We start from the raw sequence: 144,179 nt of genomic DNA, 5'->3' as shown, positions 1-144,179 counted from the left end.
GGTTTCAGCAGTCTTTCCTCCTTCACAGACTCTGTGGCCTTAAATAGCTCTTTACATACTCAGGTTTCTCTCCTTTAAAGTGAGGGTGAAAAGGTAGTTTGTTAGAAGCCAATGAGATAATGGATGCCAGACATCAAATATTAGTGTTCTTCTTTTCATTTTCTTCCATTATATAATTATGAATTAGGTATATTAGTCGTATCACAGAAAACACATATAATGCTCATTGCACTAAGCATTGTGATACACATACACACACACACACACACATATACATGTATATAAAATTCATTTAAGTAGTCAGAGGTCATACAAAGAGAGAGGATGGAAGAGCTCTTTAACGCTCCCTTTCACCAGTCCTCTTCTGCTCTTTCCATCTGCCTCTCTGATATGGTTTGACTGTGTCCCCATCCAAATCTCATCTTAAATTCCCAAATGTTGTGGGAGGAACCCGGGGGGAGGTGATTCAGTCATGGGGGCTGGTCTTTCCTGTGCTGTTCTTGTGATAGTAAGTCTCACGAGATCTGATGGTTTGAAAAAGGGGAGTTTTCCTGCACAAGCCCTCTTCTCTTGTCTGCCCCAATGTGAGACATGCCTTTCACCTTCCACCATAATTGTGAGGCCTCCCCAGCCATGTGGAACTGTAAGTCCAATAAACCTCTTTCTTTTGTAAGTTGCCCAGTCTTAGGTATGTCTTTATCAGCAGCATGAACATGGACTACCATACTCTCCATCTTTCTGCCTTAGCTTTTCTCTGTTTTCATGCCTTCCCCTTTCTGCTGGATCTTCCGAACCCTTAGTCTCAACGTGAGTCCTGCTGTGTCTGTGCAGTCCAGGTCCTCGCCTCATTCTACTGTGAAGTGGTTCTTAAACCTTGGACTTCATGGACTATACATCTTTTTTTTTTTTTTTTTTTTTAAATAGAGTGGACCATAATCAGTTGTCTAGTTTCTTCTAAAAAATTTCAAATAGAGAAATTACAAAAAACAAACAACTAAGCAACTACTGTCTATCACCACTTTCATGTTTTCTGTTTGTTTGTTTTTGTTTTGTTTTGAGACAGAGTCTCACTCTGTCACCCAGGCTGGAGTGCAAAGGCACAATCTCAGCTCACTGCAACATCCAGCTCCCGGGTTCAAGTGATTCTCATGTCTCAGCCTCCTGAGTAGCTGGGATTACAGGCAACTGCCACCATACCCAGCTATTATTTGTATTTTTAGTAGAGATGGGGTTTCACCATATTGGTCAGGCTGGTCTCGAACTCCTGGTCTCAAGTGATCTGCCTGGCTTGGCCTCCCAAAGTGCTGAGATTACAGACATGAGCCACTGTCCCTGGCCCAAATTCATGTTTTTTAAAAAGGATTCATATTTTAATATCAAAAAATAGTTGGAAGAACCTAATGTCAAAATAAAAGGAAGTCCTTTACATTGAATGATTTACCATTATAAAAAATTCTCTGGATGGCTTTTCTCTTCCTCAGTCTCTTTTCAACTGGTAAAAATTTGAATCCAGAGGCTGGCTTTAAAAATTACTTTCTGTTTTTCTTTCTTTTCCTCCTCTTCTTCCTTTTTGTCCTTTTCCTTCTTTTTCTCTCACCCCTCTTATCAAAATGTAATTTCCTTGTATTCTGTTTCTTGAAAGCCTGCCTAGTGACAGGAATTAATTTAAAAAGCCAAATTTATGGTGAAAAATAGCTCAAGATGTTACAGTTCCTTTCAAAGTGTTTCTGTCTGTTGACTTTTCAGCTCAAGTAATAAAGATATTTTGTAAGCTCATGTAACTCAAAATTTCAGAGGTCAGATAGGATTGGTTTGATTTGTAAGTTTTGAAAGATGTTATTAAAGAGCCAGCATATCTGTCTCCTCTCATTGTTCTAACCACACAAATCTGGCTCTCCCTCACGTTCACAAGATTGTGGCAAACGGTATCTGAGGGATGTTTCCTCATCCACATCCGGGGAGAAAGCCTGTCCATGGTTATATTTATTGTTATATTTTCATGCTGGCCTTTCTGGTAACAGAACTGTTTAGAAAGTCATAGTGAGCCAAACAGATCTTTCAGCAGGCAGCTGCCTGTACCACCAGAAGTCCCACTTGCAGGGGGAACATTAAGAATTGACTGTTTTGTAATTGGCCAGAGTCCCATCTTTCCAAGACTTCTTTCCATCAACATGTAACTATTGAGTTCCTGCGCTAAATCTTCAATGAAGCATGAGGGGAAGGATGAGTTAAACTGTATGCTATATTTCCTCTCCCTTATCAATGCTGAATTTTAAACCAAACCATCAAAATGCCTATTACTTAAATTACAAATGCTGTGTTATCCTGGGGAACAGAATGAATTATTGGAATATTTATTTGCATTTTTTAAAAATTTGAATTTTTGTAGGGAACCTCAAGAATGGGATTGTTTTTTCCTCCTTTCACACCTTAAGAAATTAGATTCTGACTCTGTGCTCCCTGACATCAGGATATTTTTGCTGTAGAACTGAAAACAGAAGGTGGAAGGTGCTCAGAGTAAGCCCTTCCTTGCCTCACCAACCCTCCAGCTCAGCTTTTGTTCCAGGAATAGAGGACCATCAAGGGAGGCCTGTACTGTGGGTGAAGGAGCCAGAACTGACCAGACAAGGATGCAGGAGTATTGGTTCCAGAACCTGAGGAGAAACTGGCATTTGGGGGGTTCATGCTGAGTGGGTCCTTGTGCCCCAAGAGGACCTAAGACCTTCCTATGAGGTGGCTCATAACTGATAAAGGAACTGAATACTAATAATGAATATTAATACTAATGTCAAGGGGAGTATACTTATATCAAAGGGAGTATTTCCTGATGTTTCCTAACACATGGAGGGATCTCCATATGAGTCAAACACCTAATCTCTCTCTACCCATAACTGTTGGTCCCCCTAGGCAAGGAGAAGCCACTGCTCTGACGAATAGGTTGGGGGAAGGAACCAGGTCTGCACATCCCAGGTCTATTCCATTCTTCCCTGATCTCTTCTGCTGTCAATTTTCCAGGCTTTGCCCTAAGGAACAATGACTGCAGTTGCAGCCTTGACTGGGCAGGTGAACCAGTCTAACTCTGGGATTTAATATTAGCAAACCATTCAGTTATCCTCCCCAGCCTAGTTTTCTCAGTATCTAAAGTGATATTTTGATCTCTATCTGCACTGTTCCTGCACCTGTCTCTCAATGGGTCCTCAATTCAAGTAGCAGAGAAAAGGGAGTGCCATGTATTGACCCCTTCAGACACCAACAACTAAGAATCATGGCCTTGGACACTGAGGTAACAACTCTTCCTGCCCACTTTGAATAAGCCATTCAATCATTCATTTATTTATTCAACAAATATGAATTGAGTGCCCGAGATGTGCTAGGCACATTTCTCAGCAGTGGCAATATGCCAGATGGGTGTCTCTACCACAGCAATGATATGGTGAAGACTAGATGCCTTTTATGTGTTTGGGGGAATCATGTAAGTCCTTAGATCCCTAATGACACTCCCAAAACATGACTGATGTATGTAATTTAGAATAAATAATACAATCTTTTGCACATATAAGTACTGCAGATCAAATTTATAACCACTACTAATAATTTAAATTTAGTTAGAAAGGGTAGCTGTTAATTGAGGGAGCTAGAGGGCAGGATAGGAAGGGAAAAGATAGAAACTATCCTTGAACTATATAGAGGTTATACAAACAATGTAAAAATTGATAACCTTTTCACACAAAACTATTCTATCACATGGAGAAAAAAAAAAATCCTAACCTCAAGTAAATTGGGTTCAAAATGAGAAAAGCAAAATGTTAAAAACAAAAAAGCTAAGATATATCACTCTTTTCTCTTCATACAAAAATTTTTAAAGCTATTGCACAGAGAAATAAATTAATATATGTTGATTCAACACTTATCAGATTTAAAGTAGTCTTTAAATATCTGGATGGACAAAATACCATATTTCTAAGAAGGGAGTATATTAGTCTGTTCTCACACTGCTAATAAAGACATACCAAAGACTGGGTAATTTATAAAGGAAGGAGATTTAATTGACTCACAGTTCCACATGGCTGGAGAGGCCTCACAATCATGGCAGAAAGCGAATGAGGAGCAAAGTCATGTCTTACATGGTGGCAGGCAAGAGGGCGTGTGCAGGGGAACTCCCCTTTATAAAACCATCAGCTCTCGTGAGACTTATTTGCTATCATGAGAAAAGTACAGGACATACCTGCTCCCATGATTGCATTATCTCCTACTGCATCCCTCCCACAACATGTGGGAATTATGGGAGCTACAGTTCAAGATGAGATTTGGGTAGGGACACAGCCAAACCATATCAGGAGTCTTAATCTGACAGAATAACAAAAACCTCATAATCTCCCTCAAGATATTTAAATGATCTATTGCAGTCCCTATACCATTTTTATTTCGAAAAATCCAAAGGAAAAAGATTTTGAACCACAGAATAATAAAGATTATTATTAGTCTCATTTAAATTCCTTTTTATAGAAACAGGGTCTTGCTCTGTTGCCCAGGCTGGGGTGTAGTGGGACAATCATAGTTCACTGTAACCCTTGAACTTCTGGGCTCAAGTGATCCTCCCCTCTCAGCCTCCTGAGTAGCTGGGACTACAGGCATGCACCACCATGCCTTGCTAGTTTTTTAAATTTTTTGTAGAGATGGGGTCTCATTATATTGGCCAGACTGATCTTGAACTCCTAGCCTGTATTAGTCAGGGTTCTCTAGAGGGACAGGACTGATAGGATAGATGTATATATGAAAGATAGTTTATTAAGGAGTATTGACTCACACAATCACAAAGTGAAGTCCCACAATAGGCCGTGTGCAAGCTAAGGAGCAGGGAAGCCAGTCCGAGTCCCCAAACCTCAAAAGAGGGGAAGCTGAGAGTGCAGCCTTCAGTCTGTGGTGAAGGCCCGAGAGCCCCTGGCAAACCACTGGTGTAAGTCCAGGAGTCCAAAAGCTGAAGAACTTGAAGTCCAGTGATTGAGGGCATGAAGCATCCAGCACTGGAGAAAGATGGAGGCCAGAAGATTTAGCCAGTCTGGTCTTTCCATGTTCTTCTGCCTGCTTTTATTCTAGCTGTGCTGGCAGCTGATTGGATTGTGCTCACCCAGATTGAGGGTGTGTCTGCCTCTCCCAGTCCACTAACTCAAACTTTACTCTCCTTTGGCAACACCCTCACAGACACACCCAGTAACGATACTTTGCATCATTCAATCCAATCAAGTTGACATCTAATATGAACCATCCCATGGCCTCAAGTAATTCTCCTGCCTCTGCCTCCCCAGGTGCTGATATTACAGGTGTGAGCCACCACGCCTAGCTCATTTTTAATTTTTGTCTGTGGCTAAAGTCATGTCCCAGAAGCATTTAAAAATTGTCCATTTTCTTCTCATTTACCATGTTTGCCAAATCCAAATGTGAAGTGCAAGAAATAGCTTTAGTTTAGTTAAGATTTTTAAAATACGTTTAAGAAAAAGACATGTTACCATGCCAATTTCTACCATGCTCTAATCACAGAAAGTTGGATTTAATTTACATAATAGCTATTGCAAAACTTGTTCCTTGGCAAGCAGCTCTGGCTCTCAGCAAAGTCATGAAGTGGGTAAATTCTCTTTTGGTCCACCTAATTCAAACTTCTTTTTTGCGGGGTGGGGAACAGAGTTTTACTCTTGCTGCACAAGCTGGAGTGCAATGGCATGATCTCGGCTCACTGCAACCTCAGTCTCCCAGGTTCAAGTGATTCTCCTGCCTCAGCCTCCTGAGTAGCTGGGATTACAGGCACCTGCCACTAATCCCAGCTGGCTAATTTTTGTATTTTTAGTAGAGATGGGGTTTCACAATGTTGGCCAGGATGGTCTCAAATTCCTGATCTCAAGTGATCTGCCCGACTTGGCCTCCCAAAGTGCTGGGATTACAGACGTGAGCCACCGTGCCCAGCCTTCAATTCACACTTCTTAATGCCTAGGCCTCACTCCACCCACTATTCCACTGTGGTCTTCTGATTTCCCTACTAGAAAATTTCAAATTTCGGTGGATAGCTCTCTTTAAAAAAATAATTGTAGGAATATGCAGATAAGAAATGCAAGTGAGCAAAATGAGATATGAGAAGGCTTCGGTATAATTCTGCATATACATCTGAATTATGATGTCACATTGGGCTATACTTTATTTGTTTTCATGTCTGAGTCTCACACCGGATTAATAATTCTGTAGCACAGACTCACTCTTGTTCACATTTGAATCTCCCCTCCCTAGCCTAGGCTGTGACACACAATAGGTGATCAATTTACTTTTGTTAATAATGAATGAAGGTTTATCACATTTGACAACATATTTGTTGTCCCTGTTCATCTATATTGCTACCTCTAATTCCCATTTCATCTTTTCTCAAAAGGCATTTTGAAATTGGATGAGTGAGCAGAATGGAAATGTGACTTCCATGGAGGGCAAGCTGAAAACTACTTTATTCTTTCTCTTCATTGCCCTTTCAAACCTGTTCTATAAAGGTATTTTTTTCTCTGCTTCTTAGATAAAATCCAAGACAGGCCTCAAGAATCTTATCATAACTCTCAGAAAATAAAAAAGACCTCCAGTTACTTCTAGTCATATCAGCTTTATTTCAATAATCGATACATCTAGTTCCATGTAGAACAAAAAATCCAAACTTAAGTTAAGGCTTCTTCCTTACCCAGTTCAGGCCTCCTCTGGGCTGGAAACTTGCAGTGGGAAAGAGGAATGTGGTAGTTTCCTTTCGATTTCCTTTACTTTCTCCTCTTTCCCAGCTGATCTGAGGCCCTAATTGAGGATGGGGTATGGAGGCTCCAAACTGACTTTTTTCCTTTGAATGCACTTGTTGGTTCTTCAGAGGTCTCTGTGAGACTTCACATTGCCCAGCTTTCTCATGAGGGACTCATTCTCTAGCTGAACTGTTGTAACAACCCTCACCTTCAGCACCTGACCCAGTGGTGTTCCCTTGCCCTGATACTGATGGGATCCCCTCACTCAGTTATTCTCCTACATAGGATTCCTTCCAGATGGATCCAGTTACAATCCTCATTGCCCATGTGGTTCGTGGCAATCTCAAGCTTTTCTGCCCTCATACATGGCATCAGCTTAGCCTTTTAGCTTTGGCTCCATGGGTAATAGCCAAACACATTACCAACTCTAAGCCACACTCATCAACCTTTCCAAGTGTGTCTCTGAAGCCCTTCTCACTACACTTGGGGTAAAGATCCCCAAGTCTCTCCCCTCCCCAATGTCTGGGGTTAGGGGGAGAAAAAGACCTCAGCTTGCAAATAATTTTTTTCAACATGAACTCTTACTCAACCTCAACCTCTTAACCCTTTGGTGGATGTTAGGATGGCAGGGGTTTTTGATCACCTTCTTTGCTAGCTCCGTGTAGGAGGCTAAGCACTTCACTTGGGAATATGGGAACGTTTGTCATCTATTATTTTTGACCCAACCTTTGGAGACAGCAGTCAACATCAAGAGCAAAGGTGTCCAATATTAATATCCTATGCAAACACAAAAGGCAGGGTTCATAGTAGCCTGTTTCAAACCCAGACTCTTAAAAATATAGTGGTTAGGTTTTAGTGCAAAATGCTGAATGAATATGTTATAAATAAAGAAATATAGGGTGAAAACAACTACAACAGGCAATGAGTGGACTGGAGATTTTGACTGGTTTCTAGAATATGGAAAGAAGATCAGGTAGTATTGAATAAGAAGACAAGTAACCTGAGTGCCTTCAAGAGAAAGCTACAGTGGAGGTGGCAGCTGTTCTCCTGTGCAAGCTCCAGGGAGCCCTAAGCACAGGATTGGCCAGAACAAAAGCGAGAGTGGGCAGCAGGCATTTAAGGCATAAAATGCTAGTGGCTACCTTCACATCTATCTTTTCTAACCCTACATTTATCAAGGAATCAGTTCTACCATGCTTAGTCCCAGGTGTGGGGACAAAAATGACTCCATTTTGGGTGCTAATCCACCATGTTGACTTCTGACAAGCCCTAGTCCCATAAATGCCTCCTGCTTCCTACTTTATTTACTGCCCCTAGTGTAAGAAGAGGTCAACAATGATGCTGTCACACAGGTTATGGGCTATGACGCACATGGCATTCCTGCCTGTTCTGGAGGGCTGTCTTTAATTGTCTTGCTGGAACATGTCCACTCTTTCCCTACTGTATATGAGCTTTGGGTCTGGGAGGTAACTGTGTGGAAATCTACATGTCTTATGACCACCCAAGATCACGCTTCTATCTGTAAGTTCCTGCAATAAACCACCCTTTACTGACAAACTGGATTTGTCTAGTTTTGTTCTTTGATGTATTGACTCCTTTGGCATTTGGGGACCACTTTGCATATATGGCTCTTTTATGAACATCAGGGAAAAACCCCACAGAGATGTGGTTTCTAAAGAAAGTCAATGACCTATCACTCTCGGGCTTAGGGCCCCAGGAGTGGATGTTGGCACACCAAAGTAAAGCTCTAGCCTTTTTGGCAGCAAAATTGGTCCATTCATTCCCTACAGGGCTTCCACCCCAAAGTAGACCCTATAATTCAGTGCACGTGCATGCATACACAAGCACACACACACACACATACACACACACCTCCCACTCCCATGACAACTTGCCTGTTTTGGAAAAAGCTGTGTTGGGAGAACAGACCTATGCAGTTGCTTTGGGAAGCACACCAATCACATGCATTAGCCAGTCGAGCCCTTCATGGAGATGTAAGACACCATCAAGAATCATCAGACCATTGCCAAAGAGGTCAGGGTAAACACCAGAGGTTACAAATGGTGGAGGTTGGCAGCAAAAAGTGCTTGGGACCCATGTCGCCCACATCCTGTAGAGAGAGGCATGCTTGATCCAGGGAGCTGCTGAACACAAGGTGAGTCTCCAGCAGGAGGCCCTGAATTCCTGTTGCACTCCCTGTGTGTAAAGAGAGCCCAACAATGGCCTTGAATGTGAGAAATAAACATTTTGACCTCAAGTACTAAGAAGTCTGAGCTTAGGCACCAATTACCCCTAGAAAATACCAGCTGTCAGCATCTGGAGAATTTAACAGTGCCTGCTACTGTGAGAAGTTGAATTCGGGTAGAAGCCATCCCAGTGGATGCAGGAGAGCACTTGAGCACATGGGAAAACTCAGGCTCTTTCTCCGGAAAACATGAGCCATCAGTCTCAACAAGTTTGTTGCCAGGTAACCAAGAACAATTTCCCAAAATTAGTGATTGAAAGAGAAGGACCAAGATGAATAAACAGAATGACTAAATCTAGAGAAATCAAAGTTTATCCAGGGAACCAAAGATAATTTTTTTTTTTAAGTCTAGAGAAGATATCGAGTATACCACACTCCCACAATGACATCTGCCCACCTACCTGCCTTAAGAGTAGAAAGGCAGGCCAGGCGCGGTCGCTCATGCCTATAATCCCAGCACTTTGGGAAGCCGAGGATGGTAGATCACCTGAGGTTGGGAAATCAAGACCAACCTGATCAACATGGTGAAACTCTGTCTCTACTAAAAATACAAAATTAGCTGGCTGTGGTGGCGCATGCCTGTAGTCCCAGCTACTCGGGAGGCTGAGGCAGGAGAATCACTTGAACCCGGGAGGCAGAAGTGGCAGTGAGCCGAGATCATGCAATTGCACTCCAGCCTGGGTGACAGAGTGAGACTCTGTCTCACCAAAAAAAAAAAAAAAAAAAAAAAAAAAAAAGGAGGGCAGAATTGTCAAGCAGCCACACTTGAATGGTAGATCTTACCCAGCACAAAGACTACAGGCAAGAACCAGACCAGGGACAGATGTGGCATTTCTTTTGAGAGGAGCAGGAATCTGTCAGACTCCAGTTTAAAAAACAATATCTCTGTCTCCCTTATGAGTATACATATTGTTTTCAGAGTAACAATTGTCTTCTGAACAATGTATGTGAAATCATTGTTTTCAAAGTGTCAGCTGAAGAATCATGAGGGAGATTCATAAATTTGGAAAGAAGAGCCATGTTTCTCATAAAGGGTCGCAGCCTGCAAGTGGCTCTTCTGACAGTCTGGGAAGGAAACACACTTCAAGAGAGGAGTGAAGGGAACAGAAATTTGTGCTGAGTCAGTTGGCTAAGCATACATATTCAACAGGTTGAAGGAGGAGCTATGCATATTCAAGAAGAGAAGGCACATGTGTGTGTAGTGGGTAGGCTAACATGCATGCAGCATGCATCCCATGTTCACTTTGGGGTGGACACTTAACATTTAAATGTATTACAATTGCACCCTTTCCATAAAAAGGTGAAGCAGACGACAGGAAGGCCCTCTGTGTGCAGCCTCTGCTATCCACTCCATGGCCAGTGATCTCTTATCAGGAAGGAATGTTGATCAGTTGTTATGTCAAAACCACAACAGAGAGGGGCGGCATCAGGTGGTTGATTTCAAAAGGGCTGGTTTCTGTTTATCCCTTAGGGGAGAAAGCCTAATAGTAGTCAGTGGGGGAGGAGCTCTAATGAGGCGTGTCCAGCGTCACATTCTGTCATGACTGAGAACTTGGTTTTTAAGTTTTTTCTAGGCCAAAAGGTGTCTGTTCAGTTAGCTGGAGGACTAGAGTTTTATTTTTATTTCTCAAAAGGAAGATATTTAGTTGTGTGCTGTCTGTTCACCAACCAGTCATGTTGCATAACTCCACAAACTCTAGGCTAACTTACAATAAGCAATCTTGGCTTGATTCTTCTTCTTCCTTATGAAATGGAGCTGTTGTCTCGCATAAATACATAGGGCTTGTCATCTCACACAAAGAAGATTAAGGACACAGACACACACAAGAAGTGATTTTAGGAGTGGAGATTTAATAGGAAAAAGAAATAGAAAGGAGAACAGCTCTCTCTCTTGCAAGCAAGAGGGTCTCCCGAATGGGAATTCCAGCCTGGAATGGGAGTGCACTGGATTTTATAGACAGGCTTGAGGAGGTGGTCTCCGATTTACATGGGGGCCCACAGAATGGTTGGACCAGGTGTAACACTTATATAGCACAGGGGGAAAGCTGGCCATCCCATCTTAATCTTATTATGCAAATGGGCTTTCCACTTGGCTGGGGTCAAGTTGTCTGCTCCTTACTGTACAAGTGGCTGGCAAAGAGAAAGAAAGATGGAGCTGCCATTTTGAACATGCCTAGTCCCAGGTAGCCTTTTCGTATTAGCACAGCTCCCAGCATTCACCCGTGCAAGCTTCCAGCTTGCTTGTCTACATCTGCAGTTCGATTTTACAGGCTGCTCTTTGTTAGAAAAGAAAATGATTTGGGGGCTGATTTTCATTAAAAAGAAAACCTTACTGAGGACTTCCTTACCCTCACTATCTGTCTAAATAATTTTTTGTAACTCTTATATCAGTTATATTCTTTTTGTTTGTTTTTGTTTTTTGATTTTTTTTTTTTTTTTTTTTTTTGGCAAAGTCTCACTCTGTTGCCCAGGCTGGAGTTTAATGGTGCAATCTTGGCTCACTGCAACCTCTGCCTTCCAGGTTTGAGTGAGTCTCCTGCCTCAGCCTCCTGAGTAGGTGGGACTACAGACATGTGCCACCATGACTGGCTAATTTTGTAGTAGAGATGAGTTTTCACTATGTTGGCCAGACTGATCTCAAACTCCTGACCTCAAGTGATCCACCCACCTTGGCCTCCCAAAGTGGTGGGATTATAGTGAACCACCACACCCAGCCCCTTATATTTATTTTAGATTCTGTTGAGGAATAGCCTCAATATTTTCTTTTCAGAAGGATGAATGACAGAAAACCTCTGAGCTAATGTGATATTGTGATATAATAAGAATATATATTTTGTTCGTTGTCTTTGGCCCCTGGCATAGAGCTTCTAAAATCCTTGTAATTTCCTAAGTGACACAGCTGATGAAGGAGAACCTTTTGTTATTTATCACAAGCCCCTTTCAACTACATCTGGGTTTATGTTAATGGGGTAACTATTGGAAAGCTTCTGAGAGTGGGGGTTGGTTTGTCAAGGGAACCAACCATGCAATTCGAGGGTTGAAACTTTCAGCCCCACTCCCTGACCTTTAGGGAGGCAAGGGACTGGAAAGTGACTGAATCACCAATGGCCAATGATTTAGCCAGTCCTGCCTATGTAAAGAAACCTCCATAAAAACCCAGAAGGATGGGGTTTGGAATGTTCCCAGGTTGTGGAATACATGGAAGTGCTGGGAGAATGGCATGTGTGGAGAGGCATGGAAGCTGTGTGCTACTTTCCACACACCTTGTCCTATACTTTTCTTTCCTCAGTCCTATACTGTTCCTTAGGTGTATCTTTTTAATAAAGATACCAGTTATCTAATACGTAAATTGCTTTCCTGAGTTCTGTGAGCCATTCTAGCAAATAATTGAACCTGAGGAGGGGGTTGTGGGAACCTCCAATTTATGGACCTGGACTTGAGACAGGCATCTGAAGGGGGGGCAGTGTTGTGGGACTGCACTCTTAACCTATGAAGTCCACACCAATTCCAGGAAGATAGGGTCAGAACTGAATTGTAGAACACCCAATTAGTGTCTCTAAAATATTACAGAATTGCTTGATGTGGGGGAGAAAACGCACACATCTGATGTCAGAAGTGAAGAAAGAGTAGTAGTAGAGTAGTAGAGGAAAAACAGATTTCCCATTCAGCAAGTGCATGCCTGAAAATGCCTTTATTTTGCCTTCATGCTGGAGTAATGGTGTGGGTTGTTATATAACTCTAGGTTGTCTTAAATGATGACAGTAAATATCATTAACATATTTACAAGGAGGTCTAGTCAAGGTCAATCATGCCCCGCCCCCCCCACCCCCCGCCAATGTCGCCCCAGGGGAGATAGGCCTCATTCCTGCTGTTGACCTTTCCCTTATCGTTATTCTTCTTCATCTTATCATGGATAACCTATCTATGCTGCTATCTATGGCCAACCTTTTCCCTTGGATGCCAGATCCTATTTCTTCCTATTTATTAAAGGTCATTGCTCCAGCTATTGTCCCCTTTCTCTCCTGTATCACTTTATTTTTTGCTCCTTCTCTCCTGGATCATTAGTGCCTGCATACAAATGTACAATGACTTCTCCTGTCTTCAAGAATCTCTCTCTAGATGCTGCACCCTTGTCCAACACTGCCCCATTGTCTGTGTTTCGCGTAGTAGAAAAACTCCTCCAGAGAGTTGTCCATAGCTTCTGACTCTAGTTGCTCTCCTCTCATTCTCTATGGAATCCACTCTAAACAGGCTTCTACTAAACTGTTCTTGCCAAGGTCACAATTATTCCATGTCACTACATTCAGTGGTGAATGATCAGTCCCTATCTTTCATGACTCATCAGCAAACAGACTGCAGTTTTAACATTGTTTACCACTTCCTCTCCCTTGAAATATGTCCATTACTAGACTTCCGGGATATCACACTACCCTATTGTCGTTTTCTCCTTACTTCAAAAAAAGAGGAAATCTTATGGGGCATGGATTAAAGGGGAGAAAAGTTTAAAAATGAAAACTAGGTGCATAGGGTAGGGATGAGGGAGGTGACTAGGAGAACTGGGGTACCGTGTATACACTCTGCAGTGGCCCTTCCATGATTCCTACCTATTGGTGTTCATACCCTTGTATAATCCCTTCTTCTTGAGTGTGGACAGAACCTGTGACTTTTTTCTTTGATGTACTTATTTATAATTGACAAATAAAAAGATATATATTTATCATGTACAACATGATGTCCTGAAACATTTAAACACTGCGGAATGTCTATATCAACCTATGTACTACCTCACATACTTAATTTTTGCGTTGACATTTAAAATGTACTCTCAGTCTTTTGTTTTTTTGTTTGTTTGTTTTTTTGAGACTGAGTTTTGCTCTTATTGCCCAGGCTGGAGTGCAGTGGCACGATCTTGGCTCACTGCAACCTCCACCTCCTGGGTTCAAGCAATTCTCCTGCCTCAGCCTCCTGAGTGGCTGGGATTATAAGCACCCACCACCACACCAGACTAATTTTTGTATTTTTAGTAAAGACAGGGTTAAGCCAGGCTTTTCTCGAACTCCTGACCTCAGGTACCCACCCGCCTCGGCCTCACAAAGTGCTGGGATTACAGGTGTGAGCCATCATGCCCACCCCACTCTCAGTAATTTTTAGGAGTACAATACATTGGTATTAACTATAGCCACTGTGTTGTATGAAAGATCTCTTGAACATGACTCTCTTCTATTTAATAGATTGTGACAAAGATGGTAGAATGTCACTTTTGTGATTATATTACATTATACAAGACCCTTTCTCACTAGAAGGCTAGAGCTAAGGATTCCCTCTCCTGAGCTGGCTTTGAAGAAGTGGAAAGCCATGTTGATAAGCCCATTGGCAGATATCTGGGGGTGGCCTCCAGGAGTTGAGGGCAGCTGCTAGTCAACAGTCTCCAGTGAACTAGGGTCATCTGTCCTGTAGCTGCAGGGAAAAAATTTCTGCCAAGCTTAGAAGCAGATTCTTCCCCAGTCAGGCCTTCCTATGAAACTGCAGCCCAGGTTATATCTTCATTGCAGCCTTTTGAGACCCTCAGCAGACCAGCTAACAGAAACTGTGAGACAGTAAGTGTGCGTGTGTGTGTGTCTGTTTTTAAACTGTTAAGTTTGTCGTAATTTGTTATGCAGCAGTAGATAACTAACATGTGGAGGATCAACCCAAAATCTGGTCAAGGGGAGTTCCAGAAATAGAAAATAAGAAAATAAAGGAGATAAAATAATAAATTAAATTATACAATAACATTTCTAAAGTATAAAGAAAAATCTAACAACTTATATTGGAAAGTATTGAGAAACATTAGTAGATGGGGAAAGATTAATATCAAGATATGACATTTCAGAATACCATAGATAAATAAAATGGCTTAAAAGATTTTGAAAGGCAGAGCAGGGAGGGTAAATAGTTTTTCTAAAAGGAACGAAAATCAGGTGGGCATCATATTTTCTGTCCTGACGGCTAGATGTTTGCTTTCAAAGTTCTGAGGAAAAGTTATTTTCAACCTACAGTTGTATGCCAACCCATATCATTACTCAAACATGAAGACAATATAAAGGTATTCTCAGGCATGCATAGCTCAGAAGGTCTTCTACCAATCACTCTTCTAAAAAAATATTGAGGATCTACTTCAGCAAAACTTAAAATGAATCCAAGGAAGAAGGTATAAGAACAAGAAAGGGGAGACTAACCCATGATAAAGATTATGCAGCAAATCTAAAAAGCAACCTGCTCAAATTAAACAAGAAGTCAAAGAAGATCAGTGGATTCACTTTGACAAATATCACTAAGAAGCTAAATGACATTAGCAAAAAGGTTAAGCCCTATGCTTCCCATAGGAAAAAACAAAGGCAATTAGAAACTATAAGAAAAACAAACTTACCTAAAAGACAGTCAGGGTTCAAATATAAAGCAATCTATTATAAAACGTGGCATAATTTTGTGCAATTAATACAGTGTAAGAAAATATATAGTTTGACTTTAAAATTTGGAGTATTTATTCTTCTAGTGTCATAGCTTTCAGTTACAAGTGAGCACATTTCTTTATTTATCCTACAGCATTACTTTAGTTCTACAGTGAATCCTAGATTTATAATCATATTATTGTAAATGTTGCATGGTGAATCCCAGTTTTAAAAATAAATATATATATATACATGGCATGAATAAATGAATTAGAGCTAGAGAGACTAAACCCACAAAGGCTATAAACATTGAGAATATAAAAATAAGTTTAGTTATAGAACTCAGGAGGTGGTATAGTGAGAACTGAAGCCATGTTGAAAAATCCCACAGAAGAATAAAAAATAACTACAATGAGTTGGGTGGAGAGAAGTGGGCTGATGAGGTTTGTGTAAGTGAAGGATTCAGTGGGAACAGAAATCTAGGCTTCACTCCGCTCACCCACCCCTGTGTGTGAGGGGGCCAGCTTAAGGCGTCCCTTTCTAATTTCTACTAGGACTGGGTGAGGAGTGGAGGGGCAGCCATTCTGCATGAACCCGAATGCAATCCTCCATGATTTCTGCCATCCTCCGCCCCCAAACACTCAAGATATGTTGGGGAAAGCGTTGCCTTTCTAGGTGTGGAAATCATAGAAGCCCCATTCCCTTCTTAGTTCCAGAGGGAAGCTCTTGAAAACCTCCCTCCCCTACAGCTGCCTGCATCTTTTCAACCCGGAGCACTCACTCATTCTCTGTCCCTCTCAGGCAGCACAGTTCCCCTCCATCAGCCCAGGCCTAGGCAAAACAAAAGCCAGGAGGAGGGGTGTCTTCTGGGTGCCTGGCAACGGATACTTCCTGCAGAGCCACACAAAGCGTCCTTCATGCTGGCTGGGAACACAAAGGCCAGGCTATCTTCTGGGAGGGAGGAGAGGAAAACGTACTGTAGCAGCAAGACCTAAACGCAAACTGATATTTTCAAAGAGAGATCTCGCATCTTTCCCCCCAACCTCCCAAAGGATCTTTGAGTCTCTGAAAAGAAAATGTATTCCCCACCCTGATGTCCCTCCAAGAGGACCAGGCCCCGGTTTCTGAGGATGCTCACCCCCACCACCTGAAGCCACCTGTTGGTTGGTTAGGGATCTTCCCCAGATGTCCTTCGGGACCAGGCATGGGAGCCAGGGTCTACAGCAAGTGAGCCGAGTTCCAGGTTGGGGAGGCAACCCCCAAACTCACTGTGCATCTCAGTCTTGGAATCTTCTTAGTCTGGTCAAGTGACTAAAAAGCCCCAGCTTTTGGGGAGCAGTGTTTGGTTTAAAGGCATCAGGAGAGGAAAAATGTCAATTTTCACCAAAATGAATCTCGTCCTCTAACTAGGCCAGTGTCCTCTTCCTTCTCACCATTCTCCTTCCCATTTTAGGACTTCTGTAGCTTGGAGTAAAAGGGAAAATGAAAGGAGCTAGCAGAGCCTCATTTGGAGTGTTATTTGAAGTGTTTCCACTCCCTGCTCCTCCCTGATTTTCCAGGATCACCATAAACACACCTCATCTCCCCCATCCAGCTGCCGGTTCATCAGTGGATGCAGTCTACCATCAGAGGAGCAAAAACAAGGCCATTGTGCTTCTGTAAACCTTCAGTGGCTTGCTCTGAATCTTCCTACTAAACAGGGTTCCTGGTCTCCACTGGGACCACTGGAGGCCTCCTCCACAGTGCAGTTGCTTCACTCGGGTTCCAGGCCACTTTTTCAAGGACCAAGTGGGATTCACATCTGGACCAGACAAGAGGGTGCCCAGCCTTAAATGCCCAGCTTCCAGGCCTATGGAAGGGTGTGCACATCAAGCTCCCCAAGGCCTGCACAAGGACAGTCAGGGTTTTTTGTTGCTGTGGTAAATTCCCATCTATCACAGCAGGCAAGACATGGACTACTAAAGTCAACCCATCCATGTCTAGCTCCTGTATTCGTGGAAGTGAGCAATAGCTTCCTTGCCCTGCTCTTCCCACTCTCCTTCACCTGCTTTGGTGGAAAGGAGAGCCATGGGGGTGGAGAGGGAATACACAGAGTTGAGGGAGGGTGAGTGTGCAGTAGAGTGACACACTCACTGTTGATGAGCCCATGCCTGCTTTAGCAAGCCTGGTCTACAGCTCCTGGGCCAGTTCCTTCTGTACCAAAGACTTGAATCCCAGTGTAAATACAGACCCCATCCTTTCTGAAAACCTTTTAGGTAGATGCTTAAGGAGGTGATCTTATGTGTCCTCTGGTTTTCAGTGGACCCTAAATCCTCTTCTATTTCTAAAGTTCTCAGAGATTCAGGTGCAGTGTCTGAGAAAGGTCATCCTAAGCAAAGACACTCAAATTGCATCTCTGCAGAATCCATACATTGAAGTCTGATGCCCAGTACCTCAGAATGTGACCTTGTTGGGCATAGAATCTATATAGATACAATTAGTTAAGAGGAGGGAATCACTGGGTTAGGGTGGGTCTCTCCTCCATATGACTGATGTTCTTAAGTAGAAATTTGGAGATAGACACATGCAGGGAGAACACCATGGGAAGGTTGGAATTATGCTGCCACAAGCCAAGGAACTACCTGAAGACAGGAGAGATCTGGAAGCCTTCCTTAGCACCCTCCAAGGAATTGTGGCTCTGCTGACACCTGGATCTTGGAATTGTAGCCCTAGAACTGTGAGGCAATAAATTTCTGTTGTATAAGCTGCTCAGTTTGTAGTGTTTTGTTACAATAACCCTAAGGAAACTAATCCATCTGAGATATTTCATCAGTTGGCATCATTTCTGGCCTTAATTATCTGTCACTGTGGTACCATCTACTTAATATTCCCACTTCCCCCCGGCCTGGAACCTGCTTGATTTTCTGATTCATTTCCACCATGGGCTTCCCTGACCACCAATTCCTGCTACTTGGCCTGCAACTTGAACAGCATGGCCATGTTGGAAGACACTGGAGCTGCCCTTGCATTCCTGCAGAAGGGTTCATTTTTTAAGAGACATTCAGAATCTGAGATAGTGGCCTTAAAGATCACCCTCTGTGTCATTTCCTTTTCATGATGCTGCTCTTGGATAAATAGCAAAATCACTCCAATAAACTCAAGTAAAGTTGTCTTTGGGTTTTCTGACATGTTTGTTAATATCTCACTCAGTGTTTGCCCAGCAGTCCTGAAGCATTTTACGGGTTTTTAAAAAGTGTTATTTCAAAATCCACTGGTTTGTCCCAACTCAACACTTAAGAAAATCCTCACTCAGCCCTGTCAATCAATTCTCCAAAAGAGTTAAGGCCTTGTCAAAACAATCTATGGCATACAATTTTATGGATTTTGACCAGCCATGAATTGCCCAAGAATTCACATAAATCCTGGAATTATTTCTCATGTGTAGTTGTTATGAATTCTGTTCTACATCATGTGGTGTAAGAAATGTCACATTTGTTGAATTCCTATAAATCAACCATATAAACTCTGGTTGACAGAAAATTCAATCTCAGCCATCTGGGACTCTGTTTCTCCCAGGTTTGGGGAATGATGTGGGGGTTTCACATGGTTCACAGTGTTGACAAGTAGCCTCTGGTCATGGATCTACAATGGTCACTGTGGAGCTCTCTACATTACATACTTCATGGTCCCTTTATGGGGTGGTTTTGCTTCTTTGGTGCCATACTTGGGTCCAGGGATCTTTGCTGAGGTGGTAGTCATGTGCTTTGTGTACAAGTCCCTCTAGTGCACCAGATAGCCATGGTGACCCAGGCCCTGGCACCTCCAGGGCCCCATGGGGGACACAGTTGGAGTCCTTGGTGATTGTGGTACCACAAAACCCTTAGTCTTCTACCTAAATCCTCAAAGCCCCATTTGTGAAAGGGTTGCTTCTGACTCTTTAGCTCTAACACTGGATTGAATCATTGTATTTGTCTGTTCTCATGCTGCTAATAAAGACGTACCCAAGACTGTGTAATATATAAAGGTAAAAGGTTTAATTGACTCACAGTTCAGCATGGCTGGGGAGGCCTCAGGAAACTGACGATCATGATGGAAGGGGAAGCAAACATGTCCTTCTTCACATGGCAGCAGCAAGGAGAAGTGCTGAGTAAAAGGGGGAAAAGCTCCTTATAAAACCATCAGATCTCGTGAGAACTCACTCACTCTTACAAGAACAGCACGGGAAAAACCCACCTTCATGATTCAGCTACCTCTCACTGGGTGCGTCTCATGGCATGCGGGGATTATGGGAGCTACAAGATGAGATTTGGGTGGGGACACAGCCAAACCATATCAATCATGTCCCCCAGAATTCATGTGTTTCCTAAAACTTCAGAATAAAACCACATTTAGAAATTGGGTCTTTGCAAATGTACTTAGGTAAGATGTCATACCGGAGGCAGGTGGGCCCTACTCCAGTGTGACTGGCATCCTTGAGAGAAGAGGAGAAGAAACAGACATAAGGAGAGAAAGCCAAGTGACAACGAAGGTAGCAATTGAAGGGATGTGTCTACAAGCCAAGAAATGCCAAGGACAGCCAGCAAACACCAGAAGCTGGAAAAGGCAAGGAAGGGGTCTTCCCTGGGATTTTCAGAGAGAGCGGGGCCCTCCTGACACCTTTAATTTATACTTCCAGCCTCCAGAATCATGAGAGAATATATTGCAGTTGTTTTAAGACACCCAGAGTGTGGTGCTTTGTTATGCAGCCCTTGGAAACGAACACAAACCCAAGCACTGGCCTCTCTTCACCCCGTCAGTTGGACAATCCAGAGCAATCCCCCTCCATCAGTCTGGACTTTGGCAAAACAAAAGCCAGGAGGAGACGTGTTTTCTCAGCACCAGGTCACTGCTGCTTCCCGTCTGCTGCTCAATGCCCCGAGGCAGGGCACACTAAGCCCTGGTTTCCCCGTGAGCCCAGGAGGGCAACACACTCAATGTCTACATAAACTATTCATGTGGAATTCATACAATATTCATGAAGTTGATGAGGGAAAAATGTTCTTGGATGAGTCTTTATATTCAAATGTTTCAATCTCCAGATATATTTGAACCCCATATATCTGGTGTTGTCATTCACTCATGAAAGACCTGAAATCAGAAATTGAGCAAAAAATATTGCTTTGGCCACTGAAAAGTGCAAGTAGGGTCTGTGTGTTTGACTCACCAGGGGAGGGGCTGACACCCCTTCCGCAGGCACAGAGCCTATCTAATTGTACAGGTGATTTTGGTTTATCTGTCTGTCTTTAATGGCCTTATGTTCCCACTTAGGCTACAAGTGGGGATTGGGGAGTAGACAACATGGAGTGTAGGAAAAAGAGGGGTGGAGAGCTGCAGTCTGTGAGGCCCTTCTGTGAGTCAGCGGGCTGGCCAGCAGGAAGCACTTACAGAGGAGGAGAGAGGGCCTGACCTTCGGCCCTTCAAGGCAGGGCAGCTGCTCAGCTCTCCCAGCTTTTGTCATGAGGACCTGCACAGACCCTTGCTTTACCTCCCCACAATCCAGCTTTGGCAAATCTACATCCAGTGTAGACACAGAGAACAACTTACAGCAGCTCTCAGTTCAGAGACCCAGGGCTGGCCTCATATCACCTTCCCTGCAGCCACTCGCCTGCCTCCACATCCAGGAGCCAGCCCCTCTCACCGCTGGGCCTCCAGCAGCAATTCCCTGGGCGAAACCTTGACCCTGATTCTTGAACCCTTCTTCTCTAAAGTCCCAAAGAATGAAACATTTCTCTCCCTTCCCACCCAGTTTCTTCCCCCAATCTTGAAATTTTCATTTGTGGTTTCAGATCTGCCCCTTCTCAGGATGATCGTGGGAACTGCCACCTGCTGCGTGGAGCTGCATCCCCACTCCAGAGGGGTTGGCCTTCTTGTTTGGTGCCAGCAAGACAATGTGTCTACTATGTGTAGCAGAGCAGACAGTAGACTGAGTCGTCTACTGTGATAGACACCATTGTCTTATTGGCACTACATTATTGTAGTTCCCCAAGCCAGAGTGATTTAGTCTGGTGTCACACCACCTGCAAGACATCGATGGACTAGTTCAGATTGAGCCTGGTCAAATCTAGTCCAGGTTTGTTTTTTTTTTTTTAATATACTTTTTTTTTTTTTGGAGTAATTTTAGGTTCACTACAAAATTTAGCTAAAAGTACAAAGATTTTCCATATACCACCCACCCCCACTACACAGGCACAATCTCTTTTATTCATCTCCCCTACCAGAGAAGTCCATTTGCTAACATTAGTGAGCCCACATTGATGCATCACTATCATCCAGAGTCCAGAGCTCACATTAGGGTTCACCCGTGCTGTTGTATATTCTGTGGATTTTGGCAAATGTTTAAACACATGTATCCACCATTATAGTATCATCCAGAGTAGTTTTACTGCCCTAAAAATCCCCTGTGTTCTGCCTGTCCATCCCACCTTCCTCCCTAGTTCTAGCAACCACTCATCCTTTTAACCTCTCCATAGTTTTACTTGATCCAGAAAGTCATCTTTGGAACCATACAGTATGTAACCTTTCCGGATTGGCTTCTTTCACTTAGTAGTATGCACGTAGGGTCCCTCCATGTTTTTCATAGACTGACAGCTCTAGTTGCTTTTTCACCATTTTTCAGTATAAGTTGGGGGTTGGGCCTGCTTGCTCCTCCTGCAAACTTCAGGTCTCAATTCCAACTCATAGTGAGTCTCCCTCCCTCCCTCCCTTCCTTCCTTCATTCCAGTTATCATCAATTTATTTTAGAGTAAGAATTCAAAAATGAGGATACTGTCACAGAAGATGCACATGTATGTTTGTATCTGAACTTAAAAATTTGCTGGTGGAAAATAAGTATTATTTGACACTTGGTTTGACACCAAGGCTGATTAGCATATGTAGCAGATGTTATCTACAGATTGGATCTGTACTTCCTTGCTTTGATGCATATAATAAAGGAATATGCATTATACAGTACCTTGGAAAATATAGACTCTGCAACTATTTTAACTTATGATAAAATACTTAGATGCCATCTTTAAAATGTGTGAAGATGTGTGGAGTTTTTGAGTTTTTTGGCCAGGTGTGGTGGCTCACGCTTGTAATCCCAGCATTTTGGGAGGCCAAGGTGGGTGGATCACTTGAGGCCAGGAGTTCAAGACCAGCCTGGTCAACATCGTGAAACCCTATCTCTACTAAAAATACAAAAATTAGCCAGGCATGGTGGTGTGTGCCTGTAATCCCAGCTACTCAGGAGGCTGAGGCAAGAGAATAGCTTGAACCCAGGAGGTGGAGGTTGCTGTGAGCCGAGGTTGCACCACTGTTCTCCAGCCTGGGCGACAGAGTGAGACTCCATCTCAAAAAGAAAAAAAAGAGAGAAAAAAAGAGCTTTTCAAATTCTTTCATGGTGTAAATGAGCAAAATGTTGAGGACTGTATTAGTCAGTGTTCTCTAGAGGGACAGAACTAATGGAATAGATCTATACATCTAAATAAAGGGGAGTTTATTAAGTATTAACTCACATGATCACAAGGTCCCACAATAGGCTGTCTGCAGGCTGAGGAGCAAGGAGAGCCAGTCCAAGTTCCAAAACTGAAGATTGGAGTCCAACGTTTGAGGGCAGGAGGCATCCAGCACGGGAGAAAGGTGTAGGCTGGGAGGCTAGGCCAGTCTCTCTTTTCACATTTTTCTGCCTGCTTATGTTCTCGCTGCACTGACAGCTGATTAGATTGTGCCCACCCAGATTAAGGGAGGGTCTGCCTTTCCCAGCCCACTGACTCAAATGTTACTCTCCTTTGGCAACACCCTCACAGACACCCCCAGGATCAATACTTTGTATCCTTCAGTCCAATCAAGTTGACACTCAGTATTAACCATCACAAGGACCATCAACTAGAAGCAACTGAGTGAAGGAGCAAAGGTGACTGTGTATTTGACCCATCAGTTACTCTTCAGGACATCATTGTATGACAACACAATGCACTCATTACCCAGAGTAATCCAGAAGATACTCATTCTGGTTCCTACCATATGTTAACTAAGGCATATGAATTAGGATAGTTAAAATAAAATTTCAGAGTGGTCATCAAAAAATTTACTAATTATCTAGTTCCCTAATGGTGGCAAATGTGGATATACTATACATTTATAATTGCCTACTATGGTGTATAAATATTTTGCCATGTATAGAAGAAAATAGAAAGTATCATTGAGGATAAGGAATAGAAAGATCATAGTAAGATTATAGTTTATATTTAGTGGTGTTTGATATTCATCTTTGTCCTATTCTTTTTTTTTTTTTTTTTTTTTTTGAGACGGAGTCTCACTCTGTCTTGCCCAGGCTGGAGTGCAGTGGCGTGATCTCGGCTCACTGCAGCCTCTGCCTCCCGGGTACAAGTGATTCTCCTGTCTCAGCCCACTGAGTAGCTGGAACTACAGGTGTGTGTCACCACTCCTAGCTAATTTTGCATTTTTAGTAGAGACAGAGTTTCACCATGTTGGCCAGGCTGGTACCGAACTCCTGACTTCAGGTGATCCGCCTACTTTGGCCTCTGAAAGTGCTGGGATTACAGGCGTGAGCCACCGTGCCCGGCCTTTGGCCTATTCTTCACCAACTCCTCGAACTTGGACAAGCAGATTCCCTTGTCAGTCCTTTCTCAGGGTGAGGCAACGTGAGAATTGCGTCTGTAGGGTCCAGGCCACAGTAGCACCAGTTGAGATTCTGCAGCACAAGTGATACAGACTTAACTAATGTTTTTGATAATTTTAAAAATTAAAGGTAACATGAAAGTAGTAATTCTACTACCTAATAGTTGGCGGTTCACTTTGTAAACTAAAGCCACTGAGTAAGTCACTATGTGGCCAACCACTTAACCACGGACGGGGCTCAATTTCTCTATCTGTCAAAAGGGGTAGACGGTCTCTGAGGTCACTTTCAGTCCTTACATGTTGTAATTCTTAGTGATGTCATTATAAAGCTGAAGAGAGGAAATGATCAGGAATCATTTTATGTATTCAATTATGACTGCACATCAGAAAAAAAATCTTTTAAAGCCCTAGAATGGTTAGGCTGTGGGTAGAAGACTTTAGAAAAATGCAGATCTCCTCGTCCCGGAAATAGTCTTCTGGAATCCAATGAAGAAAGGTATCTCAATGTTGTTCTTCTGAAAAGTGCTCACTCTTTGATTAACATGTTTGCTAACTCCTTTTTCTTAGCTTTCTTCGACTTATCAATCTTTGAACCTGGGTTTTCTCTTCTTTCACTCTCAAATGTTTAATTAAGGGGTAGAAGGATCATTTTGAGAAGAGGAAAGTGCAGTTCGCATGAGATCAAATTATTATCCATTGGATAATCCACATCCTATGGATAATATCAATTATCCATAGAGTTGATTGGGTTGTGGAAGGGCTTAAAATGAATTATGATGAAGGTGAAGTTTGGGGAGAGGCTAGACTCTGGTTGCTGGTGAGTTTGTTGGTGGAGCACTCGGGACAGGGTCTAGGAGAGGCCGCTGTCACTGCTGAGCTGTCCAGCGAGGTGGATAGGTCCCAGTTCTTCTACCTTTTTCAGAAGGCAGATATAAGGTGTTGCTTACGCCGGTCTAGCAGACATTCAGAAAGCAATAAAAAAGAACAGTTTTCATCCAGCCAGTGAGTCCTAGATAGGAACTCCAACAGTAAGGAATTTGAAAGGCTCATCTGCACATCAGAGCTTCCAGATCCCCAGAATCAGTAAGCTGTTTTGAGAACAGATTTCCAAGTGCCCAGGATGACTGAAGATTTTTTCTTCTTCTACCACTTTACTTCTCATCAGTAAATACCATATATTGATGATGACTAAAGTGGCAAAGTACCTCAGCCTGTCTAGGCCACTCTGTGTTGCTTTGAAGTGGGGCAAGACTCTAGAATTAGGAAAAAATCCTTAATTGCCACTTACAAGTTGCTGTAAAGTTAGAGCAGCCAGGAAAGGGATGGAAGTGCTAAAAACTGTCTCATGACCTTTGCCTTTTTTTCTGTAGAAATTTTTAAGTGTTCTATTTCTTGTGAACCATCACAGAATAGTGACAGCTCTAGATATTAAGAATTCCATTAAAATTTCTTCCCCAAGTGAATACCCTTCCATGCCCAGGGTAACCCCAAGTAGTGTATTCTGTGACACAGACTCTGCCTCCAATGTCAGCAAAAAACAGAATAAAATAAGAATTCTGGACATAGTGAAAATATGAACCTGAAGAGGCCATTTATAACTAAAAACAACAAAAAAAGTGTCCTTACTAAACAGAATTTGGGATCTGGGAAGCTGTGAAAAGTTGGTTGTTGGATGTGATGTGATAAGAAGAAAGCGATCTTAGATCAAAGACTTCAGTCTTTCAGATTCACATTTAGAAAGGAAGAATCTTAGAGTCAAAGAAAGGTCAGGCACAAGTGTAATGAATATAGTCAGCCTGGAAGAGTGTCTGGTCCTTCGATAAGAATGTCTCACTTATCTTTCTCTTTGTATCTCCCTGCATTGCACCAGGCACATGGTAAGCATCCAATATTTAGAGGGAGGGATAAGTTTCTAAATGAACGCCTGCGCCCCCTTTCCTCTAGGGCCCAAACACACCTGGGCAGGCATAGATAGAGCACAAACAAGCAGCTAATAGGTCGCAAAAACTGTACAGAGCAGTTGACAGGAGCAGTCCTGAGGATTCAAGTGACTCTCTCTTTCCCTGATAGACTCTGTTACCAACTTGAAGTCTCCCTCCTCTGTCCATTGCACTGGAAGCCTGTTCTTCCCTCCATCTATCAAAAGGGGGCAGCAGACAAGAGAAAATTCAGGTTTGTGGCCTGCTGTGAGCAGAGCTACCCCACTCCCATGAATGACTCAATGCAGATTTCCCAAACTGTGTTCATTTAAACGTTAGCAGCATTTTTTTGGGGGGGGGCAGGGAAATTAAGAATCCAAAATTTAAAAGTGTGAGGAAATCTACACTAAAACTGTTTACACATGCAAAATTTCTTAGACATGAAACTTTTTTTATGTCCTGAGAACAGCATATAATGTGAAGAATTTCTCAAACTTTTTGAACGATGAAACAGCCTCCTCATTTTTTAATTCCACAGAATATCTATTAACATCTCAATGGTCATACAAGCTCTGCAGAAGATGAGTTTGGAAGCTCTGTCCTAGCAAGTCCCGTCCTATTTTCATGCTGAAGTTGATTCTCTCAGCTTTCATATATCGGCTCTCTTTCACAACAGGGAGAGAAGGATCGCGACTTTGACAAATGCCATGTCATGGAGTAGACTCTCTGAAGATGGAGCCTGAAGAATGGAAATATACTCCAGTCCTTTATACTTGCCCTTTCTCCTCCTGGTAGCTGTCTCACCACTCCTGGGAAGTAAGGGCAGCCCCGGATTTTCACCTGGAGTTAAAAGATCTCACCGGGGGCCTCCAGTTGTGTATGGGCCTCTATGAAATGCTGAGTCAGGCCATGCTATTGTAAAAACTGGAGATGCCTGGACCTTTCTGGTTTTTCACCACTGTTTCAGTTGCCAGTCTCCTGTCATATGCTGCTTCTATCCTTATTTAGAAAGGGAGAGCATGGTTTGAATGGATAAACAAATGGACTAAGCATTAACTTGATTCTCTTCTACAGTTGTATTGCTGTTGCCTTGGTGAATAGTTCATATTTATATAGCACCTTAATAGTTTTTAAGATGTTTTCAAATACTTCAACTGATTTTATCTTAACTAAAATCCTTTGAGAGAGTTTATGTTAGAGAATCTTTGCACTCTGGGTCACACTAGCTAAAAATGAATTTGTTGCTTGGCCTTTGAGTGGTTCATAGAACTGAAGGGAAAAATAAGAAGAATGAAGTCTTGGGCAAAAAACAGAATAACTCAGGAGAAACAGGTCATAGAAACTGATAAATAGATGGTATTTTTTGAGTTCTGCCACTGGGCATGGCTGTTCTATTCAGGTGTACTCTAATGCTACCTCTCAAGACTCTCATTTTTGGGATAGAATATCTAATTGTCATTGCAGGTAGAGGGAGGTAAACATTAATTGGCAGGTACATCAAATCAGTACGCAATACGCAATCCTCCCTTGCCCCAACCCTGAAAAAAAAATTACAGGAATATTGCCAAAAGGAGAGAGCTTGGCTTCTGGGCAAGCAATTGACAGCTTTATATGAGGGAAGTATATGTCTCCCTGCCTTAGAGATGATGAAACTGAACCTAAAGGGATTATTAGACTTGTCCAAAGTCATGGATAACAAAGTTCCAACATTAGAATTTATATTCTCTTACTCCTGAACCAATAATTTTTCTCTTTTTTTTTTTTTCCTTTTTTTTTCTTGTTTGATGCAGGGTCTTACTCTGTTGCCCAGGCTGGAGTGCACTGGAGTGATCGAGGCTCACTGCAACCTCTGCCTCCCAGGCTCAGGTGATCCTCCCACTTCAGCCTCCTGAGTAGCTGGAACTATAGGCATGCACCACCACAACTGGCTAATTTTTGTATCTTTTGTAGAGATGGGGTTTCACCATGTTGCCCAGGCTGATCTTGAACTCCTGGGCTCAAGTGATCCACTCACCTCAACCTCCCAAAATGCTGGGATTACAGATGTGAGCCACTGGACCCTGTCCCAGCATTTTTTCTATTATTTCTTTATACTTCTATGGAGTCCCTTGGATGCAGCAACAGCTATTATTTATTGCAGATGACTATGGTCAGATACTGTTCTAAATACTTTCTATATATTAATTCATTTAATCCTCACAAGAAGGTTATGAGATGGCTTGTCCTTCTCTATTAGAAAAAAGGAAATTGAGGCATTAAAGAGATTCTAGAGCTTGCAAGTGGTACAGCCAGAATTAGAACCAAGACTAGTCCTAGACCCTACTTTCAAAAGCATGCTGCAATGAAACAACATAATTTGATTGGAAGTTTGGTTGAGTATACCCTTTTCTCCTTCCTCCTTTTCTTCTGGATTTCTTTAAATACATATTTAGTGAACAACTCAAGGTTTCAGACACCATGCCAAACTCTGAAGGAGTATGAACAAGGTGCGCTCACGGTGTTGACACACTAATAGGGAAAACAGATTTGTGAATTATCACAGCACTCTCTGTTTAATGCTCCATCCGTGAGAGCAATATGTGCCCTGGGAGCAGAGAGGAGAGCACTTGGCCCAGTTCTGGGGGAGGGAAGGTCAGAGAAGACCGAAGCGCCTTGCAAATGGGGATGGGTAGGGACTGAGGGGGGATAGAAAAGAGGATATCAGTCAGTCCCTCAGCATAGAAGGGCAAGTGTAAAACACAGCCAGGGCCAGATGCAGTGGCTTATGCCTGTCATCCTAGCACTTTGGGAGGTGAATCAGCTGAGGTCAGGAGTGAATCAGCTGAGGTCAGGAGTTCGAGACCAGCCTGGCCAACATGGTGAAACCCCATCTCTACTAAAAATACAAAAAATTAGCCAGGCGTGGGTGTGGTGGTGGGCACCTATAATCCCAGCTACTCGGGAAGCTGAGGCAGAAGAATCGCTTGAACCCTGGAGGTGGGGGTTGCAGTGAGCTGAGATTCTGCCATTGCACTCCAGCCTGGGCAACAAGAGTGAAACTCCATCAAAAAACAAAACAAAACAAAAAAACAAAAAAACCCACAGCCAGGCCTCATAGAAAACCTGAAGCCAAGACCATTGTCATGGGGCCATAGAGTCTCGCTTCTGCTTCACTCTGTGAGTTTCCATTGTCCAGCACTCACCCTTCTTTTACTATGCATGTCCCTTTTGCTCCTGCTATTATAACTTCGGCTTACACAAGCTTTGGCCTGCTAGGGCCCTGACCTGAAGCCCCAGCTCATATGATCTATTAACACAAACATTCGCTATGATGCTGGATACAGCAGCGTGACCCTCTCAACTTCCATCCTGCCTTCCCTCCCACTGGAGAGATTAGAAAGCTACATTTCCCAGGTTTCCTTGCAATAGGGTTGTAGATATCAGTTAGATGCACCTGCACGAAGATGAATATGAAGGGAGTGTTTTTGTATTCTGTTTTTTGTTTTCCTCTTTGGAGAGTTTCTGCTGTCCTAGGGAATCAGGCAGATATGAGATTTTCCTGAGGTGGCATTCCAGTATCTACAGCTTCCTAGAGAATGCAGATATGGGAGCAGAAATGATCTGATCTCTGGGTTTAAACAATGCATTCCTGAACTCATGGCTCTATTGGGCAGCTTAGATGTAGGAGCCCAGCTGATGAGTCAGCTCTGTATTATTCTGGGAGTCATTCCTGAATGCTTGGAATCTTTCAGGCTTTCCAATGAAAATAGAAGCACCCAATTCTCTGTGCTAAATTTCTTCCTACTAAAAGTTCCTGCACCAAACTCTGATTGATGTAACAATCCCTAACCTAATCAGAGAGGCAAAGGTTCTGAAAGAGGGCACCCTAGCCTGTCCTATCGGCTCCCTGAGCATGAGTCATCTACTCCTGGTTAATTTAGTTTTGCTGGAGGCTGGTGGGGGGCAGGAGTGGGTGGGGAGATGGGAACCACAATACGATGTGAGACAAGAGTGTCTAAAACAATATCAGGTTAATGAGGCGATGATTGGCATCTCCACCATATAGTTCGGATTGCAGAGGGCAAGTCAGGAAGTGGCAAGAGATGGACCTGGAGGGATCAGACCATGCAAGACCCTGTGGGGCATTTTAAGCCTTGTGAAGAAATTTAGGCCAATCCTAAGAACAATTAGAAGTTGGAGAAAAGTTTAAAACAACTGGAAACCATTTAAGTATTTAGATTTTAGAAAAAAAATATTGGCACCACTATGGAAAATGGGCTTGGGAAAGCAAGAATACCCACAGGAAGACCTGTTAGAGGTTATTGCAGCTCTCCCCGTGGGAGATTATAAGGTGGCCCGGATTTAGAGAGTGGCAGCGGTGGGGATGGGGAAGACTGAATGGAGGTATGAGGTTTTTAGTAAACATGGTCATCTGGAAAGAACTTCTCCAACATATTCATAGGGGCAGATCCAAGTTTTGTGGGGCCTGATGTTTATAAAATTTGGGGACTCTGTTTTAAAAAATGAGAATACAAAAAAAAGAAAGTGAATATGTATTTTGATAAATTACAATTTTTAAAAAATTGAGACAGGGTCTATATAGCCCTGCCACCCAGACTGAGGTGCAGTGGTGTGATCTCAGTTCAGTGGCATGATCTCAGCTCACTGAAACCTCTGCATCCCAGGATCAGGAAATCCTACTTCAGCCTCCCAAGCAGCTGGGACTACAGACATGTGCCACCATGCCCAGCTAATGTTTGTATTTTTTGTAGATAAAGTTTCACCATATTGTCCAGGCTGGTTTCAAACTCCTGGGCTCAAGTGATCTGTCCGTCTTGGCCTCCCAAAGTGCTGGGATTACAAGCATGAGCTACCATGCCTGGCAGTAAATTACAAATGATAAAAAGCTGCTGAGTATTATAAAAATTGCATAATCCAGGAATTACCTGATACACTTCCATAATACTTTCTTCCCTTCATTTATTGATTGAATACATTTTGGTCTTTTTTTCACAACACAATGTTTTTTTTTTTGTGACATTACTTTCTATATAGAGAAAATCAGAGAACCCAGTCTGTCCTCTAGCATGGCCCTCTGCCATGGCCCTGGGAGCTGTAGGACAGGTTCACACTGAGAGATAGCCTCTAGCCCTGTGCTTTTCCATCTTTGTGCCACGTGAGTGATAATGTGGGATATGTATGGCATGAGATGGCATAGTGAGGAGCAAAAGAATTCCTGGAAGTCCTTTCTATACCAAGAGAGCTAGTGAGAGCTTAACTGCACATTAGTTAAGTGCTTGTGAGCCATCTGTAAGAAACCAAAACCAGAGCCAGTACAGTGGCTCATGCTTGTAATTCCAGCACTTTGGGAGGCTGAGGCAGGTGGATCACTTGAAGTCAGGAGTTTGAGAATGACCTGGCCAACCTGGTGAAACCTCATCTCTACTAAAAATACAAAAAAACAAAAAAAAAAATGAGCTGGGCGTGGTGGCGTGCACCTGTAATCTCAGCTACTCAGGAGGCTCAGGAAGGAGAATCAGGAACCCGGGAGGCAGAGGTTGTAATGAGCCGAGACTGTGCCACTGCACTCCAGCCTGAGTGACAGAGTGAGACTCTGTCTAAAAAAAAAAAAAAATACAAAAATAAATATTTTTCAAACTTAACTGATCTTAAGTCAGATCCCAAATATTCCATGGCCACCCTTATGTCACACGACACAAAGGAAATGAGATGTTGCTGGCCAGGTGCAAAACATTAGTGGTCTTAACTGATTGCAGTTATTTCATTTTAGCAAATTTTACAAAACATATCATTATATAAATGCATTGCTGGGTGCCTCCCAGGGCCTTGGAAGGGCTGGAGTGAGTGAGGGGCCCTGCAGCTTAAACTTCATTAGCTTTCTGATTAATCTGCCTCTGCACACACAAAAAAGGACTTATCTAGTTGAGTCCGGTGTCATTCCTAGTTCTCAGTTTAAAGCAACAGAAACCAACTCCGACTTGGAAACTGTAGTCAAGAATAACTCCCCAAATGCTGCTTTGATCTAATCTAGCCACCCCTGAGCACATACCTAACAGCATATATCTAGCAACTCTGACATTAAATATTTTGGCCAGAGCCACTGCCACCATCCTCGCTGGAAGGTGGGGCCTGTACATCCTGCTACTTTGTGCCACAGCTTCTGATGCAAAATCCAAGGTGTATGAACTGCTTGGCAGAGCCTGGTCCTAAGTGAGAAAAGGGAGTATCAGGCTTTTCCAGCTTCTGCTTAGGAGACAGGTTCTTCCTTGCGGAGGGGGATTCCCAACACAGGAAGGGTCTTCCGATCCTGGGCAGCCTAGAAGAAAATAAAAGCCCACGACAAGCTCTAACATGTCCACCTGCACTGAAATGTAAGGAGTTCATCTTCAGAAGCTGAGCATGAGGTTTCACATTTCAGTAAGCTTTGTGCTCCAAATTTTCCCTGAGTTATTCAGATTATTTAAACTTGGAAAGTAGTCATTTTCTGTGCAGTGTCCTCCTCATTGTCTCACAAACAAAGGCCATGTAATGAAAGTGGACCAGAGCTCCCAACCCAATAGCTACTGCTTGTTGTCATGTATGATCAAGCAACTTCTTCTGACTTTATGGTATCAAAGGCAGGTTAATCTCAAGGAAAGGGTTAATCATTGAACAGCTTTTTGTTAATGGCTTCAATCCAAGGGTCAGGGCAATCGGACTGAGGGAGAGTTTTAAGTTAAAAATACTTTATTTGGAAAAATAGCTGATCAAAGGAAGAACAGTGCTCATTCTATGTAGCTGGGCAGTTCAAAGACAGGCATAGGCCAAACTAATAGATGCGACGTTGGTGTGATTTAAAGGGAGCTGAGAATTTGAACAGCCCCATCAGTTGCCCAATGTACCTTTGAGCAAATTAGAAAAAGCTGCCTTTTCTTCAAGATTAGTATTGTCATATTCTGGAAAATTTGCTTTATAAATAAGCAAACGTCTGCTGTCTGCAAATGAGAATGACCCACTTAGAGTTGTACTGTGTCCAAATTGCACAATGGTATATGGCAGCCCTAAGTATGAAGAAGTTTTCTCCAGATTTATATTTATTATATATACAATCTGATAGAACCATTAAGCAAAAAACTTTTAAGAGAGTACTTTTTACACATGACTTACCACCCCAACTTATTAGTTATTTTCAGTTGTTCCAAGTTTCCTTCCAGTCTCTACCAACAGGCGCATACATTTATAAAAAGTATTGTAATAGTAATGAGTATGCAACTTTCTGTATGGCACTTTGATTCACCCACTTAAAATAATTGAAAAACTATTTTCTTGCATGGCTACATTGTCTTTCTTTTAGTGACTTATCACATGTTATATAAAGTGAGCATACCATAATGAATTTAACCACACTTACTTTGTAATTTGAGGAACTTTAATCAACATGTTATGACTGATAATATTCTACACCTAAGGAAAGAAGTCATAATGAAAACTTTCAGATAGAGAAGTTATTTAGATAGTATAAACAGGTGAAATAATAAATATCCTTCCAAACAATCATACCAAAATGAATATTTTATTGGAATAAGGCTAAACAAGAAGTGAATTTGTATTTCGAATTTTTTTTTGTTTGCATAAAGACCATATTTTCCCATTTGTGTTTACACTGTAATGAACCATTGTAGAAGGTGCATTCCACATCAGTGTGCTCTGCAGGGTGCACTGTAGAGAAGCAATAGGGTGTAGTGAAAAGCATGTGGGTTTTGGAATAAAATGGACTTGAACTGCTGTGCTCTGAAATGTCATGTTCTGCAAAAAAAGACTTGTGCAAGAATGCTCATAACAGTTTTATTTGTAATAGCAAAAAATTGGCAACAGCCCAGATGTCCATCAATAGAAAAAAGAATAAACTGCAGTATATTCACCCATATAACACTGTTCAGCAATAAACAAAATGAACTACTAATATACATAAAAACACAGATGGATATCAAAACTACGCTCAGTGAAAGACGCCTTACACAAGGCTGCATTCTCTATGGTTCCATTATATGAATGAAGGTTTAGAAGAAGCAAAGGTAATCTATGTGGAAAAATATCAGAAAATTGGTTGCTTCTGGAACTTTTTTTGTCTCAAGAAAAAGAACCTAAACAAGTATTGAACTCTATTTAATAATATGCATTCTGAAGTATTTTAAACTTACTTTGATATGTATAAAGACTAATATGGATCGAAAGATGGATGGAAGAATTATTATATATAGAGGTGAATGAGCAAACATGGTAAAATGTTGAGTGTAGGTTTTCCTGTGGGATTCAAAATTTTATAATTCAACATTGGAAATTTTTTTGATCTTGGAAATGTTTCATAAGCCTCTTGGTTTCAATTTCTGCAAAATGGAAGTAACAGTATTTACTTCACAAGGTTGTTGTGAAGCTTTTAAAAAATTGCCATGAAAATAGGCATGCTCTATGGTAGATGTTTACATGCCCTGTGAATCTGCTTGTCTTCTCTTTCATCCCTTCTTCCCTGCTGTGCCAGTTCATAAGTCAGGATAGGTGTTTTTGGATTTGGTAGCATTGCCTATGAGCAGTAGTCTAAAGTGGTAGGTAGCAAAAGTATTGGGGTTATGAAGAATGAACTGTCTGCTGTCTGCTGATTATGTATTCCTTGAGTGGAGGAACAGATTTTAATAATGGAAGTGGCTCAAACTCCAGAGAAGAGGGATAGCCTGTGGTTATACTTGGTCTAAAGGAATTGGCAGAAAGCAGAGGAAGGACAAAATGTTATAGGCAATCATCATATGGATTTTCACATTTAAAAACTAAATAGTTATTTAGCTCACTAAAAAGCTCTATTTGTGAGCCCTCATTTATCTAACAAATATTTATTAAGTGTCTACTTCATGCCTGGCATTGTGCTAGGAGCTGGATGAATGTGCAAGATAGAAATAGGTGCCTGCCCTCTTGGAGCATACATTCTAGTATTGCTAAAGTTTATTGGATTTACAGGGATCAGTCTGTTAGCCAGCAAATACTTACTATTTGCTGAGTGCCAGACACGCAGAATACTATAATAAAGTAAACAAACATAGTCCATACTCTCACAAAGTTTGCAATCTAGTAGAAAAGGCAGATTTAATCGAATCACTGCATGTAACTATATCAAATACACTATAGTGTGCAAAAGACTGGGAAGGAGAAGTACAGGGTTCTTAACAGAATTGAGGCAGAGTTCCCCCCCTCTAGTCTGGGTGAAAAAAATTTTCTCCCCTAAACTTTTCTCTGAGTTAAGAGATTGAGGTAAGTACAAACAGAGCTTGAGACAGCCAGTGGCCCAGGTCAGATCACCAGCAGAATAAAGAAAAAAATTAGGAGCACCAGGAGGTGATGTTGTCAGTTGCATTGCTGAGCATTCTTTTTGAATCCTGGTTGGCTTACTATGCCTGTGGTTTGGCTACACAAAACAGAGTGGGAACTGTTGGACTGCTTTTAACCATAGTAAAGTATTCTGGAATTAGGTTTGTCTTCTGCCTAGTCAAGCACTATAGCAAACACTCAAACACTCCCATGGGGCCAAGAAGCTGCTAGAAACACAGGTCGTGGGATAACGGAACAAAGCAATGATACAACTAATCCATTGCCAGAACATTTTACCCCTAATGAGGTCATTGGTTCTGAGCAGAAAGAAGTGAGAAGCCAAGAGAATATAGAGAACTTATGGGAAGCATGTGTCTCACAGATAGAAATTGAGACTCCTATATAATTGTAACGCACCCTGGGAACTAATAAAATGAGTTGCTTCAAACCATCGTTGCATTACACATTCTTTAGTGGGGACACTGATGTGTGGGATTCTGAACTTCTTACCCTCTTAATCAGAAGGGGCCTGGGTTATGCCTGGACGACTTCCATTTTCCAGCACTATCAGCAGACATACAACGGGTACATAATAAATAATAGTTGAATTATTATAGGTTTGTTTCCATATGCTACCTGTTTCCCTGAAACGTAAGAAAAATATATAATTATCTAGCGATGAGCAAAGGAAATGTACAAATAAGTGAATTGAGAGCTTTGCGGTGATTCAGCTAAAATGTTGAAAGGAAGTAACAAAAATTTAGCTTCTGCTTATACAAGCACAAATTTGTTTTCCTGTCCAGAGAAATGCCTAGGACTAAAAGCCATATTTCATGGCATCTTCTTAAAGTCAGGTAGGTCTGAATGTGTAGGAAGCCAAGAAAATCAGAAAAGGACAACGCTGGGAAGTTAGAATATAGGAGAGTTACAGTTTTAGACTTCCTGGATTCCTAATCTCAGCTCTACCACTGATTAGCTGTGAGACTGTAGGCAGGTTACCCAACCTCTATTTCTTCTTCTATAATGTTGGTACCTGCTCAAAGTTATCATTTGAGTTATTGCGCTTAGCACAATTTCCGGCACATAAGTGCTCCATACATGTTAGTTTTTATTCCAAATGATTTTTAAGATGATCTCAATTTCCTCTATGAGGTGTTTTTTTTTTTTTAAATAAACATGATTTGTTGAATGAATAACTGAAAGTAAAATGTCATAACCTTGTAAGATTTTTTAAATAAATATGTTCACAAATCAGAAAAAGATCCTCTCATGCCCTGATTTTGTTCGAGATTACATGACCACCCCACCCACACAATGGGTCACTTAGTCTGGCCTCTCTGAGTGGGGAGTATCCTCCTCCTACCTAGGCAAACATGAAATCTAATAGAAGATTCAGTGTTAATTTGTCTCTTAAAGACAATTCTGCGTTAAAAAATGGATTACTTTGCTATAACCTCAGCATATAAAAAGTCTAAAGAATCTGCGCATTCTGAGTTTGTGTATTCTTGGTCTCAGGCTGTGATTTATCTGACAGGCCTTGGAGAGAAAGATACAGGCATTTGCCTAGATGAAAATCAGGTTGAAACAATAAAGGTATTTTATGCTTTGTGTAAGCTGGTAAATACCATGACTTTTGGAATAACAGTCTCGCTGAAAAATTGACACACTTTTCCTTCTGGTATGTCTTTGCATAAATTGTTCCTCTTTCTGCAAGATTAACTGATACTATCTGCGAGTATTCTATCTCCACTCTCAGCTTGCATTTAAATCTGCATGTTTCTTTTCTCTGCCTCTTTTCAAAGGTGCTAGAGTACAAGAGCTACCCTTAGCTAATGGCCAAATACTCCGTCTGAGCTCCCTTTCTTTTAACCCCTTGCTTCCAACTCTGCATCTAAAGGCAAAAACAATCCTCTGACTCACGGCCCTCCCCCTGCCTGTGATAGGCTGCTTGGAATAGCAACAGCCTGTGTCACCGAAAAGGGCAAAGCCTTCGGAAATAGAAACAAAGTTGGTCACAAATCACATTAGCTTTGCCCGAAGTTTTTCCCCACACTCTTCTTTAGCATGCTATTATGGGGAAAGTGACCTCTCGTGGGAGCGGGGGTGGTCGGGGCTGTTCGGTGGCGGGGGAGCGGCTGTAACTTCTACGTGACCATGGTACCTGTTGAAAACACGGAGGGCCCCAATCTGCTGAACCAGAAGGGGACAGCCGTGGAGACGGAGGGCAGCTACCGAGCCAGCGGCAGCCGGCATCCTCCCTGGGCGAGAGGTAAAGTGAGCCTGCGGTGCTCGGGTGACCGCAGAGAAGCAAGCTGTACTCATCTCCCGAGTGTACTGTCTCCTGAGTCTGCGTGTGTGTGTGTGTGTGTGTGTGTGTGTGTGTGTGCGCGCGCGCGCGCGGCGCACGCGTGTGGGCGCGCTGGATGCGTGGAGAGAAGGGGACAGGGTCTGGTGGGACGTGGGATAGCTCTGAGCTGTAATGCTGTGAAGATCGAAGTCTTGGTGCAACCTTATGTGCCAAGAAAATACAGGTTACACATTCACCACCGGTATGATGGATCCCCTTAATTGTGTTTACATAATACAATGTATGAATCTTTTTCATATTGGAACGGTCCACCGGCAAGGATAGTCTCATTTGTAAACACACACAGGCACACGCATGCCCACACTTTTTCATTTATTGTCACAAATGTACACCGTGTAACCAGTTGACATTATAACCACTGTTTTGAAAATCAGTATTTTAAACAGGCTTCATAAAATTATTAGTTATGTAATCAATGAGAACACAAACTTCCTTTTTAAATTCCCAGCACGTTTGTGATGAATTTGAGCGTTATTCAGAGCCTGAAACGCTTGCTTTGCTGGGTGCTGCCTTCTTTTGAAACTGGCCTTGCAAACTGGGTTTGTTTGCTATGTTGTCCTTCTGAAGGTGAAATTTGGAAAAGTTTTTTCATTTAAGCCATCTTTGATAAATCAGGGGCTGGTCTTCCCTTCCACATTTACAATTCCCACAAATACATTGTACACTTTTTGCTGCCTCTTCCTGTTCATTTAGTTTGTGCTGAAAGGAATTGAAAGTAATTGTAATATGAAATGACAACAAAAACAGATAATCTTCTCTTTCCTACTACTTTCCTCAGCTCTGTATTCTTAATCAGATATTACATTCCCAAGCAGCATATAGAAATTTCATGCAAAATCCAATACATTAAACGATACAAAAGACATCTGTCTTTCTCTTGGGAATGGTCCTAATGCTGACGTTTGCCTTGTGGGTTTGTCTGATCCTGGGGAATTGAACCTGTGACCCCTAACATCGAGGCATGAAGCGGCCCTCTTCAGGAGTAGAGAAGCCCTCCATCTTCCATGTCTTCGTCTCAGTCTTCTCTTGCTTTCACACTTCTCGTCAAGAATGAGGCTGGGCGTGGTGGCTCATGCCTGTAATCCCAGCACTTTGGGAGGCCGAGGTGGGCAGATCACCTAAGGCCAGGAGTTCCAGACAAGCCTGGCCAACAGAGTGGAAACCCTATCTCTACTAAAAATACAGAAAAATAAAAAAATTAGCTGGGCATAGTGGCATATGCCTGTAATCTCAGGAGGCTGAGGTATAAGAATCGCTTGGAAGTTACAGTGAGCTGAGATCACGACACTGCACTCCAGCCTGGGTGACAGAGTGAAACTCTGTCTAAAATAATAATAATAATAATAATAATAATAATAAAAGAATATCTGAGGTCATCTTTCAATATGGCCTGCCGTCTCTTATGCAGAGGTGCCCTTTTCCCTAAGTGTTTGCTACTCATTGGCCCACAAGTTCCCTCAGAGCAGGGAAACATATTTGGAGATAAAGGGAAAGAGTTGCAAAGTTCTTTTCTCCAAATTCCTGGAAACATGAGCTGCAGTGTAGACTGCAGAGCAAGCTGAGGTGGTGATGTTAACAAAAGGACTCACTAAATAGAGTCAGTGATAATGTCACAAAGAAGATGAAAAGAAACTGCCTAGGAAGTCCTCTTGTAGTAACCATTAAAAATGGACTGTTTATTTTGATACGGCTTTGAAGGTACAATGTGCTCTTAATAGCTTATATTGTACCAATTCATAATTATCCAGAAGAAAGATAATGTGTGTTTACATTTGCAATAGTTGGTTACATGCATAAAATTCAACTTAAAGTGCAGCTGTTTTCGTTGTTGTAAAGAAATAATAAATGAATAAGTACCATAAATTATCTTTCAAATTTAATTTTAAATTAACTTTCATTATGTAGCACAGAAAGCCTAAATGTTTCCTTAAAATGTCGGAGGAACACGGCTTCGATTTGTGCTATATATAATATGCATTTACATGAATGCAAACCTTTTATTTCCTACTTTTGTAAATTTTCTTAACTTGTCTTAAATGTCTTTTGGCACCCGAAAGCAATTATACACACATATGTATAAATGAATGCAAAGTGCAGACTTGCTGTATGGTTTTCCTAAGTTACTCAAAGTCTCCATTCATTAATACTGGGATGGTATCTTCATCTATTTTATGAAGGTGTTGAGATTTAATGAGATCATATTTGTCAAATACTCCATTTGGCTTCTTCGTATTTTCAACTTCTATAGTTGCTTTCATCTAAGAAATTCAGAATATTTAAATTATGCTCAACAATGATCATAATATGTCTGCATTTGAAGGTAGCAAGCTTTTCTACCTTCCTAGATGGAAAAATCAAAGCACAAAGAGGAATGAGTTATATAACTCAGGACAAGGTAATTAAATCATGTGAGATACTGAAAAACAAAGCAAAACCAACCCCCTAAGGTCTGCAGTTGAACTCCCTTGATGCTACTGTGCACAGTGAAAAATTTTGGCAGGTCTTTCTTGACTAACCCTCTTTAACTGAAAAGAATGCTTTGTTCCAGTGACTAGAAGCTAATGAACTTAATTCATTTTCAATAAGCTATGACTCAAAGTGGTTACATTTTTAGTAAATTTTTTCACTTTCATGGACATGTTCCAATTCATCTTAGTATAAGGCAGGATTAAGCTCAGTTTGAAATTCCTGTGCCTAGAGTTGACAACAGACATAAGTGAAGTGAGATACTAGATGGATGGACCAACTCACACAAGCGAAACCTGAGGTCAGAAGATGTGTGATTGGCCCAAGGTCACACAGAGGATGGTGCAGAACTGACCCTGGTGGCCTCTGGCCCAGGAGATTCAACACTGACTTCTGCAGCTCCCAGGTTTCCTTTATTTCATGATCCAAACAATTGGCTGTGGAGAGAGTCCTCTTAAGTTTCCCTTCACCCCCATCTGCCCAAAGGTTCAGAAACCGAGAACAATATTTACCGTATGAGTGCAGGTTGTCAGCACTGCAGAACTCTCTGGCAGTGGGACCCAGAACATGAAGAAAGGGACTCATGAACCCAGCTGAAAGGACTGTCCTTCATCCCCTCTGAAGATGCCCCAGTCTGAAATTTAAGAAATACATACTTCTGCTCAGCAGGTGAGCATTCTAAGCCAGTTGTTCTGAAACACGTTTAAAGCTGTGAACTCCTTTTTCCTAAATGGAAGCTGGGCAGGTGGTGAGTATGTAAGATGTAACTGTAACTATGTTCCTGCTGAGTGCTGGTCTCCCGAGTTTAGCTTAAACTGGGCCCCCTGGAATTTCATCCGGCCAGGCTTTCTCAGGCTTCGTCAGTCAGCTCTAGGGGAAGTCAACTTGTAAAGGAGATGGAGACTTGGAAACAAACTCATCCTCAGGGAAGAGAAAGTCAGGCCAACCAGCTTGAGCAGAGGTCAGAGCTTTGGTTGTGAGAAGACAGATTCTAGTAAGAGGCCAGTTACCTTGGGCAGACCCAGGCATCTCAGAGTTTTTGATGCTGGGCCATTCCCATTTTTCCACACTTTCTATATATTAAAAAAAAAATCAAGCATCAAAACCCGTGACAAAAATTATAGTGCTTTAAAAACATATGTATTTAACAAGTCAATATCTGACAACAATGATTGTGTCTACTGTGATACGCATTTCCAAGGAAATAACAGGTGTTTTTTTTGTTGTTTTGTTTTTTCTGAGACGGAGTCTCGCTCTGTCACCCAGGCTGGAGTAAGGTGGCACGATCTTAGCTCACTGCAACCTCCGCCTCCCGGTTTCAAGTGATTCTCGTGCCTCAGCATCTCAAGTAGCTGGCTACTTTTTGTATTTTTAGTAGAGATGGGGTTACCATGCTGGCCAGACTGGTCTCCAACTCCTCACCTCAGGTGATCCTCCTACCTTGGCCTCCCAAAGTGCTGGGATTACAGGTGTGCTCCACAGTGCCTGGCTGGAAATGACAGGATTTTTAGACATGTTCATTTATGGAGGACCACTTGCTCTTCTGTGTGGTCACGAGACCAGATTTAAACATAAACATCTCCTCTTTCAGTCCAGTCAGCGTATCTCTGCGACTGTACATTTAAACTCACTTGGAAATCACATCAAAAGTCTAGATTTGAGGCTTTTCACCACTCTGAGCATTGGGCAAATGGCTCCTCTGGGATCTCCTGGGAAGGGAAAAGGCTGTCAACATGGTGGGAGATGTTTCTCTGCAAACTCTGGGTGCTATGCGTCATACTCAGCAGTGGGTCCTGCTCCTCTTTAAGGACGTGTCACCCAGAGAGGGCAGAGAGGTTGCCACAGACCCCCTCCGAGGCTCTGAAGCAGCAGCAGACACATGCTGCAGGAAGCCTGCCCTGCCAGGGCCTGGCAGACCCGGATCAAGCCATCCTGAGAGCAGCCGGCCAAGCGGTGGAGCCCACCTGAGCAGGCTGAGATGAGCTGGTGCACACCAGCATGCCTGAACCAGTTTTTACAGCCATTCTGATAGGTCGGTGCCTCTGTTCTAGTTGTTAAATATTCTCAACATCACCTTTCTCTCTGTCAGATTACCAACAGTTGCTGAGGCAGCTGAGAGCCCAGGAATAGGCCTGATGGTAGCTGATAGGACCTGAATATGAGCCCACAGGGTATCTTTCTTGTGAATTCTCAAGAGGGTGTTCTTTAGTGGTCTAGGGCTTACACTAGTTGGTAGAGACAGAACTCAAAATATACTGAATCTACCTTGGAGCAGCCGAAGGGAGCTGAGATTTGCATGTGTATACAAAAGATGAATCCGCCAATTTTAAAATGCAATTTTTAATTGCTGTAGGTATGTAGGATTTTATTATTCATTCAAGAATAGTTTGTCTTTGAATCATGGTTTCATAGGGAGCATTTTCTCTGTACTATCTAGCCTTTGGGTTAAAAAAGTTCTGAGAGCTCTAAAAGGCCCTCCACCACTATGCAACAGTTGAAACAGCTATTTACTCAGTGTATGAGCAAAAACGAGTTATATAAGATTTTAAAATTGAGTAGAGTCAGAGCTCCTTCATTCAGTTTTTTTTCTCATGAACAGTTTTCCCCAGAAGGATGAGTTATTGAAAAAATTAATACAATGGAAGCCACTTAAAAGATACCAAGTTATGGTGATGAGAAAGGAAAAGTTGGAATTGGCTCCTTCCCAAGAGGCTATTTGACCAAATATCAAATGTGGATGATTTCTCATCCCTTCTTCCCTTCGAAAGTACTCAATCTCAGTTAACGTCACTGAATATGACATCCTCAAAATAATTCCCAGCTGAAACTGAGTCAAGTATATTACCATTAGAGTAAATCATAAATTCAAATGTTTTTTTCTGTATTATTTTGTTTTGTCTTTGCACATTGGCATCATTTTTCTTCCCATGTTATAGCACACTTACTTATTCTTTTGCTAAGTGACTATGCCTCAGTAATAGACTAATCATTCTTTTTTAAAATTTAAGATAGAGTTTTGCTCTGTCACCCAGCCTGGAGTGCAGCCTCAGCTCACCGCAACCTCTGCCTCCGGGGTTCAAGCAGTTTTCATGCCTCAGCCACCCAAGAAGCTGAGATTACAGGCACTCACCACCACACATGGCTAATTTCTGTAAATATATTTTTTAGTAGAGACAGGGTTTCACCATGTTACCCAGGCTGGTCTCAAACTCCTGGCTTCAAGCAATTCACCCGCCTCAGCCTCCCAAAGTGCTGGGATTATAGGCGTGAGGCACCGCTGCCCACCTAATTATTCTAAACTACTTAGTAGAAATAATAATAAGACTAAAATAATTTATTACATCATTCTAGTTTTAGGAGATTTCATTATTTTTGAACAATGATTTATTTCATACTGTTTTGCCAAAATTCCACGTAGAAAAATGCAATTCTTTGTTTGACTTTCAGGAATATATTTTTTAAGTAAAGCAAGTGTAATTTAATTTTAAACTGTTAAATTGTGATTGCCTTGGAAGTAGCTGTTTCTCAAACAACCCATGACTCAGGTCTGCCTGGCATCCCTGGGCTCTGGAGCTGTTAGCACTGTCCATTACTATTTTATACAAAATGTTTTGCTCCCACACACATCTCCACACTTCATGGAAGTCAGCGTTGGGAGTCATGTGTAATGCTAATTAAAAAGCCATGACAGCTCAGCTTCAGATGTGCAAAGTTTTTAAGAATAGGGGAAACGGAAGTTGTAATTAGGGTCAATTTGTGTGGTGAGAGCGCATCCTCACACTAATGAAATGTTTTATTTATATTGGGAAACTAAGCTGCAGAAACCTTCAGGCAAAATCACAGGAGGAATTTTTCATGCTGCAAGCCCAATTATGTAGGTACTGCCAATTTTGAAAGCAAAGGAATTCAAGAATTTATGAAAGACACAATTGTTATGCTGGAAATAAGGTATTATTTTATTTCTGTTGCTATCAGTAAAAGGCTGTTTCAAAGCTTTACCTCTGTATTATGAAGATTTTACCTTCTAGATTCAGATTAAAGGAGCTTTTGTTGAATGATTCTTGTGGGCCAAGTGGTTCTATTACTGTAATCCCTTCAGATCTTTACAACAACCCAATGAGGCACCCCAGTTCACAGATACGGAAACTGAGGCTAAGAACAACAGCCAACATTTACCAATCACTTATTACCAGGTACCAGGGACTCTTCTGTCTCATTCATTCTTATAACTCTACGGAGGAGGTAATATTATTATCTTTATCTTGTGAATGAGGACACAGAGAGACACAAATCTTAAGGGACTTGTCAAAGTCTAGCCGGTAACTAATTAGGCCTCTGATTCCACACTGTCCTTCACCTTTAAGTCCAGGTTCCTCCTGGAAAGAAGCAAAGGGACTTTTCCTGGGTAACACAGATATTAGAGGACAGCACAGTGATCTGAACCTCACTTTCCTAAATCCAGGGCAGGTTTGTTCTCTTGACCAATATTACCAGCCAGCACTGATGTTTCTACTTTCTGATCTGTGAATTTGGGTTCCAGTTACACTCATTTCAGGACTTGTTTGCATTCTATTTTAGTTAATTCCCTAATTTTTTATGTAACTTGTATTTTTCTATAAGATTATACGTTTCTGGATAAAATATGTATTTCATGCACCTATCAGAGCTCTGAGCTGACTGACAGTGCTTGGAAAGTTCTGTGCGATTCATAATAGGCTGGAATCATGCCTTTTTCTCTGTATTTCAAGCCTACGCATGAGGGATCACATCCATGCGGCACAAGTACCACCTTCTAGTGCCATTAAATCCAGATGTAACCTAGGAAACATCTCAACACGATGCTGCCAGCAACCACGAAGGCTGATTGCAGTCGCCATCAGATGAAACTTGCCTGCCAGACAGTGCTGGCACATAGTACATGCTTAATTGTTGAAGGAGTCAATGAGTAAAGAAGCGATTGGTGAACTAAAGAGCGTTTTACTTCTGCAAATACATATTGAGTACCTACTACATGAGAGGTACAGTGCTGGATGCTTCAGGGTTAAAAAAATGTATCTAAGACATTATTCTTTTTTTTGAGACGGAGTTTTACTCTTGTTGTCCAGGCTGGAGTGCAGTGGCGCTATCTCGGCTCGCTGCAACCTTCTCCTCCTGGGTTCAAGCGATTCTCCTGCCTCAGCTCCCGAGTAGCTGGGATTACAGATGCCTGCCACCACATCCTGCTAATTTTTGTATTTTTAGTAGAGATGGGGTTTTATCATGTCGGCCAGGCTGGTCTCAAACTCGTGACCTCAAGTGATCCACCCACCTCAGCCTCCCAAAGTGTTGGGATTACAGGTGTGAGCCACCATGCCCAGCCTATTATCCTTGTCTGTAGGTTTTACCAACTTATCAAAAAGATAAAAATCAAAATAACTGCGAGATAACCATTCAGCAAATACTGAGTGGGTAGTAGGAATCAGATATGATGCCAGGCCCTGGAGTCTGGTGATAAACGAAAGGCATCCTCACAGCGTGGATGCTTATTGCCAAATAGCGGAGAGAGATGAGGGATCAGGAATCCTTTGATGGAGGAGATGGCTTGATATTATAGATAATACTATGATAGCAAAGGGGGAAGTTCAGCCAGTCCCTGAAGACTCCCGGAAGACAGGATGGCTAAGTTGAGCCGAGCATGTAAAACTGAAGCCAGTAGTTTTACAGAGCATTCTAAGGAGGGAAAATAACTTGAACATGTTTGGAGAAGAGAGAATAGCACATTCAGGGAGCTACACATATTTCGGAATTCTGGGAGCACAGAGTTCAAAGCAGGAAAAGAGAATGACAAAGGAATCTGAAGCTGGCAGCAGGCACAGCTTCCTTAGCTTAAAAAGGATGTCACAAAACCTTTGTGAACTAAGTACCATGAAAGCAGGAATTCTTAGGAAGGAGACCATATTAATTTAGAGAAATCAAGAAAATTTCTTTTTTTTTTTTTGAGATAGAGTCTCACTCTGTCACTGGGCTGGAGTGCAGTGGCATGATCTCGGCTCACTGCAACGCCTGCCTCCTGGGTTCAAGCGATTCTTCTGCCTCAGCCTCCCAAGTAGCTAGGACTACAGGAACACACCACCATGCCTGGCTAATTTTTATATTTTTAGTAGAGACGGGGTTTCACCATGTTGGCCAGGATGGTCTTGATCTCTTGCCCTGGTGATCCCACCATCTCAGCCTCCCAAAGTGCTGGGATTACAGGTGTGAGCCACCACCCCCGGCCTGAGAAATCAAGAAAATTTCTAAAAGTGCTGGTAGTGGTGACGGAAGTAGGGAGTTTTAGAAATCCTCATTTACATGTCTCCAAATTCTGTAGCTTTATGGGGTCACCATTCTTTTAATATTAAAATAAAAATAACCGCAGGTCCCATGTGGCTAAATCCACATGCCTCCTTCCTCCCCACCAGCCTCCCATGCAAACACACACAGTGCACTTCAGGAGTTTCGTGGTTCTGATCACCCTCCTGCACCAACTTCCTGCTTTTTCTGGGTCCTTGCCCTCCACTCCAGCAACTGGTCTTTTCTCTTATCCCTGCTCCAATCCATTCTTAGATGACAGCAGCCGTCTTTCCTTCACATTCTTGAATCCCATTCATATATACTCTTTGTAGATTTTTACTAAGCATTTGAAGAGGGCTGTAGTGCAATCGAATATTAGGTAGGCCCATTCTAAGCATTCTCTTGTCAAATCCACCATAAGGAGTTTCTTTTTTGGGGGGTGTGTGTGTTTGGTTTTTGTTTTGCTTTGTTTTGAGACAGAGTGTTGCTCTGTCACCCAGGCTGGGGTGCAGTGGCACAATCACAGCTCACTGCAGCCTTGACCTTTTAGGTTCAAGCGATTCTCCTGCCTCAGCCACCCAAGTAACTGGGATTACAAGTGCACGCCACCACACTCCGCTAACTTTTTGAATTTTTAATAGAGACAGGGTCTTACTATGTTGCTCAGGCTGGTCTCAGACTCCTGGGCTGAAGCAATCCTCCCACCTCAGCCTCCCAAATGTGTGTGTAATCTGTTGGGGTTACAGGTGTGAGCCACTTAACCTGGCCAGGAGTTTCTTGTAAATCAACTTGTAAAAAATCCGCAGGTTTCTTGTCATACTGAGCCCTTGGTGTCTCTCTCTCTCCCCATTCCCCACAACTTGTCAACTTGTCCTGACCTTTTCTTCTATTTTATTTTTTTTCTATTTCTGGGCTCTCTCAGCCTTTCATTCTCTCTTTCTCTTTCTCTGTCTCACTCTCTCTTTCATCAAAATCCCCCCTTTGTATTTGATAGAGCACTTCAGACTTTTCTCCCTCCCTCTCTCTCTCTCCCATAGGCCATCTGTCCATTATCAACATGATAATGGTGAGCTTAACCCTTAATGTTCAGGTGGTCATTCAGGTATTAATTTTAGTAAATTGCTCTTCCTAAAAGGACCTTCATCCACAGGCTTCACAATATAACTTATATTCTTCCCATTTCATTTCCCTAATTAAATAACTTATAAAGCACTATTGGTGATTCTCAACCATTATTGAGTGCAGGAACTCCTTTTAAAATATAAAAACAACTTCAAATCCTCCCAAAACAGTCTTCGCAGTTTTATATTTATCGATTAGAAAATATAGAGTGACAGAAAGTTGCTGTGTACTCACTAGCACATTGAATTTTTTTAAAAACAACTTTCCATCCCATTTATATACTTTTGAAATTGTGAAGTACAGATAAGTCTTTTACTATTTTTTCAAGATTAAATAATGTTTAGTGGACTGGGGATCCTTTCGGAGATGTCAGTTTTCAAATGTCCATGGCTCACCAAGGCTCACACACATTGAGTATCCCCTTCCTGGAGTGTCAGGGGACTCTAGGAAAGACAGCTGCGGGTTTATTCTCCAGGTTCCCTCCCTCTTTACCATCTGTCATCGAAAATCTCCACACAAATACAGACAGAAGTGCAAAATCACCACACCATTGAAAGCCCGAATATTTGTCAATGAATTAGGATTTAACAGTAAATAAAATGGGGAGCCTAATGTATAAGATTGGGGCGTAAAATGTTGGATTCCCATAGACTGCCACTGTGCCTCCTCATTTGACAGTGATGGAACTTTCACCAGGCAAGGAAGGGAAAGAGCTCCTCAGACCCTCAGAGCTGCTTTCTCTGAGGGTCAGAATTTCTTGCCTTAATACCTGATTGATTCTTCAATCCCATCCCCCCATCCTGTCATTATCACTTCCCTGTCTCTCTCTCTCTCTCTTATTTATTTATTATTATTATTTTTTGTTTGAGACAGCTTGCTTTGTTGCCCCAGCTGAAGGACAGAGGTACAATCATGGCCACAACCTTGAACTTCTGGCCACAAGCAATCCTCCCACCTTGCCTCCCAAAGCACTGGGATTACAGGTGTGAGCCACTGTGCCTGGTCATTTCTCTTTCTGTATCTCTTCAGGGACTCCCATTTCCATGATTTCGACAACTCTGGGCTGGATAGGCAAGACAGTGACTCATGGCATTTTGAAATATGAAACTAGTGTTAAGAAGGGATAAAGTCTGTCAGAGCCACTGGAACAATGCACTCCAGAAGTTTGTTTTGCACCCACTGTTTTTGACAAGTAAAGAACTGCAGGCTGCTTTAAATAATCCAGAAATGATCTCCCTCATTCATAATCGGGGGATCAAAAAGTGGAAGCAAAATAAATAAACAAATAAATAAATAAAAAGTTCCTTTCTCGGTTCAATGGAACCACACCAGAAAAATAACAGACAGACATCAGAAAGTTGGCTAGCAGCTGTACACATCGATTGCACCTCCAGTGCCAGAGACCTAAGAGGAGTTTCTAACTGAAACCAGGTGGCTAGAATAAGGTGTGTCACACACTGAATATACAACAGCCTTTCCAACTCCCCTCTGATTTTCTACTTTTCCTACATGGAAACTAACTAACTAAAAGATCAGATACACACTTGTCAGTCTCTCTCACAGCCAAGTTTGACCAGTCGTCCACTGGTTCTGGTCAATGAGATATTAATAAGTCTTCCAGTAAGTCTTGAAAGTTTTCTTCCTGATTAAAGGAGAGAGGCACAGGAGGATAAACCCTTGTCCCAGGCCTCCTTCTATTGTCTCCTGCCCATGGATGTGGTTGTGAGGGAACATAATTCCCAGAGCTGCGGCAGCCACCTTACACATATGGTGGCAAACCAGGGGACAACAGACAACCCTTTGAGGAAACGGGAACAGAAGGATGAGTACAGTGTGAGTCCTTGGAGATACCAAACCCAACCTGGTCTTTTAGTTAATTAAACAATAAATGCCACTATGATGTAAGCTTCTGTTTTTCAGGGCTTGGGGTTCTTGCAGTCTGTGTTAGCCTGTTCTTACATTGCTATAAAGAAATACCTGAGGCCCGACGTGGTGGCTCACACCTGTAAGCCCAGCACTTTGGGAGGCTGAGGTGGGAGGATCACTTGAGCTCTGGAGTTCGAGACCAGCCTGGGCAACATGACGAAACCCCATCTCTATCAAAAATACAAAAAATTGGCCAGGTGTGATGGTGTGCTCCTGTAGTCCCAGCTACTTGGGAGGCTGAGGTGGGAGGATCACTTGAGCCTATGAGGTATGGAGGTGGCAGTGAGCTGAGATTGTGCCACCGCACTCCAGCCTGGGTGAGAGAGTGAGATCCTGTCTCAAAAACAAAAACAAAACAACAACAACAAAAAAACCTGAGACTGGGTAATTTATTTTTTAAAAAGAGGCTTTACTGGCTTACCGCTCTGCAGGTTATTCAGGAAGCATAGCGGTATCTGCTTCTGGGGAGGCCTTGAGAAGCCTCCAATCATGGCAGAAGGCAAACGGGGAGCAGGTACATCACACGGTGAAAACAGGAGTGAGAGAGAGAGTGTGGGGTGGGGGGAGAGAAGCCACACACTTTTAAACCACCAGATCTTACCTGAATTCAGAGTCAGAGCTCACTTATCACCAAGCAGATGGCCCAAGCCATTCATAAGGACCCCCATGACCCAAACACTTCCCACCAGGCCCCACCTCCAACATCCAGGATTAGAATTCGACATGAGATTTAGTGGGTATATACATTAAAACAATATCACAGTCTTGGAATGGGACATCAATTGCGATAAAAAAAAACAAACAAACTATGTCACCGTCAAAAATATCATAATTGATTTGGGGGCCAGGTGAAAAGAATGCAGCAAATCTAGTTATTGCCAAGTATGTTTCAAATACAGAGGAAAAGGGTGCATTCTAATATTTCTATTTATAGGAAACATAAATAAATTATGGAAAGCATCTGATTTCTGTTCTCAATATAATTTTTTAAAATAGACTCTGTGGCAAAAGATGTAAACCACGTCTGATGATAAGAATAAACTGAGGTGAAGATAGAGCTTGCTGAGAACTGAGATGCAAATAGATCCATGATGTGTAGAGTGGAAGGGAATGAAACTGCAACAGCAGAATCATCATCTGAAATCTGTGATGTGGAGGATGAATATGAGATGCTCTTCCGGATGCAGATAAAAAGGATGAGAAGACAAAGATGAAAGAGGAAATGAATATATTAAACTAACATATAAATAATTATGCCTAAACAAATAGAACAAAAATACTTGAGGAAATCTTTTCTGAATGGATAAAGAACTCAACAAGTAGCAGAAACATTTAGAAGAAAATGCACCAGACTTATCCTGGTGAAAGTTTTGAATTGAAGAAGGGAAGAAAGGAGGCTGGGTGCAGTAGCTCACGCCTGTAATCCCAGCACTTTGTGAGGCCAACGTGGGTGGATCTCCTGAGGTCAGGAGTTCAAGACCAGCCTGGTCAACATGGAGAAACCCTGTCTCTACTGAAAGTATGAAAATTAGCCAGGTGTGGTGATAGGTGCCTGTAATCCCAGCTACTCAAAAGGCTGAGGCAGGAGAATCGCTTGAACCCAGGGGCAGAGGTTGCAGTGAGCTGGGATCACGCCACTGTACTCCAGCCTGGGTGAAAGAGCAAGAATCTGTCAAGGAAAAGAAAAGAAAAGAAAAGAAGAGAGGATAAAAGGAAGAGCAGAAAGAAGCCAGGCGCGGTGGCTCACGTCTATAATCACAGCACTTTGGGAGGCCGTGGCGGGTGGATCACTTGAGGCCAGGTGTTCAAGATCATCCTTGCCAACATGGAGAAGCCCCGTCTCTATGAAAAATACAAAAATAGGGGGCATGGTGGCCCACACCTGTAATCCCAGCTATTTGGGTGGCTGAGACAGGAAAATCGCTTGAACCTGGGAGGCAGAGGTTGTAGTGAGCCGAGATCACACCACTACACTCCAGCCTGGGCGCCAGAGAGAGACTCCGTCTCAATAAAAAAAAAAAGGAAAAAGCAGAAAGAAAAAGAATGAGAGTCATACACATACACATAATCAGGCAGAAAAAGTGAACCACAAGTCAAAGCACAGGGGAGTACTAACATGCAAATTTAAACACTGCCTCCTCTTAATACCTCCTCAGCCAATAGGAGTGGAAGAATATGAGTTTCAGGAAAGGATGTCTGTAAAATTGCCACTAAATCAAATCCGTGTTTGGAAAACTAACAAAGAAAGATAGCAACATTTCTATATTTTTTTCCATAGAAAATTCAAATAATAATAGATGTTAAGAGAGGCCAAAATTCCTGTTGGTCCGAGTTTCACTGTGTGCTGAGGAGAGGATCAGGGTGCAGGGGAGGGATGGGAGATAGTAGCTAGATAAGCCTTGTACCCAGTATCTGTCACTACAGGGGTGGCCACGCAGGGCCCAAGGCCAAGGACCAGCATGTTGGACATTTGGTGGGCTGGAAACACCACACCAGCACTCACCCTGGGACGTGCCCTCTGGGAGGTTATAGGAGGTGAGCTTTCTGCTAAGCTCCTGCATCTCCTTCCAGGGGCATCCTGTAACCTCTACTGAGCACTGGCCCCCATGATACAGACATTCCTGCTCCCAACATGCTCCCAGTCTAAGGCAGGATACAAACCTAATGAAATATAATCCAGGGTGCTGTAAGACCTTGGACGTAAAGGCAAGAGAGAGAAGGGAGATTAAAGCTAACCTGGCCAGGTGCAGTGGCTCACGCCTGTAATCCCAACACTTTGGGATGCCGAGGCAGGCAGGCAGATCACGAGGTCAGGCGATTGAGAATATCCTGGCCAACATGGTGAAATCCCATCTCTACTAAAAATACAAAAATTACCCAGGTGTGGTGGCACACGCCTATAGTCCCAGCTACTCTGGAGGCTGAGGCAGGAAAATCGCTTGAACCTGGGAGGCGGAGGTTGCAGTGAGCTGAGATCGTGCCACTGCACTCCGGCCTGGTGACAGAGCCAGACTCCGCCTAAAAAAAAAAAAAAAAAGCTAACCCAAGAGGGTAAGCCTATGGAGGAGGGAATATTTGAGCTGGCCCTTTAAAAATGAATCAGGGGCGGCCCAGGCAGGAGAATCAGTTGAACCTGGGAGGCAGAGGTTGCAGTGAGCAGAGATCACACCTCTGCACTCCAGCCTGGGTAACAGAGTGAGACTCCTCAAACAAACAAACAAAAAAAATTGAATCGGGTTTCCTTGGGCTGTGAAGGAAGGCGAAGGACCCTGTGGTGAGGGGAATAGCATGAGTCTCAGCACAAAGCTGGGAAAGAGCACAGAAGATTCTGGAAACAGCTAGTGGTGCAGATGGGCTGGAGTGGTGGTACCTGGAGAATGTTGTGAAACCTGAAGACCTGGTCCACTGAAACAGAGCTGCTAAACACTCTGTCTGAACAACTGGAGAACAATTCCATGCATAGGGCTGAAGTTTAATAAAATATAAATATAGTTGTGACAATAAAACACTTTATGGTCCTTGAAATGGTGCTATATCAGCTAGCTAAACATAGTGCTAAAACCTTCATAGAAATGCTAACGGATTGCTATTCAATTGCTAAATATTTATGTGAAGATAAAGTTCTAGATGCTAACCATTATATAACACTACAGATTAACCACAGTCTGTTGATACAACTGTGGGGAGTAGAGGTGTAAGGATCAGTATTCTAGAGTGTTGTTTTCATTCATTCATTCACTCGGCAAACATTGAGTGTTCACTTTGTGCCAGAAGGCTGGGGTGAAAGGACAGGTCTCAGCAAGGCAGGGTTCTTGCCTTCAAGGAACTTCCAGTCTAATAGTGAAGACAAGCAGGTCAATCAAAGAGTGCCTTAAAATGAGATGGACTCTGAACACACATTCTGTGCACAGTGGGTGCACATAGGCTGGGGGCAAAGTAACGCTGAGGACTGAGGAGCGGGCTTCAGAGGTGAGATGAGGTGCTAGTAGAGATGACTATTGGAAGATGAGTTGGGATCAAAGGCATTCAGGGAGAAAGAGCAGAGGAAGGGCAAGCCGTAGACGCAAGGCCATTTTTGGACAACTGCAAGTTTTTCTTGAACAAAATATGAAGTGGGGGTGGGGGAGTCTTTTAAATTTGTGAAGTATTCACAGTTGGTCAAGCTACATAATTACCTGGCTGCCTGCCAAAGAAAGAAAAAGAAAACACCTGTGTATGCATGCTTTTCAGCTGGCTGTAGGATTTAGTCAGCAGGCAAGTGTTTATTGCGTGCCCATTATGTCCATATGCAAAAAAAGGCATATGGGGAAGAAAGAGACGAAGAAAGCAGGCAGAAATTCAAATATTGTGAAAAATGGATTGTTTTGTGTTGAGTGCCAGCTACAGTTGTGGTTTCATCTGACTCACTGTGACCAGCAGACAATGCAGCTATTGTGGTGGTGGCTGGCGCTGCAGTCTCGTGGCGCCCTTGGTGCTCTTGCGCTGCAGGTCTCAGCACCTGTTTGCATAAAGCTGTTGATTGAATCACAGCTTTGATAGGAATGGTTTTACTTTATCAGCTTAATAAAGGATTGTCATTGCATCAAAAGGCAAACTGGAGATCTTCCTCCTACTGCTGCTGCTGTACTTCTAGCAAAGCAGTGTGGAGACAGAAAGGTGTGATGCTGTTCCTCGTTCATCAAGGGTCACAGCTAACACTCCTATCACAGCAGACAGAGTGACAAGAGAAAAGCATAACAAATTTAGTTAATCAAAGTTTGATGTGACATGGGAGGCTTTCAAAATGAAGATCTAAAGACTCAGGGAAAAATGTCTGATTTTATGCTTAAGTTTGATGAAGAAAGGATGGGCGTGTAGAAATGTGATTGAATAAAAGGATATGAGTTAATAGTAATAAACTGACAGAGAAACCCAGCAAGGCCTGCCCAGATTATTTTGGGCCTCACTGTGTGGCGTTTCGTCCTCCTGGGCAGAGGGCAGGACTCCCATGAAATAAGGTTTTCAAGGGAAAAGGGAGAGAGTGACCTTTCTAGGTTTTACGATTTGCTTTGGGGCAGAGTGGTTCTGGTTTCTGTGACCCACCTTGGGGAAAGAAATTCTGCTTTCCATGACTTGCTTCAGGGGAAAATGGGCGAGGGTCAGAAAGACCTTGTTTCTGGCTGAAATCCTACAGCCAGCTGAAAAGCATGCACACACAGGGTTTTTTTTTTTTTTTTGGCAGGCATCCAGAGGCCTTTCCTATGTTCCTATGTCTAGTTCAAAGTACTCAGCACACCAATGTGCCATACTTTGGGGTATCTTGTTCTGAGCCCCAACAGTAGGAAGAAGACAGGATAGGCATAACCAAACCACCTGTCGGTACCACTTACAAGTCCCCAGGTAGTTTCCACTTCTGTGATGTCCACAGAAAGCCAAGAATTCCCTATGGCACTCTTTGGGAGACCTGGGATGTAAAGGAAGGGCCCCTGTGAAGCAAAGCCATGAGCAAAATGGCCGGGAATGCTCTACTTCATCATTATTAAGGCCAGACTGGCCTCAGAGCTGGGTATTTTTTGGAAAAGCATTAATTATGAATCCTCATCTTCCTCTGTCCTTCAGCACTGGCAACTTCTCAGTCCATGCGGCTGCCCAAACTCTCACCTCTGTGTGTAGACAAACACAAATGCCACCTTCCTGCCAGTGCTTCAACCTACATTCTGATCTCTTGCTTCCTGTTCACTGCCAGATTTCTTAGAAAAAGGTGTCTCTACTTTCCAGCATCCATAGGATAGCATCTTGTTCTTCTTGTCATCGCTAATCAACACACAGGAAAAACCCACTCCTTATGCCTCTCTTCATTGTTATTCCATGGTAAAATAGCACCAGGAAAACTTCCTATGGTGGAAGTCTTGAGGTATCAAAGCCACAATCTCAGAAGCACTAAGGACTAGCCTTATACGGTGAATTAGAATTCAAAATCCCGGATGGGCAGGCTGAGGATCAAACAGCAGTCCTAAGTATCAGTAGGAGGGGAACGGGGAAAGCTAGTTTGGGGCAGTATCCCTTAAAGCATACAATAGGGAAGATATTAAAATTCAGACGACTGAGACCATAGCTAAATTCTGTAGCGTATAACTCCATGTTGGTAAGCCCTCCACGTGGGACTAGGGTTCTAGAATGATCTTGTGCAAAGTTTTAACCTCTTAAAGGCAAATTGCCCAGAGATAGGAAGGTAGAATAGAAAGATGGATAGCAAGCAACAGATATATGTCATCATATAGAAAATTGAAAAAGGTTTTTATGATTCATATAAAAATAATTCTTTAATGTCGCTGCAGAATTATACTCCATGGGTTTCAAGGGGAACGTTGACAAACTGGGATGGCTTCCAGACCCTTTGCACATATTCCCATTTGTCAGTGTGCTATGAGTCCTGGCCCGAGAAATCAGGCAAATGATCTAAGTCCAGAAAGCAGCAGCAGGGATTGGTTGCCTCTTCTGTCAGGAGCTCTTTTCTCCAGACAGAGAAGCCAGCACTTAGCAAACCACTTCAGACCCTCTAAGGTAGGATAATGGAGCACAAAAGGAAGGGACTCTTGCATCTCAAGGCATCTTTCTCATTGTAGGGACACAGTATTTTCCATCTAATGAAAGAGGAAAACAAGAAAGGAAAAGGAGAAGTGCAGGGTGGCAAGGACAATCTTCTGCTATTAAAGCAGTTACAGCATTGATTTCCCTGTGTCCTTAACTCCACAGCCCCAGGTGCCCTCTGTCACACTACACGCCCTTCCCAGGTCCCTCACTCAGTCTGGCCTCCAAAGTGGTCCATTCTCCAAATTCACTTATTTCTCCAATCAGAATGTCAGAGACCAATCATCAATTGCCAAAACACACACACTAATCAACACAGCAAACATAGATAAAATGAACAGTGACAAGTGGAGATAAGAATAATACAATATTCTTATCCAAATGTGGAGATTTGACCTAATTCTCCTTGTGGTAGAGGCATTCGTTGTTGAGGATTTTAAGATCACATGGGAAAAAGAATATGGAAACCGTGGACATGAATGAACCTATAAGAGAGTACTTTAAAGTCATTTTGCATGCCAAAAAAGTCACATAAAATTAGTAAATAATAGGTAATAAAGGTATCACCAGAATGTTAAGTTTTTTGGCCCCATTATACTTGGAACACAATGAAAAGTCATAACTGTGACCCACAAGGCCTTACTTGAAGTGCCCCGTCTGTACTTGTCCAAATTCACTTTAAGCCCTTTCTGTCCTACCTCTCCAGGCTCATGATGTGCCCCACATGTTATATGCTGGCCATCTGACAGTTCCTACAACATAATGAGAACTTTCCTGTCCTAAGGGCTTGGAAATTGCTTTCTCCTGGGCCTTAAATACTCTTCCCTCTGCTACTTTTTTGTTTTGTTTTGTTTCTATTTTGACAAGTTGCAAACATATAACAAACATCTGTGTTTCTACCACCAAAAATTTATATATATATATATATCAGTGAAACAGAACAAATGTGGTATCCGAGCCATAATCTCAGAAGCACTAAGGACCAGCCTTATACAGTGAATTAGAATTCAAAACCCCAAATGGGCAGGCTGAGGATCAAACACTAGTCCTAAGTATCATAGTAAGGGAAGTGGAAAAGCTAGTTTGCGGCAGTATCCCTTAAAGCATATAATAGGGAAAATATTAAAATTCAGACAACTGAGACCATAGCTAAATTATGTAGCATATAACTCCATGTTGGTATATATGCTATATATATAGCAGTGAAACAGACCAAATATGTATATGTGTGTGTATATATATATGTGTGTGTGTGTGTGTGTGTGTGTGTGTGTGTATTTCTCCCTGTACCCAGGTAAATGCCTGCCATGTAACAGTGCCAAATATTTTGTTTTCTGATTAGCTAAATTGCTGATTTAACTTCAATTTACTAGATTTTGTTCAAAATGCTCATAAATTTGCTTTATTTCTTGTGGATTATCGCACCTTTATTTGCTCCTCCATCTAAATATTCAGTGCTTTTATTCCCCTTATTTTTGGGGCTGCCAAATTCCTATTTCCTATCAGGATCCTACAGATGGAAAATACCTTGAGTATTTGTGATAGAGTTTTAGATCACCTCACCTTTATTTGACCTGCTTATTTCACTAGAGCTGAATACCATTTTTTTTTTTATTATACTTTAAGTTCTAGGGTACATGTGCACAACGTGCATGTTTGTTACATATGTATACATGTGCCTTGTTGGCGTGCTGCACCCACCAACTTGTCATCTACATTAGGGATATCTCCCAATACTACCCCTCCCTCCTCCCCGCTCCCCACAATAGGCCCCGGTGTGTGATGTTCCCCCTCCTGCGTCCAAGTGATCTCATTGTTCAATTCCCACCTATGAGTGAGAACATGCAGTGTTTGGTTTACTGTTCTCCCCCAACGCCAAAAAGGCAGCCTTAGCTCAGCCTATGAAAACTGTGTGCCGAAGCACATTTCTAACATTTGAGTTACACCTCAGTTCTGATTCTCCTCCATCTCTTTTGCTGGCGCTACTTTTCTAAATATTGGCGTTGCCTAGGTCCCAGTCTTGATCCTGCTTCTCCTTTTCTCCTATTCTATCTTCCTAAGTGATCTCACCCATTCCTGTGGCTTTAAATACCAAATGTGTGCCGCTGGTTTCCAAATACATATGTCCAGGCTTGACCTATCTTTAAGCTCCAAATCTGTATACCCAATCCCCTACTTAACATTTTTATCTGAATGTCTTACAGGTAAAATAAATAAACCATTTTACTAAGTCCAAAATGAAATTTTTTTATTTTTGCCCCTCCTCTTATCACCACTCACAACCAGGTCTATTCCTAATCTTCCCTGTGTCGGTACGTTGCGCTACACAGTATATAGCACAATGCCCTCTACATCTTTCAATGGGTGTTGGCCCCATATAGTACTGTATTGAGTATATAGAATATTGTAAATCACCCACCCAACTGCTCAAGCCACAGAGCCATCCTGGGTTCTGACCCACTTCTTACCCTCCATCTCCAATTCTTGAACAAGTGTAATGGTTTTGTTTTTTGTTTTTTGTTTTTTTCGTGAGATGGAGTCTTGCTCTGTTGCCCAGGCTAAGTGCAGTGGCACGATCTCAGCTCACTGCAGCCTCGGCCTCCTGGGATCAAGTGATTCTCCTGCCTCAGCCTCCCAAGTAGCTGGGACTACAGGCATGCACCATCATGCCCAGCTAATTTTTGTACTTTTAGTAGAGATGGGGTTTTGCCATGTTGGCTGGTCTTGTCTCGAACACCTGACCTCAGGTGATCCACCCACCTCAGCCTCCCAAAGAGCTGGGATTATAGGCGTGAGCCACCACACCCGGCCTTGAACAAGTGTAGTGTTTTTTAGCTCCAAAATAAGTCTTGGAATCTGCCTACTTATCTCCAGTTCCACTCTTAACACCCGAGTCTAAGCTACCATTATCTCTTGTCCAAACCAAGGCAACAAACTCCTCCCTGCTGCCAGTCTTGCCAGTCTTGCCTTTTGAAGAACTAATCTCTACATTGCAGGGAAGGTGGTCTTTATAAATAAGAAACCGATAGCATCAATGCCCTCTACACCTCTCAATGGGTGTTGGCCCCATTATACTTGAAACACAATGAAAAGTCATCACTAGGACTGACAAGGCCCTACTTAAAGTACCGCCTCTGTACTTATCCAAATTCATTTTAAGCCCTTTCCGTCCTATCTCTCCAGGCTCGCGATGTGGCCCACATGTCATATGCTGGCCATCTGACAGTTCCTACAACATAATGAGAACTTTCCTGTCCTAAGGCCTTGGAAATTGCTTTCTCCTGGGCCTGAAATACTCTTCCCTCTGCTACTTTTTTGTTGTTTTCTTTCTATTTTGAGAAGTTGCAAACATATAACAAACATCTGTGTTCCTACCACCAAAAATCAATAGTTACTAACTTTTTGACATTTTTCCTTGGATTTGAACATTAACAAAAAAACAATATAAAGGTAAAGTCTCCTTGTTCTGCCTGTGTTCCATCCCCCTTTCTCCTTACTCAGAATGAGTAAGGGATATTGTTGGTTCCTTACACTACATACATTTCTACCTTCCTTCTGTTTAGCAAAACCTTGATTTTGTTAAGGCATTCACACACTGCCCACTCCCACCTCCACCCTCTGCCCCAACACCCTCATGTGTTCAGCAGAGCCATTTGCAGCACGATTGTGGCCCAGGGGATAAGAGGGCAAGTTTCCTGGAGGCTGTGTTTCATTTTGACCCAGGCTATCCAGCAGGGAGCCTGTAGCACTTTTAGAGGCTCCTATTCTCTCTCTCCTGCCCTCAAAGATTTGCCTTTAGAGAACGGGGATGGGACCAGAAGAGTCAGGCTCTTTGAATTTCTGATCCACTGCCAAGGCATGAACAAAATGATATTCTTGTTTGTTCGGTCTTCACCGTGTGTCAACTTCTTATCTCAACATCGCTGTCTGATCTAAACCAAAAACATCAACATCATAAATAGAAGGCAACTGGACTTCCTACATGTCTCCATGCCTCTCCTCCCAAAAAAGAAAGAAAAATGATTTCTTCTTCTATATCAAATCATTTTTTGGTTAGTGTATTATTTTATCACAATTGTGTGCGTGTTTAAACTCAGTGCTGTGAAAGACTTCTACAAGGTTAAATCTCCTCCCCAACACAAAATGTTTAAAATCTCAACTGAGAACTGACCTCCCTGTCTCTTCTCTCTGCTTGTAGGTTGCGGCATGTTTACCTTCCTGTCATCTGTCACTGCCGCTGTCAGTGGCCTCCTGGTGGGTTATGAACTTGGGATCATCTCTGGGGCTCTTCTTCAGATCAAAACCTTATTAACCCTGAGCTGCCATGAGCAGGAAATGGTTGTGAGCTCCCTCCTCATTGGAGCCCTCCTCGCCTCACTCACCGGAGGGGTCCTGATAGACAGGTATGGAAGAAGGACCGCAATCATCTTGTCATCCTGCCTGCTTGGACTCGGAAGCTTAGTCTTGATCCTCAGTTTATCCTACACAGTTCTTATAGTGGGACGCATTGCCATAGGGGTCTCCATCTCCCTCTCCTCCATTGCCACTTGTGTTTACATCGCAGAGATTGCTCCTCAACACAGAAGAGGCCTTCTTGTGTCACTGAATGAGCTGATGATTGTCATCGGCATTCTTTCTGCTTATATTTCAAATTACGCATTTGCCAATGTTTTCCATGGCTGGAAGTACATGTTTGGTCTTGTGATTCCCTTGGGAATTTTGCAAGCAATTGCAATGTATTTTCTTCCTCCAAGCCCTCGGTTTCTGGTGATGAAAGGACAAGAGGGAGCTGCTAGCAAGGTTCTTGGAAGGTTAAGAGCACTCTCAGATACAACTGAGGAACTCACTGTGATCAAATCATCCTTGAAAGATGAATATCAGTATAGTTTTTGGGATCTGTTTCGTTCAAAAGACAACATGCGGACCCGAATAATGATAGGACTAACACTGGTATTTTTTGTACAAATCACTGGCCAGCCAAACATATTGTTCTATGCATCAACTGTTTTGAAGTCAGTTGGATTTCAAAGCAATGAGGCAGCAAGCCTCGCCTCCACTGGGGTTGGAGTCGTCAAAGTCATTAGCACCATCCCCGCCACTCTTCTTGTAGACCATGTCGGCAGCAAAACATTCCTCTGCATTGGCTCCTCTGTGATGGCAGCTTCGTTGGTGACCATGGGCATCGTAAATCTCAACATCCACATGAACTTCACCAATATCTGCAGAAGCCACAATACTATCAACCAGTCCTTGGATGAGTCTGTGATTTATGGACCAGGAAACCTGTCAGCCAGCAACAATACTCTCAGAGACCACTTTAAAGGAATTGCTTCCCATAGCAGAAGCTCACTCATGCCCCTGAGAAATGATGTGGATAAGAGAGGGGAGACGACCTCAGCATCCTTGCTAAATGCTGTATTAAGCCACACTGAATACCAGATAGTCACAGACCCTGGGGACGTCCCAGCTTTTTTGAAATGGCTGTCCTTAGCCAGCTTGCTTGTTTATGTTGCTGCTTTTTCAATTGGTCTAGGACCAAGTAAGTACTTTATTCTTTATTTCTTCCCTCTCTCCCCCGTGAATATTAATGTATTGCTTTTGACCAGTCAGAGCATCCTACTGCTATAGCACCTCATGCATATAAGTGCTAGAAGGAAGACAAGGATAACATTGGTCATCTGATGTTCCTTCTAATGCAGATGGTATGCTTGGCTTATATCTGCTTCTGAAAAGTACAGGGCTAGTATTCAACTGAAAGATAAGTTTCCCATTATCTGTCACATGAGGATACTTTAATTCCCATTAATTGAGGATGAACCAGACCTGGAAACATATTTATTGCCCAAGGGAATTACATTGCTTTATGAAAGCAAAATTTGCTTTCGTAAAATGGTGTAACGTTTTCCTCCATATCATCTCTGAGTTTCTTCCTATGTAGAAGAAAAAAATCAAGTGTTTAGATTTTCTTAAAGACACAATAGTGGGTGCATTCCAGTGATAGTAAAGAAGGAGGACATTATGAGTTGAGAAGGAGAATGCATTATTATTATTATTATTATTATTATTGAGTACATCTTATTCAGTAGAGTAGCCTCCCGTGGCACTTTACTCTTGTCCATTAAACAGAAGCATGAAAGTCTAGTTGCTATCATTCAACATAATACAAACAATTTACAAGGACATAGCTATGAGGTTGTTTTATTTTATATAACTAGTCTGCTCTAATGACAAAGTATAATCACCTCTCTTGGGCAAACTTTTTACAGATGGATTTACTAGAATAGGCTGTTTGTTGCAGTTATCTTGTCTATTCACCTTACATCTAAAGCCTGAATGTCTCTGTAGGGAGGCTGTGAAGGGTCTTTTGTATACCTCACTAGAAAAAAAAGGAGGACTTAAAAGCTTAAAGGTAGCCTCTATCACCCTACCTCCTACCCCATTCCTCTCTCTCTTTCTCTTTATTCCTCTCCTTCCTTTCTCTTTCTTTCTAAGTCCCTCCCTCTCTATCACAAAGTTGGTTTTGAAACTTGTTGACAAGGATCAAGGAGGCAAACAAATTGACTCAAATAATGGGAAGCATTGGAGGCTTAGGCCAATAAGAAGACATAGGCTGTGCTGAAGAAGGAATTTCGTGGGGAGATGTAGGGCTCTGGTTCCAGGTACTGGACAGGGTTTCTGGAAAGAAAGCCATGTAAGGGGCTTGCTCTAGTCATCCACTGCTAACTCATTAACTATTCATTCAAGCAATATGTATTGAGTGACAAATTTTTTTTCTTCATAACCAAGAACTATGCTAAATATTGGGGAAAGGGTAATGAACAAGACAGACACTATCCCTATCTTCAGGGAGATTGTAGGTGAATGGACTGAGTTATACTCTCTGTATCTGCCTCTTTCTGGTCATCAACCAGCAGGTTTGGCCTGCTTAATCTCAATTAATAACTAGACTTGCACATGGCTGATATGGCCTCTCCTGCTCTAACTCTACCTCCTCATTTTTCAGCTTCTAATCCCACTTTTAAGTGCACTCAGTCTCTAGATATTGATTTGTTCAAATTCCAAAGAGAGAGAGAAGGGTTGGGTGAGATCTGATTGACGCTACTCTTTGCTGTGCCAAGTCAGAGATGGAAGTTCAGGCCTAAAGAGCTGTGGCAAGATTGGATCATGGTCCAAGACATGGAAGACCAAGACATGGCCCTTCCTCTGCACTGTGAGTAGACATATTTCCCCCATAAGACTGCTTGGGCAGATAGAGTAAACATTACAATACCACCAGCCTCTGATGCCTCAGACTTGCTTCTGAACCTTAAATCTGCTTTTTAAGAGCTAACAATGATAATTACCATTAATGAACAGTTTCCTGGAAACAGATTTCTACCATTATTTTGGGATTCAATTATCTTGAGTGTGTACCTATGAGATACTTATATGGCTACTATGAGACTTTAAGCTAATGAAATTTGAGCTAACATCTTATCTATTTACATTTTTATTTTAAGAAACTCTTCAAAGCAGAAGGACAAGATATAGGTGCAGTCTTGTACCAGGGAGCAACTCAGATTTGGGTATGAAACTTCTCTATGTTAACAAGTACAATAAGCTTTGCTCATTTGATAAACTTCAGGTGGTAGTTATTGTTCCATTGGTTTCTTCTGCAAGCATCTCTTGTTCTTCTTGTATATTCATCATAAAACTAAAAATATTTCCTTTTTACATCAATTTTCTTGGTCCAATTTTTTGAAATGTCAAGATTAGCTAAGAGTCTAAGAAAAAGCCACAGAAAAAGAAAGGGATACCCTCTTCTTTCTAATTCAGAAAACCTCTCGGGTTGAAAGAGTATATGTCATGGCACATATCATAATATGAGAGACATTCATCTTAGGCCTCCTGAACCAACCTACTCATGGTTAGAGTCCTTTCAATCTCATGCTACCCATCTCTCTTTAGTTTTGGGGTAATTTTGAAAAATGCAGCAACTCTTCCAGTCTCTAACACATCATTTGATACCTTATTGTATTAGAGCAAGAGTTCTCCTTTTCAGAAAACCAAATTTTATTTTTAAAAAAATTACTGGAGGCAGGGCATGGTGGCTCATGCCTGTAATCCCAACACTTTGGGAGGCTGAGGCTGGTGGATTACTTGAAGTCAGGAGTTCAAGACCAGCCTGGCCAACACGGTGAAACCCCGTCTCTACTAAAAATACCAAAAATAGCTAGCATTGTGGCGCACAATTGTAATCCCCGCTACCCAGGAGGTTGAGGCAGGAGAATCTCTTGAATCCGGGAGGCAGAGGTTGCAGTGAGCATTGCATTCCAGCCTAGGTGACAGAGTGAGACCCTGTCTCCAAAAAAAGAAAACAAAACAAAACAAAAAATTTCTGGCAACTGTCTTTCAATAACATTCTATGCTAATTCTTTTAAAATACAGTTTAAGCTTTAGATTCCACTAATATTTATCGACATCTAGTATGTCAAATACTGTGCTAGGCAGTTTTTACATACTTTGGAGTACTTCATTTTACCTTCAAAACAAGCCTGAGAAGAAAGGATATTCACTGCATTTCACAAATGAAGATACTGAGTCTCAGAGAAATTAAGTGACTTGCTGAAATAAATGAAAATATGTTTTATCTTCTGAAATTCAACATTAATCTGAAGTCTAAGACAGATATAGGCAGTCCTGTGTTGGTCTTAAGAGTAAATGTTAGTTTTAGTTCAGTCTTCTTCTTGAAAGTCCACTAGAAGGAAGAATGAATAAAAATAGTGTATCATTGTCCATCCATCAGGATACTAATGGATCATTGTGCATTTCTGCAAAATGGAGAAATAGGCTCTCCTTTTCTGAAGCTCTGCTAAGTAAGTGAACATGTACTTTTTATAAGGCTGAGTTATAGGATGAAAGAGAAGAAGGGTAATAACAAGAAGAGCAATTTTGCTGTGCATTTACTTGCATAACTGAATGTATTAAGAAAATGTTGGCCAGGCACAGTGGCTCACACCTGTAATCCCAGCACTTTGGGAGGCTGAGGCCGGCGGATCACGAGGTCAGAAGATCGAGACCATCCTGGCTAACACGATGAAACCCCGTCTCTACTAAAAATACAAAAAATTAGCTGGGCATGGTGGCGGGCGCCTGTAGTCCCAGCTACTCGGGGGGCTGAGGCAGGAGAATGGTGTGAACCCGGGAGGTGGAGCTTGCAGTGAGCTGAGATCACGCCATTGCACTCCAGCCTGGGCAACAGAGCGAGACTCTTGTCTCAAAATAATAATAATAATAATAATGATAAAATAAAATAAAATAAAATAAAATAAGAAAATGTTGAATGTAGAATTCAAGCTCAGCAGATGTAACAAGGACCAAAATAACAATGGCTTAAACAAGTTAGAAGTTTCTTTCTCTCTTACTTAATAGCTGGAGTTGGGTAGTTCTGGGGGTTGTGGAGGTGCCCAAGGTCAGACACCTGAAGTCTATAGTTTTTCTGTACATTATTTAATCCTGGTTTCTAGTCTGTCATGATGGCCATTTATATAAGATGCATTTAAAAATCTCATGCATATTAAGATGCATTTAAAAATCTCATCATCATTTACTAAGAGCTAATGGTCCCTTGGGAATAAGTGAAAATGCACAAGTGCAGTCAACTAAAGAGAGATGGGGTATAGTAGGGCCTGGGTAATCTGTAGACAGCCTGAGCAACTGCAGCAGGGAATTAGAACCACTGCGAGTGATAACGATAAGAAATTTCCTATAGGGATTCAGCATCACACAATTGTAGGAGAAGCTGAGAACACAAAGGTCTAGAAGGGGACAATTGGGGAAGAGGGAAAAATTTATTAATCAAGGCACAGAGGGAAGCTGGTGAAGAAGCATGTGGAAGTCTGCGGTCTTGGCATCTGGTGGTGGCCTTCTGAAGCTTCTGCTTGACAGCAGGGCAGGCGGGAGGAAAAGCTGGACTCAAAGTAGAGAGAAGCAGAGAGGACTCACTGAATCCGGTAGACAAACTGGAATCCATGCGAGGAAACTGCAGCACGCGCATCTTTCACCACATCACTCCAGTGAGGCCGGCGACCTGCAGAAAAACTGCTGCCTTCTCCCAGAGCCCGGTCTAGTGCTTGGAGAAGTTATAGGAGGAGATCTGGCCAAACTCAAAGGGCCCGCACTCCACCCAGGGGAACCAGTGATCGGCAGCGGGGTGTACGAGCTGCGGTGGTGGCTAGGGCCCGGCACCAACGCCTCCAGCACAGCACTGTGGGGTCACTTTGGCCTTCCAAATCATGCAAATTTCTCTTCTTTCCAACCCTCGTCCAGAGCTACCCAGGGAAGAGAATTCTGGGAAATGTCCTTCTAGCTTAGCTAAGCAACACAGCACAAAATCACCACAGTAACAGACTCTGGCCTAAGAGAGAATACATGTGACTACGGGGGAAAAAAATTTCAAAAAGTCAAGGGCCCTAAATTCAGTCCATTGCTGTGATAGACTTTAAAAATCAAAATGTTAGTTATTCAAATATACGACTAGCTTCCATTCCATCTAAAACAAGAGGTGAGGTCATTTTATTAAGGTCTCCTGGCCTTCTGTTTCTTTAGCTATAAAACTGAAAAACACATTTGCTAATGCATTGTAAAGGCTTTCATGCTTGTTTTCTCAGGAACGTTAATTATCTCCCTTGAGCTGATGACTCTCGCTTATCTCCGGTTCCATCGTCTCACATGACTTCTGGTTCCTTTTTTCCCAATGAGTACTAAACTTCTCCCCCTGGAAGCTTCACTGTCAGCCAAACACAACACCCCCAAAGCTGAATTCCTTTTCCTTTTATACCAGGATTCTTTACCACTTCCATTCCCTTTCCAGAGGGCAGTCACTCTTCCTGCCACTCGGCGTGATGTTCTGGAGCTTTTCCTCAGTTTAGTCAATCATCACAATGGCTCTTGCTTTTATGGTTTCCTTCCTATTTCTGCCATCCTATGCTACCTCTTATCATCTCATTGTCAGGTTACTGGGATACCCTTCCAGAAGTCTTTGTCTACTCCAGGCCCTTCTCACACCCATCCATCCTCCAGACCACTGTCAGCCTAAAATGAGTGACCAACTCTCCAAAGCAAAGAGTTTAATAGGGAGTAGCAGGGGTGTTGCAAACCTGTGATATGCATGCTGTGATGGTTCATAGACGTATCTGGGGGTTGGGGCAAAGGAGGAGCTTTTAAAGACAAAAAGAATTCCACATAGACTGTAACCAAAAGTTACAAAGGCCAAAGGTAACAGGGGTTTGTTATAGGAGTTGGCATTAGCCAACTTATTGGTTGGTTGAGACAGACTTGCTAGGCAAGTGTCTTTGTGAAAACAGATTATTTGGAATACTGCAGTCTTGAGGGATTTCCTTGCAATAAGTCCTGTTACAGGAAAACCGTGTAGTACCTGCAGAAATCTCTCATGATAAGAGCTCCTTCTTTCTTGCCCTCCTGACTCCATTTTGTTTGTGTTTTGACATAAGTGACTCCATTTTGGTACTGGCAACTTTCACATCAGTATTCCTTAAATACTATTTTCCTCATGTCATCAATGTTTACAAATCTTCAAAGATTTCCTCCTTTCTTCCATGACATACAGGTCAAATGCCTTTCAAGATGAAAAGGAGATTAGAAATGATCTGGCGCAACATTTTTCTTTTCTTTTCTTTTCTTCTTCTTCTTTTTTTTTTTTTTTTGGAGATGGAGTTTTGCTCTTGTCGCCTAGGCTGGAGTGCAATAGTGTGATCTCGGCTCACTGTAACCTCCGCCTCCCGGGTTCAAGAGATTCTCCTGCCTCAGCCTCCCAAGTAGCTGGTATTACAGGTACCTGCCACCATGCCTGGCTAATTTTTGTATTTTTAGTAGAGTCGGGGTTTCACGGTGTTGGCCAGGCTGGTCTGGAACTCCTGACCTCAAGTGATCTATCCACCTCAGCCTCCCAAAGTGCTAGGATTACAGGCATGAGCTATTTAATTGAAAAAAAAATAAAAGAAAGTCTGGGAGATTGAGGACACACAGATTTGGGACTAGAACCTTAGGTACCTGAAAGCTAATCCATGTTCTTTCTGCTTCTATATCACCTATGTTTCAGGCAAAACCTCTGGTTTTTCAAGACCCTCCATTATCTCACCCAGCTCTACTAGGGCGTCTGCACTACCATAGGGCCACGATTTACTTGTAGTCTAAGTTTTGTGCTCCAGGGTCACCAGAGACTCCACGTAACAGAAAAGTGAATGACGCCTCCTGGAATTGTGCAATGAGGCAATACTTTGTCAGTGTGGGTTTATTCCCCACTGCTCCACACCCAAGTCAATACACACAAAGCACTTGTTGCGGCCTCTTCATTCCCCCTCTCCTCTATCCAGATCCTTCCTCTTTTTGAAGTTTAATGGAAGCTTTATCTCCTCTTTGAATCCACTCCATTTTTTAGAGGTCTAATATGAACTACTACTAGTGTGTTTCTAGAGTAATTCAGTTCTGGGCTACAAAGGGTGTAAATTTAAAATCAGAAAACCTCTGTTCTAATCCCAGCTCTTCTACTTACTGGTGGTGGGACCTTTATGTGATTTTTCTTCTCTGAGCTATTTCTAATCTATGAAATGGGCATAGTAATATCTGTCCTATCTCCTAGAGTACAGGTGCACATCAGATGATCTAATGTATACGAGAGTGCTTTAGACGCTATAAAATATGAGAGTATGATATAATGTAGGTTACAACGTGAGAACACATCTTAGTTCTTAGCAATAGTGTATTACTTCTGTATGTTTATTTTGGTTTATTAACCAGAATGTAGTTACGGACTGTAAGCATTTTGAAGGAAGAAACATCTCACATATTTTCTTTCTGTCCCTGTAAGTGAGCACTGCATGAGTCTGTTTAAAAATCATGCTGGTTTATTTACCTTTGTGTTTTTAAGAGAGAATGAGGAAAAGGACTTAAAAATACGATGCAGACATAGGAAAGATCTCAAACTGGGCTTCTTTACTTGTGTAAAGATCTGGCTAGTGGGCAGGCTAGGAACTAAGTAAGCTAGAAATACTAGGATGCCAAAAAAACTTCTGTTCCTGCCAGACACCATCACGAGGCTTTTTGCAGAACAATCCATCACTTGGACATGATTTAAAAAAAATCTCTTTCTGATTTTGGCTGTAAGAAAAGATGCAGGAGATTTAGTAGTGTTAAGAAACAATTGGTGGGATATATTTAGGCATTTCTTTGTTAAGGCATAAATAGTTATTCGAGAATTTTGGACATAATATCTAACAGTTGTTGTGGATGCTTTTTGGATCCTCTGCTTTTTGCTACAACATGGAGAAGAGGAGCTTCAGAGAACTACTTAGACCAAAAGCAATGCCAGCAAGATGGAGAATCTCAAGGTTGAAGGAAGTTTGGATCTAGGAAAAGGAAATACTTCTTACATCTCATGGACTGTCCAATTTACAATTGCAGGTGCAAGGACTGGCCTGGGTAATCACATGTGAGGCTTGGAGTCATGCTGTCAGAGGCAGGAATCCAAATCACACCTTCTAAAGAGAACAGTCATTTCACATTCTTATCCTGAGGCTATGAATTCCCCTCGTGTTTTTAAAAGAGACCCAAATAATTCTCCATTTTTTTTCTTGCCAAGAGTCAATCCTTTATGTCCATATTCACATTTTAGTTTCTTTTTCTTTTCTAAAGAAAATATACAATAGTAATTTCATTTCAACCCCCAGTTGTATTCTAGGGCATTGGTATAAACTATATAAACTAGTTGGAGCTTAAAGAAGATTTTTATTAGGAACAAGCTTTTCATACCAGATCATGAATGCATTACCAAACTTATTAACCTGATGTGATTAGTGCTCAGGTATTTAGAGAGTTTATTGCTTGTAATACAAACAAATCCTTTGTGTAAATAGAGGTATGAAGGGAAAAGTACTTGCTGTTCTAAAGTAACATTGAAAGCAAGATTAAACCATCCTTATTAGACCTTCTTAAATATGGACTGGCTCGGAACAACATTCCTTAATTGTGTTAGATCACAGCATGATTTTCTTCTGCCAGGAAAGTGTGTCTATTCTTAGGTTAAAGCGGATGTCCTACATCATTTTACTTTCTGGTCCCCTGTTCCCCTAACTGTAAAATAATGGGGTTGCCCCAGAATTTAGAATTCAGGAGGGAGTACTCATGTAATCCTATGTACTTTTTTTTTTTTTTTTTTTTTTTGAGATGGAATCACTCTGTTGTCCAGGCTGGAGTCTGGTGGCTCGATCTCGGCTCACTGCAACCTCCGCCTCCCGAGTTCAAGTGATTCTCTTGCCTTAGCCTCCCGAGTAGCTGGGATTACAGTTGTGCACCACCACCATGCTTGGTTAATTTTTGTAGTTTTAGTAGAGATGGGGTTTTACCATATCGGCCAGGCCGGTCTTGAACACCTGACCTCAAGTGATCCACTTGCTTTGGCCTCCCAAAGAGCTGGGATTATATAGCCATTGCACCCAACATCTCATGTAATTTTAGAATGCATTTAAAATATTATTCTAAGAAGAGGTCCATAAGCTTCACCAGCCTACCGAAGAGGTTCATGGTTCCAGAGAGGCTAAGAGCCCCTCCCTTCCATTTTTCTGTAGCTAACATTAAAACTCTTAAATCAAATAAAAGCAGGATATATACTTATTAAGCACTCTGTTGTCCATATCTTATCTTTCACTTCAAATGTGTTCAAAATCTTACCTCAACTCTCCACTGTTTCTGGGGTGCTCTTCATAATCACTTTAGTTCCCTTTAATAACAGAATTTTTCTGACATGGTTCTTTCACAACATAGAATCACAGATTCTTGACATTGTGAAGACACAGAACAATGCGAAGATTTTTGTATTCATGCTTCACAAGTAAAGTCAAGATGAGCCAAAACCCAAGGCATAATGTTATTATTTCATGAGTTCATGTGAGGTGATACTTGTGTAGAAACCCAGCCCTCCTGAAAATAGCCACTGTAACTCAGAAAAATATGTGTGACTTTTTAAAATGATAATTATTAGGGCTTTTTATCCAAAAATTCATATGCCCATAAATTAATTAATTGACCTCTTCTTTCATCTCATGATGAATAATTTTTCACGGTGAGCAGATGAAAGGCATTTTTCCCAAGGCCACATATGAAGTTAGATAATAAAGCTGTGACTGTCATCCTTCAGCTACTTTTGTATTCACATATTCAAGTGACAGATGACACCAAATAATCTCCCCTTATCTCTTCTACCAACTCTGAGGACTCAAATGGGCAGAAATTCCAGCAAGAAAACATCTTAGAGTGAGCAAGAAGAAAAGATAGAGAGAGAAGTGGTAGGGATTCATTGATTCACTCACACATCCAGCACATGTGTCTTGCCCACCCACGAGATGGCAGGCACAGTACCAGGTGCTGGAGATCCTCATCTTATCTTCACGAGCTAGTGATGGGGACAGGCAAAAAGAAAAAAAAATGAACACACCTGTGATACAGTTTCAGGAGACAGAAGTGTTAAAATTTAGGTGGAGGTAAGAGTGACAAAGAAAAATACAAGAGGGTAAGTGAAAGGGCATGCTTGGAGGAGGGTTATTTCCAATATGATAGTGGCAGAAGGTGTTTCTGACCAAGGTTTGATGAAGAAAGCAGTGTGACAATCTCGGAGGAGGGGGTCTTGAAGCAGGGCTAATGGCAGGTCAGATGGCTTTGAGGATATGAGCTTGAAGGGTGAGGAGAGCTGCAAGAAAGCCATCGTGTTTGAATTTGGACCAGACTTTGCCATTGGACTACCTGGCCTTGAATCTGGCACCACCGTGTAGGACTTAGGGCAAGTCTGTTGCTCTCTCTAGCTTTCAGTTTTCTTATCTGGAAAACAGGGCAGTTGTATTCACTTGATGGCCTAATTGTGGAGTTAAATGAAGGAATCTGTATAATGTGCCCCTAGTTCAGTGCATGGTGTGTGGCATGGACTTCATACACTTAGTCATTAGTGTTATTAAATGTCTGGCTGTGGTCTAGACATGAGGTGAACAGTTCTGATAATGCCAGCACTGACTTCAACAGGCATTTTGCTTAAGTCACTCTGGGACACACAGGAAGTGCTTCAAGCCCTTTATTGATTTACGATGTTGTGGTCTTTTTTCCCTCCCTCTACACATAAATCCAGCTGAGTCAGGACCACAGAGACCAGATTGTGGCTTTGAGAAGTCTAGTTCAATCCTAGGTCACCTGCAGTCCAGAGGACTTCCTAGGAAACCAGACAGGTTTTACAGAAAATCACGAAGCTTTGGTAAAAGAAGAGGAAAGGTGAGATACAGACTGAGAAACAGACAAATGTCCATTCTTCTGTTTTTTTTTTTTTTTTTTTTGGAGACAGAGTCTCGCTCTGTCGCCCAGGCTGGAGTGCAGTGGCGTGATCTCGGCTCACTGCAAGCTCTGCCTTCCAGGTTCACACCATTCTTCTGCCTCAGCCTCCCGAGTAGCAGGGACTACAGGCGCCCACCACCATGCCCAGCTCATTTTTTGTATTTTTAGTAGAGACGGGGTTTCATCATATTAGCCAGGATGGTCTTGATCTCCTGACTTCATGATCTGCCTGCCTCGGCCTCCCAAAGTGCTGGGATTACAGGCGTGAGCCACTGTGCCCAGCCTACATGTCCACTCTTCTAAGTTGGTGCAACGAATTTAGACTGTATGTCCTGTGCAAACATCAACTCTGCCCTGTTCACATTGGCTTCTCCAGGCCTAACATGGCACCTGGCCCACAATTGGGGATCAATAAATATGTGTTGGATGAATAAAAAAATTCTTTCTAGAACTCTTTCAGCTTCCATAATTAAGGCGGAGCTGCCTAGTCTGGGGCTGGATATCCTGATCTCCTCTGGTATGACTCTGACCTAATATCCAGGGAATGAGAGGTGAATATGGCTTGTGTGGAACCTCACACACATTTGGCCAAAAATTATTTCTGAGTAAAGCTACTAAATTGAGGATGCAAGGCCATCTCCAATATTTGGTGACTGAAGAAGTTTCATGTTTTAGATTCACTAAAATGAAGACCATTTTAAAAAATGTACAGTGTTAGACAAAATTTATTTTAAGTTTTTCCATGTTTTTCTCCAAATATGAGACCCAGCTTCCTCTGACAAAAAGATTGAGAATAGCCCATCCAAGGTAGGATAATTATTCCTACCTTGGTTTCATGTAATTGAATGTTTTTAAACTTGACTCTTTACCAAAAAGATTGGAGGAAATTCCTTCATGGTTCTCCTAAGAGAAATATGTGACAATCTAAAGCTGGAATCTGGGAGGGAAGTGTTTTTGCTTACCTAATTAAACATTAGAGTTTATAGAAATATTTCAATGGATTATCTCAGCCTTAAGAATCACATTAAATCTCTCAGATGTGAATGGGCAATCTAAAGTTGATAACAGTACTCAAAGATCTTTGTAGAAAAATCATACCATCGCCACAAGTAATTAAGCTGTCAATAAGTGTAAGGGGCTGAGATTTTACCCCACTTGCAAGCTAACAAGTTAGCCTGTCACAGTTTAATGATGTTGACGAGAAACACAAGAGTCCTTGGTCAGAGACAAAGGGTAGTTTATTATCCATAGCAAAGCAATAGCCAGAATATCAACACTTGCCCAGGTTCTCCAAGCTGCAATACAGGTTAACATGAAGGGGGTCAGATGACACCTGCATATATTTTCTTTTTTGAGAGAACACCCCAGCCTAGCAAACCCATATTTTTTATAATAGAGACTAAGTCATCCTGATGTCTTCCCCAGAGGGAGACATTTTATTTATTTATTTATTTATTTTTATTCTTTGTTATGTTTTCTAGGAGATGTTATCTTTAGCGGACAGTCAACAAACTTGCCGTTTGTTCCAGAGGGTGACACTATCTCTATCTCCAAGACTATTTATTATGCAGCCTACAACAAGGCTATTATACAAACAGCCTTGGAAAGACAGCTTAGAGCTGTCAGTGCCTTTTCCCACAAGACATGAAGAAATGTGAGAGACCCATGGAGAACTGGCTCCCAACCCAAACATCCTAAAACTCAGATGTCTTTCTTTCTATTCGAAACAACAAACTAGAATTTTGAAAAACTCAAAGACCATAGAGCCTAACTTTTTGTTCTGTTTGGTTTTATGGAGCGGAACCAGCCTATTGGAGGGTGGGTATCAATGTTGGAAGCATGAGTCATCTGCCATAAAATTTAAACTTAGATTTAAACAAATAACTCTGGCTCTTAAAAAAATTTTGTTCATGTGATATTTGCACAGCTAAAGATTATGACAGTTACAAGGATGTGGAGCAGCAGGTTCTAATTTGGAAGTTTACTTAGTGGCTTCATTTCAAGACCTACTGGGTTTCAGGCAAAGGGGCTGACATTGCAGAAGCACAGGTGTTTCAAAAAAGATTCTGGTATTCTTCAGATTTTCTCCAAGGCTCCAGGTCCTAATATGCAGAACCATCACAGTCAAAGGCTTTTTTTCTGCTCATCTTGCTCTTTCACCATTCTTATGGGATAATTACATATCTTTAGAGAAAAGGCAATTTCAGACACTGTTATTTTTTGAACAAGAGAGGATTATTTATTTTTTAAATATATATTTCCAACTTTTATTCTAAGTTCAGGGGTACACATGCAGAATGTGGAGGTTTGTTGCAATAGGTAAATGTGTGCCATGGTGGTTTGCTGCACAGATCATCCCATCACCTAGGTATTAAGCCCAGCATCCATTTGCTATTCTTCCTGATGCTCTCCCTCCCCACACACACTCCTTCGACAGGCCCCAGTGTGTGTGTTGGTCCCCACCCCCCACATGTGTCCAACAGTGTAAAAGTGTTAACAGGAGAGTTTTATTATTAAATGTAGCCATTATACAGTAATAGTCACATAATGAGTTTACGTTGTGCATCTACCTTTAAGATATTTCAAATCTTATTTTTCCCGTTAAATCTTAAGTTTCAGTTATCACCAATATTTACACAAACACTGTTCATTTTTCTCAGCTAATTAAGTCAAAGGTCATTTAGAGTGACTGGAATCGTGAATTATTATATGGAAAACGGCATCCATGTGGTTTTGTACTAACTTTGCATCCAAACAACCAGGAAAAACTTAAAGAAATATGTGCACTTAGCTAATTAAATCCTGTTTTTCCTTTTGGAGTTAGATGATGCAGCAGTAGTACCTAATAGAACCAAAGAGTTTAAAACTACATTTTTGTAGCATAAGCACAGCTAGAAGTATGGCAAAATGACACCATCAATCCTATCACCATGGGCAACTGCTCACATGATACGTTGGTGTTTAACTTACCTCTCAGTCTAATACTCTAATTATAGTTCTATGACCTTGAAAATGATAAATATTGGACTGTAAAAGATGTTAAAGTGTCAGGCTAAGGTTTTAATACTATCTTAATAAACACAAGTATTCATGTGTTACTTTACTGTTTTCCATGACTCAATGTTAAGAATTTTTCAAGGATAATTTGCAACACTTGAAACTATAATACTATCCTAATTAAAGTATCAATAATGAAAAATGTACATCAAATATTATCTCTGAAGCCATGACATTTAAGTTATAGTTCAAACTAGAAAAGACTAATTTCTTGCAGCGCCTTCCCTTTTGGCTTGGCATTTTGAACTATTAGTTCAGTGGTCTTCAAACTGGGGTGTGCATGCTCCAGGGTAGGGGTTCCCAACTCCTGGATCATGGACTGGACCGCTCAGGGGGTTTCCCAACTCCTGGACCATGGACTGGACCGATCAGGTCTGTGGCCTGTTGGAGACCCGGCTGCACAGCAGGAGGTGAGCTGTGGGTGAGCAAGTGAAGCTGAGCTCTACCTCTTGTCAAACCAGCTGCAGCATTAGGGTCTCATAGGAGGGCAAACCCTAGTGTGAACTGCCCATGTGAGGGATGTGGGTTGCATGCTCCTTATGAGAATCTAATGATAAATGTCATGTACTTGAATCATCTCGAAACCATCCCCCCTGCACCCTGTCTGTGGAAAAATTGTCTTCCATGAAACCAGTCCCTGGTGCCAGAAAGGTTGGGGACCACGGCTCTAGGGAGTTTACTTTCTGAAGCATACTTCTTCCATGATAATTCAAAGCTAATCAATTTCCAGAGATTCAGGTTCAAAAAAATCTGTTCTTTGATATTTCTCCTTCTGCATCTCCCCAGTTATAACTGTTCTCCCACTTAAAAGAAAGCACACTTGTTACTATCAGAAATATTATTTTGATACATATTCAAAATTGTAAAAACCTGAGAATGCTAATCAAAAAGACAACTGGAAATATTGGTGTAGGTGTTCAAAAATGAGTCTAAAGCTTAGATAATCATTTTATAAGTCAAGATATTTCTGATAATTTATCAGCACTATATTATTACAAAAACTTCTATTACTTAATTCTTTAATTCTTCTATTAAAAAATTTTTCAACTCCCCATATTTTAATTATTCTTGAGAACAATAATTTTCATCCATTTAAAAAGTAGAACTGTATCATGTTATTCTAGAAATAAGTGACATTCAACCACAGATACAAAATAAAGAAAAAAACTCCCCATCCATCTAATTGAGAGGTATTTCTAATACATTTTCATTTTTCCTGTTTAATAATCATTTCTAAAATATGTAAGATACTTTTATAATTTTGATCCATTTATAGTAATTATTATGTTAATAGTTTAATTCAGACAAATTCTTAGAAGCTCTAAGAGTAAATAAAAAAATTCCAATTTAAGGTCACATTTTAAAAAATTATTATTATTATTAATATTATTGTTTGAGACAGAGTTTCACTCTTGTCACCCAGGTTGGAATGCAATGATGCAATCTCGGCTCACTGCAACCTCCACCTCCCAGGTTCAAGCAATTTTTGTGCTTCAGCCTCCCAGCTAGCTAGGATTACAGGCATGAGCCACTATGCCCAACCTAAGGTCATAGTTTTTTTGAGAGATGTATGATGGGATGATCAATAAAAGACTTTCCAGATTAAAAATGCAGTACAGTAGAGTAAAATACTAAGTTCAAGTGAAAAAGAAACAATGTAAACTTTCTATTAAATACCTTGTTCCTATACTATTTATTTATTTATTTATTTACCTTCTAAGAGACAGGGTCTTGCTCTGTTGCCTAGGCTGGAGTGTAATGGTGTGACCGATCATAGCTCACTGCATCCTCAAACTTCTGGGTTCAAGCCATCCTCCTGCCTTTGCCCCCTGAGTAGCTAGGACTACAGGCATGCACCACTATTCCTGGCTATGTTTTTTAAATTTTTTTTGTAGAGAGAGAGTCTAGTTATGTTGCCCAGGCTTGTCTCGAACTCCTGGTCTCAAGGGATCCCCCTGCCTCAGCCTCCCAAAGCACTGGAATTGTAGGAGTAAGCCACTGCACTGGCCTGTTCCTAAAATTTTTTAAATGGATGACAATGGCTATCAAATAGGCATGGTATTTGAATTCCACAGGAAACATTTAAAAGAGTAATACAACTATTCTACGTTAAATGTTAGAATTTAAATAAAATACAAATTGCATCCTTTGCTATTATTTAAATTTATGGTGAAAAATGTTAGCTGTTGGCTTATAAATTAAAGAAAATTGTTTTTAAAATTCCAGGCCGCTCAAGCAAGAGAGTTTGAAGATCACTGCCATAGTTCTCTCTTATCCCCAATTGGTGCCTGCTCACAAAAGAGTTCCATTTTTGACTCTAGCGTTCATTATTGAGGGTTATTCCATTTAGTCCAATTTCCCTTTGTATACTTTTTTCAAAAATCATTTCAGTTGGTTTTGACTAGAAATCTTTAGGCAGAAAGATTAGAGAACATTGAGCCTTTATTTAATTGCCTTTTTTAGTTTGTAATTTAAGTAATCCAAGATAATATTCTTGAAAAAGTATTTCTTTTACAAAAGGCCATGAGTGGATATGACTCAGGGAGACTGAGAATGCAAAATAGAAAAAGAAATTAAAGCAACCACATGACTGCCAATGTTGGGGATGGTATCCTATGGTGGGGTTTATTTATTTATTTATTATTTATTTATTTTTGGGGAGACAGCCTAGCTCTGTCTCCCAGGCTGGAGTACAGTGGTGTGATCTCGGCTCACTGCAACTTCCACCTCCTGGGCTCAAGTGATTCTCCTGCCTTAGCGGGATTCCATAGTAGCGGGGACTACAGGCTTGTCTACCACGCTTGTCTAAGTTTTTGTATTTTTAGTAGAGATGGGGTTTCACAATGCTGGCCAGGCTGGTCTCAAACTCCTGAGCTTAGGTGATCCGCCCACCTCGGGCTCCCAAAGTGCTGAAATTACAGGCATGAGCCACCTCCCCTGGCCTATTTTTTTTTTTTTTTTTTTTTTTTTTCGAGACAGGGTATCACTCTGACGCCTGGGCTGGAGTGCAGTGGCATGATCACGGCTCACTGCAGCCTCGATCTCTGGTTAATAACTTAATTCAGAAAAACTCTTGGAAGCTCTTAAATAAAAAGAAATTTCAATTTAAGATTATATTTTTAATTTGATTTTAAAATTAAAAGAGCACTCACTGCAGCCTCGATCTTCCTACCTCTGCCTCCTAGGTAGCTGAGACTACAGGCATGCATCACCACACCTGGCTAATTTTTGTACTTTTTATAGAGACAAGGTTTCACCATGTTGCTCAGGCTGGTCTCAAACTCCTGGGCTCAAGCAATCCACTTGCCTCGACCTCCCAAAGTGCCAGGATTACAGGAGAGAGCCATCACACCCAGTCGTGTACTTATTTTTAAAGAACCCAATTTCTCCACTTCGGCAACTTATGAGGCCAGAATTTAAACATCTGGTTGGAAGCGATGGGCACAGTCCCTCCAAATTCACATTTTAATTACTCCTTTGCAGTCAGAGAGATAGGTGTGCCACTTACAAAGGCAATAAAAACCAAGGATTTTTCACTCCAACGAAGTATAGGGCATGGCTCCTTTGCAAATCAAGTTGTTGAAAACTCTGCAGCCTGAGTGTAGAGCTTCCTCCAAATTGTTAGTTCTCTGGCAAGACTTTCAAGACCTCTGTGAGCCTTTCAAACCCTGGGCTAGCATGCCAGGTGGTTTCGGAAGGACTCAAGCCAAACAGAAAGTGTGCCTGGAGAGCTGCAGAATTTAAATCTGAAGGCATAGAAGGTTAAATGACAGTTTCTGTGGGAATTAACTGGGGCAGGAACCTGAAATAGGTAGGAGGGTGAAACACACAAGTGGCAGGGCTGCCATTTCCATTGAATACCCTTATTAATGCAAGTCCATGTCCTCAACCGGACACAGAGAGACTTCAACGTACTTGCCCTTCATGATCTTTTTATGACATTCTGTGTAGCCATAAGCACTCTGTCTGTGGATTTCATCTGGATCAGGCAAGTTCTGATAGGCAGCCCTGATGATTTAATACCATGTGAAATATGAGTTTCCTATTTGTTTTCTTGTTTTTTTTTTTGTTTTGTTTTGTTTTTTGAGACAGAGTCTTGCTCTGTCACCCAGGCTGGAGTGCAGTGGCCGGATCTCAGCTCACTGCAAGCTCCACCTCCCGGGTTTACGCCATTCTCCTGCCTCAGCCTCCCGAGTAGCTGGGACTACAGACGCCTGCCACCTCGCCCGGCTAGTTTTTTGTATTTTTTAGTAGAGAAGGGGTTTCACCGTGTTAGCCAGGATGGTCTTGATCTCCTGACCTCGTGATCCGCCCGTCTTGGCCTCCCAAAGTGCTGGGATTACAGGCTTGAGCCACCACGCCCGGCCGAGTTTCCTATTTGTAAACAATCACCACTCCTCCGCCCCCCACAAATCCAAAACTTCCTCCATCATTGCAACATAGACAAGACCTTCAAGATTCGTGCGGACCCTGACATTTATAAGGTTATGAATTGCTGAGGCAGTCCTGAAATGATGGGATTGAAAGTGGAGTAATAGGAGTCAAGGAGAATCATTTTAGTGCTTGCTGAACTCCAGTGACTGCGCTCACTGTAAGAGTTCACCGTGTCTCTGTTATGAGTGCTCTGTGGATTCCTGATGTGCAAATAGGGCAATGTGCATCCCCTTTTGGCGTGTCATCGGGGTAGGGAATAAAGAAGATGCCCAGAGAGAGTCACTACTTCTTTACTGTGGTAGTGAAAGGGAGCCTTCCCCTGTGGCAATAATTTAATTTTCCTTGGGGAGAAATTGGGCCATCTCATTGGGAAAAGGAATTGGTGATTTTAAGAAAACTCCCACCTGTTACTATAAACATAAACACACTAAATCCCCATGTAGTGATTCATACCTCTATGAATGAATAAGTGTTTCAGTCCTTGCTTATGAACTGAAACTGAGTTTCTCCACTGCTTCTGCTTTAGGTATTGACAGCATTCTTTCCAGAGAACATCAAGGCTGGTGAGATTCTGGCACTGTCTTGCTTCTAGGTCAGCCATGGAAAGACTCTGACCCTTTCAGTGAGTCTATCTTGCTGCACATGATACTTTCAGATTTATATTTCCCTCTCTCTGGAGCTGAAAACCTGTGATTCTACAATCTGGAATCATTGTTTAAATAATATTCTTTCTTTTTTGGGGTGAGGGACAAGGTCTCATTCTGCTGCTCAGGCTGGAGTGCAATGGTATGATCATAGCTCAGGGCAGCCTTGATCTCCTGGGCTCATATGATCCTCCTGCCTCAGCCTCCCAAGTGGTTGGGACTATGGGCATGTGCCACCACGCCTGGCTTTTTAATTTAATTTAATTTTATTTTATTTATTATTTTAAGTAGAGACAAGGTTTCGCTATGTTGCTGGTCTCTAACTACTGAGCTCAAGCAATCCTCTCACCTCAACCTCCCAAAGTGCTGGGATTACAGGTGTGAGTCACTGTGCCTGGCTCAGTATTCTTATTTTTAACTTGACAGGCTCCACATTGGGAGGTTGAACTATCCTTGTCAAAACATTTGTCAATTTTTGTGACATCCAGTTTGTCAATATTAGAGAAACCAAGCCATCAATTCTTTAATTCCTTCATTCAATCAAAAAAGAAGTAGACTCTTTCCGCAACAATACAGTTATTTTTGGAAGCATCAGGTGTAGGGCTTGCTTGACAAGTTTCTTTTTGAACAGAGACTGAGGGAAGTCTCTTTTTCAATATTCAACTCACTGCTCGCTGACTGGTGAAACTACTGGAGGACTTGGCTTAGCTGTTATATTGAATGAATGTCTAGGACAGGCTTGCAATGTGGATCTCGAGTTTTTCTAGACAAGCCCCTGGCAGTTCAGACTGAGCACATACAACTGGTGTTTTGTGCAACTGTCCCATCTTCTTGTTGGCGAGGTCCACTTTCTATCACAGCAGGATCAACTCATTTTCATTTGAGGCCAAGATGGTTCTGATGAGCCTAGCAATGATTCTCCCCAAACCTCACTAAGTAATTCCATGGCCACCATGATGAAAGATGGGGAGGGGAAGAAGGAGGTTTGAAAGGTGATGAGGTGAGGATGGAAGTTGAAACAAGAGACCCTGAGCTATCTCCTCTACTAAAAGAAAACGAGAGTGCCCTTTACCCCACCTCCTCCTCATGGCTTTTAAAGCAAATGATTGTAGGGACCCTCAGCTTCACCTGGCCAGCATCGAATACTCATGCCAGGAAAGGGTATAGGGAGGTTGGTCCATGGCATATATTATTTAGCTTAAAATTCAGATTTATATAATTTTATCTTGCATTTGTCCAAGGACAGGTCTTCATTACAAAGGCTTCACCAGAATTATGCAGATATCAGTCTACTCAGAGCTGGATCTTCAGTCTTGCAAAGCTCAAGACAGGGTTACCTGAGCACGAAACTGGTCTCATTAAAAGTAAAGCGATTCCACCAAGGATATAATCTGCAAGAATCTAGTGAAGCTCTTTCAGCATGGATAGGGGCAGGGGAAGAGAGGTGAGGTAAGAGTGTGGCAGACATGGGGTTTCCTAGTTTTGAATTCCCCATTAATAAGAACAATAATAATAATTATACTACTTTTTATTATAATTATCTTCCACGCATGAAAGGTAACCCTATATAGATTCACTTGGAGAAGATAAGAAAAAAATAGATTTTTCCAGTCTTCTGCAATCAAATTTAGTTTTTTCTTCCTTTAAAGCAGCAAATTTATACCCAGCAGATGTTTTTTCTACAGGGTGTAATCTTGTCAGGAGAGGCAAATTTTAAGTTAGAGGCATGACTGACTGCTGGATTCTGGCACAGGGAACCCAGGTGGTTGCTGGCCAGAGCGGCCTCTCCCTGGCTTCTCGTTTCTTCTTCCCGTCCCCTCTTCTGGGATAAAATTATGTAGTTGGTTGATATATCAGTGCTAGTTTTCTAAAACACAGTGAACCAGCCAACAGTGAGCCTGAGCTGGGGCAGTGCCGAAGGCCTTCTTTCCACTGAATCAAAGATGCTTACACTCCACATTTATTTATTAATTAATAAATATTTATTGAGCCACTATCAAGAAAGCACAGTGATAAAAAAGCATGAATCCCAGAGACTACTAGGGATAATGCCACCTTTGTCGCTTACATGCTCTATGACCTGGGCAAGTTAACTCTTCTAAGCCTCCATTTCCTCTTCAATAAAAGAGGTATCGTAATAGTTCCTACCTTGTTGGGGTCTGTGAGGATCAAATGAGATGAGGTTGTAAAAATGTTTGTAAAAGCCCACAGTAAGAACTCCTGGCTGTTTTTCATTAGGCAAACTGGGTTTGATAGGCTGTGAGCAGAAGACAAGTTAATTTGCTCCTTTATTGCCCCGTCTGATCCCATCAGCCAAGCCCCATAATGTTCCTTGTCACTCTCAGATAATAAAAAGTCCTCTGATGAATTTTGGTGCCAATAAGACTCTCCTTCTAGTAATGCAAATGTCCAGTCTAGTAAAATAATCAAATCTTGTAGCTCTAGTTAATTTAGAACTTCTCTCCACCCAGCTTGCTTCAGGCCAGGACGCCCAAGTCAGAGAAGGGAGAGTAGCCGGCTTCCTCATGCCCTCCTGGCTCCATTTCCTACCCACTCATTAGCTGTGATTTCTGACTCCTCCAAGGTCAGGGGGAGAGAGACAAGGAAACAGCCCAGTCCTACAGCAGGTACACCTGGGCTCTGGCACTGAGGCTCCTGTGCTTGGCAGATGTCCCGAGCTGGCTCTCTTGTTGCTGCCAGGCAGGTGGCCCCCGCCTCTGCCCTGTGGTTTGCATTTCTTGGGCCTGTGTCAGATACCAGCACTTCATGCCCCTCACCCTATCTGTGGGGACCATGGTCCAGCTCTCCTAATGTTTCTGTGAGTCCTTTCTTCCTTGGCTGGAGGTGAGGAGGCAGCACGTCCCTGTACTGTCCTGGCCTTCTGAGGTAGGAAATGGCCCTGCTTCCCAACCACAAATGCCGGCAGGATGAGGGCAGGGAGAGATCAGGGCGCGGCACTCAGATTCAATGGGTTTTCGCTAAGTGTGCCGTCCGCCACCCACTCTTCCCTTTCTTCTAGTGCCCTGGCTGGTGCTCAGCGAGATCTTTCCTGGTGGGATCAGAGGACGAGCCATGGCTTTAACTTCTAGCATGAACTGGGGCATCAATCTTCTCATCTCGCTGACATTTTTGACTGTAACCGGTAAGAAGTCTTTGTTTTCCTCTAATGTCTTTGGTCCTCATAGGACAAATGTTCGGGAATCACACCCACCTAAAGACCATTTTTTCGTGAAAAATTTCAAACACACTTAGAAGGAGGACGGCCATGACCCTGAAGTACCCATAACCCAATTTACAGTTTTCAATCTAAATCTATTTTAACCCCACCTGCTCTTCCCCCTACCCAATTATTTTGAGTTACATCCCATATGTAATGTTGTTTTGTCTGTAAAATTTCAGCATAGACCTTTAAAAGACATTCAAATATAGCTACAATGTCATTATCACACTTAAAAATATAAATAATCATCCCTTAGTATCAAATACCCAGTCTGTGTTCACGTTCTAATTGCCCTATAATTGTTTTTTATATGTGATTTGAATCATGACCCAAATACATAACTTACAAGTCCCTGAAATGTGTCATAATTTATAGGTTTTGTCTCCATCTCCTCTATCTCCTCACCCCCCACTGTACCTCATATTTCTAAAGAAATTAAAAATCTATTAAAAAACAAATGATTTGTTTCATAGCATTTTCCAGTCTGAATTTTGTTGATTATAGTCATGTCATGTGTCCCTTTCTGGTTTTTTTTTTTTTTTTTTTTTTTTTAGACAGTCTCTCTCTCTTGCCCAGGCTGGAGTGCAGTGGCATGATCTCAGCTCACTGCAACCTCCAGCTCCCAGGTTCAAATGGTTCTCTTGCCTCATCCTCTGGAGCAGCTGGGATTACAGGCACACAGCATCACACCCAGCTAAGTTTTGTATTTTTAATAGAGACAGGGGTTTCACCATGTTGGCCAGGCTGGTTTTAAACTCCAAGTGATCCACCTGCCTCAGCGTCCCAAAGTGCTGGGATTACAGGCATGAGCCACCATACCTAGCCTTCCTCTGTCTTTTATGTTTCTTGTAACTTGCTATTAGATTTAGATAGAGGCTTGAGGAGAAAGGGAAACCAATCCACAATAACAAAACTCATGTTTAGGTGTCAGGCAGAATTGCTTGTAATAATAACGAACTTTTATTTTCAAGGGGAATCTCATCAAATTTAATGATACAGAGAAGCAGAAGCGAGATTCTTTTTTATTTTTTGTTTGTTTTTGAGACAGAGTCAAGGGTCTCACTCTCTTGCCTAGGCTGGAGTGCAGTGGTGCGATCTCGGCTCACCACAACCTCCACCTCCCGGGTTCAAGGGATCCTCCTGCTTCAGCCTCCGAAGTAGCTGGGACTATAGGTGCGTGCCACTACGCCTGGCTAATTTTTTTGTATTTTTAATAGAGATGGGATTTCACTTTGTTGACCAGGCTGGTCTCGAACTCCTGACCTCATGATCCACCCGCCTCAGCCTCCCAAAGTGCTGGGATTACAGGCGTGAGCCACTGCGCCTGGCAGGGAGATTCGATAAGGTCAGGCTCATTGTTACTTTCACTGAAGCCTGAAATTCAACCGTGTTGTATAGAAAATTTGAGGATCCCTATGTCGGAAATAAGGCAAGGCATAAAAAAAGTGTTACAAACAAAACAAAACATTGCTGTTTGTCTGTTCCATTCAGCAGCCCCATAAATTAGATTGATACATTATAATAAAATAACCCAATATTAGGGATCAAATCAGAAACAGAAGCATTTGCCTTGTTTTCCTAGCTCCAACTTGTAAACATGGGCAGAGTAAGAAGGGAGACCCTTGGGGATTACAAAGAATGATAGAGCTAAAATAAATAAATAAAGCCTAAATTTATTTAAAAAAAAAAAAAAGAGAGAGGCTTGAGGAGATTTAGATGTCATTTGTTGGTGAACTCTGTGGCAGCTGCTGCCGTGTGAATTGCCAACAGGAGGCACATGAGGCCTGGATGTCTTGCTGTTTGTCACGTTGGCCTCCTTTGATGATCATTTCCCAGACCTACTCATTATATCATTCCTTCTCCAGTTTTATCTGAAATGCCTCTCTAAAGAGAAATTTCTTCTCATTAGCTCTTCGGCTACCCTGAAGTGTGGATCATATAAGAAAGGTAAAACACGTGCTTGAAACTTTCTCTTTATTTTCTAGTTTTCAAAATAATGTGGCCGTTCCCCAGTATCCACCAAAACTGACCAATGAGTCAGTTTCTCTTTATTTAATATACAGATGAGGAACACGTAGCATGACTACAATCAAGAAAATCCAGACCGTGGGAAATTCTGTGAAACAAATAACTCAGTTTCTTCATTTCATATATACTGTCTTTATAGATGTAATTTTCAAAAGTGGATGTTTACTCAAAACATGTGCATATATATAAACACATATATACACATATACACACACATACATACATATATATTTAGTATATCCACTTTTGGAAATTAACCTTTGGAGTTACTATTTAAGCATGGTTTGGGTTTTTATATAACATTTTCAAATGTTTCTATCCTACCTTTTGAGAAATAGCTCCAGATTAAAGGAAACAAAGAAACTGGTCCTACTCAGATCACATACATAAACACGTGCCCTCCGCCTTCACATGTGCACACATGTACACAACATACACATACCCTCCATCTGCTATTTGATGTGGAGAAAGAAAAATGTAAAAGAAAAAATGGAATTGATGAGGGATGGAAAAGATGGCTCACATCTCTGGGAGGGTGATAGCTAATACACTGGAGGAGCCAGTGAAGCTTTAGAAGTTCTGTACCGGCTTTTAGAACAAATGTTAGGAAAACAGATCCACTTACCAAAAAAAGCCTAGAATGATCTAAAACCTTTAGATGACATTTAATCGGAATGCTTGACATTTCCTACTTATTTTCAAAAATCAATTTTCCAAGTGTGGGATAGAGGGATCTAAAAGATGTGAGGTTCTACTTGGCAGCAAGCCCTTAAATACCAACATTTTTATGCAATTTCAGCTGTATCAATAAAAGCAGAATGTTCCAGATAGATAACTGTACTCTGCAGTGGTCATGACACAATTGTAGTATTGCATTCAGTTCTGAGTAAAATATCTTGAGAGAGCCATTTAAAAATTGCAGTGTGTTCACTGAAGGAGGGCGGCCTGAATGGCGAGGGCAGTAACCAATGCTGTGGGAAGAATGGCTGAAGAGTTCAGGATGTTTGACTTGGACAAGGGGATTCTCAGAGAAGGGCTGAGGTGCATTCAAATATTTGAATGGCTGCCATGGAGAAGGGGTGGGGAGAGCTGATTCAATGTGTGTCCTTCCAGAGGACAAAGCACAGCCTCTGAAAGGCAGATTTAGGATCTAAGCAAGGAATAACTTTTTAGCAGATGCAGCTATTTCACAGGGCAATAAGAGGCTTTGTGAAATGGTGAGCTCCCTGTTACTCAAAATGCTCAAACAAAACTGGGGACAATTTGATGAGACAACCTTTGGGATTCTGACAATTTCTATATTCTGGTTTTATGCTCCAGAGAAGGAAGAAAACCCAATTCTACAAGGACTTTATTAAGCAATCACTTGGGCAATACCCTGTGCCAGCTAGAAAAGCACAGAGAGACAGGAGTTTAATTAAAATTGCCAAAACAACTGCAGTGCTGTTCCTCCTTCCTGCTTCTCCCAACCTCAGCACAAGTCACCGACAAGTGGTTACTATGCTTCGATTCTTTCATGTTGCATTTACAAACACTGCCTCAGTACACAACTGCTCAGTCAGTTTTCCTGCCTGACCAACTATGGTTTGTGGCTGCAGCTGTTAAAGGCTATTTGTAAAATCTTGTTCATAGTTGGTTTGAGCCTATGTTCAGAAAGAGCCATCTTCTTTCCGACTACTCCTTGCCACACTAGACCTTCTGCTGCTGAGTCAGGGGCCGCCACAATGCAAATAGCAGACTCAAGTGCATTGGGGGCCACTGCTCCCCACTGAATGTGCCTTGACTTGGTCCATGACTACAAAGGGACTGTATCTTTGGCTGGAAGGGGTCAGAGGAAAAACTAGGTTTGCAGATGAGAGTCATCAGAATCTTGAGGATCCTGCTTCTTGTGATGCATCTTGGCAAGTTGATGCCTTTTACTGGATCCATGGTCACTTTTTTCTCTGAACCCAGGAAGCAGCATTACAAATACACTGTAAGCTATTAAAAATGATGAAATATTGCCAGCATGAAATGATTTATTCAAATCAGAGCAAAGAAGGGTGAGCTCATTCCAAGAAAAATTCATCTGTACAAATGTCATTAAAAATGTCCACCATTGGGAATGATAGTAAGAGGGGGAAAAAATTGTCCACCAAACAGAAACTAAACTGCTACCATGGCGATTCCCAAGAGGGGAACTGAGGAGGGGGAGAAGAGAGATTTTACCTTCTACGTCCTATGTTTCCATGTTATTTGAGGTTCCTTTTTTGCATGTGCTTTTTTATATTAATAAAGACACATTGCCATTTTGAAACAGAAAGACATGCCCACCAAGAAGATGAGATTGGGTGTAAATTGTGATGGTTACAAGACTGTTATTTACTTCACCAGAGAAAGCTAAGGTAGTCTGTAAAAGTAACACTTTCAGAGCTGGCTACATTTTAAATTTGTGATTGCTATTTTCCTGGATACTGCTGGCATGTTTGAAAATACATATGGTATTATGTATGCCCTAAGTGGCTGTTCACAAATGGGATCAAAGCCACACAAAACACATTTATAATCAATTTCTTTTGTCCTTTATAGATCTTATTGGCCTGCCATGGGTGTGCTTTATATATACAATCATGAGTCTAGCATCCCTGCTTTTTGTTGTTATGTTTATACCTGAGACAAAGGGGTGCTCTTTGGAACAAATATCAATGGAGCTAGCAAAAGTGTAAGTATTACATGCATTGGTTTCTGAACAATACTCTTTGGTCAAAAGTGCAGCTTTCATATGCAGCAAAGGAATAATATCTGAAATTATTTTAGGACATTCCCTTTAGCGTAAGACTATATCTTAGTGCATAATTCCAATTTCCCTGCCTTGTCTTTAATTTAGGTGATGCAGCTAAGGAAGAATAACCATTTCTTCCCAACGAGTGAAAGTTTTTTTTTTCAAACTACAAAGTGAATGCATTTGATTGGCAAGTGCGAAATTTCATTTATCGATGAAATATTGTACTGAATTTGAATAAAATCTTTACAATTGGATTTTTTTTTTTTTTTTTTTTGAGACGGAGTCTCACTCTGTCTGTCGCCCAGGCTGGAGTGCAGTGACACAATCTCGGCTCACTGCAAGCTCCGCCTCCCGGGTTCACGCCATCCTCTTGCCTCAGCCTTGCCCCGCTGATTTTTTCTTTTGTATTTTTAGTAGAGACAGGGTTTCACCGTGTTAGCCAGGATGGTCTCAATCTCCTGACCTTGTGATCCACCCACCTTGGCCTCCCAAAGTGCTGAGATTACAGGCATGAGCCATCGTGCTCGGTCTACAATTGGAATGTTTTTAACATGTTAGTGTTTTATAATTATCATCAAACTGTAATGCTATTATTCATTACTGTGACCAACCAATGTATAGGTGCAAGGTTACAAGCTTTTTCCTTTTACACAAAACAAAAAAAAAAATACGTCATTGTAATTAAAAAGCATTAAACCACACTTTCCTTTTTTTGTAATGTAATAATTTTTAGTAGAACAAAGTTTAATATTTTCACTGTCTGCATTTCTTTTCTGAAAGAGAAACAGTTATTACTGTTGTTTTACTTGATTTTTTTCTGAAATTAATTTTGTTGTATAGAGGATGTAATTCTGCTGTGCTAAGGATTAAAACTATCTCATTAAAAAAATTTTTTATTTCCATAGATTTTTGGGAAACAGGTGATATTTGGTTACAGAGTAAGTTCTTTAGTGGTAATTGTGAGATTTTGGTGCACCCATCACCCGAGCAGTATACACTGAACTCAATTTGTAGTCTTTTATCCCTCACCGCCCCCCCCAGTGTTTCCCCCACCCAGTCCCCAACCAACGGGTGAACGTTTTAAAGCTCTACTCAGTAACCATCTCAGAACTTCTTCCGTCTCTCCAGCTCCCCCTAGCAGGTTTTCTTTGTTTGGGGTTTGGGGTGGGTCCTGGAAATGTAGATATACCATGTTCACCCTGGGCTAGGAGCTTGGGCCTCAGCCTTTCCATTTCTATCAGACTTATGGCTCCTTCTCTGTGCCCTAAACACTTGCTAAGGCTAAGATTAGCAGAAACACTCTCAGGCTTAACCGTCTACAGTTGTTCTAAATAGTGCACATTTAAGGTAATTTTAAGAAAGATAAGCTTCTTATATGAATAGGCATTTAGAAAACTCGTTAAAAAATTTCACAAGGAGAGACTGTTTAAACAATTTAACTTAGAAGTGGAACATTTAATTTAGAAGTGGGTGGCAGAAAATTCCTTTTCCTTTTTTAGTAGCTCTAATTGCCAAAACCATGTCCTGGGGGAAGAGGTGAGACATAGGGGCTAAGAATGAAGGAGAACTTGTTACTCTTCCTAGGATTACATCATTTCATTTAGAAATGCAGGGATACTTGTTCTTGGGTTTTAATATAATGGGAGGAAACTACATTTTCACAATTTGTGATTTTCTTTTAAAAATACTTTGAAAACAGTAGAGGGAAATGTATGATTATAGATACTGTGGGCATAGCGATTCTTCAGCATTTACTTGAAGGAAGAATAAACCTGATAGGTGAATTGTTAGTAGGTATATGTGTGCATGTGTATTTATATTGAACCAACCATTAATCCTGGCTTATTGGGGGTATGGTAAGTAGGATTGTGGAAAATTTTCACTTTGCGCTTTATACACTTTTAGATGGTCTAAATTTTAAAAATATTTTACTTTACAAAAAGCAGAAAAAAATTCTCCCAGTTTAAGCTTAAGATAAATATCAAATTATAAGGCTTTTTTTTTTTTTAATACAAATGAGGCCCTGTTTTGAAAAAAATAAAATGAAAATGATTCATTTACAATGGGAAATAAAATTGTGAGGAAGGCTGGCTATATCCTTGGACTAACCAATGCACTGCCTGACTATCCAAGTGGAGGTCAAAATGATTGGATTTCTTGGTGTGCACTGGACTCTGAATAATGACTATCAATTACAAATATGATTTAAAGCATCAGTGGCCTCAGACTTTAATAACTCAATGTATCCACCTGTAAACTGGCAACATTCCTCATGGATTCAGGTTTTTTCCATAACTGAGATCCCAGGACATTGATGACTTCCAAATCTATTGATCTTCCTTCATTTCTCATCCTTCCTTGTGCCTGTTTCATATCAATTATCCATTGCTGCATAACAAAAGCATCCCAAATGTAGCAGCTGAAAACAATGGACCATTTCCAATGATTCTTTGGTTTGGCTAGGTGGTGCCTCTGCCTGTTTTGCCTGGGCTCACTCACGTGTCTCCCTGGGCAGGAGGGCCCACAATCACACAGGACTTGATCACATAGGTGGCAGTAGGTGCCAGCTGTCGATGGGGAGCTTCAGTTCTCCCCAGTGGCTTCTCATCCTTGAGGAGGCAAAGTGGCTTCCTCACATGTCAAACTCAGGGTAGCTTTCCAAGGTAGTGAAGGCAGAAAGAAGCTGCAAGTCTCTCTGAGGTTTACATCAGGAATACACACATCACTTTGACCACTTTCTACTGTCAGCACAAGTCCTGAGGCCAGCTCAGATGCAAGGGGTGAAGAAAGAGACCTAACCTCTTGATGAGATGAAGGGCAAAGAATTTCTGACCACATTTAATCTACCACACCTACTCTTTCTTGAAGTTCTTTTAGCTATGTGAAACAATCTTCTTTCCTGGATGGCCTCCTAGCTCACGACTCTAATCTCCTGATTTCTCCTTCTGTTCTTACGTTTTACCTAGCTTTGAAGATTCAGCTCTACATCCTTATGCTTTTAGACTCAACTCAAGTACTCATCGTCAAAGTCCTGAGTAGCTCTAGCCCTGGAGAGTAATCCTTTGTCCTAGATTTTCAATATCTTCTCGCCCTCTTTTCTTCTATACTGCGTTGGCTAGAACTCTTGTGGTTTCACCTTGTTAATTAATAAAGTTTTAGTTTCCAGGAATGCTCTGTCCATTATCTTTCTTATGTAACTCCTACAAAGCCTACCTAGCTTAATATTGATTTCTGGTAGATGATTAAAAAGTATCCACTGTTCAATTTTATAACTTGTTTTGTTGGCTTCGTGGTAAATCCACTTTGTGTATATGCACCTTTGAACTACTCATCTACTAACTCAGGGAGCAAAATTCCTGTAAACATTTTGTGGCCGGGTGTACTGGCTCATACCTGTAATCCCAGCACTCTGGGAGGTGAAGGCAGGCAGATCACTTGAACCTAGGAGTTCGAGACCAGCCTGACAACATGGCAAAACCCCATCTCTATCAAAAACACAAAACATTAGCTGGGCGTGGTGGCTTGTGCCTGTAGTCCCAGCTACTCTGGAAGCTGAGGTAGAAGGATCATTTGAGCCTGGGAAGTTGAGGCTGCAGTGAGCTGTGATCGTGCCACTGCACTCTAGCCTGGGTGACAGAGTGAGACCCTGTCTCAAAAGAACACAGAAAAATAAGAGTAAAATTTTGTGAATTCTTGTGAACAAAAATAACTAAAAAATGGAGGCAGGGAGAAAGTAACAATTAATTAATTGAATGAAACTATATAGGCCTCCTTTACTATCACAACCCACTGTACTCTCTTAAAAAAGTCTAACTTGAAAGCAGAATGTTCTGCATAAGATTAAGGACTTTCAAATCCCTTTTTTCATATAAGGTTGTCAGAATGTATCAAATTGCAAACCAAATGAAAATTCAATGACAGAACTTAAGAAAATCTAATCTTTCTTTCTAGTAGGCTTCCAGAATAAGATATTCCTTAAGAACATATGATGTGGGTATCTAAAACGCAACAGAACTTATTAATTCAGAATTTGGGGTGGGGAAAGAATCTGTCTAAATTATTAAAATTCTGACTTATGAAATGTTTTTGAAAGAATCACATTTCTGTTACTTTTGAGTCATGCAATTACTCAAATTTAAATCCAGACCGTCTCCAAGAACGTTATAAATTGCAAATTAGGAGAGGACCAAAAGTCAAAGGTATGTTGACCTCTAAACAGACTATAGGAGAACTGCAAGGTTTGTAATGAAGAACAAAAATACAGGCAATTAAGAAAGATGAGATGGCAAAACAATTTTACATTTTAAAGTCATTACAGCAGTAGTAATACCTACTAGCTATAAACCATGAGGAAGCCCAGTACTGAGGACAAAAAGGAAAAGGTTCTTTTAGAATTTTTTTTCCAACATTTATTTTAGAATCAGGGGGTACATGTGCAGGTTTGTTACAAAGGTTTACTGCATGATGCTGAGCTTTGGAGTATGAATGAATCTGTCACCCAGGTAGTGAGCATAGTACCTAATAGGTAGTTGTTTAGCCCTTGCCCACCTCCATCGCTCTCCTCTCCAGTCGTCTCAGTGTCTATTTTTGCCTCTTTATGTCCATGAGTACCCAATGTTTAGCTCCCACTTATAAGTGAGAACACACAGTACTTGCTTTTCTGTTTCTGCATTAGTTCACTTAAGAAAATGGCCTCCAGCTCCATCCATGTTGCTACAAATGATTTAGTTCTTTTTGATGGCTGTGCAGTATTCCATGGTGTATATGTATCACATTTTCTTTATCCAATCTACTGCTCATGGACACCTGGGTTGATTCCATATGTTTGCTATCATGAATAGTGATGCGATGAACATATGGGTTCATGTGTCTTTTTGGTAAAACGATTCATTTTCCTTTGGGTATATACTCAGTAATGAGATTGCTGCATCAAATAGTAGGTTAACTTTTTGGGGGGGGGGCGGGCGGAGTCTCGCTTTGTCGCCCAGGCTGGAGTGCAGTGGCGCAGTCTCGGCTCACTGCAAGCTCCGCCTCCCGGGTTCACGCCATTCTCCTGCCTCAGCCTCCCGAGTAGCTGGGACTACAGGCGCCCGCCACCTCGCCCGGCTAGTTTTTTGTATTTTTAGTAGAGACGGGGTTTCACCGTGTTAGCCAGGGTGGTCTCGATCTCCTGACCTCGTGATCCGCCCGCCTCGGCCTCCCAAAGTGCTGGGATTACAGGCGTGAGCCACTGAGCCTGGCCTTTTTTTTTTTTTTTGAGATGGAGTATTGCTCTGTTGCCCAGCCTGGAGTGCAGTGGCCGGATCTCAGCTCATGGTAAGCTCCGCCTCCTGGGTTCACACCATTCTTCTGCCTCAGCCTCCTAAGTAGCTGGGACTACAGGCACCCGCCGCCACGTCCGGCTAATTTTTTTTTGTATTTTTAGTAGAGACGGGGTTTCACCGTATTAGCCAGGATGGTCTCAATCTCCTGACCTCGTGATCTGCCCGCCTTGGGCTCCCGGTTAACTTCTATTCATGTAATACTGTGAGCCAGAGGCTTTTCTGAGCTGAACCAACAGGTTGAGAAAAGCTTTTAAAATGACAATGTGAGCAGCCTGGCTTATGTAAATTGACCAAAGTATCTATGAAGGATATACGTTAAACAAGGTTTCCAAGAGAGATATGTCAGAGACAAAAAAAATACAGTAAGTTATTAAATTAGTTAAGAAAATGTGAGGTGGTAGAAAGCCCATGGAACCCGCTTGTGCACAGAAGCTGAAGTGAACTTGAAGAATGAGGAAGGACACTGCTGAGTTAAGAGAGTCTTCATGAATTTAGAATAAAACAATGAATCAACTTTTGTCACCAAGGTAATAGTCCTGATGTAGAAATCCCAATGTCTATTTCTAAGAAAGTAAACTACAATATAAAATTAACTTCAACCATGATACTACACATTGCCTAGCATTTTCCTCTATATTTGGAGTTGGGTTCTTCTACCCCTATTTCTAAAAAGCTGAGAAAACAAATATTCTTCCAAGGATGTTAAGTTTCTTATAAAATAAACAGTGACTCAGCTGAGAGGTCAGAAAAGATTTCTGCAATAATGTAATTTGAAAAGATTTTATTTTGAACTTCTGCCTTGCAAGCTACAAACTCAAAATGGGATGTGATGTTTGCCATATTTGCTGTTTCAGCTGTGATTTACTTTTCCCCCAGCTGAAGTGGGCACAAATGGAGAAAGCAAACAAGTTAATGTTTTTAAATATTTCAGTTCTGAGGCAAACTTATTTTTCACTTCTAGCAGTTAATTTGATGTGGCCATTTCTTCATTCACTCATCTGCCCAATTCATTTATTCAATAAATATTTATTGAGCATCTACTATGTGCCAGGCACTGATGTAGGTTCTACAATAACATTGTCAGTGAGTACAATCACCATGAGATTTCCAGTATGCTGATTAGATAGTGACTAAAGGGCTACTTTCAATTGGGCAGATCTGAGAAGGTTATTCTGAGATGTAACATTTAAGGTAAAACCTGGGTAATAAAAAGCCAACCTTGGAAGATAGGGGAGAAAATCCAGGCAGAAAAAACAGCTAGTGCAAAGGCTAAGTCAGAAACACACTTGACTTGTTCCAGAAATGGAAAGAAGGCTGTAATCTTTGACGAGTTAGGAAGCAGGTAGAGACTAGTGTGCAGGGCTTTGCAGGCTGAGTGAAGAGCTCGGTTTCAGTCTAATTGCAGCGGAAGCTACTGAAGGATTTTAAGCAGGGCAGTGACATGATCTGATTTACAGTTTAAAGTGTGCCATAGTGAGTGTCTGCAGCCGTCCAGCCGAAGGAGGCTGAGAAAGCAGGCAATTGTAGTGCTGGGTCTCTTTTTCCATCATGCCCATGGACCTTAAGTGGCCTTCAATCACATGTGGCAATCACACATATCCCTAGTCTTTTAACTGCTTCTCTCCTAGACAAACGCTCCAGATCACTTTCTCTCCAGAAACTTCCTCACATCCTCATTCCTCACCGATGGCCTTGCTTCTGACTTCACTGAGAAAATGGACATAATCAGGTGGAAACTTCCACCTTCCACATACACGACCATTCCTCCAGGGCCTATGTAGGAATGCAGTCCTTCCTATGAGAGGCCCCTTCACCCCCTCTCTCCTTTCTCCCTTCTCCAGCACATTCTCCAGCAATTGTCCCGGCTCACTGCTGCATCACCTGCATCTTTATCTACTCCTCATCAGCACGGAAACCTGCTGTGATTCTTTCTCCATCTTTTTTTTTTTTTTTAAAAGATCTTTTGGTGCCATTTTCTCTCCAGTTTTGCCCTATTTCTTGGGTACTATTTATAGCCAAGTTTTTCTAATGCATCGTCTGTGTTCACTGTCATCACTTGTGCTTCTGCTCTTCCCACTCTCAAGAACCTGCTCCAATGAGACTTGTTATGGCCATTCCGCTCCTGAAATTACTTTTTAATGTTCCAGTTACCTCCATGTTGGTTAACTCTGTGGTCAATTCTCACTCCTCATCTTAGACTATCCCCAGCATTTGACTGGAGATAGTGCGTTTGCCTGGGGATAGTCCTCCTTCCTGAAATGGTTGCCTCACAGCCTTCTGGGACCCGTCCCCTGTTGTCTCTTACCTATGGGTCTCTCTTCCTCTGCTTCCTCTCTTAAAGTTGGTGTGCCCTGGGGCTTAGTCCCCTGACCGCTTCTCTATCACCCTCACCGGCTAGTTGATCTCAGTCAATGACAGTTTGTATCTCATTAATATGCCAGGGTCTGAAATTTGTCTCTAGCTATCTCTCCAGAATTCAAGGCTTGTTTATTCAACTGCTTACTCTACGTCTTTCCAAATGTCTAACAGATACCTAATACCTCGCATGTCCTAAATTGAACCTGTGATATCCTCAAACCCATTCTACTCACAGCCTTACTCACCTCAGTGGATGTCAACGTTATCCTACTACTTGCTTTGGCCACAAACTTAGGAGTCTTTCCTGACTCTTTCTCTTATACTCCATCCATGTTCAGTCCACCAGGAAGTTGTGTTGGCTCTTATTTCAAAATATATCCAGAGCCTGAACACCTTCCCAGCTGCCCTGGTCTGAGTCACCATGATCTCCATCCTGAGTTACTGCAATACCCATTTATTGGTTCTCATTTCTGCCTTTGTCCCCTCCCATCAGTTCTCTACACAGTGGCCAGAATGACCCCTTAAAATGCAACCAAGGTATTCTTTTTCTCCAATCCTCCAGTGGCTCTCCAGCAAGAGCAGAAGCCTTCCAATGCCCTTCCAGCCCTGTACAGCCTGCTAATCTGCCCTTCTCCTCTCACAGCCACACAGGCCAAAGGCTGCATCCCAGACACATCAGGCATGCTCAAGGCTCTGGATCTTGGCACCTGTTTCCTCTGCCTCAAATTATCTTCCCCTAGATATCCACCTGTCTTGCTGCTTCACCTCCATCAGACTTTTCCTGTCCCTCTATTTCAAATACCAGTTGTGTATCCAACTCTGCACCCACTTTCCAATCCTTCAGTTTTAACCAAAGCAGAAACACTATATTTTACTTGGTCTACTGTCTATCTCTTCCTGCTATATTTAAATTCCATGAAGCCAGGGAATTTTGTATATTTTGTTCACTGTTGTTTCCCAACACTCGGAACAATTCCTTGGCATATAATCAAAGCTCAGCATTGAATACATGAAAAAATATGAACGAAATGGATCTAGGAGTAAGGCAATGAAGCAGTCAAGATGACACTGCAAGTTTTAACTTGAGAAACTGGACAGGTGGTGAGATGGGGAAGCCCGAGAGATGACTAGGTTTCAGGGCTCGGGAGAGAATAGAGCTCGGATTTGGAGATATTAACTGTGAGATGTCCATTAGACATCAAATAGAAACATTAGTAGTAGGCACTTGGATATATAAGTCTGAAATTTGGAGACTCTAGGGGTTAGAGTCAAATGTGAGTGGCCATCAGCTAAGTGGTATTTAAGTCATGAAGCCAGCTAAGCTTATCTGCTCAGAGAACAGAGAGAGAAGGGACTAGGCCCAGTTTTGTGCCAACCTTAGAGACCGAGCAAAGAAGAGAGTGTTAAAAGAGACTGAAAAGAAGCCAGCAGTGAGGCTGGAGGAAAGCCAGATGTGTTGTAGGAAGGTGGGACTGGAGAGACCAGCCACAAAGACAGAGGTAATCATAGGCTTGACAGACTCAGGCTCAGTGGAATGAGAGGACAGACGCCGACTGATATGGTTGGAGGACAAAATGGAAGTGAAGTGAAGAAGCTACAGTCCACTCCTTGCATCAGTTTTGCTGTGAAGGGGAGCAGAAAAGCAGAATGGCCATGCCCTAGACTCATTTCCAATCACTGCTTCATTCACAAGCATTCCACTCACCCTCTAACCACTCATCTCTCCAGCCCACTTCCTCAAGTACTGGCACTTTAACAAGTCTTCAGCCCCACCACAACCTGGAGGCTCACGCTCTCCCTTCCTTCCTTCCTTACCCTGCTTCCTACTTTCCATGGCCCACCACCCAGGCCACTTCTTTGCATTTCACCTTCTCCCTTTCCCCTCTTCTCTCTCCTTCCATCACTCAGGCAAACCTTAACTCTGACCAAGTCAACTCTTAGTTCATTTTATCCCTGCATTCAAGCAGCTAAACCTGGCTGAATCAAACACACAACCATGCTGATCAGCCTTGTTTTAAACTTACGAACATCAATCTCAAGTAGCTCTTGAGGAATATCGTGCAATATACCACATTTCCCTGTTGAGTTGACATTCCTACTTTTAAAGACGATTACTTCACACCAATATTTTTCCCAAGCCTCCAGCACCCCCTCCCACTTCCTCACTCTAATTATTTTGCTTTTTAGTTCACTGAGAAAGTAAGTTGAGACCATCTCGTCCTCCTGCCACAAGATCTAACCTGCCTACATCTGTGCCCACACATTCTGCCTTGCTGCAAAGGTCAATGCTTCCATTTGTACACTGACTGCATCAATTTCCCCCTCCTATGGGATTATCATCATGCACACACTCACAAAGCTGCAGTATTTCCCATCCTGAAAAAACACCTTCCTCAGATTCCCTCCAGATACCAACTCGTTTCCCTGCCCCCACTTCTCAGGTCTCTGGGATTCTTTGCAGGGTTCCCTCCCTAACTTCATTCCATTTTCTGATCGTCACTGCTTTAGAGAGATGCCACCTGTGTAACAGTCTGTCCTCTCCCACCTAACGAAATCCTTTTTTCTCCTTCTCCGTTTATTTCTCATTAGCACTTTTACTACTTCAAATTATATGCTTGTCTCCCCTCTAAAATCTAAGCAAGCTCCTTGAAAACAGGAGTCTTTATCTACTCAACCCATACCACCTACATACTGTGGCCACTCAAATCACTGGTTAAATTACAGAAAAAGGTATTTGAAAAGGGAGGTTCAAAGGCAGCTCTTCATTTTTAATAAAGGTAAAATACAATAGCATCTTTTTGTGTTGATGGAAAGAATCCTGTAGAAAAATTTGTTAATGTAGGAGTGAGGGATGACGTAGAAGACAGAAGAGATATAAATATAGGCACATTGCTGGAGTTTGAGAAATGGAAAAAAATAAGGTCTGGGATGAAACCTCCACTGATTCTCTGTATGTAATACTATCCTTGGAATCCTTCCCCACAGAGCTGACTGCTGGGATTGTGTTCTGAGAAGACACCATTACCCCTTGCATGAGACTGACCAAAGTCTGCGGCATACTGAATTTCATGATGCAGCAGGCTTCCTAATAAAAATATGTATTTATTTTGCATAGCTAAAACATTAAAGCCCCAGGGTGGTTTAAAAAATAATAGCCTACACTTTTTTTTTTTTTTGTAGGTACTGTAAACTAAGAATGACATTTTCATTAGTGCCTCTTTTTCTTTCAGGAACTATGTGAAAAACAACATTTGCTTTATGAGTCATCACCAAGAAGAATTAGTGCCAAGACAGCCTCAAAAAAGAAAACCCCAGGAGCAGCTCTTGGAGTGTAACAAGCTGTGTGGTAGGGGCCAATCCAGGCAGCTTTCTCCAGAGAACTAATGGTCTCAACACCTTCTGAACGTGGATAGTGCCAGAACGCTTAGGAGGGTGTCTTTGGACCGGTGCATAGTTGTGACTCCTGTGCTTTCTTTTCAGTGTCATGGAACTGGTTTTGAAGAGACACTGAAATGGTAAAGACAGCCTTTAATCCCCTCTTCCCCAAAAGGAACCTCAAAAGGTAGACGAGGTACAAGGTCCTAAGTGATCTCTTTCTTATTCTGAGTAGGATATCAGGTTAAAAAAGAAGTTACTGGCTGGTTTCATACTTTCTACCTTCACAGAGCAGCCTTTGAATAGACCATGTCCTAGTGAAGACATCAACCTCTGCCTTAAGCTATGTATGTACGGAGGCCAGTCACAGCTTTATTATTCAGACACACAAGTGGTCTGGACGTAAGGGTACAGGTTTTGCCTACCAAGACACTGCTTGCAGTGGGTCCTACGCAAAAAAAGAACCAGAACACACAGTGTGGACAACTGCCCATGTATTCCATCTAGATTAGGAGAGGGTCCTGGCTAGGATTTTACTGGTAATTCCTAGTTACATTCAACAAGTATAAATATTATAGAGCTTATTTTATGAACTATAAACTACAATTTAATGCAAAATATCCTTTTATGAATTTCATGTTAATATTGTGAAATATTAAAATTATTCTGCAATAGTTGAGAAAAATGAGCATTTTTTTCCATTTTTAAAAAATGCATAGAAAAGACAATTTTAAAATCCTGGGACCATATTTATTTAGAAGTAGCTGTTAGTAAAACATTAGAAAAGGAGTCAGGCCATTAGGTTATTTATCCAAATCTCTAAGCAATTAGGTTGAAGTTATTAAGTCAAGCCTAGAAAAGCTGCCTCCGTGTAAGGCTTTCATGACAATGTATAGTAATCCACAGTGTCCTGCAATTCTTCACACTCCTCAGGAATATCAATACCTCAGGTTACGGCACACAGGCTACACTCGATGATGACTTTCAGTGACCGAAGACACAATAAATGACATTCAGACATCAGGACAATTCCCTTGTATGTTCTTCTCTATGATGGCGGCCTGTACAAGCAACGTGGGTTTCACCCACACAACGATGAACTGTTCTCTACTTCTCCAGCTGATTTTAAAGACTTGGTAAGAGGTCTCACTAATAAAATTTGGGTATGATGATAGAAAATCCATAATCAAATCTTGAACCAAGTAACATATTAAATTACTAATACTGTAAGTGATGGAAGACACAGAAAAAACGTAAAAGCACGAACAACCTAACTTGAAAAAGAATTTTAAAATATGATTAACCTAAAGAAAAGAGAATCCTAAGAGCCAGCTCCTTCTTACTTAGCTTGGAATTTTCCCATTGGTTCCCAATAAACTGTCCCAATGTCATATAAGGCAACATGATCTACTACATTCCTTTATAACAATGTGGAGAGACTATAAACCTATGTAAGTAGTAAAACTATAAGATCAGAGACTCAGGAGGCTGACTAAAAGGCCTGATCTGCAGTGTATTATCTGTATTAAAATTGCAGGCGAAGCTAAAAGGAAAGGAGATTTGAGATCTCAATTCTATCACAGTGTATTTCACATGCAAGTCAGAGCATGCATTGTTGTTTGTTTTTGGAAAGAGAAGGGAAGTGTGTTCTGCCCCACGTTTCCTTCCGTGTTTATAGTTCAAACACTATATATACTTTAGTTATTTTTTGGTTTAGCCATTCATTATAAATGGGCAGGAAACTGTTTATCAGCCTAGCCGGTTTATTACTAGTGACCTCGACTTCAGTATCTTGAGTATTCTTTTGCATTTTTATTTTAATATCCCGAGTCTGTAACTAAACAATTTTGTCTCTAAATTTGTATCCAATGTTCATTGCCCCACACCAAATCAAGCTTTTTGATTTTCAAAAATGAAAAGGGGGAAATACTTACAACTTATACATATATATTCACAGTTTTTATTTATAAAAAAAAATTTACAGTACTTATGGAGAGCCAGCAGAAGACATCAGAGCACTCACTTCTTCCCATCTTTGTTAAGGTTAGTGAATTACCCATGGACACTGCTAGGTGAGGCTCACTCAGCAGCCCTGAAAACAGACCCGGTCACACTGTCTTTACCCTCTCCCTTCAAATAAAGCACTTCGATTAGCTATTGATCTGCACAGTTTTCAAGTCATGCGAATACTGAAAAGGTTGTATCATCTGGATCTGTACCTTGGCTATATAAGCATGTTTTCCCCCATTCTACATTTCTTTTTTTGGTGAACATTGCAAAACAGGAGGTGACTTATTACGGTTAATTAAAACTAAATGAAAATGTCAAATCTTTAAAACAGTGAGCTTGTAACTCTTTCATGTAATTTTATTCTCTATATTTATGAGTTTGGCTATCCTACTGAATCTTAAAATAAAGGAAATAAACATTTTTTTTTTTTTTTTAAAAAGGAAAAATAAAAGTCTAACAATTCCAATGAAATCTTTCCTAAGAAAGAAAAATGTAAGTTTGCCTTTGCCTTCCACTTTGGAGTAAGAAGCAGGTTAGGGAAGGCATTGAGAAGAAAAAAGATAAAAATAAAAATAATAAGTGTTGTTCAGTGCAGTGCCTAAGCTAGGTTTTCAAGATTTACTTTATAATACGGTAAGGAAAATGTACTATATATGGAGGTTAGGATGTTGCAACTTTTCCACAAAGCTTTGAAAACATTTTGGAAATACAGGTTTTTGTGGAACATTGTGTTGAAATATTGTCTCCATTAAGTTTCTCCTGAGAAGCTAATTGGACTCTCCACTCAGCTTTACTTCTAGGTATAATCACTGTTGGTTACACTAAACTCCTACACCTAAGTGATAGGGCACAACTACGCTTGATCCTGTATTACCACATCAGGGCTCCTGGGTGAGCCAGAGACACTGTTTCATAAATGCGTATTTATTATAACTTTAAGAGTAGCAATCTCATATACTGAATAGTCACTCTTTAACTCCATTAAATAAGATACAGCAAGGGGAAGGACAATATCGCACAAAATGGCTTTCAAATTCAAGAGGGGCTATTTGATAATTACATTGTGGCACAGAGGCAGCTTGTGGGCATTTCATGTTAAAACATCTCCATGTTACCAACTTCTGACAAGACTCTTAGTATAGGCTTGGGCACCAACCCAAGATTAAAGTCAAGAACCTCAGTCACTTCTCTACAACTACAGGTGTTGAGTCTTTCCAGAAAAACAAAGATCCAAATGAGGCACCATTCATCACAGCTTCTTTCTCATGGCCATCTAGTGGGTAAGAGGTTTCTCTTCTTAAAACTACAATTTCTTAACCTTTACAGTTATTTAACATTTTCTATCATATTAAATTAGCAACATAAAACATTATCCTTTATCTATAAACTTCTAGTCTGGTTCTCTAGAGTTTATATACACGTTTTTATTTCTAATCTGCAAGAAAAAAAAATTCCTATTTATTTGGTAACAGAGCATTAAAAGATACTATACACATGTGGCGCATATATATGTATATATATACACACACACACACAAAATACACTTCAAAAAGAAGCCAACACACTTTAGCCAAAGTCTTAAGCTTGCATAGATTTTAAAAAAAAGTATGAATACAATTTTTGTTAAAATAGAAAATGGGGAATAAAAGTTACAGAATGGATATGAAGAGAGATCTTTTCCAAACTTTTATTTGTGCACATTCAATTGAAAAAGATAACTTTTACAGGTTCTTTGGTGCCCATATTCAGCATACAAAAATGTAAAAGACTATTCACAAATAAAACACATTAGCTCAAAATGGAAAAAAATAACAATGACAACAATAAAACAATCTAAGGTAGTGCACACTGTGACAGCTCTGCTTATGGGGACATGAGAATTACTGCGAAAATAAATAGAATGTCCTTTTGTAAAAGCAGCAATGTCATGTCTTGTAAACTTCCTTTTATATTACAGCAAGGTTTGGAATAAAATCCAAAGGGACTGGAGCTTACACTGTAGCCGTGAATGAATAAAAGAGTCTATCTCCTCAATTACTGTTGGTCCAGTTTTCCTTTTGAGTCCAATGTGCAGCAGGTTTAAAAGGTGCTCAGTTAGAGATTCTAACCAATTAAGTGGTGAATTATAAAATTTCTTTCCTGCTTTCAAACACAAATGGGTAAATCTGTTCCACAGCAGTAGCAACAGCCTTTACATTGGGCCCTGTAATAAACACAACGGAGGAACGAGTGAGAAGAGTTGGAAAAGGGAGCACTAGGAAAAACTGATTTTCCAGAATTAAAAATATTCAAGTGGTATAGAATATCACGTTAACTGTTTAAAAAAAACTACACATATAATTATACACATAGCCATAATAAGTAAAAATAATACAGATTTTGTTCTGGGCAATTAAAGGACACATGAAACACAAAATGAGGTTATTCACTTTGTTTTAGGGCACCAGACCGAAAAAAAAAGTATATAAAAAACTGCATACAAACTATCATGGACTAATACAAAAAGTACTGTAATATAATATGTACATGAAAGGAAGGAGTAACAAATGGGACTAGATAACAGCTATCCTTTTGATCACTATCATCCGGCTTCTGGTTAGGCTACAACAGAGGCTCAGGAATATGCAGGAACACAGCAGAGTGAAACAAAGCTGCCACCAAAATGTTGGGAAACCAGAATGCTGTTTTAAAATATATGGTTTAAAAATCCCCACAGATTTACCACCACTGGGTATCCACATGTTTATTACCAATCTGGTCATTTCACCCTCAGAGCTTATACAAGTCAATAGAAAACAAAGCACAAGGCTACGAGGTGACCGTGCATTATGTTAATTCTTGAACAACTTTATAAAAATGTAATCTTTCATTTAAATTGTTAAAAAGAAACATAAAAAAGGACAATGAAAACTATTTTCATAAAATTTATTTTGAATAAAAATGGCTTCACTAATACACACTTACCTCTTTTGAAAGACCCAGGAAACTAACAAATCCACCCACTGTAAACACTCTGATGGTCCTAACCACATCCTATCTTGGTGAGGTCCTTCCTGACTCACTTTACCCCCACCCTGCTATGCTTTGCTCATGGGAACCAATTCAATATTACTAACATTTCATAGGATATTCCTGATCTAAGTAAACAATGCATACTACTTAACCACGTCAATTGTCTTCAGTTTATTATTGTTTTGTTTAATATCTAGTAACTCAGTAAATACAGAGTTTTACATATGCATTGTTTTATTATATACTTAGTAGAGATAGATCAATAGGCTTTGGGCCTGCTCAGACATCCAGCCTCCAAAGTGTGGAAACAGAGAACAGAAAGAAGGGAACAAACAGACCTGTCCCCTACCATCCCATATTTAAGATTCAGGTGGGATCCTGGGAATATGCTTTGAAAGTCCCCAAGGAAGATGGGAAAACCCATGGGATGAGTCAAAACTAAAATTTATTTGTTGAGAGACTAAATTGTTATTTTCCTCTATGGACTGAATAAAGAAAAAACAAAGCTCAAGGACGTTGAAGACATTTTCTTTAATTCTTTTTTGCCTAAGGTTGGGCCTGACTCCCAAGCAACGCCTCTGCACAATTTATAATCATAGTACCATTAAAATGTCACACAGCATGCTAATGCTACCCTTTGACATGAATGCCTAGTTTTCTGAAACCACCCTTTCTCCAAATAAAGATGCAAAAGATATAGCAAGATAAACATAACAAACAGGTACCAATTATATTTAATATTTTGCTTATGTAAAACTGAAGTTTATAAAATGAGTTTCTCATGAGAATTTTAAATATAAGGTATCATAAATTTACATACTATGGATACATATACCAGAATATATATACATACACATATATATGTGTGTGTGTGTATATATATATATAAATTTTTCTTTTTTTTTTTTTTTGGAGACAGAGTCTCACTCTGTTGCCAGTCTGGAGTGCAGTGGTGTGATCTCAGCTCACTGCAACCTCTGCCTGCCGGGTTCAAACAATTCTCCTGCCTTGTAGCTGGGACTACAGGTGTGCACTACCACGTCCAGCTAATTTTTTGTATTTTTAGTAGAGACAGGGTTTCACCACGTTGGCCAGGATGGTCTTGATCTCATGACCTTGTGATTAGCCCGCCTCAGCCTCCCAAAGTGCTGGGATTACAGACGTGAGCCAATGCACCCGGCCCACCACAATATTTTTAAAGCGCCATACTGGAAACTACCCAAATGCCCAATGAGAATGAATGATAAAAACAACTACACAGAACATAATATAGATGAAACCCACTAAGATAATGCTGAGTGAAAAAAGACACAAAATAGTATGTGTAACATTTATAAATAGTACAAAAGTAGGTAAAATAAATCTACAGTGTTAGAAGTCAGGAGACCGGTTCCTCTTAAAAGGGCAGAAGTAACTGAAAGGAACAAATCAGACATTATTTCTATCTTGGTGTATTACGCATCTTGTATCATTCAATCCATAATTTACAAGTTTGGTTTCAATATCATAGAATACCTGTTACTGTGATACTTCCTGTCGAAAAAATCTGTAACGTAGCTCTTAGAGATTTTATCCGATAGCACACAGCAGGATGAAGTTCAGGTTCATAACTATACAAAAGAAGCCACAATTAATATAAATATTTACACCCTGACTAGTAATTTCAAATTTGGTAATGTATCAAGATAAATTGCTTCAAAGACTTACCTGGCGTGAGGTCTATTGTTCTTTGTGAATTCTGGCAAACGGATTTCAAATGGCATGTTACACACTGCCAGAACATTAACAACCTTAAAATCTGTAAATATTACCTTTAGGAGAGAAGTAAAACTCAATAAATTTATTTTGAAACAAACAAAAAAATCTGCTCATCATGGCAATCCTTAATAACCATCAATCCTTAAAGCCAAGAGCAAACAAGATAAAACAAAAACATTTTAAGTGTATGTTTAGTACTGTAAGTTATGTAGCATTGAAAGCTTTAATTCAATATTTTAAAAAGCCCAAAAACTTCATTAAAAAAATAAAACCAGAGGTATTTGCATGATTAAAACAGTATGGGTCTTTCTAATCACATGTTTAATTTCTTAATACTTTTAAGTGAGATATTTAAAACTACTGAGAAAGGACAGAGAATAGTGAGGGAAAAAATTTAAGTCCAGGTCATCCTGCTAGAGTAAAAATGGAACACATGTCACCTTAGAAAGTCAGTAAATACAGAGTGTACACTGGGCTCCAAAAGTCAGATGTTTTTCTCATATGGAATAAGGCAAAATGACATTTCTGTGATAATATTAGTTAGATGTTTATTTTCTTTCTGGGGATAGAGTGATAAAATTGTTTTTAACTAACTGGGATTTCTCTCAACACTTCTAATGTTACACTAAAAGAAGTTCCAAGGCCGAAAACAATGCTCTTAACCTTAATAACTTTGGTCACTCCTACCAACATCTTCAACTGTTTCATCTCATCTTTTCAAACATTCCTCCTAAAACCACAATTTTGGGTAAGCTAACTATCCTTCAACTCAGCCTTGCACACAGCAGTTGCGCAAAGCCAGGAAACTGCAAAGTGGCAGCACTCTCAAATCACAGTACAACTCAAGACTCTCTCTACTGCCACCCTCCCTCAAGCACCAACCCCCACTCCCCAGCAGCCATTCAGTCTCTTCCTATCACCCTCTACTTCAGAGAGACTGAGTCATCAGAGGGAAACGTAACTTCCTCTCCCCACTTCCACAAACTTGTCTCAATCCCAAACAGCCTTGCCCTCATCTTCAGGGACCATTCCCATCTTTATCTTTCATTTATTCATCATTTGCAAGTGACCTAGCAAGTCCATAATATGTAATCATTTTATTCAAAGGTATATACCTCTATCAAGTTATAGTGATGAGGCTGACATGCCGGTGACAGTCACGTTACATGTGTGAGAGCCTGCCAGCTGGTGTGTCCATGTCAACGGGCCTCTGCCATTCTCTATTCACCACTCTGACCTGGCATTCTTGAGATAACCAAAAACGATTTTGTTTGTGTACATCAGAGGTGAAAAAAACTTAGAGTTGAAAAGGAAATTAACTTGTGAGGAAACAAGTCTCTTTATGGGAAAGGAATTAGGGAAAAAGCTAGGATCCTTTACAAATACCCACATGGCCAAATTTTGCTACAAATTTTCACACTGAAGGGCAGTATTAAAAAACCTAGAAAAAGTTCAATCATAAGAATAGTATGTATAGTGATTTCTTGAGTCTATTACAATTTTTAATTCTACAAAAATAAATCCTTAAATATTTATAGTTTAGATACTGTTTGAAAATGTTACCTGAAAACCTAGTTTCTGCAGACTGCGGGCTAAGCGTCTGGCACCAAATTTAGCTTCTTCTTCACTATGGTATTAAGGAAAGAAAAAGTTTATCAGTTATACAGGAAATAAATTTTATACTGAGGAACACAACAAACTTCACATATGATTTTGCTGTTAAGTCTAGGAAAATGTCCGTTCCATGAGGGAAAAAGCAAAAAATAAAAACAAAAAACCCAAGTAGCATTTACCTTGTTGCTCCAGTGCAAATAATTTTTCCTGAGGACCAAATTGTAGCTGTAATTCTAGGTTTTCTAAGCTTCATTAATACTTTCTGGGGGGAAAAAAAATCTGATTACCTCATAAGCATTATTTTTCACTTATGGTTCTGTTCTATATAGTCATATTAATGTCCAAATACTACTCTCCAAGCTTATCCAAGACTGCAATAACTGCTCTCCAAATCACCCATTTTGAAATCAAGTACAATACTGAACACAAAGAACATATTAATCCAAAAAGACATTTGATTAATTAAAAATACAAGGTGTATAGAAATCTCTCACTCTATATACTTGAAATCAATGTACTCCAAGTACATAAACAATTCAACTCTCATTCCACTCCAGTCACATAACTGGAACTTGCATGGCTCCTCACACACACGAAATCTGTTCATGCCTCAGAAGCTTTGCAGTAGCTGTTGCTTTCATTTGGATAGTATCCCCTCAATATTCTCACTTCATTCAGGTCTCTTACCAGATGTCACCTCCTGAAGAGAGGCCCTCCCTAACCATTTTCCCTGAAACACCCATCACTTCATCGTTTTCTAATTCCTAACTCTGCTTTCTGCTGTTTCATGGTACCCATCTCTACTTTATATTGTATCCTAGAGTTGACATGCTTATTACATACTCTAGTTCAACATGGGCATCTTGAATAAAGGAGAAATGTTGGAGCTGGAGATGTAATTAGAAATTCATTAGCTTTGGAAGGCATTTAAAGCTATGGGTTAGAATGAAATAACTACAGAGTGTGTATCAATAGGTCAAGGACTAAGCTCCAAGAAAATATGCAAATTTTAATTTTCATTCCAACTATTCATTAATGGAAATATTTGTTAGATGCCCATTCTACATAAGAAAGACATAAATGCTCACTGACTAACATATAAATGAATCAGATGTTTCTGCTTAAAATTTTTGTTACATTTTGTGTTCTTCATTCTCTGTCATATGCCATATTATCAAACTAGAAAGCTATTAAATCTGGGCAGACTTAAAATTTACCAAAGATCAAGATAAAATTTGAACTAAAATACATCATAAAATTTCATATACAAGTGACTGAGAAACACTTGACTGAGTTTATTCCACATTTAATTGTCTCTCACCGCCACCAGCTTGTCTATCATCTCAGATTTTTCAATTAACCTTCCTTAAAAAAACTATTTCCTTTCCATATGTCATGGTGAAGTACCAAAGCAGTGTTAGGCATATTCCTCTCTATAAACTTTTGAGCAGACATATTGATTACTTTTCTAAAGGAAAGATGGGATTGCTGACAAACTTGAAAATCTTTGTGGGTCACTGAAAATTTTAATTGAATTTAATTCATCTTTACTTAGTTTCTAGTACTAAGAATTAATGATGGCCAGGCATGGTGGCTCACGCATATAATCCCAGCACTTTGGGAGGCTGAGGTGGGTGGATCACGAGGTCAAGAGATTGAGACCATCCTGGCCAACATGGTGAAACCCCATCTCTACTGAAAATACAAAAATTAGCCGGGCATGGTGGTATGCACCTGTAGTCCCAGCTACTCGGGAGGCTGAGGCAGGAGAATTGCTTGAACCCAGGAGGCAGACATTGCAGTGAGCCGTGATCGTGCCACTACACTGCACTCCAGCCTGGCGAAAGAGCGAGACTCCGTCTCGCACACACCCAAAAAAGAATTAATGACAATTTACATAGGTATCCTGGCACCTAATTTTTAAAGCTAAACAGAGCCTTGAGATGCATTCTTAATTTTCATAATAAATGTGTAAAATACATATCCATCTCATCAATCTTTGGTTTATAATAATGTCCAATGTCTTTTATAATGTTAATCTCAAAACACTAAGGTTTTATTATTACTTATTAATATTCAGGCTTTAAAATATTACAGGTTTATCAAAAACTAAAATTCAAGATGTCCACGTCAAGATATAAATCATATTATTTTCAGCAGTTTGTTATGAAAGAAAACCATCTACCTTTGTTAAAGAAGAATATGATAATTAAAATACTATAAAAATTATATATAAAGGCATCATTCAAATATAATTACATTTTAATAGGTACATGTGAGAATATAAAGGTCCCTTTCTTCAGTTAAAATAAACTGAGAGAACAATAAAATGTCTCTGTAACCAATGAGTTCTTTGCTGATGCAGGTACCGGCACTCTATGTACAAAAGCTTGAACCTCCATGAGAGGAGGGACTGCTTTTACAGGGCTCACTTCTATATCCAGGACAACCAGCACATGGTAAGGTGATCATAAATTATCTGTAGAATGAATACATTTTAGTATCACTCATAGAACTATAAAATTAGGCTATGTAGTACAAATACGAAAACTCAAATACTTACTCCAACATCACGTTTATAAATTACATTTGCTCCTTCCAAAGCAATCTTCCTTAAGTTTAAATGGCATCTTGTTCTAAAAACACAGACTACATTTGTAATTAGAATGTCCAATGCAACATCACTGTCTGCATCCATTGGGGTGGTTTTAAAATTTAGCTTTCCACCACGAAGATCACATCCTGAGAAATAAAACAAAATAAAGTCATTAAACTTAAATGTTCTGTTAATTCACTTTTCACAAACAATCTTGAAATTGAAATGTAAAAAATGAATCTATATTATTTATTTTTCAAATGTTACTAGAATCAAATCATGTCCCTGGCTGGGCACGGTAGCCCCCGTCTGTGATCCCAGCACTTTGGGAGGCCAAGGTGGTTAGATCATCTGAGGTCAGGAGTTCGAGACTAGACAGGCCAACATAGTGAAACCCGGTCTCTACTAAAAACACAAAAATTATCTGGGCATGGTGGTGCACGTCTGTAATACCAGCAACTAGAGAGGCTGAGGCGGGAGAATCACTTGAAACCGGGAGGCGGAGGTTGCAGTGAGCCGAGATCGCATCACTGCATTCCGGCCTGGGCGACAGAATGAGACTTGGTCAAAACAAACAAACATTAACAAACAAACCAACCAATCAAATCATGTCCTTTCTTCTCCTCACTAAAAATGTGATTTTTTTAAAAAACTAACATGACATCTAATGTACTTCAAAATCTAGGCCTAGGCCGGGCGCGGTGGCTCAAGCCTGTAATCCCAGCACTTTGGGAGGCCGAGGCGGGCGGATCACAAGGTCAGGAGATCCAGACCACAGTGAAACCCCGTCTCTACTAAAAATACAAAAAATTAGCCGGGCGCGGTGGTGGGCGCCTGTAGTCCCAGCTACTCAGGAGGCTGAGGCAGGAGAATGGCGGGAACCCGGGAGGCGGAGCTTGCAGTGAGCCGAGATCGCGCCACTGCACTCCAGCCTGGGCAACAGCGTGAGACTCCGTCTCAAAAAAAAAAAAAAAAAAAAATCTAGGCCTAACTTTCATTCCTTAAATTAAAAAGTAACTTTTACTTGCCAGGAGCTTGCCAGACTCATCTCCTGCTATTCCCCTCTACAAACACTATGTTCCAGGTGTACCACAGTAATGACAACTCCCTAAACGCCTAAACGCGCCACGTTCAAGGGTTGGATTCTGGCCCCAATGTCTAACCCTTAGTGGCATATAACCCATCTCATGCAACTTGCTGGCACTATAAAAAAACATGGCATACTTCTATTTCAAGCAGAGTAACTGACTTAAATTTAAAGCAGCAAAAATATGAATAACATTTACTAACAGAATTTTCTCATTACTAACCATTCATTCATTATTTTCTTTCTGAACACCTCTAGACTGAAGATAACAGAGGCAAAAAAATGATTAAGGCAAAGTCTTTTGTCCTCAAGGAGTTTGCAAACTTGGGTGTACAGGAGGAGCTCTATCAAATAATTTGCATAATACCATTTTTATCAAGATCAGAATCTCCCAACATATATTTGCCCAGACTCTTATGATTTACACAAACAAACAAGCCCCAGTTTTTACTAAGTATGTGACCCATGACCCAGATAAAAAAATTCTCTCTTTGTGTTTTCACACGTCAAAAAATAAACAATGGCAATTTGGCTTAACTCACAAAAAGATCAGAAAACAGTAAAAACATACTATATATTTGTCTTTAAAGTTCCTTGCAGCCACAATGTAAAAAACTAGTATTCTTTATAATAAGGATTCGTAATATATAACTACAACAGTGAAGGGGCCAAGAGTCTAAATAAAGAAGGTCTTGTCTCTGCTTTTCAGTTTCTGAGAGAACACAGTGGCAAACCAGACCAAGACTTCTGACACCTCTATGGGACCATATGGCATTCAATTCTGTGTATCAATTGTACCTCAACTTCATTATATTTTTTCACTCTTATATTCCCATATTCCCTTCAATCTGTGTATCTTTTTGTTTTTCTGTTCTTTGTACATGTTTGAGCTACCTCAAATAATTTTTATGTATGAGGAGTGAGGCAGGGGTGACAGCAGGAACTGATGGATAGATATATAGGCAGACAGATTAAAAAGCAGAGGCACAGGGCCAGTTTATTACCATTGGTCTTAAGCATGCGCAATGTCTGACTCACCACTTACTAGCTATCAGAACTTGGGCAAGTTATGTAACCTGTGTCTCAGTGTTCTCATATGTAACATGGAATAGATCATGCCTACCACAGAGCAGTGCTGTGAAAATTATATAACGTATGAAAAGTACTTAGTATATATATCTAGGATATTGTAACAGTAAATGATAGTATTGATGAAATAAGTTCAAATCAACAGGCAGATCAGAGGATTTCTTCTGATCATGGGAAGTAATCACTACTTCCCATGATTACATTAGAGCCCAGTTACTAAGCCATCTGGACAGCAGCAGGTTTTCTGCTAGGCTCCTGGCTGCTTACCCCAACATCCATTCCACCCTGCCTTCATGACCACAGCTCAGATGTTTAGCCGGGTACAATGTGGCAGAAATAAAATACTACAGACGTCAAGCTCCCTGGCAACAACTGGTATAGCCAACTGGCCACCTGAATATGTTCTGGTCAATGAGACATAAAATAAAATTGTTATGTACCTTCTGGGAAGTCTACTTAGAGCAACCAACTAAGCCAGCAAGGGCTCCTTTGCCTTTCTGCCCTTTTTCATTCTTGCTGTCTAGAGGTTGGATGTGAGAGCTAGAGTTCAAGTAGCCAATTTTGCACCACAAGGCAATGAGGATGACGATGGTTAGAACAACAAGATAGAAGCAGCCTGGGCCCCTGATGCTGTGAATCTCCTTATTCTCCCTGTTCTTCTTAATTCTAGACCTTATGAGGATGAGAGAAAAATCAGTTTCCCTCATGCTGGCTTTCTGTGATACACAGCCAAACCTAATCCTAACTGTTGCACTTCCCTTAAGGATAAGCTACCACAAAGCAACTACTTAAGAAGAAACTCATGCGAATCAACTATCAAATTTACTATTTTACTTGTTTTTATATAAACAGGAGAAAACAAATGGACTGAGATTTACTACTTTGAGTTCTACTCTACTCTGAATTTACTATTTTGAGTTCCAACTGAGGGGACAACACTAAGGATGATATAAGTAAAACTAAGTCAAGAAAAAAAGGGTAAAGCAAATCTGTGTGAATGCAAAAAAGCCTTGAAATTAATTCAAAATTGATGATTTTTCAGCATTTCAGCAACTTGAATTTTAAAAATAAGGTCATGGGAATAGTTCATCATAAGTTACTAAGTATTCATATTTTATAATATGAGTAACCTGACAAGCAGGCTCAGAAAAGATTGCTTTAATAAGAAGTTTTCAATTAAAGATGCAATATAAAAAGTCAACACTTTTTTAAAAGAGGCAACCCACATGAGAGACCACATTTTTCGAAGCATGAAAAAAGGCCCACTTGCAATCAGTTCATCTGTCTTGCAGAACAAGAGAACAGAACTGGATATTAACAAAGATTTAGTTTTTAAAGCTAAACATATTATATCCCTTTTCAATAGGATAATTAGAATGACAGCCCAATGAAACAGACAAATCTCAATTTCTTTCTTTTTTTTTTTTTTTTTTTGAGACCAAGTCTCGCTCTGTCGCCCAGGCTGGTGTGCTGTGACACAATTTTGGCTCACTGCAACCTCCGCCTCCTGGGTTCAAGCAATTCTCTGCCTCAGCCTCAGGCGCCCTCCACCATGCCCAGCTAATTTTTGTACTTTTAGTAGAGACAGGGTTTCACCATCTTGGCCAGGTTGCTCTTGAACTCTTGACCTCGTGAGCTACCCGCCTCGGTCTCCCAAAGCGCTGGGATTACAGGAGTGAGTCACTGCACCAGGCTGACAAATCTCAATTTCTACAAAGCATCTGACTGCCTAACAGGTCCCTTGTATTTTTTTAAGTGTAGTGACATAATTTATCGATGAGTTACACAGGTCTATCTGACTAAATATTAGTAGTTCAGAGGCTTAGGTTATTCTTGAAAACACACACACCACTTTGTTTAAATTAAAACAAGAAAAACAAAACAGCTAAAGGAAAGATGGAAACTAATTCCCAGAAGGGAATATTCCAAATTGTTTATGACTATGATGGTACCTACACTTAAACATCAGAATCATCTATTTCCCCTATTAAATTCTAAGCTTCTTGAGGTGAAAGACTGTTTTATCGGTCTATATATTCCCATGGCTCAACATCGTATCTAACACATTGTAAATGTTCAATTATTTGACATATGAATGCTATGAAATCCAACATTTCAAACTCCTAACTATATTAAATTTCTCATCTACCTACAATTCCAAATTATTTCTTTTAATTCTAAGCATGAAAAAAAAAAAACTGTTAGCAAGGCTGAAACTATTTCCAAAGCCACCTATTTTCACTGAATGCAAAAGAGTTAACGATCTTTTTTTTCCTACAAGCCCTTTGACACAACATTCATGAAAATGCATATACAGTATACTTCATTATATTTCATGGTGGTTTACAAATGATTTTTTTTAAACTGGTTGTATAGATTCCAAGGGGAATGTGTTTAAGCAACTCCACCAAAAATACAGCATTTGAAAGCGACATTTAAACTCACAAGGCTATTAAGCCTGATAACCATGGCACTACCATATATTTAAGATACACAAAAAGGCAAAAAGAACACAACGAACATCTATGTACCCATCATTCCGCTTAAAAAGTAAACATTACAATACAACTGATGCCTCCCCATGCAGTTCTTCCAAATCACATCCTCCTCACCTTTCCCTCCAGAGAAAGCCTCTACTTTCAATTGCAGTCTTATCATTCTCATGTTTCTCTTAAACTTATTAGACATACACAGTGTTATATCCCTAAATCCAACTAATTCTTGATTTTTAAAAGATTATTGATGAATCTGGTTTGCTAATACTTCCTTTAGTTATTGGGTAGAATTAGCTTATACTCTTCCTTTCTCGTATTGTCCTTATCTGGTTTGAGCATCAAGGTTACTATACTAGACTCATTACACAATTTAAGGTGGTTTCTTTTTTCTTTCTTTTTTAATTCTCTGGAAGACAGGTTAGCAGATGTTACCTGAAAATTAACTGCAACTGTTTGTTGTTTGAAAAATTTTTAAAGACAATTTCTAATTTTTAAATTAGACTGAATTTAAATTTTTAACAGTGTTAAAATAATTAATGTCTGCTTTCTTCAAGTCTATTTTGCTAAATTATATTTTCCATTTCTTCTATATTTTTAAAATTTACTGGGCATACGATTCTTCATGGTTGTCTTAATAATCTTTTAAAGTCTCTGTTGTAGCCACTTACCCTTTTTTCATTGCAGTGTCATTAACTCCTGTTTTTTATTGCTCTTGTCAATCTTACTTTTCCACTTTGGTTTCTTCCCAGAACAAACTATCAGTAGCTGATCCTCTCTATTGAATTTTTTGCGCATGTCCATTGTTTCCTTCCTTCTACAGATTTAATATATTCTTTTTCTAATTTCTTAAAGTATTTAAGTTGAATACTGAACACTTTAGTTTTTAACTGTATTTTCTTGTATAAACATTTAAGAAAATTATAACCCAGTGCCTTAGGTGTGACTGAAGCTGGATATGTGTTTTCATTATCCCTTAATTCTAATGATATTAAAATTCATTTTTTCTTAGACGAATAATTTATTTAGCAGTTCTCTGCATTTACTAGTAATTGAAGAAATGCTAACTTAAAAGAATAAGACACCACTTACTTATATTGGCAAATATCAAATGGTGTTGAAAGTGTGAGTAAATCAGCGTTCTCTTATAGTCTGGTACAAAGACTTTCTATAGGAGATACTCTGGCCGTGTGTATTCAGATAACTTAAAATGTGAATGTATGTGGAACTACAGTCAACGAGTAACGTTAAGAAATAACTGAACTTGGCTGGGCACAGTGGCTCACGCCTGTAATCCTGGCCCTTTGGGAGGCCGAGGTGGGCGGATCACAAGGTCAGGAGTTTGAGACCAGCCTGACCAACATGGTGACACCCTGTCTAAAAATACAAAAATCAGTCGGGCGTGGTGGTGCATGCCTGTAATCCCAGCTACTCAGGAGGCTGAGGAAGGAGAATTGCTTGAACCCAGGAGGCGGAGGTTGCAGTGAGCTGAGATCACGCCACTGCACTCCAACCTGGGTGCCAGAGTGAGACTCCATCTCAAAAAAAAAAAAAAAAAAAAAGAAAAAGAAAAAGAAAAAAGAAATAACTGAACTGACCTAAGTATAATAAGATGACATACTGCAATTTCATTTATGACTGAAACAACCTGCACATCCAATGAAAAGGAACTAGTTAAATAAAGTACAGTACAGTCTTATATAATAGACTACTAAATGGAATTTATAAATTATAAAACTAGATAGATGTAGAGATATAGACAGAGGTCCATAATGTTTGTGAGAGTAGAAAAAATTATATGTCTAATCATGAGTTCATTCTGGCTTATGAATCTACATATGCACTTACATAGTTATATCTGCCAAAATGTTAACAACTGTTTTATTCAGAGAATTGGCACAGCAGGGTGACTTTTTTTTTTTTTTTTTTTTTTTGGGTAAGGTCTGGATCTTTTAAAATAAAAAAAACAAATATTATATATAGTTTAATATAAAAAAACAGTTGTTCCCATTTTGATTTAAATACAAATACCAATTATTTGCCCACTGCCCAAGTCCTAATATTAAGACATAGCTTGATCAGGTGTTTTGTCCTGTTTCTCAAGGAAATGGCTTAGTGTGATTTATCAAATATTTTCTTAGAAAAAAGGCAAACTTCAAAACTGTAGCTGTCTTCCCTTCAGGAAGTGGCACATTTCTAGCCTTCTATTAAAATGCATCATAGAATTTAAAGCACATTCTTCCCCACTCAATGATTCTGTGTACAAGAACACATCATCTGTATTTTTGGTCCTCTTTCTAGTGGTATTCAAAAACATTACTCCAGCAACTATAAGGAATTGAAACCTTAACTGGAAGACATCGCCACCTTCTGGCTTTTACGACAAATTGCATCATTTAAAATTTTCCACACCAGGAAAGATAAACTGAAAGGCCACAATAAACCCTGTCATAAACACGAAGCAAAAATAAATCTAAAATCTAATTGAAAGACAAGAGAATAAATAAACCTGAGAATATAGAAAAGAAGAATCTAGCTACTTAAAGTGGACTCAAGTTGAAGCTGAGGATACAGAGGAATGCGCCTCAAGGTTCTAACCACAAAATTACCATCTATGATCTGAGAAATGGCAGAAGCAGGGAAGGACTGATAATAGACCAATTTGCAAACACAATATGAACCCACATGGTCTCCTAGAGATAGTTCTTTTCTAAAAGAAAGACACACCATACAAAGTAACCTCATATCCTTTATAAAGCTCCCAAAATAGCAGATTAGGAAATAGACATTTTGTGTCCCAATCCCAACACATTACTTGACAGTCTCTCAACACATGCCTAGGATCAAGATGAAGAAAAGCTAACATTTGCCTTTTAGAACGATGTTCTTTTGTATCTGTTTGATAGTATAAAATAAGCCTTATAAAAGGGGGCTCTGACCTAGTGTTTCCGTTATGTGACACTGGGCCACTTACTTACTTAACTGCTCTCTAAATCTTCATTTTCTCATCTATAAATTGGTGAAAATATCACCTGTACCTCCCAGGGTGCTTTTAAGGATTAAATATTATTATCTATGCCAACTATATAGCATACAGTATGTGTTCATTAAATGGTGGCTATTACTGACAGATGGATTCACCAATAGTTGAATATTAATTGTATTATTTAATGAACTGATGCAAAACTTGAGAACAGTTACGGGGGGCGGGGGGAAACACCAAGATCATAATGGGTTAGGCAAGGGTCAGCACACTACAGCCAATGGGCCAGTGCCTGTTTTCCCTGTTTTGCAAAAGTTTTATTGGAACACAGCCATGCCCATGTGTTTCCATAATGACTATGCAGCACAACTGAGTAGTTGTGACAAGAACCAAATGAACCACAAGCCTAAAATATTTACTCTCTGGCCCTTTAAGAAAAAGTTTGCTGATTACCGGACAAGCCCAAAGAGGTACTACCAAGAAAATAAAATTTATCACTGATAAATGTAAGACCCACATTTTTAATTAAAATGACAAAATGTCTGTATAACATGGTCCTTGATTGGATCCTGGTTTTAACAAATCAGTATAAAAGATATTTGAGAGAAATTTGAGTGATTTGAGTGGATCTGAATAGATTTGAGTGACATGAAATTATGAAATTACTGTTAATTTTTTAGAAGAGAAAACAGAGTGGTTATGTAGACAGACTTTTTTTACAGATGTACACTCAAATACTTGGGGGAATGTCATATCTGCAATTTAACTTTAAAATCTTTCACTGTTTGAACTCAGTAACAAATACATTGAGATACAATTTCAGAAGATTCTTGATGTCTGGAATCTTGCCATCAAACAAATTTGGATAATCTATTCTAAGATACAGCACAGACTTGGATGGTAGTTATCATAGTATTTTAGGACCAAAAAATGCTGTATTACTGCTTCACCTCTTAACGATTATTAGATCAAGATGACAGAGATTACATCAAACTAAAAAGCTTTTGCACAGCATAGGAAACTATTAACAGGGTGAAAAGCCAACCCACAGAACAGGAGAAAGTATGTGCAAATTATATATCTGATAAGAGATTATATCCAGAATATATGTAAGAAATTCAACCAACTCAGCAAAAGAAACAAATAATCTGATTAAAAAATAAGCAAAACACCTTAACAGACATTTCTCAAACGAAGATACACCAATGGCCAACAGGTATATGAAAAAATGTTCAACATCACTTATCATAAGGAAACCGCAAATCAAAACCACAATGAGATACCACCTCACTCCAGGTAGAATGGCTATTACAAAAACAACAACAACAACAACAAAAACACCTATGTATTGATGAGGATGTGAAGAAAAGGGAATACTTTACACACTGTTGGTAGGATAGTAAACTCATACAGCCACTATAGAAAACAGTATAGAGGTTCCTCAGAAAATTAAAAATAGAACTACCACATGATCCAGCAATCCCACTACTGAACACATATCCAAAGAAAATGAAATCAGGATGTTGAAGAGATTTCTGCACTTTGCTATTTACTGCAGCACTACTTATAATAATAGCCAGGATACAGAATCAATCTAAGTGTCCAACAATGAAAGAATGGATAAAAATGTGAATAATCAGCTGTAAGAAATAATGAAATCTTGTCATTTGTGACATTAGTGAACCTGGAGGACATGATGTTAAACCAAGCCAGACACAGAAAGACAAATTCCTCATGATCTCACTCATATGTGGAATCTTAAAAAAAAACAAAACAAAACAAAAAAAAAGAAGGTGTTATCATAGAAGCAAAAAGTAGAAGAGTGATTAAGAGAGACTGAGGAGAAGAGGATGAGAATAAAGGGAGGTTGGTCAATGGATATAAATTTACAGTTGGATAGGAGGAATAAGATATGGTGTTCTATTGCACAGTAGGGTGACTATAGTGAACAGTAAGTCTTGTATATCATAAAATAGCTGGAAGACAGGCTTTTGACTGTTCTTGCCACAAAGAAATGATAAATGCATGAGGTGATAGACGCCCTACCCTGATTTGATCACTATCCAACAAATTTGTACCTCATAAATATGTACAATATGTACAATCATGTGTCAATTAAAAAATAAAAAACCAGCCTGGGTAACACAGAGAGACTCAATTTCTACAACAAATTTTAAAATTAGCCAGGTATGGTGGTGCACGCCTGTGGTTCCAGCTACTTGGGAAACTGAGGTGGATTGAATCTGGGAGGTTGAGGCTACAATGAGCTATGATGGCGCCACGGCATTCCAGCCTGGGTAACAGAGTGAGACGCTGTCTTAAAAAAATAAAACAAAATAATAATAATAATAATAATAAAACCTTGGTGACAGATATATGAGTGTTTATTACACTAGTCTCTCCACACTTCTGCCTACAAGTTTCCATAATAATTTCTAACAGCTGTTTAAGATTAGGACTTTATTTAATAAAAGGTTAAGACAACATGGGGTTCAAAATGTACTGTACTACTTAAACAAACACATACTCACATAAACCTAGGTTAGATAAGAGTGTCCAGATCAAAGAAAGTAATAGCCTTTGCTATTAAAATATCTGCAATATCCAGAATTTATCAAATTATTAAAGATATTATTTCCAAATATCCAAAGGAAAGTACGATGGTGTGAGATATAAAAACAGTGAGCTATGTGAAGAAAATCTTAGGACATTTAGCATAAGAATGGAAAAAGAGTAGTTGTTCTCAAATAACTGAAGAAAAAAGAAAATTGACAGAGTCAATTGAGGTCACAAGAAAAATCTCATGAAGCCACACAAAAAAACCACACACTTACACTGCAAAGTGGTGGGCTCTCCAGAAGATACGTGTCCAAAAAGGGAAGGAAGGGCTAGATAATTAACCAACAGTTAGGAGTGGCACAAAACAAGTCTTCCATTAGATGAAAGATGAGACTAGACTGATGGTTTTTAAGATTCCCATCTAATTCTAAAATCCCAGGAGTCTAACATATTAGATGAAGATACATTCTAGACAAACGTAGGAATTATACAGTAAATTTCCATTTTAATTCTAGAAGTATTCTGTTAGTTTAGATAAATTATCATCAATTCTGAACTCCCCACTTTCCCTTCAGCATGCATTTGTGTTCAAAGGGGCAGTAATGGGAGAGAGTTAGATGCACTAAGGTCTAACAGTTGAAAACCTTGAACTTGTTGGGCAGGATGACATTCTATCATGAGGACATTTTTGCGTCTGGCCCAAGAGCTTATACTTTAGGAGTCAGTCCACAGGGTTGGCATTTTTGTAGTCTAGCCACATGAAGAAAACTTTACAAACAGTTTGCCTGGCCATAAAAAAACCTTGTATCTTCCAAAGAAAAAGACTGTATACTATACCACCCGTAAAACACTTAACAAATGCTTAAGTGAAAGCAAAAGTATTTGATGTACAAAAACCATCATTACATTAAGTTAAACAGAAAGTTGAAGTATCTTCATTACATATGTCTACTTACTATCTATGAGACTCAATCAAGATACTCAGTCTGAAGACTGTTAAGCAGGTAGCATTCATGTGAATAATTTTGTATCAAAGTGAATTATGGTTAAAAAAAATCTACATTAAGAAAGCTACAAGGTACTGTTTTTTTAATGGAAATTAGTCAACAACTCTGAGGTTGCCAGCATCTATTTACTAAAAAAAAAAAAAAAAGGGTATTTTATGCTTTAGTCAATGACATTATTTGTAATGGTGTTTAAAAGATGATGGGGAAAGATTTAAATGATACTGATTTTCTGAATGACTGCTTAAGAAAAGATAAGTTCAATGGTTTACGCTCTCATGAAAAAGTTCTGGTTGAAAAAATGAAATATTTTGCAATATAAGAAGATATATCTTATATTGAAAACCTATCTCATCTTAATAATGTTTAAACAGTAGCCTAGTTAATATTTTCACTGTTTCGACAAATACCAAAATATATCTATAAAGAAAGAAAACTTGGATGCTGGCTGGGCATGGTGGCTCACGGCTGTAATCTCAGCATTCTGGGAGGTCAAAGTGGGTGGATCATTTGAGGTCAGGAGTTCGAGACCAACCTGGTGAAACCTCGTCTTTACTAAAAATACAAAAATTAGCCAGGCATGGTGGTGGGTGCCTGTAGTAGCTACTGGGGAGGCTGAGGGAAGAGAATTGCTTGAGCCCAAGAGGTGGAGGTTGCAGTGAGCAGATTGTGCCACTGCACTCCAGCCTGGGCGACAGAGTGAGACTCTGCCTCAAAAGAAACAAAACAAAACAAAACAAAAACACTTGGATGCTAAGACAGTAGACATGAATTGTAATGGAAGCTACACGACAGTGGACTAGTTCTGAACTGCTCGTGTTCTCATTTGTAAAACACAATACCATTTACCTCTCATGATTGTTTTGAAGAAAAAAAACTCACAAATTTTGATATGCGCTATTAAAGTAATGTATTAGTCAATGCTAACAATAATATTAACTAATATACTATTGTGGATAAAGTAAAAAAGTGTATTTTACTGACTACAACCTTACATTTGGAAATTTAAACTCAAAGATGAGAAATTTGGCATTTGATTCCTTGTTATACAAAAGCAAGTTTTATTTTGGGTAAGACTTCTTAATATTTCAGATAAATTGTCCAAATATACAAGATTTAAGGAAGACAGCATGTCATTTTCTGATTACATAAGAAATACTCAAATAGTCACCTGGCCAGGTGGATCATGAGGTCAAGAGATCGAGACCATCCTGGCTAACGCCATGAAACCCCGTCTCTACTAAAAATACAAAAATTAGCTGGGCGTGGTGGCAAGCACCTGTAGTCCCAGCTACTCGGGAGGCTGAGGCAGGAGAATCACTTGAACCCGGGAGACGGAGGCTGCAGTGAGCGGAGATTGCGTCACTACACTCCAGCCTAGTGACAAAGCGAGACTCTGTCTCAAAAAAAACAAAAAAAAAACAAAAAAAAAAGAAAAGAAAAAGAAAAAGAAAATAGTCACCCATAATCCTAACAGTGATAACTGCTTTTTTCCTATGCTCATATAAGCACATGGTTCTAAGCTCTAAATCCATATATTTATCTGTGCATATGAAACATGATTGGGATCATATGCACACGCTGTCTTACCTAGTCACCAAAGGATTTTATAAAAATCTTGGACAACCTGAGATATGAAAAGCAGCAATACTGAATTAACTGATTTTCCCTGAATACTAATGAGGGTGAATTTTTCAAATACAGTTAGTCATGTGCTGCCTAACAATGTTTTGGTCAATAACAGACCCATATACAACTGTGGTCCACAGTATTAAAATACTGTATTCTACTACACCTTTTCTATGTTTAGATACCCCAATACTTACCATTATGTTACAACTGCCTACAGTACTCAGTAAAGAAACATGCTGTATAGGTTCACTGCCTACAAGCAATAGGCTATACCATATAGCCTAGGTGTGTAGATTCTACCATCTGGGTTTATATAAGCATGCTCTATGATGTTCATGTGATGACAAAAAACTCACTTCTCAGAACACATCCTTGTCATTAAGTGATGCATGACTATATTACTAACCATTTGTATTTCTTTGTTAGCTGCCTCCTATCTTCCGTTCATTTTCCTTCTAAGATTTCTTGTTGATTTATGGAAGCTCTAATATGTAAAGAATATTCACCTTTTGCCCGCTTAATCTAATTCATTCTGCTGAAAATGATTTATGCCCACTTGTACATGTGATCCACTCCCACTTGTTCTACAGCTCAGCATCACCTTCATTCAATCAATTCTATAACAATGAACTGGAAATCTAAGCATTAAGACCCATACTAGCGGATAGGGACTTGGTAGTGAACAGACTTGGTTCAGGAAACAGCAGATGTTCTCAGCTGAGTTAAGAGTATGAACTGCTCAGGCCTGAAGAAAGAATCAGCATGGCTACGATAGGAAAAGTGAAAAGGAAAGTGGCATAAGACTAGGTAGAGATGCAGGGAGGGGTCAAATCATGCCTTCTATGCCATGTTCAGAATTTTCATGTTTATCTCAAAAGTAATGGTTAGCTAAAAGAGAAGCAAGACTGACATCACATATTTGCATTATAAAAATCTATCACTACCACTCTGCAATGGGAGGATGGACTGAAAGAGAATAATGGGTAAGGGGGTCTAGCACAGCAGTCCAGGCAAGATGACAACAGGAACACAGTAGTAGTACTGTTTGAAAATGCAAAGTAGCAGACAGAAGAGAGATAGTTTTAGGAGATAGAGTGAACAGAATTTTGTGATTGATATGGAGATGGAAAAAAGGGAGATGGAGAATGACTGCAGGTTTGTGGCCTATTTACTAAGATAGTAAACACTGGAGAAAGGGCAGGCTTGCAGGGCAGATGAGAAAAGTAGGAGGGGTTAACAATTCTGTTTTGGACATTTTGAACTGAAGGAACTTGTGAGACATCCAAGAGGAGATACGGAGCAGTTAATCAGCTAAAAGTCCATTGCTCAGGACAGGTCTAGGTTAAGACTGGAAATGAAAATTTGGAAATCCTAGTACAAAAGGTAATTAAAACCATCATGGGTGAAATTTAAAAATCAAAGGAACTCAGAAATCTGATCCTCAATACTAACCTAGAGTGTCCCTATTCTAAGTCCCATTTGGTCAATGGTAATGTTACTATACATACTTCTATCACAGCAGTTTTCCACACTACAAACTACGGTGAAATCTTTCCTATTTGTAGTCTCCTTGGTAGACAATAAGCTCCTCAGATGCATAATCAGATCTTATTTCTGTACCCCAGCCTAGGCACAGTTCCCAATGCACCATACACATTCAGTAAAATGTCTGCGGAGTTTAACTGTAAGCTTGAGGTTATTAAAAAGCAATGTTTACTCACACACCCACACGACACACACACACACACACACACAGGCACACACACACTCTCTGTATTCTCTTTCTGTCTCCCTCTCAAGTTGAAGAGCTCAGCAGAATGCCTGGGTTAAATCTAGACTCTACCACTTATTAGTCATATGACTGTGGGTAAGTTAACACCTTTGTGCCTCAATATCCTCCTCTGTAAAATAATGCAGATAAACAGAACCCATCACAGTGTTGTGAAAATTAAATTTCATATAAAGTGCTTGGCACAGTACTTGCACACGATAAGCATTCAAATGTAGCTGTTTTTATTGTTACTATTATTATATCTCCTTTCTTCATCGTCTATGGACGGAGAAACGTTCACAAATGGAAAGGATTTCTAGCTACTCACTGCAGTCCTCAAGCTTTGCAACACAAAAACAAATCATATTCCTTCAAGTTTAAAAGCAAGTGGTAAAAATAAAGAATACAACTTTGATGTATCTGTTAAGTGAAATGAGTACTGAAAAAAGCACTAAATTTAGCAATGAATTTAAAAAAAAAACCCACAAAACTCCAACAATAACAAAACCATCAAATCAAAGCAAATAGCTGTTGATCATGGCATTCTTTTTTGGTGGTGCTGAGGGGAGTGGGAACAGGGAAGGTGGTGAAGGAAACAGGAAAAGATTGACCAAATCTACTATATGTTATGAAATAGATATTACACTAAATTTTACTTCATTAGGTGCCTGCAAAAAAGCAGGAAAATTAGAAGCATAATGGATTTGGATATTAAACTGTGATACAAGTTTATGCTGTTCACTTCATTTAAATTGTAAGGTATTTGCTTTCTTGAGCAGGTCTTATATGTGTCCCTACTTCCCATATTATGGACTATAATTTCAAAAGCTAAAAAGTTTCATCTCTTTACAGAGAAGCTTGATATTTGTCCTAAGCTACCTATAAGTGACTATAAATCTGTAAGACTAATGTAGCCATTAAATTAATGCTAACGAAACTGCCTAATTTTTAAAAGATTATTTTAATTTGCAAATGTAAATGTTAATTCACTATGGTAGCTAAACGACTGAATAAATCTTCTCATAAGTTGGCGTCAGAATTGGCAGGCATCAAGATCAAGCTTCTCTATATTCTGATTTATTTCAAGGGTGTGAATGCAGGGCTCAAACTTGAAGCACTGATAACTCATCAAGAATTTAATCAAGAGAAAGTACTGCATGGGGAAAATACACAAGTGAAACTTCCTCTTTTGATAGTTTCAACTGTTTTTACAGGGTTACTCCTCATATAGAATGCTCTAGCATAGACAACCGGTTTAAGGTCTATGTCATACACAAATGCCATTTTAAGAAAAGGAAGGTCAGATTATGAAATTAGCTACTTGGGAAAATAAAACAGAGTTCAGGCGGGCGTGGTGGCTCACGCCTGTAATCCCAGCACTTTGGGAGGCCAAGGCGGGCGGATCACAAGGTCAGGAGATCGAGACCATCCTGGCTAACATGGTGAAACTCCGTCTCTACTAAAAATACAAAAAATTAGCCAGGAGTGGTGGCGGGCGCGTGCAGTCCCAGCTACTTGGGAGGCTGAGGCGGGAGAATGGCGTGAACCCAGGAGACGGAGCTTGCAGTGAGCCGAAATGGTGCCACTGCACTCCAGCCTGGGTGACAGAGTGAGACTCTGTCTCAAAAAAAAACAAAAACAAAAAAACAACAAAAAAAACAGAGTTCAAACATTTCTGGTTTAAAAAACAGTACAAAATATACTTAAACAAAACAAATATGATTACATAATGAACACTCTTTCCACATGTAAGAACCATTAGGAATTTGTTATTTTACTCAGAACTTGTCAGATCTGAGTAACTGCTTGAAGGGTACGTCACTCAAAAAAGATAAACACAGAGAACTTGGCTAGAGATCAGAAGAAAGCTATACATTTTTAAAACCTGAAATTATGGTCTGTGAGGAAGTTAAGAACACTAGCACAACAGGAGGGTGAGAAATTTGATGATAATATACAAGTAAAAGAATGAGTTCTTACACAGAACACACAAGAGTGATAAGGAAGTTTTCTGATCGGAACATTGGTTTTTTTTTTTTTTTTTTTTTTTTTGAGACGGAGTCTCGCTCTGTCGCCCAGGCTGGAGTACAGTGGCGCTATCTCGGCTCAGTGCAACCTCCGCCTCCCGGGTTCACGCCATTCTCCTGCCTCAGCCTCCCGAGTAGTTGGGACTATAGGTGCCCGCCACCATGCCCGGCTAATTTTTTTTTTTTTTTGGTATTTTTAGTAGAGACGGGGTTTCACCATGTTAGCCAGGATGGTCTCGATCTCCTGACCTTGTGATCCACCCGCCTTAGCCTCCCCAAACGCTGGGATTACAGGCGTGAACCACCACACCCCGCCAGTTCTTAACTATTAAGAAAAAGACAAGGCCAGGCCTGGTGGACTCATGCCTGTAATCCCAGCACTTTAGGAAGCCAAGGTGGGCAGGTTGCTTGAGCCCAGGAGTTAGAGACCAGACTGAGCAACACGGGGAGACTCTGTCTCAGCAAAAAAACACAAAAATTAGCCAAATGTGGTGGTGTGTGCCTATAGGCCCAGCTACTCAGGAGGCTGAGGCAAGAGGATTGAGCCTGGGAGGTCAAGGCTGCAGTGAGTTATGATCACACCACTGCACTCCAGTCTGGGCTACAGAGTGAGACTATGCCTTACACAAATAAATAAAAAGACAAAAAGACAAAACAACAGAAACAAGATAATAACCATGAAGATGCTCAAACCTCACAGATACAGATTTAACTGACCTTGACAGGGCCCTAATTTTGAAAACATTTCCAAGATGTTTCTAATGGGTAGTCGGTTGAGAACTACTGGGTTGAAACACCATCATAGGCAAATAAAATAATAGAATTTCCCTTTCTGTAAGTCCTTAAAAAGGGCTCTATTCTTCTATCAGTACTGTTTATCAGAGAACATTAAGACTTCTACACTCTGTTTACCATCCCTTGTTTCCCAAACTCCATTTCATGCTCTAAACCGGCATAATCTGTCTTCTGCCTCTACACAGTACAAAATGTTACAAATGAATGGCTCATTGCTGAATTCAATGGCACACTTGAAACTCCCTCCTACTCTAGAGCATAAAGCACTGGGAACCTCTGATTCTTCAACTGCTCCCTTGCCATGTCCTATCCCTGGCTTCTGAGGAAGCTTTACTGAATTCTCTCCCCATCTCAAATGTCTGTTCCTCAAGTCAGAAGTTCTTAACTGAAATCCATGCCAGACCCTGAAAAGCTCAAAAATAGGTTCCAGAGGTTAGGAACCCCCTGAAATTGCATGCACACTAATCTATGTGTACCTGAGCAGGCCATTGTTTTCATATTACCAATGGGTTTAAGATTGCTAAAGGTTATAAACCACTGCCTGAAATCCTTTTCCTCTTTAAACTTTCCAGGCCTCAGTTGCTATCTATGAGCTTGTGGCTGGCTCCTACATCAATCCTGACCTACCACATATCTGAATCCATATTCCCAATCATCTATTAGGCATATCTATTAAAATCAACACATCCAGACAAAACTCATTAAGCACCTCAAAAAATCTTGCTCTATCTCCTTGTAATTTTGTGAATGGAGTGAGCCACAATTAACACTCGCTCACCTGAACCAGAAATTTCAGAATCATCCTTCATCTCTCATTCTTCTCCTCTGCTCAGTTAACTTTTAATCTAGCTTCTCTTCTGCACCCAAAGCAACAATGTTTTACTTTAGGCCAGCTCACATGTCATTATGGCTACGGGCTTTTAATGGAACTCTCTGCTTGCATTCTCCATGCTCTAATCCATCTACCAAATAGCTACCAGGATTATCTTCCTAATTGTCTCCCTATCTGAAGAAGCATCTCTTGGCTCTCTTAGAATGAAAAACAGAATCTCATCTGCTTGCCTTGGAATGCAGTGGACTTCCCACCCCCGATCTTCCTTATATAACCTAACCTTCCAATTCCAACACACCTTAACATTCTCAGCTTTACACAATTCCTCTTCCAGTAACAGACCATTTCCTGGTTTTATAGCTGCCTAAATTGTCCTTTAGGCACTCCTTCAACTAGGAAACTTTTACGCATAATTGCATATTTCGTATGCAACTCACATGAACCAAGCTCTGCGGGTAGACAATGGGAATACAGCTCAGAACAAAATGGTGAGGCAAGGAACTCTCATGGCAGTTGTATTTCAGTGGAAGAAAAAGACAACAAATAGGTTGACAAAATAATCAAGAGAATGTGATCTATGTTATAAAGGAAACGAGATAACGAAAGAGAACACTTCAGGAGGAATGATCCAGGAAAGGTCTTTCAACTTTCTTAAGAGATAAGAAATAATTCTTGGCTGAGTGCGGTGGCTCACACCTGTAATCCCAGCACTTTGGGAGGCCAAGGCGCACGCAACACGAGGTCAGGAATTCAAGACCAGCCCGACCAACATGGTGAAACCCATCTCCACTAAACACAAAAATTAGCCGGGCATGGTGGTGTGCTCCTGTAATCCCAGCTACCCTCCTGGGGGGCTTGAACTCGGGAGGCGGAGGTTGCAGTGAGCAGAGATCGCACCACAGCATTCTAGCATGGGTGACACAGTGCGACTCTGTCTCAAAAAATAAATAAATAAATAAATAAATAAAGAATCTTAAAATGAGATCTTAAAGGATAAGAAGGATAAGAAGTAGCCAGCCATATGAAACACTGGGAGAAGAGCAACCCTGCAGAGGCCACAGTAAATGAATGGTACTGTTGGTGTTGTAAGTGTTTACTGAACTTGCAGACACCAAGTTCCTTGAAGATAACTGTTTAATTTAAATACGTGTCTTTAGAACTTGGCTCAATTGCTGGCATTTGGTCTTAAACTCAATAAAAACTTGATGAATTAAATGAATACCTTAAGAACAACTGAGAAAATGGTTTGTGGGGTTGGGGGCAGGTATGTGTCTTTCACTACAGCAGTAAGAATCTGAGTAGCCTCAACCAACTCAAGTTCTCCAACAGTATCCTATTCTTACCTTATTTCACTTTCTGGTATGTTATACTTAGTGCTCCTACACTTAACAAGTTACTAATCATTTTAGGCCAGACCCCCAAATCCTGAAGAGCAACTGTGTTCCAGGAGCTTTTACAAATACAAAAACATATTTCAGATGTAAGAAAAGAATTATTTTAATTGAAACACACCTACTGACCTTCAGCATTTTTTATATTCCCTTTTCTCATCCTCTGAAAGTTACTATCTCCTTTACTTCATCCCCAAGGATTCGAACTCACCCATGTTCTATAGCCTATAGCTAATTCCACTACAGCTGGTCATCAGAGAATGGCCACCCTGTCAGTCACTTCCAAGATATCAACCATTCAGTTAAACAAGGTATGATGATAAAGCCATTTTTCCTCTATTCCCAAAGAGAGAGTAAAAGTATATAACCAAGACAAACAAATTCAGAATATGGCTTCAGGCATTTGAAACTCTTCTAATTTTAAGAGGCCAAAACCAAAGGCCTAGAAAGAGTAAATCAAGAGGCATATATTCTAAATGTACAGACAAATTAAATAATTATCCGAGTTGTTTTGCACTGCGCACTGAAGTGGAAGTTTCAAGATTACTGGTCACAGCCAAGGAGTAGTGTTGAATTTCTTAAAATTAAAAAAAAAAAAAAAAAAAAAAAGGCTGTCAGCCAAAGGCTTTCTCTGCTATCCTGGGACCTACAGATTCCATTAGCAATATAGCTTTTAATCTGTTGAGCCACTCAGCATCCCTTACTGAAGGCCTCCCCCTACCACCTCCCTACAAAAGAATAGTAAAGAACAGAGTACCTTTAAGATTAGCACGCTAATTTCTGTTGAGGAAGGTCTAATGAATTAGTCATTGTGCCTTCAATATGGTTGTTTGTGATCCCTGCAACCACCCTAATCTGTAACTAGCAAAGATCCTGGAATGTGGTCAACCCACAAGCAATTAAAGTATGCTCATTACAACTTTCCTAGGTTGTACACGCACACAAGTCACTGGAAATGCCCAAGGAACACACTGCAGCCATTAGTAGGTGAGAGGAAAAACACTTGCGGCTCACCAGAAGTATCTGACAAATTAAAAAGGATGGGGTGGTTCTTGTTCCACAAAAGCTTCAAGTTCATTAACTGAGTTTCAAACAGTAACAGGCTCTATAAATGCTGTCCACAGTCATAAATCAAATCTCCATCTTCCTATTTGCACTTTTGGGTTACACATTGACTTTATTATGTTCATATCTGAAAGACAGCAACATCTGTCCCTGAAAAAGAGTGTGACAGAAAGAACACTAGGTGGTCGGGTGCAGTGGCTCACGCCTGTAATTCCAACACTGGGAGGCTGAGGCGGAGGGACCACCTGAGGTCAGAAGTTCAAGACCAGCCTGGTCAATGTGGTAAAACCCCATCTCTACAAAAAATACAAAAAAAAAAAAAAAAAAAAAAATTGGCCAGGTGTGGTGGTGTGTGCCTGTAATCCCAGCTACTCAGGAGGCTGAGGCAGGAGAATCGCTTGAACCCAGAAGATGGAGGTTGCAGTGAGCCGAGATCACGGCACTGCACTCCAGCCTGGGCAACAGAGCGAGACTCCATCTCCAAAACAGACAAAACAACAACAACAACAACAAAAAAAAAAAAAAAAAAAAAGAAAAAAAGAAAGAACATTAGAGAAACATTAACAATGTGTTCGACAGAATGTCGTCTCAAAACAGGCAAGATTTTATTGTGGACTATAGTTCTGATAACCTTGGCAACTTGTTTTCCTAAAAATTTCCTAACACAGGCCAGACATGGTGGCTTGTGCCCATTGCCCATAATCCCAGTACTCTGGGAGGCCCAAGACAGGCAGATCACTGAGGCCAGAAGTTCGAGGCCAGCCTGGTCAACATGGGGAAACCCCACCTCTACTAAAAATATAAAAATTAGTGAGGTGTGGTGGCGCATGCCTGTAATCCCAGCTACTTGGGTGGCTGAGGCACAAGAATCACTTGGACCTGGGAAGTGGAAGTTGCAATGAGCTGAGACACCACCACTGCACTCCAGTCTGGGTGACAGAGTGAGAGTCTGTCTCAAACGAAAAAAATTTCCCAGCACAGTCCTCAGGGTATCTAAAACTAAAGGAAATATATATCTCTATCTATTTGGTGCAACACTCATGATCATTTCCTCTCTTAAACAGGAAAACAAAAGTCACACCTCTAAATACAAGCATATTTGCCAATCTCCTTAGTGTGTGGAAGCTTAGAAAAACCAGCTGAAACAGATAAAACCAGCACAACATGGAAGAAGGAAATATAACACTTTACCCTGTACATTTAAAGCAAAATATGCTTTTAATAATAAATTTCATATAAACCTCTATAGTATATATTTTATAAAAATAGATTTCAACTAAAAATCAAGACCTGGATATTAGCCAGAATAGGAAAGATCAGTCTGCAATTCACTTTGTTTAGGCAGAAACATTTATTTTTAGTCAGCAGTTTCCAATGTCCACACAACTGAACTAAAACATTTGGTCTTCACTTTTTAAAGTTAGCTATTTCAGCAGCAGCCCAAACAAAACTGTAATTATCAAATTATTTTCCTGATTAGGTAGCTTCAGTATTTGTTTTTAGCCTTACCATAGACAAATAATTTTGCAATCCTACGAAGTCATTCTTGAGCCACTTGAATTACTGGAGCAGAGCAGCAATTTTAGCTACTACTAAAATTACAAAAAAAACTACTATTAGAACATTTATAGTGGCACAGAAAGCTCACAATACATGGCTTTACACTGATACAAGTTTCAAATTTACCATCAACTAAGATTATACAAGTAAAAAATGGTGCCTTCTAAAGAAAGCCTAATTCTGTTAAATGAAACCATTGGGGTCTATTCCTTTTATTCAGAAGTATCATACAGCTAAACAAGTCAAGTCCACAGGGAAACAGTATTTCAATAGCTGCACCACGGTGCCAGCCCAGGCTTTGTTGGCCTTCCTTTTCCAAGAAACAGAGATGTCTCTCTTTACTTAGTCCATCTGCCATCGGTGATAACCAGATGCCTGTGTGACAATTCAAAACTTAAAAAAGTACTTCCCCCTCCTAAAGCCTAACAGCAGAGATGAGTCCAACAGTCAGTGATCAGAAATAAAAAGAATTTCAATGCTCCAGTAGAAAGCCTCTCAACCAAAGAAACAAAGCATCCAAGTGGTCCTACAGTTCACCTTTAATATACTATCCAGTGCCACCGCTACTAGCACCTGCTAACACTTTTTTAAGCTTTTAACTAAAGTTCTAAGTGCTTTATGCTTAATTCTCACAGCAACCCTGTAAGGTAGTAGTAGTATTAACCCCCTAGTACAGAAGAGGAAACTGGGCCTCCGGGCAGTGAGAAAGCTATTTAATATTTAAGGCCATGCCATTAATTAAAAGCACAGCCATGATGCTGAACACAGGCAGCCTGCACCCAGAGTCCGTACTCTTTAAGTGTTGTACCAACCCCAATCTCAAGGAAAAGTAAGTGATTCTCATCAAAACTCGTCTCACAATGAAAATACTTGTAATTTATCAGGAGCGGGAATGTTAACACCTGATTCTTTGGAACCATTTTATTAATAGTAACAAATTTTTTTACTGCTTTTAAGACTTAAGTCCTATCTAGTGAGTTAAAAAAACCAAAACATACCATGGGCCAATGTCTACACACAGATGTCTATCTTGTGCTAAGCACAATTCAATGCTGAAGTCATCCACATATGTCCTAAGAAAACTCTGTCCTTAAAACCAGTTCAAAAATCTGGTTTTCAGTCTTTTTTTTTTATTAATGGATGGTAAAAGTAACCAACAGCCAATCTTCTGTGCTGTACTTTTGGTGAAATTTTAAACAGTTTCATTATTGACTCCCACATACAGGCACCTGAACTGCCCCAGAAATCACCCTATTGAATTTTTTTTTTTTTTTTAACATTTAATGGGATCCATAGCAGCATGCTTCAACCCACAAAACCAGCCATTTAAACCAAATTCTCAAATTTATCCCCCTTTAGTCACAGATGAGTAGAATTTCTGATGTGACCTGATTCCTTTCCACTAAAGACATACTGCCGGAATCTTGCTTTTTCGCAACTATACAAACACACAAACTCCATCTGTCTTCTAAAGAAAAGACTGACTGGTTAATAATACAAAAATCAAATCTGTCTACATAGCCTGGGAAAACCTTAGATATGTATACTGTCTCTCATCCTTTTGAAATTTCCCAAAGTGGTAGTCACGTGACAAGAGCAAATATCGTGTCTACTCAAGTGAAGGGAGTCCATCATTATCTTTATTGTTTGAATTGGTTAGAAGAAGGCTCTAATCATACTTGAGAAAGTGTCATTGCTTATAATTTGCATGCCTACAGCCAGAATACAAAGTTGAAATTTTAGGCATCAAGAATTAGATTTCAAAAAGGTTCCCTTCATACACTAGCTAAGCTCTTGAAGTGAAATAAACAAACATGTACCTCCTTCTATTAACAACATAATCTTCAAAATACACACACAGGGCAGGAACATACAATATGATGGCAACTCATACTCCTGATCCTCAAGAAACTTCTAATTTAGCAGGTATGATGAAGTCCATTCACCAACAACAACAGTACCAGGCAGTATGTAATAATTTAAAATTCATATCTGTGTGTGTCACGTTTTGTTACACACATAGGACATTTCTGTGCTATCTGCAAGTGCACAAAAAGCACCTGAAGGGAAATACCTCTTTCATCCAGCTTTGCACACCTGACACGACACCAGACATACAGAAGGTGCAACAAAATGGATGTAAGTTTCAGTATATCTTTATTAGTTTGAATGTCACAACACAGCTAAAATTTGAAAACACCAGAGATTTTAACTCAGAGACAATGTGGAAACATTCTACTATAAATTCTTCTAAAAATCAGCTGCAATGTCTGTATTTTATAGCAATAATTTCATCACATGGTCTATGATGAAACACAAGGAAATCAATCACCTAGGTTATTACTGGTCCCCTCCATCTAAAACCAGTCCTCATGTTCACTCAACTAGATTATACAATATTTTCTGATTTTTAAATAATGTGCCACGTCCACGAGAAGAACTAACTCTCTCCAAATACATTCAGCTATACGTTTCATAATATTTGTTCTACTTCATAGCAAATTCTGCATTCTATATGTGTTTATCCACAAAAATGTTGATGTGACAATTTTCTATGTTAAGAATAACTTGGGGAAATCAGTGTAAGTAGTTCCCTCAAATTTGGCAGAATATAATTTCAGTCAAGATTGATTTTAAGAATAATTTTTTTAGAATAAGAATCATGAAAATCTAAGGTTCAATTTAAAACACACAACAGGCTCTGCAATACTTTTTTTAAAAGTGACTGTCTACAATTACAGTATTACCATTTGGACTTCTAACGTCTTTCATTCTGCTAAGTTCAAAAATTTTAATATACCTTATTTTAATATAAGCTCTTGAGTTTCAGCACAGGCTCTTAACCTGTTGTATTCACAACCAACAGTTATTCAGAATGAATACAGAACATCCAACCTGACAACTCCAATTTTCCAAATAAAGAGGAGGGGTACAGAAGGAAAATGCAACAGATAAAATCACATTAATGAAACGCATATGCAGGCGAAAGACACGTTGAAAATGCCGTAAGAAACAGAAATGATACAGCATAAAAAATCATTTTTGATTGGGACATGATTAAGAAAAGAGAGTAACTAAACCACCACCAAAGTTGGGAGTATTGGGGCGTAGGAGGGCAGGGAAAGCAGACACTGGATTGCTCATAAAGGTGGAAGCTAGGGCTTGACCCTCACTCAAACAATGAAGAGACAGACAACGGCAAACAAGGTCTAGGTCAAGTGAGTCTGATAGCAGCACTAAGGTTGAGGGACACTTCGTCAAATCTCATATGCACAAAGATAATCCCAGGACTCAACATCCGCAGCCTCAAGTATGGTTATCTCAGCATATCTTTCACAGAACTGCTACAAAGATTAAGCAACAGTCTTTGATTCATCAATCTATCTTTTTCTTCTTAGAGTCTTAAAATGCAACTTAAGTTTCCCAGCGTTCACACTTTCCATCCTGTCCAATTCTTGAAATTCCTTTAACAGACACTGGACCTCAATTCCATATTAAAAGCTTAGATGAAAACGCCTGAGTTAAAACTATATTCTGGCTAGCCCTCATTCAGGAATAAGTCAACCCAATCAAGGGCACACAGCAGTAGGTCACTAGTTTCTGATACTGATTTTGAGGGCAGAGGGTATGCAAAGAGGAGGCTGGGGAAAGGATGACACCTTTTTGCTTAAGAGAAGTCAGGTTTAACAAAAGGGGTGGGGGACAAACAGAAGCTGTGGTTCACCTAATTGCTCCTATGATTTATCAATTTTATTTCCATCTTTAATCTTCAACTTTACATAAAGAACTTTGTATGTATATGTGGCCTTTTCATTGTGCTACAGGAAAACATCATTTACTCACCTAAATTGATTCTGAAAAGTATAAAACCATTAAGCAGCTTGTGATGTAAGACTAAAGAGATAACATAAACTGGTATTTCACTGGGCATACCAAACTGTGAATAAGTCTTTCAGCCAGATAGTGTTAACAGTCACTTCTCAATTGGAATGAACTGCCATTTTCTCAAAGAGACTGCGAAATTATGCCAGGATAGCTGAACCTTCTTTTATGTCTCCTTTTAAATTTTCCCAGAGAATCCACATTGCTTACACACACACACACACACAAACCACCAAGCTTACTCCCTTTTCTTGAGTCACAGTTTTAAGGCACTGCTCTAAACCCTACATACAGAAGCTCAGGCACTTACTGCCAGTGTCGCTTTGGAACTGCAGGTGACAGATGCAGTCAGAGAGCTCACAGATGTGGACTGACTGCAGTTTGAGTCTTATTGCAGTGAGCACATTGACAGAGCCTGCAGATGCACATCTCGGCAGGAGAGATTTTCTTTTTAAGCCCTCATGCCCTATTAGATTTACTTTTAGGGCTTTTATTGGCTATTTTTACCACTTATCCCGACTCTCATCCCTGCTTAGCCCTACCCACAATTCATTTTCTGTTCTTCAGTTCTAGATCCTTCTCCATCAATCCTAATTTTGGTCAAAAATAATAATAAAATAAAGCGGGGCTGCCGGCATTGCCAGAACCAGAAACCGACGAAGCCGCTTTTGGGGAGCTACTAGAGAGGCTGCTGGAAGTTTTCTGAGAAGCAACGGACCCCTAGCATCTTTGCACGGTTCCTCTTCCCCTGGGTGATGGCTCCAGAGACAGATGAGGAATCTCCCTTCCCTGTCTTTCCCAGTGGTGGCTTAAACGAAAGATAACCCGTCTTTTTTTATCCTACACTAGGTTCGATAACGCTCCCAGGTACGGACGCCCCACCCCCAACCCGTTATCCCTAACAAGATCGCCAAATATCGCCCGGTCCTTTTCAGAACTGAGCCCTCCCTCGGCCACCGGACCGGTTTTCCCCACCTCAGCGGCTGCCCTCCAGTCGCCCGCCCCCAACACATCCCACCCCAAGTCTGGCCCGAGCTCCGCACATGCCCGCCCCGCACCCGGTGCTCAGGCCGCTCAGCCGCCCGCGCTCCCCGAGTCCAGGGTCGCCTAGGGGGTTACCGTGGGAAGAGGGAGCGGTGGCTGAGGACGCGGCGGCAGCGCTGCTGCCGGTTGCGTCGGATGCGAAGGAAAAGCTGGAGGACAAGGATGAGGATGAGACGGGCGCGCTCCCCAGTCTCCATGGAACTCCCGCCCCGGCCCGTTGCTAGGAGCCCCCGAGGCTCGGACTCCGTCTTCCTTGCTTTGTTGTTCCGGGTGCGAGGCGGCCGCCGCTTCCCCGCGACAATAAATAGACCAGACGCTGGGTAGCATAGAGACAGCGCGCGTGGGCTAGAGCGCCGCCGGACAGGGCGCTCCTGGGTGCCTCGCTAGCCACTCATTTCCGGCTCTCACTGCTCCCGTCACTTTCCCCGTCCCCCGCCCCCACCCTTCCTTCCTCCTTCCTGGTCCCCAAATCAGGCCGCTCCTGCCCACCCCGCTGGGCGCGGCGTGGGGTGAGAAGTGGGATGGGGGCGGTGCTAATGGGCATCGGACTAGACTTTTTTGTTTAAGAACGGCTTGAAAGGGTTCTGAAAACACCATGAATCCCTTGTATATTTTTAGTTGATATCAAAACATGTGTAGTAATTTCTGGCATACAACCGAATATTTAGGTGGACTTTTTTGTCAAAACCGTAGAACTTTCTCATTAGCTCATTAAATTTATACAAAAGGTTCTCCCCACCCCCCATTATACAATTGGTAAAGCTAGTCCTTACCGACCAGACGAGACTTGTCTTCTGCCTGAAAAAACTCCTTCGCTTTTTCAGTCAAAATGAACCCGTTAATTTATGATGCTGCGATAAATTCCCCTAGTGAGATTCCTCACTAGGCGAACTGGAATCCTGGTCTTAGAGCGACAGGGGATGACAGATGACAGACAGAGGGAAGGAAACGGGGAGAGATGGAGGCACAAGGTGTGGCGAGACGGAGGGATAACGCAGGAGCGTATGCCACTTCTGTCGCCTGTTCCTTCCACATTCCTTACTCTACGTGGGTTTGCGGTTGGGACTGTCCCTCGGGAACCGAGAGGCGGCTCCAGGAAGGATGGGAGGTGGGAGAGGGCGGATGCTGGCGAGGACTCAGGCCGCCCGGGGTAGGAGGACGTCTAGGAACGGAGACCCTCCGCAGCTCTGCGCCCAGGTAGCGCTGCAGGGGCCGGCGGACCCCGGGGGCGCACACGGGCCCGTTTGAACCGTCGCGCTGGGGCCCGAGTGCGTCCTCGGGGTCCCTTGGGGGTGGTCTGAGAGGCGCTGTCCGCGGGAGCGAAAATCGCGTAACGGCCCTGAGAGGGCCACGCCACGCCGCGCGGAAGCCCCTGGCTCCCAGCCCCACGCTTCCCACTCTCAGGCCGGCATCGGCCTCTCCACCAGTGCTCGGCTGCAGTCAGAAGCCTCTGGCGTTAGTTGAGGTCAATGGCAGCCCTGATTTAATAATTAAAAGACCACGCCGAGCGGGGTTCATGGGTACCTGGCCTCTGATTGGTGGGAATCAGATGAAAAAATGAAAATGCCACTGCCTTTTTAAAAGAGAAGACGTGGGCTGAATTCTTGGGGTTTTGGCAGTAGGCAACCATTTGGGTATTTTGTTATTTACAAGATCTCCAAGGATGCCTCTTGATTTTTTGCTTTCCCCTCTGAGTGTTCAGAAACATATCTGAGCATTTGAAAGCTCTGTAGAATGATGGAGTTTGTTTTCATTTCTGTACTACTTTATTTTTCAAGGTATAGTAATTATAGTTGGGTCAGGTTTAATGAAAAAAGTGAACAAGAGGCTGGGTTAGAAAGTAATGGCTGTGTGGTGGTGGGGAGAGGACTTTTAGGAGGTAACGTCTCAGCCAATTTCTAAAAGGGATGGGAGTGCGAAGGAGGTATATAAAGTGTTCCAGGCAGAGGGAACAAGATATGCTGAGTACTTGCTGTGCTGGGGTATTAGTGTGGCTAGGGCATCAGGAAACAGAGCAACGGAAGAATGACAGCCATTGAAATTGGAGGGAAATCAAGGTCTTGAACTTTCAGTGCCCTGTAGACCGTGGAAGGAGTTTGGACTTTCTTCCAAGTGCTAGGGAAAGTGGGGTTTTAGGCTGGAAAGTAACATGATTTACCAAGGAAACGGCAGGGGAAACAGTGTATTCCAGCGGCTACTGCCACTGCTGAAAAGTCAACGTTACAGCAATGGCGACCAGTTCTAAGGTCGTTAGGAGGCATTCTCTTTCAAGGGGACCAGCCAAATACCTAGAAGCAGGAATGTCAATTACTTTAGACTCCCTTTTGTCATGGATCAGCCAATAGTTTGCTTCCCTACACTAGTTCCTCATTCCGGAATTGGGTTTGGTTTTGCTGCAAGCACTATTCCCTATTAATTACAGACCTATTATACTATTCGGGTGATGGTTAACACTAAAAGCCCAGATTTCAACCACTACGCAATGTATCCATGCATCAAAACTGCACTTGTACTTCTAAATTTATACAAAATAATAATAATAGACCTATCACATTATGCCATACACCATTCTTCTAACCAAAGGCCATCGGCTTCACCACTCTTATAATGTGACCCATTATTCCCGTGCCAGCTAGGAGACAATGCATTGTAAAGTTAGAATATGCAGTATATGTTCTTATCCAAAACTATTGATCAGTACAGAAATTGATTACCTAGAAATAGGGAATTGTGATTGCTGACCCTTGTATTAAGGTTTTCTAGAGGGACAGAAGTAATAGGATATATCTATCTATCCTATTAGGATAGATACATATAGGATATCCTAATAGGATAGATAGATATATCCTGTTATATATGTATATATCTACTACTTAATAAAATATATATATGGGAGTTTATTAAGTAGTAGTTAACTCACATGATCACAAGGTCCCACAATAGGCTGTCTGCAAGCTGAGGAGCAAGGAAGCCAGTCTGAGTCCCAAAGCTGAAGAACCTGGAGTTCGATATTCAAGGAAGCATCCAGCATGGGAGAAAGATGTAGGCTGGGAGATGCAGTCTATAAGACAGTCTAGCCTTTTCAGGTTTTTCTGCCTGCTTTTTATATCCTGGCCATACTGGCAGCTGATTAGATGGTGCCCACTCAAATTAAAGGTGAGTCTACCTTTCCCATCCCACTGACTCAAATGTTAATTTTCTTGGGCAACACCCTCACAGACATACCCAGGATCAATACTTTGTATCCTTCAATCTAATCGAGTTGACACTCAGTATTAACCATCACAACCCTAAAATGTAGAATTGGCTTAGTAAAGGAGGTGGGGACAGTGAGGAGTCATCCATCCCAGGCTTGGAAAGTAGCAAGTTTTATTGGTTTTATCGGTGCTACTAAAAATGTGATGTACAGACCAAAGCCAGTCTGCAAGCTCTACTAGTCAACAATGAAATAGATATAGAAATTGAGAGGAGGATTTGGAAACTTTTAATAATTTGACATCACAGGGCTATCTAAGCATGCAGTTTTGTATTTATGAAAATATTTGTCTGCAATGGGTTGATAATTAAAAATCATCCAAAAATTGATTCTTCACCCTAGACACTTTGAAAGACACTGGTGGATTATTTGTTATGCCCAGTAAGGCTCTAACTTTAGGGAAATTGGCAAAAACAAAACAAAACAAACAAACAGGCTCTTGAAATATGTTGGCTACTTTTTGCTTCAGTGCCGTGAGATAAACTAACTCAGCATGGCCTTTCTGAAAGAAACCATCAATAGTGAGATGTAATTTACAAAGCATTGTTGAGGAGCTCTTTCGCTAGAGGTTTAATATCTACTCTGCCAAGTGAAATAACGAAATTTTCTGCCGTCCATAAGTTAATACACTAAGTAGGAATTAGCAATGGAGTCATGGATGCTTCATTCCTCAGAATTCTTCCCAAATATCTTCTGCTATGCTTCCTTATCAATAGAAAAAGGTAATTCCTCCCATTATACCAGTTGAGTGGTATACAACTTAAGGGCTGGCATCCAATACGATAACCTAGCTTCATAATCCCAGCCTGTTCTCTTCCTCACCCTTGGAGAGCCTATGACAAAAGCCATTATCCAGGGAGATTTCATGGATCTGCCAGGCTAGTTTTCAAGAGATTAAAACAGGAAGGGCAGGGTCTATATTTGAACTTCAAGTCTTAGTGAGATTTCTGATAACAAGCTAATGGATTTCCCCAAATGGTACTGACTGGCAGCCAAGTGATATTCTAAGGTATTGCCAGAAATTCCACCTCAGCCTGGCCAAAGGTACCTACTGTTGTGCTGTCTTAAAGGCAACGTCCCAGTCTCCATTCCTTGTAGAAAGATGGCTACCTAATGGCCACCAGGATTCCTTTCACTACACCTCTAAGGCAGGATCTTTGAGACAAGGAAAATCTTGACACTTTGCTTGGCTGACAGAGATCTTGATTCTTTGTTGTAGAAGTGAAGTCCTTCTTACTCTTCTTACTTTTGTCCAGCAGGATATGGTATATACTCACAACCATTGTATGTTGCTTTTCCTATTTCTGTTTTCTCATTAGTTTTTGTTATCTAGTGCCCCCCAGCCCCCACACCTTTAACATACATTTGTGCTCTGGGGAAAAATTCATTATTCATTATTTAGCCACATCTGGACCTCATCAAGATTGACAGTACTTAAAGATCCTGAATTTGAGGCTGGATTCAATATCGGGATGTGACTGAGTTTTCTCCTCTCACTAGGGAGGGACTGGATATGGAGAAACCAGGGTGTGTGTGTGTGTGTGTGTGTGTGTGTGTGTGTGTGTGTGTGTTCATGCATGCACTGAGCAGTCAAAGGGTGAAGTGTAGGGAACATTTTTCTTTTGTTAGCCCAGAACGCCTCTCTTCTTTTGGGGAAAGTGCTTCTCCCTCTTATTTTGGGAGAACTACTTTTCTTCTCTGCCTATCCCCAGTCTAATAAGAGACCAAATGGGAGCTGCAATAGCCACGGTGATTGACAGAGTAGTTTTTTGACCTAAGCTACCCAGCTCTATAGTACCTGTGCTGTAATTTATTAATCGCCTCTCAGTTCCAAATTCACTTTTCATTCTTGTTCTGTATAGATGGATCTGACCCCTTAAAATAGTCTTCTACTACTTCTCTCAGCATTCTCTATGTGGTAGGTAGGTGTACCTACCACAATAAAGTTCTGTCCACAGAGAATGCTAGAGAGGCATTGAAATAGAAAAGGGTTTACTTTCTGGTTCCAGCATGCTTCCCTGACAGGCTCCTGCAGCATGGAAGGCCTCTCTAGAATCCATCTTCTGCAGCACAGGTTGCTATCCCAGCCCTACTTAGGCACCCAGAAGGGCAGTGGTGAAGGAAACTCCTCCAGGTGGGCATAATTCAAACAATACATTTGTTACCCAGCATGTCTGGAGCAAGAGATGACCAGAATGGGCCTGGCTAATGATTTGTATAGATAGTCTGTGACTTGGAAAGAATGACATTGAAAAATAGGCAACAAGGAAGTGTGGGAAACAGATATCTGCAAGGACTTAACTGAATGTATACAAACTATGAAGTGTATCTGCTACATTAAATGTATCCGTTGCTAAGGAGACTCCTAATAATCAGGTGGACAAAATGGCACACTCTGTGGATATCAATCAGCATCTATTTGCCCAGCCAGCAGGTGCTTGTTCAGTGGGCTTATGCACAAAGTGGCCGTAGTGGTAGGGATGGAGACTATGCATGTGCTCAACAACTTGGAATTCCCCTATCCAAAGTTTACCTTGCCAGCACCACTGCCAACTGGTTAATCTTTCAAGAGCAGAGAACAACACTGAGTACCTGATATGGCACCCTTCCCAGGGGTAATGAATCAGCCATCTGGTGGCAGGTTGATTACATTGGACTTCTTCCATTGTAGAGGGAGCAAAGATTCATCTTAATTGGAATAATCACATATTTTGGAAATGAATTTGCCTTTACTGCTTATAATGCTTCTGCCAAAACTACTATCTGTGAACTCACAAAATGCCCTATCTCCCATCAGTGCGCTCTGCTCTGCATTGTGTTTGATTAGGGAACTCATTTCACAGCAAAGGAAGTGCAGCCATGGACCATGCCAATAGAATTAACAAGGCTTACCACATATACCATCACCTGGAAGCAGCTGGCATAACTGAATGGTGAAATGGCTTACTGAAGACTCAATTATGATCTTAGCTGGAAGACAATACCCTGGAAAATGAGATTCTGTCTTAAATGATATGTTTTGAGTCAGAGACCATTATATGTTGCTGTCTTT

At 40.8% G+C, this 144,179-nt stretch overlaps 2 protein-coding genes and 1 long non-coding RNA gene across 7 annotated transcripts; 1 reads left to right on the top strand and 2 right to left on the bottom strand.

The window, feature by feature from the left end:
• Positions 1 to 15,358: 15,358 nt before the first annotated feature.
• Positions 15,359 to 23,339, bottom strand: LOC105465644 (uncharacterized). 2 transcript variants are annotated; one of them, XR_977673.3, is made up of 6 exons: positions 22,949 to 23,339; positions 19,460 to 19,556; positions 18,056 to 18,148; positions 17,011 to 17,235; positions 16,573 to 16,898; positions 15,359 to 16,385 (listed from the first exon to the last, which is right to left on the bottom strand). It is a non-coding gene; the product is annotated as an uncharacterized lncRNA (long non-coding RNA). The 2 variants fall into 2 exon arrangements; XR_977674.3 differs by having other exon boundaries at positions 15,360 to 16,385; positions 16,573 to 16,892.
• A 13,979-nt stretch (positions 23,340 to 37,318) lies between these two features.
• On the top strand, positions 37,319 to 105,201 carry LOC105465642 (solute carrier family 2 member 12). Of its 3 annotated transcripts, XR_977670.2 has the most exons (6): positions 37,320 to 37,598; positions 60,292 to 61,632; positions 63,212 to 63,303; positions 63,593 to 63,658; positions 83,619 to 83,741; positions 88,416 to 88,547. XR_977670.2 is itself a non-coding variant. In XM_011714192.3 (5 exons), the coding sequence occupies exons 1-5, from the start codon at positions 37,484 to 37,486 to the stop codon at positions 80,545 to 80,547; spliced, it is 1,680 nt and encodes a 559-aa protein (XP_011712494.2). In that variant the 5' UTR covers positions 37,319 to 37,483; the 3' UTR covers positions 80,548 to 83,607. The 3 variants fall into 3 exon arrangements, 2 of the variants coding, with proteins under 2 accessions (XP_011712494.2, XP_011712493.2); XM_011714192.3 differs by lacking the exons at positions 83,619 to 83,741; positions 88,416 to 88,547 and adding an exon at positions 80,482 to 83,607 and having other exon boundaries at positions 37,319 to 37,598; XM_011714191.3 differs by lacking the exons at positions 63,212 to 63,303; positions 63,593 to 63,658 and adding an exon at positions 99,524 to 105,201 and having other exon boundaries at positions 37,323 to 37,598; positions 88,416 to 88,548.
• Positions 103,342 to 139,207, bottom strand: LOC105465643 (TATA-box binding protein like 1). Of its 2 annotated transcripts, none has more exons than XM_011714194.2 (7): positions 138,645 to 139,207; positions 110,626 to 110,804; positions 108,242 to 108,324; positions 108,012 to 108,075; positions 106,398 to 106,501; positions 106,206 to 106,300; positions 103,342 to 103,881 (listed from the first exon to the last, which is right to left on the bottom strand). In XM_011714194.2, the coding sequence occupies exons 2-7, from the start codon at positions 110,758 to 110,760 to the stop codon at positions 103,802 to 103,804; spliced, it is 561 nt and encodes a 186-aa protein (XP_011712496.1). In that variant the 5' UTR covers positions 110,761 to 110,804; positions 138,645 to 139,207; the 3' UTR covers positions 103,342 to 103,801. The 2 variants fall into 2 exon arrangements, with proteins under 2 accessions (XP_011712496.1, XP_011712497.1); XM_011714195.3 differs by lacking the exon at positions 138,645 to 139,207 and adding an exon at positions 137,947 to 138,174.
• Positions 139,208 to 144,179: the final 4,972 nt, after the last annotated feature.

The sequence above is a fragment of the Macaca nemestrina genome, chromosome 5, assembly GCF_043159975.1.
Source record: "Macaca nemestrina isolate mMacNem1 chromosome 5, mMacNem.hap1, whole genome shotgun sequence".
In the NCBI taxonomy this organism is placed as follows: Eukaryota; Metazoa; Chordata; class Mammalia; order Primates; family Cercopithecidae; genus Macaca; species Macaca nemestrina.
The sequence above is the reverse complement of the archived record's forward strand: the minus strand, read 5'-3'. Positions and strand labels throughout refer to the sequence as shown.

Excerpts from the sequence above, each read along its gene's own strand:
- LOC105465642 (XM_011714191.3), top strand. The coding sequence starts at position 37,484 with ATGGTACCTGTTGAAAACACGGAGGGCCCCAATCTGCTGAACCAGAAG. Across the intron at positions 37,599-60,291 it reads GCATCCTCCCTGGGCGAGAG|GTTGCGGCATGTTTACCTTC; the intron begins GTAAAGTGAGCC and ends CTCTGCTTGTAG. Across the intron at positions 61,633-83,618 it reads TTCAATTGGTCTAGGACCAA|TGCCCTGGCTGGTGCTCAGC; the intron begins GTAAGTACTTTA and ends CCTTTCTTCTAG.
- LOC105465643 (XM_011714194.2), bottom strand. The coding sequence starts at position 110,760 with ATGGATGCAGACAGTGATGTTGCATTGGACATTCTAATTACAAATGTA. Across the intron at positions 106,502-108,011 it reads TGCAGAAACTAGGTTTTCAG|GTAATATTTACAGATTTTAA; the intron begins GTAACATTTTCA and ends TCTCTCCTAAAG. Across the intron at positions 106,301-106,397 it reads AACAATAGACCTCACGCCAG|TTATGAACCTGAACTTCATC; the intron begins GTAAGTCTTTGA and ends TCTTTTGTATAG.